This window comes from Coregonus lavaretus (assembly GCF_964263955.1).
Source record: "Coregonus lavaretus genome assembly, chromosome: 30".
NCBI lineage: Eukaryota > Metazoa > Chordata > Actinopteri > Salmoniformes > Salmonidae > Coregonus > Coregonus lavaretus.
Genome location: NC_140017.1, coordinates 22,557,966 through 22,702,144, shown reverse-complemented (window position 1 = coordinate 22,702,144; position 144,179 = coordinate 22,557,966). Strand labels below are relative to the sequence as shown.

At 43.2% G+C, this 144,179-nt stretch overlaps 1 protein-coding gene across 1 annotated transcript; it reads left to right on the top strand.

Annotated features, from left to right (window-relative positions):
• Positions 1-44,270: 44,270 nt before the first annotated feature.
• LOC311106107 (uncharacterized protein) lies at positions 44,271-126,540 on the top strand. The gene is made up of 65 exons (XM_084148422.1): positions 44,271-44,490; positions 65,127-65,201; positions 68,119-68,169; positions 69,050-69,145; positions 69,338-69,364; positions 85,479-85,604; positions 85,848-85,985; positions 86,219-86,260; positions 86,610-86,642; positions 87,712-87,756; positions 87,949-88,035; positions 88,130-88,177; positions 90,916-90,978; positions 91,171-91,281; positions 92,056-92,199; positions 93,132-93,179; positions 94,935-95,033; positions 95,158-95,214; positions 95,305-95,436; positions 95,650-95,685; positions 95,777-95,869; positions 96,017-96,052; positions 96,527-96,616; positions 96,790-96,825; positions 96,964-97,050; positions 97,167-97,202; positions 97,318-97,359; positions 98,799-98,831; positions 99,017-99,070; positions 99,349-99,387; positions 102,975-103,082; positions 103,284-103,322; positions 103,421-103,546; positions 103,639-103,725; positions 103,808-103,843; positions 103,953-104,069; positions 104,167-104,238; positions 104,669-104,704; positions 104,804-104,899; positions 105,027-105,092; positions 105,291-105,353; positions 105,586-105,621; positions 105,736-105,846; positions 106,011-106,160; positions 106,258-106,353; positions 106,495-106,527; positions 106,708-106,863; positions 108,652-108,702; positions 109,711-109,731; positions 109,935-109,961; positions 110,251-110,274; positions 110,827-110,874; positions 112,022-112,051; positions 112,704-112,739; positions 113,243-113,284; positions 113,532-113,588; positions 116,325-116,393; positions 116,687-116,734; positions 117,150-117,221; positions 117,765-117,806; positions 120,556-120,648; positions 121,596-121,628; positions 122,954-122,998; positions 124,445-124,516; positions 124,665-126,540. Exons 1-65 carry the CDS (start codon positions 44,415-44,417, stop codon positions 124,712-124,714), a joined length of 4,368 nt encoding a protein of 1,455 aa, XP_084004548.1. The 5' UTR covers positions 44,271-44,414; the 3' UTR covers positions 124,715-126,540.
• The last annotated feature ends 17,639 nt before the right edge of the window (positions 126,541-144,179 follow it).

Here is a 144,179-nt window from a genome sequence, read left to right as displayed (position 1 = left end):
AGAGGTAGAACCCTGTGCCGAAACACGACCTGCAGGGCAAGCCAAACTGCTCCACTGGCATGCCTCCCCATTAACAAGTCTGCTAGGAGCAACAAGATTTAGGCCTCAACGAAGGTCTTTAACAAGAGAGCACAGAAGAGGCTGACCTTGCTTTAGTCAATTACCCTTTATTAAAAGGAGGACTGGTGGATGAAAAATAAATACAAGAAACAAATGGTGTTTTATCCTTTGGCTTGGACCAAAGTAGAGAAGTGAATGCGTGAGCAGGAGTGGAAACAATGTCAGGATTACAGACACGAGTGAGCTTTCCTGTGTCTGCTGAAAAGTCACCTGCCCACTAAAACTCAAACAGCCTCTCCTTTCAGTTGCTGGCCCGGTGCTTGGCCTACGGTGCCAATGGCACTTTGTGTGCTGGGCTGTGTGCTGTGAGCCGAGAATGGGACTAAATGAAAATGTGTGTTTGTGGACCAGCAATCAGTCAGCTAGAACCCTGGAAATATGGCATAATTACTTTCGGACAGAGGTCCACATTTGTCATTTTGGTTGTTTCTTGTGCATATCAAATTCATTCATATTTTTTAAAGATCGTTTCCATTGAGCAATAAACTCCTGATTAGTCTGTTTCTCTTCCACTCCCCACATAACAGCCCTCTCTTTACTTCCATATCCCCAAAATAAAACACTTTTTTCAACCATGCTCATATAAAGATAATGGCTTTACTTGAGTTGTTTTGGCCACAGCTACATACCATTGAGCTCACACAGCTTTACCATTTCTCTTAATGAAGCTTCCTTAGAATATGAGTGTGGTCACATTTTACATTCACCATAATTAGAAAAACATGGTGAGGAGCGAGCAGATGTTTTCTCGATTCCTAGACCCATAAGCAGAGGTGTGAAAGTCTTCATCACCACTATTACAGACATTGCTTGAAGTGCGGAAGTTTACAGGTAATTGTTGCGGGATGTTTTCACTGGAGGGAAGATCAGATGTTCTGTGTCACAGTATGACTTCATGAACTCTTGTTATGACTTTACACCAAGAACACTAAGGTCCTCCCTCCTTCAAATGCTCACCTGTTGAACCAGCGTGGAAGCTTAGAAAACACAGAACAGGGTGATGTAAGGATAGAGCATCATGCTTTCCAAGACCGCATCATGGAACAGGATTCTAAGAACCCTGCCAAGAGAATATCTTCATATGGTTTTATACGGTCCTTGAAGAATCTAAGGTATTTTGTTTCTCTCAGTAGTGAGTGATGAAATTGCTGACTTCTATGATGAGGGCAAAGACATGGGCAGAGACATAAATATGTTGCATTTTGATTTGAGTGATTATGTTGTCAATCAGCTGAAATAGATACATTTACATTTACATTTTAGTCATTTAGCAGACGCTCTTATCCAGAGCGACTTACAGTTAGTGCATACATTATTATTTTATATATATTTTTTCATACTGGCCCCCCCGTGGGAATCGAACCCACAATCCTGGCGTTGCAAACTCCATGCTCTACCAACTGAGCTACAACCCCTTTGGTCAGATAGAATTTCCCGAAGCTCCCAGAACAGTTGATGATGTTAATGAGAGGACATTCTCCCTCCACCGGTTGTGTATACAGCCCTTATTCAGGAAACATGACAACGGACACTTTGGGGGATTTGGCACAGTGAAAAGAGAAGGGATCACAAAGTTTGACGAAGAAAACCATTAAGGGCTGGTCATTCCTTGTCGTTCCTTCCCAAGTGAGCACAGCTGCTGCAACAGAAGGTGCTCCAGGAGTGTTGGGGCGACAGAGTAAGAGAGAGGGAGAGTGTTTTCGTTTCACCTTGTATCCACTCTTTCTTTGTAAGTGTCCAAGTCTGGCAGTACTTAGATTCATTAGCTCTCACACCAAACAATAATGGCAAGCCCTTGCCTAGCAGGTTCACTGGACATATTACAGACATTACGCAGTGGATTTGCACCATAATATAACCCCAGAGCTTCACGCCACAGCCAGCAATTAACAATCTATTGATCCCGAAAACAAGGGCCGTCTTATATCTATCCATATGTATGCTGGCTCTGCAGTGAGGTCACTCCTCAACAATGTGCCGAAGGGATCCTCAGGGAGCAGGCCACTGAACACCACATCTGTTTCGCGGTGAAATGATCAGTCTAAAACCCTTGTCTCCTGTTTTATTTGAGGTCAAGCTATGAAGAGCAGAACCCAGGCTTGGCAGGATGTAGGGGTGCTGGTCCAGAAAGCTGTGTCTGAAAAAAGTATTGTTTAGGACATCATAAGTTGATGAAATCAAGGAATGACTAATTATATTAATAATCAGGGACCATTTAAGATATTTTCAGCATGTATCTGGAATTCACGTAAATGTGTAGTAAGATCAACTGATAATTGGATAAAGATGATTCCAATCTTACCTGATACTGTAATTCCCAGGTTTGACTGTGGAGTCCCTTCGGCTGGTCCCTAGAGCAAAACTAAAAACGTAAAGACTTCATGTAAAGTTCCTCAGATTACTGTGTCCCTTAGCAAGGTTCTACCTGGTATACGTTTACTGTTAATACTTTTGATATACCATATTTGACGTTCAGTTTAAAAAGGCCTTCATAAGCACTACATAAATGTGTTACAAAGCATCTATAGCCGTATGTCATGCTTTATAAAGGGTTCATAAATGTGGCATTACTGTGTGACAATCACCAATGCAAATGTGACATAACACACTATGTCGAATATGATATAAACATTTGCTTTATAAAGGGTGACATATTGTGCTGAAGGATGGCATATGCTCTAAAGTGAAGTCATGTTAGTCACATTACACCTAATCTCATTCCCAAACACTTCCATCCAAATGCACGGAAGGTCTAGTGGACCAACGCATCAAACTTGGTCTTCATTACTTAGGGTTAGGTTTAAAATCAAATTTTAAGAAACTAAATTGTGGTAATGGACAAGGTTTAGCCATAATTATGACTTTTTGACTGTGTTAACTAGTGACAATGACAAATACTTTACTCATTAAGGACACTTCTATGGAATTCTATAGTCACTCCCACTAAGGCCAACTTTGAATAGTTGATATCCCAGGCTTATATGTGCTGTGTGTGCAATAGCCTGGGGATGATGTTTCATCAAGAAACACTTACTTTAAAGAAATTGAAAGTGGCTTTCTTCTGGAACTAAGTTACATGTTCCTCAGTACACAAACACACACAACAAAAACAAGCCATACCGGGCGGTGCTGGGCCCAATCAGGTCTTTGACACATTCACCCACTCCCCCGCTGAAAGATCAGCCACAAAATGTTGGCACCATTGTAACAGGTTGTAATCAAGCCCTGATCTCCAGCATGGGAACAGAAGAAGATTACCTGGTGAGGTAGTCTCAGGTTGGACTACCCCAAATCATCTTGGTTCTGACACACACATAAACTTTGCAGGTCCATCAACCCACTTAAATACCTGTCACACCCGAAAATAACCTGTGGATCATGAGAGCACCTTTATAAATCAGCAGAACGCTAATAACCTATTTATTGACACTTTATGTAGTGTCCTGTAATACTTAATTTGATGTGAGACACCTTCGGTCATTCATAACACATCCATAAAGACTCTATATCGCATGACGCTGTACTTAATTTAAAGTAAGACCCCTTTGGTCATTTATTACACATGCATAAATGTCTTGTCTCATATGACGCTGTACTTACTATAAAGTCAGACACCTTTGGTCATTCATAACGCATACATAAAGGCTTAATGATGTATTAACACTTAGGGAATTATCACTAACAGCTAAAACAAATAAACATTAAAGACATGTTTAAACAATACAAACGTGATAGTATTCAGTGCTGTCGTCTGCATGAAAACCAAATATCAATCCAGGTTGGATGTGACAGCAGAGATGAGGTGCGGACTGTCGACCACGCCCCATGACTTTGAGAAGCTCCGATGCGACATGCATCAAGCACACATTATGTCAGACTAATTTGCAGTTGACTGTCATAGCCCCACATTAAACATATGTGATGATGAGTTGAGAAGACAATCATAAATACTGTTAGAATGTTTTTCTATTGACTGCCATAGCCCCAAATAAAAAAGTAAACATTGGCTGTTAATTACTTAATTTTTGGGGTTTCAAATGGGGTCGTGAGCCAAAGAATAACCCCTGGTGTAGCTTGTCCCTGAGCTGGCGGACAAATGGTTCTTGCCTCTCTGCCTGCAGGAGGTACTGCATGTTGGTTCCAACCTTAAAAGTAACAACAAAGAAAGTTAGCAGCTGTTAGAAAATATCTTTGTCACACCATCTGGATAAGGGCATTTCTGAGCTGTGCCAGAAACTCTAAGTGGGGAGATGGGAAACGCCATTCAATTAATATTATTATATTAGTCTTTCATTTACAAATCTCATGACGTGACTATGAGACGTGGCTGTATTTATTTAGCTGAGCCTGCTAGCTAGCAACATTTCGGCTTGCTAGCAATTGCTGTGAAGTCACTGTAATTATTTGAAATAACAATTGAGGTATCTACGTTATGTAATCTAACTCAACACTTAACTACTACAAACTAATTTAAATTCCAATAAATAAAGGTTATCTAACTTGTTTTTTGCTGTCCAGTGGCACCACAAGTGGGCATTTGATTTGTGAACTCAGCACATGATCAGCGTCTTGTCAGTAACACTAAAAAAAGTACCTCGGGGTCACGGAATTTCAGAAATGTTCAACATAAAAGTCCCCCAATTAATAGTAGGAAAGTGTCAATAACCTGTATTTATTCATGATATAGGAAAAATAATAGTCTAAACATTAACAATTATTCATATTTGTTCATATTTACAGTGCATTCGGAAAGTATTTAGACCCCTTGACTTTTTCCACATTCTGTTACGTTACAGCCTTATTCTAAAATTGATTAAATTGTTTTTTCCCCCTCTTCAATCTACACACGATACCCCATAATGACAAAGCAAAAACAGGTTTTCAGAAATGTTTGCAAATGTATAAAAAAAAAAAAACTGAAATATCACATTTACATACACTACCAGTCAAAAGTTTTAAAACACCTACTCATTCAAGGGTTGTTCTTTATTTTTACTATTTTCTACATTATAGAATAATAGTGAAGACATCAAAACTATGAAATATGGAATCATGTAGTAACCAAAAAAGTGTTAAACAAATCAAAATATATTTTGATGACCGCTTTGCACACTGTTGGCATTCTCTCAACCAGCTTCATGAGGTAGTCACCTGGAATGCATTTCAATTAACAGGTGTGCCTTCTTAAAAGTTAATTTGTGTCATTTATTTCCTTCTTAATGCGTTTGAGCCAATCAGTTGTGTTGTGACAAGGTAGGTGGGGTATACAGAAGATAGCCCTAATTGGTAAAAGACCAACTCCATATTATGGCAAGAACAGCTCAATTAAGCAAAGAGAAACGACAGTCCATCATTACTCTAAGACATGAAGGTCAGTCAATACGGTATAAAGAAAAACCCTTCAATGAGTAGGTGTTCTAAAACTTTTGACCAGTAGAGTAAGTATTCAGCCCCTTTACTCAGTACTTTGTTGAAGCACCTTTGGTAGCGATTACAGCCTTGAGTCATCTTGGGTATGACGCTACAAGCTTGGCACACCTGTATTTGGGGAGTTTCTCCCATTCTTCTCTGCAGATCCTCTCAAGCTCTGTCAGGTAGGATGGGGAGCGTCGCTGCACAGCTATTTTCAGGTCTCTCCAGAGATGTTCGATCGGGTTCAAGTCCGGGCTCTGGCTGGGCCACTCAAGGACATTCAGAGACTTGTTCCGAAGCCACTCCTGCGTTGTCTTGGCTGTGTGCTTAGGGTCGTTGTCCTGTTGGACGGTGAACCTTCGCCCCAGTCTGAGGTCATGAGTGCTCTGGAGCAGGTTTTCATCAAGGATCTCTGTGTACTTTGCTCCATTAATATTTCACTTGATCCTGACTAGTCTCCCAGTCCCTGCCACTGAAAAACATCCCCACAGCATGATGCTACCACCACCGTGCTTCACCGTAGGGATTGTGCCAGGTTTCTTCCAGACGTGATGCTTGGCATTCAGGCCAAAGAGTTCAATCTTGGTTTCATCAGACCAGACTATCTTCTTTCTCATGGTCTGAAAGTCTTTTAGGTGCCTTTTGGCAAACTCCAAGCGGGCTGTCATGTGCCTTTTACTGAGGAGTGGCTTCTGTCTGGCCACTCTACCATAAAGGCCTGATTGGTGGAGTGCTGCAGAGATGGTTGTCCTTCTGGAAGGTTCTCCGATCTCCACAGAGGAACTCTGGAGCTCTCCCTAACCAAGGACCTTCTCCCCCAATTGCTCAGTTTGGCCGGGCGGCCAGCTCTAGGAAGAGTCTTGGTGATTACAAACTTCTTCCATTTAAGAATGATGGAGGCCACTGTGTTCTTGTGGACCTTCAATGCTGCAGAAATGTTTTGGTACCCTTCCCCAGATCTGTGCCTTGACACAATCCTGTCTCGGAGCTCTACGGACAATTCCTTCGACCTCATGGCTTGGTTTTTGCTCTGACATGCAATGTCAACTGTGGGACCTTAAATAGACAGGTGTGCCTTTCCAAATCTTGTCCAATTAATTGAATTTACCACAGGTGGATTCCAATCAAGTTGTAGAAACATCTCAAGGATGATCAATGGAAACAGGATGCACCTGAGCTCAATTTCAAATATCATAGCAAAGGGTCTGAATGTAAATAAGGTATTTCTGATTTTTATTTGTAATAAATTAGCAAAAATGTCTAAAAAACTGTTTTTGTTTTGTCATTATGGGGTATTGTGTGTAAATCAATGATGATTTGTATTTATTTAAACCATTTTAGAATAAGGCTGTAACGTAACAAAATGTGGAAAAAGTCAAGGGGTCTGAATACTTTCCCGAATGAACTGTAAGTTACATTTGCATTACATTTGGGTTTTAAAACATGTTCCAAGGTCAAATAAATGACCCCAATGGAATACATATTGGCTTAGAGCAGGAACTATTCTGTGTGCTGCAGTAAAAGGATTGTAGGGAATACTCAGTAGGGTCTGTAGAATGTATATATGGTGTCATTTCATGGTGCTCTGAATAATACGGCGTGTTGCTGGCCTTTTACTCCAGCCATTCCATTGGTGGCCACAATGTGAATCCCTGTATATGGAATACATAATCATCATGTGTGCTTACTGGGCTACAGAAAACAACAGTGCAGGGCATGCTCACTGAATTAAAGGGTAACTACACTAAAAAATCTAAGTTTCTTCGATTTTTCCCAGACCTCAAACATCATCCCCTGATGTGGTTTAAGCATTGTTGTGAACACAGAAAATCCAATTTTGTTGTTTTTCTATTTAAAAATTGTGAAAAAACTGGGAGAAAACTGGGGAAACCCGAAACCTGGAAAAAGAAAACAGAGAAAACAGAAGTAGGCAAAAAAAATTAAACAGATTTTAAAAGGCCTCACCACAATTGTTTTGCTGTGCATGACTGCACTTTAGAGTGTGTGTCATCCTGTAGCACAGCATTTTGGGGGAAGTTGAGGTCAGGTCCCAAGAGGGAAAGAGTTTGGGCCATCCTATAAATGTTTTAGAGTAATGTAATGTAATATAATATAATAAATACAATTTAACAGATGCTTTAATCCAAAGCGCCTTACAGTCATGTGTGAATACATTTTTACGTATGGGTGGTCCTGGGAATCAAACCCACTATCCTGGCGTGGCAATGCTCTATCAAGATGTATGACAGGTTTATAAATACTTTGTTAAGCCTCAATTTAAAATGATTTATAAGGCCTTTATTAAGCGGTGCTTATGCCACCCTTTATAAAGCACAGGTTTATGTCATATTTGACATAGTGGGTTATGTCACACAGTTATGTCACATTTATTAACTCTTTATAAAGCATGACATACAGTTATAGATGATTTGGAACATATTTATGTAATGTTCTTGAAGGCTTTATGAAACCTTTATAAGCTGCACATAGTTTAAAGCGGGACCCCATGCTTTATTGGGAATTTCATACAGTTAACTTATTCCACTTGCTTGTGATTTGTAAGGGGTTGAATACATTGAGATACCACTGTACAGTGCACAAGTGTTTTTACCCCGCTCTGCTGCAACCACAACATTTACGAGGAGGAATTGCGTGCGACTGGGACTGTAGGTGAAAACAAGGTTATAATTGGTGTAAAAATATTGTGGGAGTATTAATCTGGCATTGGAAATTAGCAAAACACTCTCTGGTGTTCTGGTGAAAGAGTAATGCCATGCATCAGGGAAGTGCTCCCGGCAGAAACACAGAGCAACCCTGTCAGATGTTTTAATTAAGATCTGATTGGTCTAATGTATAAAACGCTCTCTTCATCTCCTCAGTGTGTTCAAGTTGTTAAAGATGAATCTGGCCTCCCACAGATGGGAGTGGTTAGAGCCTGTGTTAATCCAGACACACTGAGCAGCACGGTAGATGATGCACAGCACACCACTTGTTCATCATGAACATGGTGTAAATCAGTCTCAGCTCCTCTTGGGGAAATGTAGGAACAGGGGTCGTAATTAACACCAGGGCTGGAATACAGGCGTTATATATATCCCAATGTTGAGTTGTCCAAATTAGAGTTAATACAAGAAATGACACAAAAGGGCAGAACTGAAATTTGTGACTCCTTTGAGACGTAATGATGATGATCAAACATACGCTTTAGCCTGATTCGACCCTTCTCCATGACTCCATAACTTGGAAGAACAAGTGTTTGGAAATGTAATGGGTCTAATCACTAAGTTTTTTCCCTCTGACCTTTGCTTGCTGATTGAAATTGAGCTGCATAACGGCATTTATTAACTCTGGCTTTGGGGGATTTCTTTATTATGGCATTGGTCTTCTCACAACAGAAACTCTTAATTGTGTTAATAAAGGCACCAGACCTCTGCTTGGAAAATAGATCAACACATACTGCATCTGAAATGCCTGGATGTTGAACTTTTAAACTGTAAAGACTGACTAGAATGCTGAGAGCTGTTGAGACATTGAATGCTTTGGGCCATGAAAACATTGCATACTGTGTGCTACAGTTGTTTTCACTGCTTTGCTAAGAAATAATCAAGCAAATGTCATGCAGGTTGCAATAAAAACGGTTAAGTGAATACTGTTTTGCCAGTTTACCTACCCTCTGTTCTCCATGACTAAATCGGATAATTACAAAATAATTACATGTTTTTATGGGATTGCAATGAGCACAGATAGTGGCTGCCATATTGTTGGTGTCATATTGTACTCGGGCCGTCATTCTGCATCTTCGCCATTCCTTACTGACTGACTTATTTAATTTGCTGGCAAACTGATCCCCCAAGGTTAAGTAATACCTAAATGTAACTGAATGCTCAGCTGGGAATAATCCAGCTGGGTTCTCAGGACCAGGAGGCAGAAATGTACTTAACTTACTCTAAGGCTGTGGTTCCTGCAAGATTTGTAAATTATCTCTAGTGCTTCGTCATGGGACAGTGGACAGAACCTTGTGTCTCGCAAATGCTCTGACCACAAAGACGTTGAGCTTGAAGAACAATGTGTGATTTCTTTGGGGTAATATTTCAGGCCAAAAATATTATACACACAAAAAGTTAATTGACCAAGATACAGGAAGGATGTTGTGAAGCATACGTTCAACATATTTGCTTCAATAAACACTGTTAATTTAGGACTATTGTCAAATGATTTTCCGGTATGTGATATGTTCCACAGAGCATGGCCTTAAACTTGGACTTTAATGCCACAATATGATGACTGAAATGAAAGTACACCATGTAGAAATAGACCATGTGTCACGCTCGTTGATAGACGGATCAAACCAAGGTGCAGCGTGGTATGCGTACATATTCCTTTATTAACTGAATACAGAATCAAAACAACAAAATACAAACGACCGTGAAGTTCAACAGGCTACACAAACACAAGTCAAAACAGAAACAAGATCCCACAACGAAGGTAGGCAAAATGGCTGCCTATGTATGATCCCCAATCAGAGACAACGATCGACAGCTGCCTCTGATTGGGAACCACACCCGGCCAACATAGAAATACAAAATCTAGAATTCACACCCTGACCAAACCAACTAGAGAAAACAGGGCTCTCAAGGCCAGGGTGTGACACCATGGTTCCTGCTTCTTTGTAGGTCATCCTTTGCTCACATGATTTTGTTTCTTTATGTCTGGTTCTGGAAATTAATGCACAAGAACACTTTTGCAGTGTTCCGTGAGAATGTCTCACATTTTTTAGGGGGGAGTGTTTGAATAATTTATATTCAGTGAGCTAGAGAAGCAGCCAAGGAGCTTGGGTATTAAATGCATTGCTCTATATTCTGACGAAATAGAAACTCCTGGTGGTGTTGGCAGGCCAGTCCTCCTGTGTGTGCGTGTCTGTGTATGTGATCTACAGAACCAGTCTCAATACCTTTTTTTTATTTTTTTTTATTTTTTATTTCACCTTTATTTAACCAGGTAAACCAGTTGAGAACAAGTTCTCATTTACAACTGCGACCTGGCCAAGATAAAGCAAAGCAGTGCGATAAAAACAACAACACAGAGTTACATATGGGGTAAAACAAAACAAAGTCAAAAATACAACAGAAATACATATATATACAGTGTGTGCAAATGTAGCAAGTTATGGAGGTAAGGCAATAAATAGGCTATAGTGCAAAAATAATTACAATTAGTATTAACACTGGAATGATAGATGTGCAAGAGATGATGTGCAAATAGAGATACTGGGGTACAAATGAGCAAAATAAATAACAATATAGGGATGAGGTAGTTGGGCGGGCTAATTTCAGATGAGCTGTGTACAGGTGCAGTGATCGGTAAGGTGCTCTGACAACTGATGCTTAAAGTTAGTGAGGGAGATAAGTGTCTCCAGCTTCAGAGATTTTTGCATTTCGTTCCAGTCATTGGCAGCAGAGAACTGGAAGGAATTGCGGCCAAAGGAGGTGTTGGTTTTGGGGATGACCAGTGAGATATACCTGCTGGAGCGCAGACTACGGGTGGGTGTTGCTATGGTGACCAATGAGCTAAGATAAGGCGGGGATTTGCCTAGCAGTGATTTATAGATGGCCTGGAGCCAGTGGGTTTGGCGACGAATATGTAGTGAGGACCAGCCAACAAGAGCGTACAGGTCACAGTGGTGGGTATTATATGGGGCTTTGGAGACAAAACGGATGGCACTGTGATAGACTACATCCAATTTGCTGAGTAGAGTGTTGGAGGCTATTTTGTAAATGACATCGCCGAAGTCAAGGATCGGTAGGATAGTCAGTTTTACGAGGGCATGTTTGGCAGCATGAGTGAAGGAGGCTTTGTTGCGAAATAGGAAACCGATTCTAGATTTAACTTTGGATTGGAGATTCTTAATGTGAGTCTGGAAGGAGAGTTTACAGTCTAACCAGACACCTAGATATTTGTAGTTGTCCACATACTCTAGGTCAGACCCGTCGAGAGTAGTGATTCTAGTCGGGTGGGCGGGTGCAAGCAGCGTTCGGTTGAAGAGCATGCATTTAGTTTTACTAGTGTTTAAGAGCAGTTGGAGGCTACTGAAGGAGTGTTGTATGGCATTGAAGCTCGTTTGGAGGTTTGTTAACACAGTGTCCAATGAAGGGCCAGATGTATACAAAATGGTGTCGTCTGCGTAGAGGTAGATCTGAGAGTCACCAGCAGCAAGAGCGACGTCATTGATATACACAGAGAAAAGAGTCGGCCCAAGAATTGAACCCTGTGGCACCCCCATAGAGACTGCCATAGGTCCAGACAACAGACCCTCCGATTTGACACATTGAACTCTATCTGAGAAGTAGTTGGTGAACCAGGCGAGGCAGTCATTTGAGAAACCAAGGCTATTTAGTCTGCCAATAAGAATGCGGTGGTTGACAGAGTCGAAAGCCTTGGCCAGGTCAATGAAAACGGCTGCACAGTACTGTCTATTATCGATCGCGGTTATAATATCGTTTAGGACCTTGAGCGTGGCTGAAGTGCATCCATGACCAGCTCGGAAACCGGATTGCATAGCGGAGAAGGTACGGTGGGATTCGAAATGGTCGGTGATATGTTTGTTGACTTGGCTTTCAAAAACTTTTGAAAGGCAGGGCAGGATGGATATGGGTCTGTAACAGTTTGGATCTAGAGTGTCACCCCTTTTGAAGAGGGGGATGACCGCGGCAGCTTTCCAATCTCTGGGGATCTCAGACGTTACGAAAGAGAGGTTGAACTGGCTAGTAATAGGGGTTGCGACAATTTCGGCGGCTAGTTTTAGAAAGAAAGGGTCCAGATTGTCTAGCCCAGATGATTTGTAGGGGTCCAGATTTTGCAGCTCTTTCAGAACATCAGCTGTCTGGATTTGTGTGAAGGAGAAGCGGGGGGGGGGGGCATGGGCAAGTTGCAGCGAAGGGTGCAGAGCTGGTGGCCGGGGTAGCGGTAGCCAGGTGGAAAGCATGGCCAGCCGTAGCAAAATGCTTGTTGAAATTCTCGATTATTGTAGATTTATCGGTGGTGATAGTGTTTCCTAGCCTCAGTGCAGTGGGCAGCTGGGAGGAAGTGCTCTTATTTTCCATGGACTTTACAGTGTCCCAAAACTTTTTGGAGTTAGTGCTACAGGATGCAAATTTCTGTTTGAAAAAGTTAGCCTTTGCTTTCCTAACTGCTTGTGTATATTGGTTCCTAACTTCCCTGAAAAGTTGCATATCGCAGGGGCTATTTGATGCTAATGCAGTACGCCACAGGATGTTTTTGTGCTGGTCAAGGGCAGTCAAGTCTGAGGAGAACCAGGGGCTATATCTGTTCTTAGTTCTGTATTTTTTGAATGGGGCATGTTTATTTAAGATTGAGAGGAAATTACTTTTAAAGAACAACCAGGCATCCTCTACTGACGGAATGAGATCTATATCCATCCAGGATACCTGGGCCAGGTCAATTAGGAAGGCCTGCTCACTGAAGTGTTTTTGGGAGCGTTTGACAGTGATGAGGGGTGGTCGTTTGACCGCGGACCCGTTACGGACGCAGGCAATAAGGCAGTGATCGCTGAGATCCTGGTTAAAGACAGCGGAGGTGTATTTAGAGGGTAAGTTAGTCAGGATGATATCTATGAGGGTACCCATGTTTACGGATTTAGGGTTGTACCTGGTAGGTTCGTTGATAATTTGTGTGAGATTGAGGGCATCTAGTTTAGATTGTAGGATGGCCGGGGTGTTAAGCATATCCCAATTTAGGTCACCAAGCAGTACGAACTCTGAGGATAGATGGGGGGCAATCAATTCACATATGGTGTCCAGGGCACAGCTGGGGGCTGAGGGGGGTCTGTAGCAAGCGGCAACAGTGAGAGATTTATTTCTGGAAAGGTGGATTTTTAGAAGTAGAAGCTCAAACTGTTTGGGCACAGACCTGGATAGTATGATAGAGCTCTGCAGGCTATCTCTACAGTAGATTGCAACTCCACCCCCTTTGGCAGTTCTATCTAGACGGAAAATGTTATAGTTGGGGATGGAAATTTCAGAATTTTTGGTGGCCTTCCTAAGCCAGGATTCAGACACTGCTAGAACATCAGGGTTGGCGGAGTGTGCTAACGCAGTGAATAACTCAAACTTAGGAAGGAGGCTTCTGATATTTACGTGCAGAAACCCAAGACTTTTACGGTTACAGAAGTCAACAAATGATAGCTCCTGGGGAGTAGGAGTGATACTGGGGGCTGCAGGGCCTGGGTTAGCCTCTACATCACCAGAGGAACAGAGGAGGACTAGAATAAGGATACGACTAAAGGCTTTAAGAACTGGTCTTCTAGTGCGTTGGGTACATAGAATAAAGGTGGCAGTTCTCCGGGCGTTGTAGAAAAGATTCAGGGCATTATGTACAGAAAAGGATATGGAAGGATATGAGTACAGTTCAGGTAACCCTAAGCGTTGGGTAACAATGAAAGAGATAGCGTCACTGGAGGCACCGATTGAGCCGGTCTCGGCGTGTATGGGGGGTGGAACAAAGGAACTATTTGAGGCAGTTTGAGAGGGACTAGGGGTTCTACAGTGAAATTGTATAATAAGAACTAACCCAAACAGCAATAGGCAAGGCATAATTGACATGGGAGAGAGGCATAAAGCAGTCACAGGTGTTATTAGAGAGAGCTAAGACAACAACTGGAAATAGCGATAACGTTTGGGCTAAGGCTAAACAGAATAAACAGGACAGGGTACCGTGTAAAGGAACAGTCCAGCAGGCATCAGCTGTGCAGCTGAGTGATCATAAGGTCCAGTGAACAGCAATATGTGAGTCCGAGAGCAGTTCAAATTGGTGCTTCAGCACAGCTAGCAGGGAGCACAGTTGTAGTTTGCGTGTGCTAGTGGGCCGGGGTTGGCAGATGGATCTTTGTGGTCGTCGCAACGGGAAGCCTGTTGAAACCACATCAGACTATTTAGTCGGCAAACCAATCGTGTTGGATCGGCGAGGCTCAGTGTCAACACTAGGAGGTCCCGTCCGGTTGACAGAGAGGTAGATAGCCGGGAGATGGGCCTGAGGCTAGCTCAAGGCTAACTGGTGCTTGCTACAGGGCAATGGTAATCAGCCAACAACAGGTTGCAGCTAGCTAGCTGGTTGCGATGATCCGGCGCTAGGGTCCAGTGATTCCGGCAGAAAGTCCAATAAGCTCTGGGTCGATAGCACGCTGGGTCGATAGCACGCTGTGCAGACTGGCCGACGAATTGTCCAGGCTAGAGCTAGAGCTGGCTGGTGGATAGTGTAGGCCACGGACAGTGGTGAAGACGCTAACGGTGACTAATATCAAGTAGCCATTCAGTTGCAGCTACACTAGATTCAGCTAGTTTCAGCTTACGGTTCTTGATGAAAGTTATAAAGAAATAATAGAATCCTTTCCACGTTGGGTGAGGCGGGTTGCAGGAAAGTATATTTAGTTAAAGAATGAAAAGTAAAAATTGAGAAATATATACAAAATAGACAAAAAAACAAGAAACTGTCACGATCGTGACAGAAACGGTATATTTACACAAGGAGAATGAATAAAAGCGACCGCACTGCTACGCCATCTTGGATAAGCTACAGTAATATCTACAGTACATGGGTTGTGGCTGTTGCCAATTAACCCACTTACAAATATGATGTGGGTGTGTGATACTATATGAGAGGTGATTCATCTAGCGCTGCAGGTGTTGCGTTAACTTCCTGGCCAACTCAGTCATAATCTCCATGGCAACAGCTGTTCATGGCAACCTACAGTCAGCAACTCAATATACCCAGGAGTGTCCATAGGTTTTACCATGGGATTGAAGCAATTATGTCAGGAGGGGTTTGAATGCTGGGACATAAGACTCCTTCCCAGACCGTTGGAGTTGTTTGGCTTACGGCAGCGTGGTTGGAAGGGATCTTGGGGCGGAACCACCTGTTGAAAAACCAAATGCACCTTTAATGCATCCCAGTCTGTCTCAAGTTCATTTAGCATTCACAGTTACTGTTGTAGATAAGACAAGCTCATAGCTTAAGGTCTGTAATGCCACTTAAAGGGCTGGGAGGACACACTGAGTTACACTATGTTCAAATAAAATAAAATAAAATGTTATTTGTCACATACACGTGTTTAGCAGATGTTATAGCAAAATGCTAGTGCTTCTAGCTCCGACAGTGCAGTAATATCTAACAATTTCACAACATTTACATTTTAGTCATTTAGCAGACGCTCTTATCCAGAGCGACTTACAGTTAGTGAGTGCATACATTATTTTTAATACTGGCCCCCCGTGGGAATCGAACCCACAACCCTGGCGTTGCAAACATGCTCTACCAACTGAGCTACATCCCTGCTGGCCATTCCTTCCCCTGGGCCAATTGTGCGCCGCCCCATGGGTCTCCCGGTCGCGGCCGGCTACGGCAGAGCCTGGATTCAAACCAGGATCTCTAGTGACACAGCTAGCACTGCGATGCAGTGCCTTAGACCACAGCGCCACTCGGGAGGTCTATACCCAATACACACAAAACTAGCTTGAGACTAGTAAGAGACTAGAGACTTCGTCGGGAGAGGTTGTGTTTTTCTCTAGCAGGAGGTAAGCTTGGCTTCTCATATGGTGTTGAGTAAAGCTTAAACCATGTATCTAGATCGTAGGTAGGTAGTTTATTTAGGTAGTTATTGTAGGTTTCCGTAGGCAATTATTGTAGGTAAGTATTGTTTACGTATTGTTTAAGTATTGTTACGGCGGAGCCCGGCGAAGCACGAGGCTAGCTAGCTAGCGGGTAGCTACTGGTAACGTTTATTGGTTATTATCTGTTTAGTGCAATGGTGGAGAGTGGTTTCCAATGTTAATGTGCTAGCTAATGTGCTAGCTAGCTAGCCAACGTTTAATTTTTTTGCTGCGTTATGAAAGGAACTTGACACGGACATGAATGATCTGTTTTGTGTGTTAACACACTCTTGGTATGCTAGCTAGCTAGCGGGTAGCTACTGGTAACGTTTATTGGTAATTATCTGTTTAGTGCAACGGTGGAGAGTTGTTTCCAATGTTAATGTGCTAGCTAACCAACGCTTAATTTTTTGCTGCGTTACGAAAGAAACTAGACACGGACATGAATTATCTGTTTAGTGTGTTAACACACTCTTGGTGGTTTGTTGTAACCAAGTATTGGTGCTAAACTGTGTGTTATTGGATGCTAGCATGCTAGTTAGCTATGGCGTCATAGCTAGGCATCGTGGGCTGTTGTGGTTAGTTACTGTGGGTTGGCATTGTTGTTCGGCGGTGCCGGGGGTAGCACGAAGCTAGCTAGCTAGCCGTTCTTCAAACAAGGTCAACACAGTGGCCATTGCTAGCTAGCCAACAGGCACGGACACGAATTATCTGCTTAGTGTGTTAACACACTATTGGTGGTTTGTTGTGACCAAGTGTTGGCGCTAAACTGTGTGTTTTTGGATGCAAGTGTTGGTGCTAAACTGTGTGTTTTTGGATGCTAGCATGCTAGTTAGCTATGGTGTCATAGTTAGCTAGCTGAATAAAGTGGGTTGAGTCTATTCCTTTAAACATTGAACCGCTGTGGTTCACAACAATTCTGATTTCTAAAGGTGGAAGTTGGTAGAGTTTTTGTTCGGGTGGTTCAGTGAAACAATTATAGTTGTTAGAAGTAGAAGTTTTTGGTGAGGGAGGCCCTGCTCTCTACTGTCCCAGATGTTTAGTTCATTTCATTCCGATCTCCTCTGCATTATTGTAGCCATTTGCTACAGCCTGTCAACTATGCCTCTGCCTATCCCTGTTCTCTCCTCTCTGCACAGGCTACACAAACGCCCCACACCGCGTGGCTGCTGCCTCTCTAACCTGGTGGTCCCTGCACGCACCCCACACCTGGAGTTCCAGGTCTCAGGCAGCCTCTGGAACTGCCGTTCTGCTGCCAACAAAGCTGACTTCATCCTAGCCTATGCTAATCTCCAGTCCCTCGACTTCCTGGCGCTGACGGAAACATGGATTACCACTGAAAACACTGCTACTCCTACTGCTCTCTCCTCGTCTGACCATGTGTTCTCGCATACCCCGAGAGCATCTGGTCAGAGGGGTGGTGGCACAGGAATCCTCATCTCTCCCAAGTGGACATTCTCAATTTTTCCCCTAACCCATCTGTCTATCTCCTCATTTGAATTCCATGCTGTCACAGTCACTAGCCCATTTAAGCTTAATATCCTTGTCATCTATCGCCCTCCAGGTTCCCTTGGAGAGTTCATCAATGAGCTTGACGCCTTGATAAGTTCCTTTCCTGAGGATGGCTCACCCCTCACAGTTTTGGGGGATTTCAACCTCCCTATGTCCACATTTGACTCATTTCTCTCTGCCTCCTTCTTTCCACTTCTCTCCTCTTTTGACCTCACCCTCTCACCGTCCCCCCCTACTCACAAGGCAGGCAATACACTTGACCTCATCTTTACTAGATGCTGCTCTTCTACTAATCTCACTGCAACTCCCCTCCATGTCTCCGACCACTACTTTGTTTCCTTTTCTCTCTCCCTCTCCTCCCACACTACTCACTCTGCCCCTACACAGATGGTAATGCGCCGCCGCAACCTTCGCTCTCTCTCTCCCACTACTCTCTCCTCTTCCATCCTATCATCTCTTCCCTCTGCTCAATCCTTCTCCCTCCAATCTCCTGATTCTGCCTCCTCAACCCTCCTCTCCTCCTTTTCTGCATCCTTTGACTCTCTGTGTCCCCTATCCTCCCGGCCGGCTCGGTCCTCCCCTCCAGCTCCGTGGCTTGATGACTCATTGCGAGCTCACAGAACAGAGCTCCGGGCAGCGGAGCGGAAATGGAAGAAAACTAAACTCCCTGCCGACCTGGCATCTTTTCACTCCCTCCTCTCTACATTTTCTTCATCTGTTTCTGCTGCTAAGGCCACTTTCTACCACTCTAAATTCCAAGCATCTGCCTCTAACCCTAGGAAGCTCTTTGCCACATTTTCCTCCCTCCTGAATCCTCCCCCCCCCCGCCCCCCCCCTCCTCTCTCTCTGTGGATGACTTCGTCAACCACTTTGAAAAGAAGGTTGACGACATTCGATCCTCGTTTGTTAAGTCTACTGACACTGCTGGTCCTACTCACACTGCCCTACCCTATGCTTTGACTTCTTTCTCCCCTCTCTCTCCAGATAAAATCCTGCGACTTGTGACTGCAGGCCGCCCAACAACCTGCCCGCTTGACCCCATCCCCTCCTCTCTTCTCCAGACCATCTCCGGTGACCTTCTCCCCTACCTCACCTCGCTGATCAACTCATCCTTGACCGCTGGCCATGTCCCTTCCGTCTTCAAGAGAGCGAGAGTTGCTCCCCTTCTCAAGAAACCAACACTCGATCCCACTGATGTCAACAACTACAGACCAGTATCCCTTCTTTCTTTTCTTTCCAAAACTATTGAGCGTGCCGTCTTTAGCCAACTCTCTTGCTATCTCTCTCAGAATGACCTTCTTGATCCAAACCAGTCAGGTTTCAGGACTGGTCATTCAACTGAGACTGCTCTTCTCTGTGTCACGGAGGCTCTCCGCACTGCTAAAGCTAACTCTCTCTCCTCTGCTCTTGTCCTTCTAGACCTGTCTGCTGCCTTTGATACTGTGAACCATCAGATCCTCCTCTCCACCCTCTCCGAGCTGGGCATCTCCGGCGCGGCTCACTCCTGGATTGCGTCCTACCTGACCGGTCGCTCCTACCAAGTGGCGTGGCGAGAAGCTGTCTCCGCACCACGTGCTCTCACCACTGGTGTCCCCCAGGGCTCAGTTCTAGGCCCTCTCCTTTTCTCCCTATACACCAAGTCACTTGGCTCTGTCATATCCTCACATGGCCTCTCCTATCATTGCTACGCTGACGATACACAACTAATCTTCTCCTTTCCCCCTTCTGATAACCAGGTGGCGAATCGCATCTCTGCATGTCTGGCAGACATATCAGTATGGATGACGGATCACCACCTCAAGCTGAACCCTGGCAAGACGGAGCTGCTCTTCCTCCCGGGGAAGGACTGCCCGTTCCATGATCTCGCCATCACGGTTGACAACTCCGCTGTGTCCTCCTCCCAGAGTGCGAAGAGCCTAGGCGTGACCCTGGACAACACCCTGTCGTTCTCCGCCAACATCAAGGCGGTGACCCGCTCCTGCAGGTTCATGCTCTACAACATTCGGAGAGTACGACCCTGCCTTACACAGGAAGCGGCACAGGTCCTAATCCAGGCACTTGTCATCTCCCGTCTGGACTACTGCAACTCGCTGTTGGCTGGCCTCCCTGCCTGTGCCATTAAACCCCTACAACTCATCCAGAATGCCGCAGCCCATCTGGTGTTCAACCTTCCCAAGTTCTCTCACGTCACCCCCCTCCTCCGCACACTCTACTGGCTTCCAGTTGAAGCTCGCATCCGCTACAAGACCATGGTGCTTGCCTATGGAGCAGTGAGGGGAACGGCACCTCTGTACTTTCGGGCTCTGATCAGTCCCTACACCCAAACGAGGGCATTGCGTTCATCCACCTCTGGCCTGCTGGCTCCCCTTCCTCTGCGGAAGCATAGTTCCCGCTCAGCCCAGTCAAAACTGTTCGCTGCTCTGGCACCCCAATGGTGGAACAAGCTCCCTCACGACGCCAGGACAGCGGAGTCACTCACCACCTTCCGGAGACATTTGAAACCCCACCTCTTTAAGGAATACCTGGGATAGGATAAAGTAATCCTTCTACCCCCCCAAAAAAAATTGTAAAGTGGTTATCCCACTGGCTATAGGGTGAACGCACCAATTGGTGAGTCGCTCTGGATAAGAGCGTCTGCTAAATGACGTAAATGTGCCCTTGAGCAAGGCACTTAACCCTAATTGCTCCTGTAAGTCGCTCTGGATAAGAGCGTCTGCTAAATGACTAAAATCTAAAAATCTAAAATGTAAATGTAGTAAGGAATGGAATTTAAGAAAATATACATATATGGACAAGCAATGACAGAGTGGCATGGACTAAGATACAGTAGAATATTATAGAATAGAATGCAGTATATACATATGAGATGAGTAGTGCAAGATATGTAAACATTATTAAAGTGACTGTAAACATTATTAAAGTGACTAGTGTTCCATTTCTTAAAGTGGCCAGTGATTTCAATAGGCAGCAGCAGCCTCTAATGTGCTAGTGGTGGCTATTTAACGGTCTGATGGCCTTGAGATAGAAGCTATTTTTCATTCTCTCGTTCCCAGCTTTGATGCACCTGTACTGACCTCGCCTTCTGGATGATAGCGGGGTGAACAGGCAGTGGCTCGGGTGGTTGATCTCCTTGATGATCTTTTTGGCCTTCCTATGACATCGGGTGCTGTATGTGTCTTGGAGGGCGGGTAGTTTGCCCCCGATAATGCGTTCAGCAGACCGCACCACCCTCTGGAGAGCCCTGCGGTTGCGGGCGGTGCAGTTGCCGTACCAGGTGGTGATACATCCCGACAGGATGCTCTCAATTGTGCATCTGTAAAAGTTTTAGGTGCCAAGCCGAATTTCTTCAGCCTCCTGAGGTTGAAGAGGATCTGTAGCGCCTTCTTCACCACACTGTCTGCGTGGGTGGACCATTTCAGTTCAAGCGGCCAGAACAACAAGCATCAGGAGAAGCAAGAGTGCCAACTGTAGTAAAAAGTGTCTGCATGCGCCATTAGAACTCAACACCTACTGTAGGAAGACAGCATTGGTTTTTACCTCATAAGTGATCGACCATTGCAGAGGGGGTGGGATCCAACTCAATCTCTTCAGTTTGGGAATCAGTTACCTTGACCTGTAGAAATACCTGTACAAACTGTAGCCTGCAGCACATTGTGTCTGCAATGTGTGTTTGCAAAGTTTGTCTTGTTTGATGTTTGTTTTGGCTGCAGTTTGGAAAATTACACAGGGGAAGATTATGTGGAGAGAACTGATGTTGTCTGGAATGCACATCAGCAGCACTAGAGACAAACTCTACTTTATGGATGATCAATGTCCAACTCCAACTCACCGTGCCTGTTATCTGTAGGCTTGCACTGAGTTTGTGTCCAGGACATTAAATAGACTGGCTAGTCAAAGCCCATCCAAACTTCTTATTTCTGTTCAGTTCAAACTCTTGGCAACTGAAGGTTTGATTCCTTTTGGACAAAAGCTTAAGCTATAGGCTTAACACATCATTACCAATTTTAGTAGTTATTAATTATTCTGAGACTTCAGAGAACACACAGAGACAGAGACCACAGTCCATCTCAAGAACAGGAGGAAAAATACCTCTGTTGTTGTTATGATTGAACCAGAACATAAAGATAGATTAACACGGAAATGCATAGCATGGCATCCCACCAGCCAGCTCCAATAGAAATGCCCTGGAGCGGCGGGTCTGCTGAGGGAAAGCTGTGGGAATCTGGATCTGACACAAAGCAGGCCCGGGTCTGCACAGAACCAGGGGCTCATTGCCATCGATTGGGGCCTGTGGCATTTTTATTGGAGTCGGACCCATATGTTAATACGCAACCAAGGGGGATATCTCCATTTAAAAGGCCTATCGCTGTGTATCCTCAAAGAGATGGCCGTCCTGTGTGTGAGAGCCTGTGACACCCGAGCGCGGCATAGGGAGGGTGAGTGTTTTATCTGATGTGATCTCAGACTCTAGGCAAACATCCGACCTGGCGTGCGACTTTTAGCAGCTGCCCAGGGAATGTTCTGCTGCCCCGCAGAGCAGAGGGAGGGAAGACAGAGACACAATGGGCACTGGACTGGGCCAGGTTTGGGTTCACCATCAGAGACACTTCAGACTTCTTAAATGAACAAAATACAGGAGATGGAGATGGAATAGTGGGGAAGGAGAAGAATGGGCAGGTAGGAAGAGTAAAATCAGACATTGTTAGAAAAAAGAAGAAACTCCAGAGGTATTTCTGAAGCATATTTCCACTTCTGAATTGGATTTGACACTAATGCACCTTTAATGCACTTACTCCTAGTGCACTTACCCCCATTTTACTAGCCTTTCCTTCAGTCTTGTAGTGTCCTGTTTTGGTCTACAGTTACTCAAGGCACTTTTCTCCCTTTGAACTTATACTCAGAGCCCAGAGGACTCTGCGTTACATGTTTGTGTGTTTGAGGTTCTGCCTCTGCATATTCAAGGAAACGCCTATAATTCAGAGTGATAAGTCAAATAAGCTAACAGATCACTTCCCCTGGGAGTAGTAAAGTATTGTTGATTTTTTTAATTCTTTTATGTTTTCACATTCTTTTCCCTGAATGGGGAAAAAAGCGAATGTTTGTCAAATTTTCTCTGATATGAGACGTGTCATTTTTGAATGCTAACAGGATGTTAATGATAAACAGTCCAGCACACCAAACAGTTTGTCTGTCCACATGTGTGGTCAAGAACTTGCAGAGCACAATAGCTGCTCCCATTCTCTGTTCATGTCCTCTGCATATTTGTTGTTATCTGGTCAGTGGTGTTTTAGTTTCCTTGCTGTGTTTTTCATCCTGTGTTTCTTATTTACAGTTTGCCTTGATTACACTCTGACCTTAAACTGACCATCAACTGACATTAAAGTTTCTGGCCAAAGAATGCGATAAGTGGTACAAACAGACAATGGCTCCAGTGTTACTGAAAATAGCTTGCAGACTGTTAAAAGGACATGTGATATAGTACATTTTTACCGTAATCGTGTTTTGAACCAAGTTTTATAGCTGCTTTGTTTCAACCTATTAACAACAACTTTGAGATCTTGCAGCTCTATTCGGTCTCCTTATGCATTGCTGAGTGAGTTAAGCCACTTTCTATGATACAACTAGGAACTTATTGTCTGACTAGGGCCTTAAATCAATACTATATTTCACAAATTTACAATTGTGTGTTTCCATCATTTAGTACTGAAACTTCCCTATGAAATGAAGACCTCTGAAACGCAACTCTAGCATAGGTATAACCAAAAGTACGGCAAGATTAGTTCCCAGTAGAGGATAAAATAAGGAAATAAAGGGCTTGCCAAGCATCTGCTATGCTTTGTCCCTCTGGTCTATGAAGAAAGTAGCATGATATGTAGCAAACATCTTGAAGGCCAGAAAAGCCTTTCCTAATATATGCTGCAGGTCTTTGTGTGGAGGTTGTGCTAACACTGGAGCAGAGATTTCTGTGACATGTAGACCGCGATGTAGAGATATACCCTCTCACCACATCCTGATCATACCAAAATAGACTGCCGAAGATTGGTCAGTATTATTGTAACAGTACAATCAGGTTGCAACATGCTGCCATAGATTTGTCATGTCAACCAGTAATTACAACTACAGTTTTGGTCAAAATATTCAAAATATCAAAACCCACTTACCTTGACATAACATTTAATAATTTATGTTTGTCATTGGCCTGACTGGTCAGTTGGTTTTAGTTTGTATAAGGCCACCTCCATCTACAGTCTTTGAGGACAGTCTCAGTTTCTAAAAGCCAAACTGACTGATCAAAAACATACTTTATTTTGTTAATGGCGTGGCTTAATTGTCCATAATGACAAGATAGATATAAAACCCTAAGAATTTGTACAGATGTTTTCCCACTGTAACATAAACTTCACGACAGAATGGCACAATGTATTAAAAAGCCTCTCTATTAAATCCTTCGGGTAATTAGTGAACCCAGTATGCATAATAAACACACAATAGTGAACTTTTGACCAATAACATGTGGAGTGAATGACGACTTGTAGATTTCTCACGATTGCAATAAGATTAATCTTATATTTATGCAATAAGATTACATTATTGGAATAAGATTAATTTTTTATTTATGTTGTATATTCTGTTGTTCATTCAATTCTGTACGGAATTGTTTAGCTTGGCTTACATTGAGTTTAGACAACAAAGTTGAAATCAAATAGTGTTGAAATGTGGCCAATTCGTATTGACAGTTGGATGACGGCATTGGTATGTAACACATACTGTCTATGGCCTCTTGAGTTTCTGTAAAAAGAAAAGTTGTCAGAAACATGAAAAATGTAATGTGAATGTGTATGTCTGTAATTAAGTTACCAAAAAAAGAAAAGTGAAAGCCACCCGTCAATCAACTGTATATATAACATTTGTCACTCCCACCTTCCCCTTTATACCCATTCTTTATTTATATTATTATTATTTAATTTTTTTGTCATTTAGCAGACGCTCTTATCCAGAGCGACTTACTTACAAGTGAGTGCATACATTACATATATATATATATATTTTTTTTTTCATACTGTCATTCCCCGTGGGAATTGAACCCACAACCCTGGCATTGCAAACACCATGCTCTACCAACTGAGCTACATCCCATTCCTTCCAATCCCTGGTACGGGAGTGTACGAAGAGAGATGTTTCTGTTGGGTAATTGTTTGAAAGAAAGACTGGTTATTGGGGAAGTTATTTTTGTCACCATGGGGCTTCCTGACAGCTTAAACGACAGTATTTATGCTGGTTTTTAGGTTGGACTGTTCAAGCCGAGATAAAGCCTGCAGACGCTTCCCAACCAGACCCGCTCACTCCTGACATGTGTCTGACAGATTGCGAGGGTTGGGAAGGGGTCAAATTTTCATGTCTGTCTCATAAGTCTGTCACCGACAACCAATCACACAATCATTATTGTAGTTTACCTTTCCATTGCAGTAGCATGCCAAACATCACCCCAGACACTGTAAAGTCTCCAGTCTCCACAACCTCAGTCTAACCTCACTTCTGACTGGGTTGTGGTGTGAAATTCTGAAATCATACATTTTACAGCTGATGGATATAACTTCAGGGCTTGTTAGAGAGATATTGTATGTGCAATGGGACCCTTAATTCGTAATTCATGAAGCAACAGAAACACACATTCTTGACTCCCTTTCTCTGTAATCCACAGGGGGTAAAACAGCCTAAGTGGTCCACGGACTATAGCCAGCCTCCACTCCAGTCCAAGGTCTCGGGAGGAAAAGGTTTTTCAAGGTGTCTGCACAGCTGGATAAACCAGTCAGGAAATCTTGGCCTCCGTTGGCCCAAAAACTGCATTGTATGATCATTGGGCTAATCATGTATTTGTAACTTAAATAAACAGAGTTCATGTGAGAATCCCTTCGCCTATTGTCAGAGCCTGAATCAAAAGATTTAAAGGCTCTATAAGTATATCCAGATGAGACGCTGGCCCCCCACAATTCATCTGTTAAGCATTCATCTTATTAGTCAAGGTTTGATTACCATTTCATCATGCTTTCCAACATCAGACTTTCAGCACTGTGGGATAAACTGATTGACAGAAATGGATTGCATCATGGTAAAAAGATAGAGACGAGGGCTGACAGACAAGGCTATATTTTATCATATTGGAAAAACTACTCTGAAGGAAAAATACCTGCAATATGCAACATTTTATCCTCACACTACACCAACTATTGTTTGTAAATTGGCGGCGGCCAACATATCCCAATGTAAAAAGAGCAATGGATTATAGCGAGTAATTTCTACCCTTTCTGCCCATCACCATCTCTTTTAAGAAACTGTGATTTATAACCATCATTTAGCTTTGTGTTGATACTCCAATCTAAGTGTCACTATTAGGAGTCCTGTTATCTGTAATTAGGTGCCCTTTTGTTTATGTTATCTTTTCCTCGCAGCGTCAGGGATCAAAATGTATTTTTGATGAGCCTTTGAAAGGCCCTAGCCATTAGACATCATGGACGCATCAACATATCCAACAGCATAACCCAGAGTGGTTTCAATACACCACAGTGGTGGATTTGAGTCCCCATAAAACATATGACCAGTGGCGGCTCCTGAAAAAATTCTCAGGAGGGGCAATTTTTCTGATGATTTAGGTGACCTACACACGTGCACGAGTCCGTGCACGCGATTCCAGATATCTTTACCTCTGAATAAACTGCCTTTATTATACCATATCCACCCTGTCCAAAGTCTCTACTTGGTCTCAGTTCTCCAGTAAACTTGTGATTATCAACAGTACACAACGGTAACAAACAATTGGGGGAACTCACGGGGCAGATAGTAACCACTTAAAAGGAAGCGATTCCCAAACCTTCCATAACAAAGCCATCACCTACAGAGAGATGAACTTGGAGAAGAGTCCCCTAAGTAAGCTTGTCCTGGGCCTCTGTTCACAAACACAAACAGACCCCACACAGCCCCAGGACAACAACAACAACAACAACAACAACAACACAATTAGACCCAACCAAATCATGAGAAAACAAAAAGAGAATTACTTGACACATTGGAAAGAACAAACAAAAAAACAGAGCAAACTAGAATGCTATTTGGCCCTAAACAGAGAGTACACAGTGGCAGAATACCTGACCACTGTGACTGACCCAAACTTAAGGAAAGCTTTGACTATGTACAGACTCAGTGACCATAGCCTTGCTATTGAGAAAGGCCGCCGTAGGCAGACCTGGCTCTCAAGAGAAGACAGGCTATGTGCACACTGCCCACAAAATGAGGTGGAAACTGAGCTGCACTTCCTAACCTCCTGCCAAATGTATGACCATATTAGAGACACATATTTCCCTCAGATTACAGCGATCCACAAAGAATTCGAAAACAAACCCAATTTTGATAAACTCCCTTATCTACTGGGTGAAAAACCACAGTGTGCCATCACAGCTGCAAGATTTGTGACCTGTTGCCACAAGAAAAGGGCAACCAGTGAAGAACAAACACCATTGTAAATACAACCCATATTTATGTTTATTTATTTTCCCATTTGTACTTTAACTATTTGCACATTGTAACAACACTGTATATATACATAATATGACATTTGAAATGTCTTTATTCTTTTGAAACTTCTGAGTGTAATGTTTACTGTTAATATTTATTGTTTATTTCACTTTTGTTTACTATCTACTTCCCTTGCTTTGGCAATGTTAACACACGTTTCCCATGCCAATAAAGCCCTTAAATTGAATTGAATTGATAGTAAGGTCGCAATGACACAGAAAGCAGTTCAATGTCGGGGTACAGAGTCGCTCTCTTACCAGGATCGCGGTCCGCTCTGACCAGGGTGAAGGTGGCCGGCTCCACTTCTCTGTCCGGGACTCATCCAGCCAAGTCTCCCAGCTGTATTGGGATTCAGCTGCCAGCAGCGTTTTCATTATTTAGTCCGTTCGTAGCGGGTATGTACACGATCAACAAGATCAGTCCAAAACCAACCACTGGAAATCCATGGTTGGCAGAATGTTTGTAAACTAAGTCTACAAATTAAAAACATAAAATAACGCCACACTGCAGGTCGCAACATAGACGCTGCTAGCTGCCATTGTCTTAGTTACGTTCAACGTTACGTCACGTATGACGAAAGCGCGTAAGTGCAAGCCCACAGACACCCATAGAGAATGTATTGAAAGCTTTGAAATGTGAAAAAAATAGATTTTACATGACAGGCTATGAGAGACTTCTGGGCGATTTTCAACTTGACTGAAATCGCCCCAAAAACGGGCGGGGCCATTTGAAGCACGACTTTAGCCTGATTTGACATTTAGTGGCTGGCAGATCAGACGTGAACACTGATAACTGCTGTTGCCGTGATATAATTGATTAGAAAAAAAATCCCTTCCTTTTCCCGTTTGGCAGTGCGTCGCCCATATCGCCCTATTGAACAAGCCGTCCCTGCCCCAGTCTGAGGTACTGAGCACTCTGGAGCAGGTTTTCATCAAGGATCTCTCTGTACTTTGCTCCGTTCATCTTTCCCTCGATCTTGACTAGTCTCCCAGTCCCTGCCGCTGAAAAACATCCCCACAGCATGATACTGACACCACCATGCTTCACCGAAAGGATGGTGCCAGGTTTCCTCCAGACGTGAGGCTTGGCAATCAGGCCAAAGAGTTCAATCTTGGTTTCATCAGACCAGAGAATCTTGTTTCTCATGGTCTGAGAGTCCTTTGTGCCTTTTACTGAGGAATGGCTTCTGTCTGGCCACTCTACCATAAAGGCCTGATTGGTGGAGTGCTGCAGAGATGGTTGTCCTTCTGGAAGGTTCTCCCATCTCCACAGAGGAACTCTGGAGCCCTTTCAGAGTGACCATTGGTTTCTTGGTTACCTCTCATGGTCTTAGAGTCCTTTAGGTGTCTTTTGGCAAACTCCAAGCAGGCTGTCATGTGCCTTTTACTGAGGAGTGGCTTCTGTCTGGCCACTCTACCATAAATGCCTGATTGGTGGAGTGCTGCAGAGATGCTTGTCCTTCTGGAAGGTTCTCCGATCTCCACAGAGGATCTCTGGAGCCCTGTCATAGTGACCACCGGGTTCTTGGTCACCACCCTGATCAAGGCCCTTCTCCCCCGATTGCTCAGTTTTGCTGGGTGGCCAGCTCTAGGAAGAGTCTTGGTGGTTCCAAACTTCTTCCATTTAAGGATGATGGAGGCCACTGTGTTCTTGGGAACCTTCAGTGCTGCAGAAATGTTTTGTTCCTCTTCCCCAGATCTGTCTCGGAGCTCTATGGATAATTACTTCGACCTCATGGCTTGGTTTTTGCTCTGACATGCAATGTCAACTGTGGGACCTTATATAGACAGGTGTGTGCCTTTCCAAATCATGTCCAATTAAATTGAATTTACCACAGGTGGACTCCAATCAAATTGTAGAAAAATCTTAAGGATGATCAATGGAAACAGGATGCATCTGAGCTCAATTTTGAGTCTTATAGCAAAGGGTCTGTAAATAAGGTATTTCTTATGTAAATAAGGCATTTCTGTTTTGTATTTTTTATAAATTTGCAAAAATGTCTAACAACCTGTTTTCGCTTTGTCATTATGGGGTATTGTGTGTAGATTGATGAGGGGAAAAAATAATTTTATCCATTTCAGAATAAGGCTGTAATGTAACAAAATGTGGGAAAAGTCAAGGGGTCTGAATACTTTCTGATTGCACTCTATAACGGAATGCTGCCATGGGTTCTTTGACTTGGGCCATATGGTCTGGTACTGGCATGGTGTGAGACTGTGTTGTCAATGTCTTGACCTTGTCACGACTTCCTCCGAAGCTGCCTCCCCTCCTTGTTCGGGCAGGCTTCGGCGTTCGTCGTCACCGGCCTTCTAGCCACTGCCGCTCCATATCTCATCATTCCATTTGTCTTGTCTTGTCATTACACACACCTGGTTCATATTCCCCTCATTAGTACATGTATAAGTGTTCGTTCTGCCCCCTTGTCCTTGTGGGTGATTGTTTCATGTGAGATGAGTGTAGCTCGGTGGAGCTACCTGTACTTTTTATTGCCGGGGTATATTTTCCTGTTTTGCGCACTGGACTGTTGACGCTATCCAGCGTGTTGCTCTTACCCGAGTGAGATGCTGAGAGGACGTTTCATCAGCATCTTGTAACTTGTATCAGCTATAAACTCTGCCAGAAGCCTGCTTTTCCGGCCTCTCTCTGGTGGCACCCTGCCGGACCAGCATGCCTCTGTGTCTTCTAGAAGCCCTGAGAAATCTGCTGAGAAGTCCCAGCTCAAACATTCCCCAAACATTCTAATATTATCATTATTAGTATTATGAATCTGATATCATTGCTTCGCTTCAGTTTGTCAATTATGTTATTTTTGTTGGGAAGGGAAGGGATGGAGGTATAGGCTAGATGGACCCCAGGAAGAGTAGCTGCTGCTTTTGCAACAGCTAATGGGGATCCTAATAAAATACCAAATACCAAGATGGAGAGATAGAGGGTTTGGGTGTGGCAGGTTAGTGTGAAGTAGGCGGAATACCATAGTGTGGATTTTGTAGATAGAAAATGTCAAAGGTCAAGTGGAAGTATGTATATTATGAGGTCAGAGGTGAGCAGATTGGTTGTACTGTAATGCCATGACATATAGTGCACTTGTCCACTTCTCTTGTCTGGCAGCTTGTTTCATGGGATAAAACAATGAGAAAGACTGCCAGGCTCATAGAGACTGTTTCAAAGGGAACTAGTGTGATAAATGATAGGGCAGAAATGTCTGCCATGCTGAACTCTGAAGTTGATAAGCTCGTTATTAAGTTTCCATAGCCCTGGGAAACAGATGAGGTTTGAATACCCTGAACGTAACCCAGAATAGAATTTCCTTTAGAGGAAAAACAGGGTCATCATCTACAGTGGCCTACAATAGCAGTCACCCACCCCCCAAAGTTTGGCGAAGTCTTGTAATGTGGCTACTATCCAAAGATGATTCTAAACCTGAAGTTTGACTGCAGAAATACTCAGATATTCTACAGAGTACCTTTTCATTAATAAATTAGGCTACAGGCCTTCAGGCTATGTTTTTGAGGGCCAACACCTGCCATTGGTTTATGAGAACATGACCCCTAAGAGGTTAGACCTGAATGTTCAAGTCACTGAAAGTATGACCAGAATGTAACCACAAAGGCTGAAGAATAAGAGGGAAGAAAACTCCATCAAGAGCATGTAGCAAGCTGCTACATGCACTTTGAATTGAATAAGATGAAAAAAAAAAAAAAAAACTTCATTTCAAACATGACGCCCATTCTGTTGCCTAGTGCTGGTTCTGCTCTGACCAGTATTCATCGCCCACTTCATGGCGGTTGCCTGGGCTTGGATGTTGGACGAAACACACTTCGGACCACACGTCGTGGAGGCAGTAATGTCAATTCAGAGGAACAACATCTGGAGTGTGGTCTGGGCGTCTGCAGAGTGTTCTGGAGGCTTGCCAGTGGACCCTGTTCTGTTCAGCTCTGGTCTGCTCTGTTCTGCTGTGTTCGTCCAACAGTGACAGTGGGGATCTATGTTGACATTCTAACTGAAGGGAACAGCCATCTGCACCGTGGCCATGGGCTCTGGAACTCACTGGAGCTCTGGAACTCTCTGCAACTCTGGAAATGTGTAGGCAGGGTTTTCCACAAAGAATGTAAGAGTGGCGCTGCACAATCTTGTGGACTTGCTGCGCCACAAAAAATATATATTATTATTATTATTATATTTTTTACATAAAGTTGATTTGTTATCATGTAAGGCTCTAGATTGCAGGAAATGGAGGTACTCAGCAGCAACACCTTGTTAAAAAATCCTGGAGAGAACGCTGGCAGGGTTCTGAAACTCTGTTCGCTGTTCTTGAACTCTGTTCTGACCACTCTCCAGTCTGCTTATTGACAGTCCAGGAGGCAGGACAGGGATGATGGATGTGGATTCTCAGCTTGAAATAGAAAGACTTTAACATATTTCAGATGGAGCTTGTGAGAAACCATAAGCATCAGGTTTTGATCAACCTCCTTCAATCCCTAATAGAATAGAAGACACTGTGTCACGGATTCTGCCGAGGCTGCTCCTCCTCCTAGTTCGGGCAGGCTTCGGCGTTCGTCGTCCCCGGAGTACTAGCTGCCACCGTTGTATGTTTCTATGTGTGATTGCTTTTGTCTGTCTGTCACACCTGTGTCCGTTTGTGTCTGATTACGTGTTCTATAAGTTGCCTGTGTTGATTTGGTTAGGTTGTGTGTTGTTTTCCGCCTGTCCGTAGTGCTGCGTGTTTTGTATCTGTTTTCTTGTTTATTTGTTATACGCATGGGTTGCGTATTGCTCGCCTCGGTTTTGTTGTTGAGGCCGTTTACTGTATTTTTGCCTAGTGGTTTTCTCAGTAAACTTTGTTGGACTAAACTTCGGTGTCCTGCGCCTGACTTCCACACTCCATACACCTCAGCCCTTGACAGAACAACACACCACTATGGAGTCAGCAGGAGCAGTGGCGGCACCCAAGTCGCTGGAGGATCGGATCAGCGATCAAGACACCATGATCCGGCAACTTGGGGCCGCCATGAACGAGGTGTCCAACACTCTGCGCCGGTTGGTTACTGGAGAGGTGCCCACGCCTTCTCACACCATCCCATCACCAACGGCCAGTCCTCCTCTCTCAGCACCGGAACCCAGTGGTGTTCGGCTCTCGCTCCCGAGGGCATATGACGGTTCTGCAGCCGGGTGTCAGGGGTTCCTCCTGCAGGTGGAACTCTACCTGGCCACCATACACCCAGCGCCCTCGGGATACGAGAGCGTCTCCGCCCTCATCTCCTGTCTATCCGGCAAGGCGTTGGAGTGGGCCAACGCCGAATGGAGGGGAATAGACGCCGCTACCATCACCTACGCGGAGTTCTCCCACCGCTTCAGGGCTGTCTTCGATCACCCACCTGAGGGGAAGGCGGCGGGGGAGCGTCTGTTCCACCTCCGACAGGGGAAGAGGAGCGCACAGGAGTTCGCCCTGGAGTTCCGGACTCTAGCGGCGGATGCGGGGTGGAATGAGAGGGCCCTCATCGACCATTACCGGTGTAGCCTACGAGAGGACGTTCGTCGTGAGCTGGCCTGCAGGGACACCAACCTTCGACCAGTTGGTGGACATCTCCATCCGGCTCGACACCCTGCTGGCTACCCGTGGACGTCCCGAGTGGGGGTCGTCCATTCCACCCTCCAGCACCTCCGAGCCGATTCCCATGGAGCTCGGGGGTGCTGGCGCTAGAGAGAGGAGGAGAGAGAACCCGAGGGGGGCCATCCCCTGCACCAACTGTGGCCGTGGAGGACACACCGCGGCCAGGTGCTGGGGAGGGTCTCCTGGGAGAGGGGACAACAGGTCACGCACTGGGGAGTCATTTCAGGTGAGTAGGCGCCCCACTTACCCAGAGCTCTCTGTTGGTCACATGAGTATACCTGTGAGATTTCCACAGGTGGCACCTCATTCCCAGCATAAGGCGCTAGTAGATTCAGGCGCAGCTGGGAATTTTGTTGATCGTGCATTTTGTTATAGGTTAGGAATTCCCCTTCGGCCGGTAGAAGCCCCCTTTCCTGTTCACGCCCTAGACAGCCGGCCGTTGGGGTCGGGGCTGATCAGAGAAGTCACAGCACCACTTAAGATGACGACGCAGGGGGGTCATGAGGAGATCATTCAGTTTTATCTGATTGACTCTCCTGCGTATCCCGTGGTGCTGGGGCTTCCCTGGTTAAGCGCCCATGATCCTACCATTGCGTGGCAACAGAGGGCTCTTATGGAGTGGTCTGCCCAGTGTGTAGGGAGATGTCTAGGTGTTTCCTTAGGGGCGACCTCGGTAGAGAGTCCGAACCAAGTGCCCGCAATGCACATTCCCCCTGAGTATGAGGATTTAGCACTTGTGTTCAGCAAAACGAGGGCAACACGGCTACCACCTCATAGACAGGGGGATTGTGCGATAGATCTCCAAACAGGAGCGGCACTTCCGCGGAGCCGTGTGTATCCCCTGTCTCAAGAGGAGACAGCGGCTATGGAGACTTACATAGCCGAGTCCTTGGCACAGGGATACATACGGTCCTCCACTTCCCCGGTTTCCTCGAGTTTCTTCTTTGTGAAGAAGAAGGACGGGGGTTTGCGCCCGTGTATTGATTACCGTAGTCTCAATCAGATCACGGTTAAGTACAGTTACCCTCTTCCACTGATTGCGACTATGACAGAATCATTACGCGGAGCGTGGTTCTTCACAAAGTTGGATCTCAGGAGCGCGTACAATCTGGTGCGCATTAGGGAGGGGGATGAATGGAAAACTGCATTTAGCACCACCTCGGGTCATTACGAGTATCTCGTCATGCCATACGGGTTAATGAATGCTCCTTCAGTCTTCCAATCCTTTGTTGACGAGATTTTCCGGGACATGCATGGGCAGGGTGTGGTAGTATACATCGACGACATCCTAGTGTACTCTTCTACACGAGCCGAGCATGTAGCCCTGGTGCGCCGAGTGTTGAGAAGACTGTTGGAGCATGACTTGTATGTCAAGGCAGAGAAATGCCTGTTCTTCCAGGAGTCCGTCTCCTTTTTGGGTTATCGGTTGTCCGTGTCTGGTGTGGAGATAGAGGTAGACCGTGTGTCGGCCGTGCGTAATTGGCAAACTCCAACCACTGTAAAAGAGGTGCAGCAGTTCTTGGGTTTTGCTAATTACTACCGGAGGTTTATCCGGGGCTTTGGACAGGTTGCAGCTCCCATTACGTCCCTGCTAAAGGGGGGTCCGGTTCGTTTGCAGTGGTCAGCTGAGGCGGACAGGGCATTTGTCAAACTGAAGAACCTGTTCACCTCGGCCCCGGTGCTGGCGCATCCGGATCCCTCTTTACCATTCCAAGTAGAGGTAGACGCGTCCGAGGCCGGCATTGGGGCAGTCCTGTCGCAACGGTCCGGCACGCCACCTAAGCTCCGCCCCTGTGCGTTCTACTCTAAGAAGCGCAGCTCGGCGGAGCGTAATTATGACGTTGGGGACAGGGAGCTGTTAGCTGTAGTCCAGGCCCTAAAGGTGTGGAGGCATTGGCTTGAGGGGGCTCAACACCCTTTCCTCATTCTGACTGATGGAGTACATCCGGGCAGCTAGGAGATTGAACCCTCGTCAGGCTAGGTGGAACATGTTCCTGACCCGGTTTGTTTTTAAGATCACATACATCCCAGGGTCCCAGAACGGTAAGGCAGACGCCCTGTCCCAGCGGTATGACACAGAGGAGAGGTCCATTGAGCCTACTCCCATACTGCCAGAGTCTTGTCTGGTGGCTCCGGTGGTGTGGGAGGTCGATGCGGAGATCGAGCGGGCACTGCGTACCGACCCTACTCCCCCCGAGTGTCCGGTGGGGCGGACGTACGTTCCGCTCGAGGTTCGTGATCGCCTTATTTATTGGGCTCATACATCACCCTCCTCTGGACATCCAGGTATTGGCCGGACAGTGCACTGCCTTAGTGTGAAATAACGTTAGCTAGGGATGTGAGGGTTTATGTCTCCTCCTGCTCGGTGTGCGCCCAGTGTAAGGCGCCTAGACATTTGCCCAGGGGAAAGTTACATCCCCTGCCCGTTCCACAACGACCATGGTCCCACCTCTCGGTGGATTTTGTGACCGACTTACCCCCCTCCCAGGGGAATACCACCATTTTGGTCGTTGTGGATCGGTTTTCCAAGGCCTGTCGTCTCCTCCCAATGCCGGGTCTCCCTACTGCCCTACAGACCGCTGAGGCCCTATTTACCCACGTGTTCCGGCAATATGGGGTCCCCGAGGATATTGTGTCTGACCGAGGTCCCCAGTTCACCTCCAGAGTCTGGGGGGCGTTCATGGAACGCTTGGGGGTCTCGGTGAGCCTTACCTCGGGGTACCACCCAGAAAGCAATGGGCAGGTTGAACGAGTCAACCAGGATGTGGGTAGGTTTCTGAGGTCCTATTGCCAGGACCGGCCGGAGGAGTGGTCTAGGTATATCCCCTGGGCAGAGATGGCCCAGAACTCTCTCCGCCACTCCTCCACCAATTTAACCCCTTTCCAGTGTGTTTTAGGTTATCAGCCGGTCCTGGCACCATGGCACGAGAGCCAGATCGAGGCCCCTGCGGTGGATGAGTGGATTCGGCGCTCGGAGGAGACGTGGGACGCTGCCCATGTCCATCTGCAGCGGGCCATCCGTCAACAAAAGGCGAGCGCCGATCGCCACCGCAGTGAGGGACCGGTATATGCACCGGGAGATTGAGTCTGGCTCTCGACTCGAAACCTGCCCCTCCGCCTGCCCTGCCGGAAGCTGGGTCGGCGGTTTGTGGGGCCCTTTAAAGTCCTGAGAAGATTGAACGAGGTGTGTTACAGGTTACAACTGCCTATTGAGTACAAGAATATTAACCCCTCGTTCCATGTGTCTCTTCTCAGGCCGGTGGTAGCTGGCCCACTCCAAGAACATGAGATAGGAGAGACCCCTCCGCCCCCTTTGGACATCGAGGGGGTCCCGGCGTACAGGGTCCGGACCATCTTGGACTCGAGGCGCCGGATGGGTGGTCTCCAGTATCTCGTGGAGTGGGAGGGGTACGGTCCGGAGGAACGGTGCTGGGTGCCTAGGAGGGACATCCTAGATCCATCCCTCCTGACGGAGTTCCACCGTGGGCATCCCACGCGCCCGGGTCCGCGTCCTCCTGGCCGTCCCCGAGGCCGGGGTCGGCGCACGGCTGGAGCCGCGCGTCAAGGGGGGGGTACTGTTACGGATTCTGCCGAGGCTGCTCCTCCTCCTAGTTCGGGCAGGCTTCGGCGTTCGTCGTCCCCGGAGTACTAGCTGCCACCGTTGTATGTTTCTATGTGTGATTGCTTTTGTCTGTCTGTCACACCTGTGTCCGTTTGTGTCTGATTACGTGTTCTATAAGTTGCCTTTGTTGATTTGGTTAGGTTGTGTGTTGTTTTCCGCCTGTCCGTAGTGCTGCGTGTTTTGTATCTGTTTTCTTGTTTATTTGTTATACGCATGGGTTGCGTATTGCTCGCCTCGGTTTTGTTGTTGAGGCCGTTTACTGTATTTTTGCCTAGTGGTTTTCTCAGTAAACTTTGTTGGACTAAACTTCGGTGTCCTGCGCCTGACATCCACACTCCATACACCTCAGCCCTTGACACACTGATCCTGCCAGTTTTGTTGGTCAATTTAGACTCATGCATGCGTTTTGAGTCTGTCTGGACAATGTCATCACCAATTAATCAAATGAAGATAAACTCCTTGCAACTAGGGCATGCAAAGTTGCAACGTCTGGAGCACCTGATCCTCCTTCAAGGCAGCTGAGCCTCTTCGCTCTACATGCTACTGATAAAGCCAATATGTTTCTGATAAGAGAACGGATACTGAGATTATGGGGGGGGGGGCTTTATTGAATACACATTGGTCACTGATCAAATTATCAAACGTGCAACCCCCCCTTCCCCTCTCAACAGGAAGGTCTAGTTAGTTTCCAGCCGTGAAGGTGTGTAGTACGGTCTCCAGCTTGTTTACATTGAGACTGGGTGTACCATGTGCTGACACTGAAGCAGACAAAACAGAATGTGTGTTTCATGGAACCAACACCTGGCTTAGGTGTCAGATAATTACTGAACTTCTTTAAATAGATTCAATCAATAACTGTTAGGGCGGGGCCAATGAAAACCACTAGCTCCATTGTTCGGTAGGACCAAGACCTTAGGAATTCCTCACTAAAGCAATCATAGCTCAGGACATACTTGATGATCATGTCAAACATGATAATTTGACTAAATTGGTGCTTGGGATAGAATATTAAAGGGTTGTACATAGACTTTAACTTGAGAAATGTATATAATATTGTTTAGGTTTCTGGTCCTTTCTCTGTCGACCTCAGAGGCCATATGATGCCCAGTTGTTTCACATAATATTTTGTGGGTTAAACATACCCTTCATCAAATAGACATTTATAACTTCGACCTTTTGTGTACAATAATACTACGTTTTTAACTGGTCTGTCCGTTGTTATGATAACATCTGGGGCTGAGAAGTGTTAGTCATTTTATTGTGATGACCAGTACATTTATTAATTCACACTGAATGTATAAAAACTTTTTTAACTGTATTCCTAGAGTACAATATTAAAATGTATAAAATAACATAAGTAATATCTACAATAATATATCACATTGTTATTCCTCTCAAGGTCTTGTGTAGGTCTAGATCTGTAATTGATTGTTCACAGGTTTGCGTGTGTCAACATTTGACTGCAATTACTCATTTGTTAGCCTAATTACTCACATTGCTAGCCTGATTGTGCTAACATGGACATTAGAAGCCAACACAGGAAGATATGCCAGATATGCTTCACTGAGTTGGGGTCATTTTAAGGTGCAGTCATGACCTATGCTGTAACTCTGTTGGTCTCTAAAATGCATCATACCGGTTGTATTTCTGTATTTTGAAAGTTATAGATCTTGAAAACTTGATTGCTGACATGCAAAACATTTTGGGTCTATATCAACAATGGACTAATGAAACAAAAACAAAATATTTTTGGGTGGAGTTTTCCTTTAATATATAGTGTTTTTGTTATTGTTTCATTGCTTTTATCTACAGTATATTGTGTGCATCTAGTTAGATGATCTTATCTTGTAAGTTACATCAGGCGCTATCAGAGAGTTTGCAGGTTCTCAGGCAATTCTAGCAAAGACTTGATCCAATTTGTAAGTCGCTCTGGATAAGAGCGTCTGCTAAATTATGTAAATGTAAATGTAATACCTTTCTCTGTATGCTTGGTTTGGACATGTCTAGTCTAATACAGGCATTATTATACTAATTACACTTAAAGTGGCAATATGTAACTTTTTTGACAGCCCTACCAAATTCACATAGAAATGTTAATTATAGATCTATCATTCTACTTGAAAGCTAGTCTAAGACTTGGTAGATATGTTCTATGTGCGTTATTTCTATGCTTCCCGTTGTTTTTGCGTCTTTTACTTTCGGGTTTTGTACACCAGCTTCAAACAGCTGAAACAACACTATTTTTTGGTTATGGAAAATATATGATGGCACAATGATTCTCTACACTATACTAGCTTATTTTGTCACATAATTTGAAATTAGACGAACTATTAGAGTTTTAACAACCAGGAAATGGTGGAGCGATTTCTGCATAGTGCAACTTTAATCATGCTATAATTTTCTGATTGAGTTAAATGTTCAGAATGACATTGCTTTACTGTATAGTGTTTCAGGTTTATACGTTATAGATCATCCACTGAACTTTCATTGTGTTAGCACAAGGACAATGCCACAATACTATTTATCCTCAATTCCACTCTTTGTTCTATGTTGCTCCCTTCATTTTGGAGATACAGCATCTAGCTAATAAGAACAAGCTTGTAACATTTAAATACGAGTTTGTCCAAACTCCAGAGCCATTAAAACTGTGGCGAATCTGGGGCTACACACCTTCTGTCTGACCTAACACCCAATCTGCTGTGCAGTGTTACGGTGCAGAAGCACAGATTAGATCAAGGCCTACTTTATCTGCATATCATCCTGAGATGGCAGAACATGTACCTTCGAGTTGGGAGGGTGGTAGTGGAATGGTGCAGGGGGGTCGATGTGGAAAATCCATCACCATGTATGCACCCGTTAACTCAGACCCTATTGAACAGAGAGATCAAAGCCTTTGAATACGTATTTTAAACCATTCATATCGTTATGGTTTGGGGTCCCTCACAAAACTATCATGTTCATATAAAGAAATGACTCAATCATATTTTTAGATACACCAACAAATAAACGCCAAAGAAAACAGATGACAGCCCAAGGAAATTATTATTATTTTGAGCTTGGGCAAATGGAGCAGCTGTTGTTTTTGGACCTAGTGTTTGGTAGAGATAAGTTTTATACCATGCATGGCATTAGCATGATCTCAAGATGTAGGTGATTCAGGAATCCACAATATCTAGGTTATCGTCCTGCATTTTAACACATCTAGCTTTGTCTCTTTTTCAGATTCTTCAAAGATCTTTTACTCAGTTGTTTAATGGCTGATTTGTATACTTCATACAAGTCCAAAATAACAAAATTCATAATAATTCTAAATATCAGTGACATGTTGGAGAAAATGCTGGTTAAGATAAATAAATAATCTATGTTTGCACTCATTTCCATAAGTGCTCTGAATAAAATAACTATTTATTCATTTTAAAAAGTCAGCTATGCTTGCTGATAAAGCTGATTAAGCCTAAGCTAATTGCCAAATTATAGATTGAATTACCTGTTAAACTTCTCTGTATTGTTTTTGGTGTGTGATGATGCAAAGAGGTCTGATATTGTTAGCTAAGATGTGAATGCACTGCTGTTCCTTGAATATGATTGTCATTGCCACACTACACTACATTACCTTTCGAAAATCATAGTCTAATCAAATACATATATCTCTCTGTATTTTCGAAATCCTATGATGACTAATATGTCAATCATCAATTTAATTGACGTTCAGGTCTACATAACCTCAGTCTTTCTGGCAAAAACACCAAGCAACTGAGCCCAAAGGAGGAGCACCAGACATCAGCTAAAATAGTGATTAGACCTGTAATTATTTGGGGAGAAAACACTCCATCCTTCCAGAACACATTCTTTGCCTCCCAAGCAGACTCGTCAGCTGAGGCCATTAGTCTTAAATAATTAAACATTGGAAGAATAGTGTTGTTCAGGATACTGCATGAGGTCAGATGTCCTAGTAATGCTTTGGGTGGTAACTAATGATTTACTGTAACCATGAGAGAGCGAGAGAGAGAGAGAGAGAGAGAGAGAGAGAGAGAGAGAGAGAGAGAGAGAGAGAGAGAGAGAGAGAGAGAGAGAGAGAGAGAGAGAGAGAGAGAGAGAGAGAGAGAGAGAGAGAGAGAGAGAGAGAGAGAGAGAGAGAGAGAGAGAGAGAGAGAGAGAGAGAGAGGGGAACTGTACAAGTGTTTTTTGTTTGGATTGCTGTAACACAGTTTTATATTATTTATTCAGTATTACCGGGTACATTGAGACAACAAAGAAAACAGATGATTATTCTGTTAGTTACAAATGCTTTCAGAAATACCATTCCAACAAAAAAAAGGTTATTACGCTGATAAGAACTTGTTTATAAGCAAATAAATGTCTTATCTAATTATACCCGCTGGCTGACCTGAAAGGACACCACTGGATTTGTACACTTCTTTAGATGTCACAGTGACCCAACTCGTTGACCTGGTGTTCTCTATTGTTAGATGTCACAGTGACCCAACTCGTTGACCTGGTGTTCTCTATTGTTAGATGTCACAGTGACCCAACTCGTTGACCTGGTGTTCTCTATTGTTAGATGTCACAGTGACCCAACTCGTTGACCTGGTGTTCTCTATTGTTAGATGTCACAGTGACCCAACTCGTTGACCTGGTGTTCTCTATTGTTAGATGTCACAGTGACCCAACTCGTTGACCTGGTGTTCTGTTCTCTATTGTTCGATGTCACAGTGACCCAACTCGTGGACCTGGTGTTCTCTATTGTTAGATGTCACAGTGACCCAACTCGTGGACCTGGTGTTCTCTATTGTTAGATGTCACAGTGACCCAACTCGTTGACCTGGTGTTCTCTATTGTTAGATGTCACAGTGACCCAACTCGTGGACCTGGTGTTCTCTATTGTTAGATGTCACAGTGACCCAACTCGTGGACCTGGTGTTCTCTATTGTTAGATGTCACAGTGACCCAACTCGTGGACCTGGTGTTCTCTATTGTTAGATGTCACAGTGACCCAACTCGTGGACCTGGTGTTCTCTATTGTTAGATGTCACAGTGACCCAACTCGTGGACCTGGTGTTCTCTATTGTGAAGCCTCTATACAGTACAAGTCAAGATGATTCTGCACCAAAATAACTCTGAAAAAAATCAATTGGAAGCATGGGAAATCCACTGAGGCTGATATTTTTATTAACTTAGTATGGTACAAATAATGTTTAATATTGTGTATACCAGTGTCGTTGGTAGACATTTACATTACATTTGTACATTTTAGTAATTTAGCAGACGCCCTTATCCGGAGCGACTTAAAGTAGCGAGTGCATACATTTTTGTATGTTTTTTTTTTCTTCACCGTACTGGCCACTCATGGGAATCGAACCCACAACCCTGATGTTGTAAGCGCCATGCTATAAAACTGAGCCACACGGGACCATAGTCTAAAATGTTGTACAGTTTGTTTGTGAATGACCAAAGGCCCTTTGCAACTGGAAAACAGTAGGAGTCCTGAGGCAAGCCTGATTGGAGGGGATCAACATCAGGGAATGTTGATGTTAATGCAGTATGTCGCCACTATACTGTTTGTCTTGGGCAACAGGCCCTATTTGCATGTGTGCTACAGCCTGTGTGTCAAGTTTATGTCTGAAAGAATAATGAGTGTTGGCCCCGACTCCTGCCAGAGAAAGAAACCCTGTTTGACCCCCCCCCCCTTCTCACCTCGAAATCCAAATATGTGTCCCGGGACACAAGTGAAGGATGGACAATGACAGCCTTGTCAGCGGTGAGATGTTTGGAAAGTAATGGGCTGCACTTCCTGTTCTGAAGTGAAACTGTTCACAGGTGTTTGGAGAGGAAGTGACCCACGAGTCACCTACCAGTGATCTACCTCCAACACATACCTCCAACCGACACAACAGATCTGAAACCGATGATTTGAGTTCTGGTTATCCTCTAGAATTTAGATTCTCCCCCTTGTAGGAAGAATATGTTAACCCACAGTGAACCCTGGAAATGGGACTCTTATTAGGTAATCATCTGGGTAATCATTGACATTAGGGTCCTCTGGTGCAGTGCTGAGCTAGCCAGCATCATGGTATAGTAGCACTGGTTCAGTGAGATGGTGCAGAGCTCCAACCTGACAGTCATGGCTGACTGAAAAGTGATATATTTCAACCCAAGTTTTGGATGGAAAGCAAATAGGAAGTTCGGTTCCGCTTTTACTTTATGAGCTGGCTAGCTAAATACGTTTTTCCATAGCCGCAGAAGCATTTCGTATTGCAGGTGACACTAAAGCCATAGCACTGTGAAGCAAATGTTTACCATTAAGTACTTAATGGGATATAGAGGGCTCCCCCACACTCCATTCAAATAAACCTGTTTGCAATAGTGCTAGGATATACTCTGAGATTGTATTACAGCAATGAAGGTATTACCTGTAAGAGAAAGGGGGGAAGCTCAGTGAATAATATATCACCTAATGCCTGTACAATATGCTGATGGAAACTCTCATAAAAGAGGAATTCTGGCCATGAGCAGAATGCTCTCTGAGATCCAGGGATATCTACCCAGCAGTCTCTCTGCTTCCATGGAGACCCCATAGGTAGGAGCTGTTGTCAAAACGTCATCGGAATGCCTCTCAAGCTGATGAATAGCTCAGAGGTCTGTCCTTATCCTGGCAGGGTAACTCAGGACAGTAGATTGTCAAACTATGTCAAGGTTGTGAATCGGAATGGGCTGCTTCAAGCTCCATTGCTCCATAGGGGGTCACAGTTGGAGATGTAACTGTATGTGTGTGTATAAACATTTATCCTGCTGACCAGGCCGGCCTAGCTGTTAGGCTATTCAGAACAACAGTCTGATGTTTGTTAGATGGCAATTCTCCGACAGCCATCTCTCTCTCAGTGATGCTGACAGTGTTCTCACTGCCCTGCTAGAACCGCTCTTCACACGTGGGCCGCCGGGCAGGCTGCACTGCTATTTCTAGCCTCTGCAAACTGCCTGCTGTCTCTGTTACGTTTCTGCCTTGATATTTGGTGCAAGTTTGTTATTGAATTGAGGTCTACTTTATTTTTATTTTAAACTCTTTAATAGTTGTTCCCTCTGTCTGAAAGGATTTAGGGTAATCAGAACAAAACTGAACCTGTGGGAAAAACCCTCAACATATTGTGCTGCTGAAAACCATCTACACTTTTACTGAGAGGAACAGTCATGATAATTACCCAAGATTTGTTCACTGGTTTACACTCCCTCTCTTTCTCTTCCTCAGTCTCTCTCTTACTCTCTCTCCCTGTCTCTCTCTCCCTCTGTATCTCTCCCTGTCTCTCTCTCCCTCTGTATCTCTCCCTGTATCTCTCTCCCTCTGTATCTCTCTCCCTCTGTATCTCTCCCTGTATCTCTCTCCCTCTGTATCTCTCTCCCTCTGTATCTCTCCCTGTCTCTCTCTCCCTCTGTATCTCTCACTGTGTACTTTAAAAGATAAGTCCTCTCTGAATCCATGTAAATGTCTGGCAGACAGTGCAATTCCTTTTGGATGAGGGGTGTGGGAAGGAGGGGGGTCTCTCCTTCTGTCTCTCTCTCTCTCCTTCCCTCTCTCTTTCTTTTCTCTCCCCCCTTCTCTCTCTCTCCCTCTCTCTCTCCCTCTCTCTCTCTCTCTCTCTGGCAGCGGAGCCTGCTCTGTTGGCAGGAGTGACCAGAATAAAAACAGCAACACCAGACATAGGGGAGGGGAAAAAAGCAAAGTGATCCATTGAACCAAAAGTCTTTGCCCTCTCTTAATTACGTAGTGTCCCATATCTTTTCTATTTTTTTCCACTTGTTTTTTAAAATATTTTTTCTTTCTTCTGTACTTGAAGACCTCTGATTATTGGTAATTAGCTTGAGGAGAATAAAACCAGCCGATAGGGAGAGGGGTGGTGCATTGTGGAGCGAGATGGCTAACAGAAAGGTTCTATCACTCCTTCATGGATTCTTCTACCTAGCTCTGATTCAGCCCTCACTTCAAGGAGGTAGGTGTGTGCCTAGGTGAACTCAGCCATGACCTCTGCTACCTAGATAGCAGGCTTAGGGTGCAGGTCTTTTAGAACAGGTGCAGGTCTATGTCTCTGTGTTTCTCTTTGCTCTTCTCAGTTGTTACACAGAGGACTTTAATCACTCCAACCTCTTTGTTGTGTGTGCATTTCAGACTATTTCATAAAGTGTATGGTATATTTGTCATGCATGCATTGATATCTACTGACCCTGTCTTGTCTTGTTTATTTTGTCTGCAAACCCTGCTAAAGGGGACCTGTCTAGAAAGCAATTCAGATAACTTATTCTTGTGCAAAATTCACGCAAATCCTATGCAAAATATTTTCTCCATATAAAAGCTATTTTTTTTCTCTCAAATACCCTCAAAATGTTTGCATCTAAAATATAAACCATACTTCAAACTGAATATTTCTTTTGAAAGCAGCACTTATGACTATTCAGTAATGTTTATTCTATCTCACTCTCTGTACAAGTGTCAAAGATTTTAAAAGCCCCAACTTTCCACAGCACTTGAAGTTCAAGACTACAACATTCTGTTCCATTGCATTGCAGATGCACCACTCACTGTCTCGGTTATAATTAAAAACTCAATGGTAATCTGCTCCATATTTGCATGTGCTTTGTGTTCTTGTAGTTGTGGCTAATATTGTCCAGGTTTTGGACCAGATACAGTATTTATGCCTGCAGGCTTAGAGTTATTGTGGTGTTTTTAAACAGCATTGTCTTTCTAAAGGCAAATTCAGTGTCTAAATACAGATATCATAACTGTACTTTATGCAGTCTGGCTCATTTCTTTATTAGGTACATTTTTCTCTTTTAATAATTGTAAAGGATTTATATTGAGGATATAAAAGGTAACACATGGTAATATTCATCCAATATTTTCAACTTTATTTTATTTGTTGACTCATATTAGCTTACATTTTAAAGTGAAATGAAATGATTGTGGTGGTTATAAAACCTAAACAAACATTAATTTTATTAGGACCTCTAAAATTGTTTCTTGAATTTATACAATTTCAGATAAAGCTGGAGGAACTTACCAGAAACTGGCTTGTGTTGGATGTGCTCATTAGGAATAGTGATCTAGAAAATATATAAATCCTAAATACAGAAATACAGAAATATGAGTGACCTGGCTTAGCGCAAAGTGACGTACAGTATGTTTGGTTTCTAGAGAGGACTATTTCCAACAGTTTTCAGTGTTTTTGAATGTGAGTGAAATCAGGGGCGTATTCATTACGCCGATTCTGTAGCAAAACATTTATTAAACGGAAGCACTACGGAACAAAACTGGGAGGGACCTACCTGAATTTGTCCAATAGAAACTCTAATTTTGCTCTGTTTGCTTCTGTTTGGTTCTTAAACAGTAAACTGTTTCCGTAATGAATACGCCCCTGGCTTCAGGCACCGGAAAGGAGTTATCTGTGTAGCTAGCTAGTGTAATGTAAAGCCCAATCCCATCCTGAGTGGCGCAGTGGTCTAAGGTACTGCATCGCAGTGCTAACTGTGCCACTAGAGATCCTGGTTCGAATTCAGGCTCTGTCGCAGCCGGCCGCGACCGGGAGACTCATGGGCGGCGCACAATTGGCCCAGCGTTGTCCAGGGTAGGGGAGGGAATGGCCGGCAGGGATGTAGCTCAGTTGATAGAGCATGGCGTTTGCAATGCCAGGGTTGTGGGTTCGATTCCCACGGGGGGCCAGTATAAAAAAATATGTATTCACTAACTGTAAGTCGCTCTGGATAAGAGCGTCTGCTAAATGACGTAAATGTAAAATACAGTCCTACAGCATGTCAGTGTGCAATGCATGACTCCAGCTGGTCCCGTCAGCCACATCATGTAGAATTACCCATAATGAATTCCCATGTGGACGGCGGAGTTGATCTGAGCGTGTGTGTGATTCCTCTGTTCCACAGCATGTAGTCTGAGGTAGTCAAGTTTGGGGCGGACAACAGCTTATCTTTTTGTAGAGAGAGAGGGAGAAAGAGGGAGAGCGAAAGAGAGAGAAAGGGGCAGTGATTGCTCAGCGCTGCGTACGTCGTTCACTCTTTCCTTCAAGCTGCGAGGAGTTTCCACTTTTCCCTCTTTCCCTCCCTCCCTACTTTGATATTGTTCTTGAGTTGTTTAGTCCCTCCAATTGGAAAGTATGTTAAAGTTCTGCACTGCAGTCTGATCTCTACAAGCCCAGCCAGGCCTTTGCCCAAAAATAATTCATGTATCTTCTGTTCCCCAGCTGTTAGTGTCTCAGTCTGAGCTATTATTCTCTCTAGACTGTGTCAGATAGAGTTATAGATGGTGGAGCTGCTACAGTCCATTTTAAAACCCCTGACTGAAATATTTTGCCCTTATATAGTCTTATATTTAACTGTATCTTAATCGGTGGCCAGATCTGCGATGTTAATGAGTGTGATGGGAGTAAATGTTCAAACTTAACTGAGATGATTCATCATAAACTCTACATACAGTAATGCATCAGTAATGTGACATGTCAGACACCTGTATAACCACCTTATGACAAATTCATCTAATTTTGACATGACATAAGCGTTTATGATGCTTGATACATAGGTTTTTACATGACTTTGTGGTTTTTCCAACCTATCTCCTCTTTATTAGACTTTATTGGTTGGCACGTTAACTTGCAGGTCAATATAAACCCCATTCACCTGTTAAGCACCTGTGATATTTGAATGTGGATCTGTGGATCTGAGGACTGTGGATCTCTTAGGTAATATATTTGCTCATCTAATATTGTGTTTTCCCTTTTTGCCCTCACAGCAGTTTTCTTCCAACTCTTCTTTGCACTGACCTAAACTGGTGAGCCAATTGCCTCGTCCGAAACAAACAGAGCTCAGTTCAGCTTTCGAGAGCAGCAGCTCAGCTCAGGCAGAGTTGACAGCGTGCGGACGGAGGGGCCAGCGAATATCAATATTGGCTTAGGAGCCAAACTTTGATCTTCAGTGAATGTAAAATCCATCCTATCAAACCAGTTCTGAGGTGCTGAAACCAGCTCCAGCTGTCTCTGTCTGTGACTGGAAAGTTAAGAAACCACCCTCTAGCTCGTTCCAAATAACTGTCAATTATCTGAAAGTAATGCAAACCCCATTAACACCCAATCAACTTTTTTTAAGAGGGTTATGCACCGAAAAACCCTCTGCTTGCTCATACTTTGGACAGTTATCATGAGAATTGGGGAGCGTTTTCTTGCGAGTGTGAATGAGTCATGACGCATGAGGGAACGTCAGGGAAGGAGCTGGTTAATAAATATGCAGCTTGTCAGTTGTCATGTGACTCCTTCTGGTATCCCTGAGCAGGTACTGTGGCAGGCTGATGAAATGTGTCATCAGTTCCTCTGTCCTACTTCAAGATTTTTTAAACATTCCTACAAACAAACACCATCTGTCAGACAGATAGAGTGAGAATGGGATGTTATTCTGATCAATATAAATCTGAGAAGAGACAGCTGGAGTTAAGTGGCCTCTTCCTCAAAGACAGTCCCAAATGGCACAATATTTCCTACATAGTGCATTACTTTTGACTAGAGCCCTGTGTGCCCTGGTCAAAAGTAGTACACCATATAGGGCATAGGGTTACATTTGGGACGCAGCCCTAGTCAGACAAAATTGTATGCAGAGACTACAGTTCAATCAAGATCTCTCTGTAAAACTGCCTGGTCTGAGCACATTCCATTTGACCTAAATTGGCTAATTACCTTTTCATTAATGGCCATTCCTGTGGTATCCACACCCATCCGATGTTTACCCTGAAGTGTCTGGATGGTATGAGGCTTGTGAAGGAAAGACCAAACATTCTGTCAGCTTCCAATCCTATTGCCAATCCCCCTGGGATTAATAACTATCCTGGCATTCGACAAACTCTTCTCTCAACTGTCCTTTTATTTTCTGTACTTTGTCACACAAACTAATGTAATCAGAGTTTGTTCACTCTTTTACATGCTAAATTGCCAAGAAGTGTATCAGATATCAGTGTTTCAGTTCACGCCTCAGTATACTCTGTTACTTCAGTCCAGACAACTCCAGTCAATGACGGGTTTCAAAAACAGTGCCAGAGTCATTAGTTTCTGTTTGATGACCAACACTGTTAATGACACAACCCTGACAAGCATGCAGAGGCCGGCAGAGGATAATAAATAACAAAAGTTCCACCAACTCTGTTCATTTACTTCCAGCCATTCTCATTAGAATTAAGAAGCCTGAGTCGGTTACTTTTGCTCTGCATGCAGTGCTGCCTGGAAGCCCTGGAAGCCAGTTTGCCTCTTTTGGCGTTGACGCTCAGGCCTTCAGGACTTCAGAGGATTCTAATCCATTAGTTCTCTCCATCAGTGACACTCTCCTGGCCGCAGTTGAAGGTGAATGAAATCATGGCAGATCGAATGGCACACCTCGCCTGTTGGTCAGGCAGACTGGTGATGAATTGCCCTGGCTTGCTGTGTTGTGTTGCCCCTGCTTCACCGCTGGTTGGGTTGGTAGATTCCCAATCTGATTATCTCGAGTCTGCTCTATTCTGTTGAGCTTTGCAGTAGGTCTCTAGTTCTTTATTGGAAACGTGTGTTTGTGAGCGGACCACCTTTCTGGACTTAAACCCTTTGTATGAGGTGGGTTGCCAGGGAGGGATAACAGGACTAAAGTGACACCCTGGCGTCTCGTGGCTCGTTGGCAGAGGGGCTACTGCTCAGTGCCACGGGGCATCTACTTAGGGGAAGACTTAAAAGTAATGTGATCGGATCACATCTTCTTCAAAACTGAATCGACTGAATCCACTCAAAACTATTTACAGCAATAAATAAAGTGAATTTTGGACTTCATTTTGGTCTCTTTAGAGGAAGGGATACACCCTCCGCAGTATACATTGAGTCTTGAGTAGGGTTGCAAAGGCAGGGTATATTACTTGGAACTTGCTAAGTTTACCAGTAAACTACCAGAAATGTTGTAACTTTCAAGGATTTTATGTAATTTGTCACAAGTCACCTTGTGGCCCTTTTGGTTACTGCATATTATCACAGGCGTCTGTAATTATCTCTGGCTCTCTGTGTGGCCTTATCACATGTAAAATATATAAAATAATAAAATATGATGATTTTAAAATAAAAAATAGAATAACAAAGCTGTAAAACATTCTCCTAAATATAAACCATCAATTTAGTGAATACCATTGGTGTTTAATATAAGGATTTCAGCATAAATATCCTTTATATATATTTTTTTATACTTTAATTTATTTGACTATGTCAATATGCCTTTGTTGTTAATGTTTTGGCGCCAAACTGGTGGCAGTTGTGAAAAAAAAGTAAATAGTTGGAAGAGTTGCAGAGTTAAATAATGCAATTGTTGATTAGTTGCTTTTTTCATTCATTAGGATAAGTATTACCACTCATGGACAATATGGACACAGATATAAAAAATGAATACTATATATGAATATATATTTTTAAAGTTATTCAAGTATAAATTACCAAAATTACAATAGATTGCCATAGATTATATGTTAATTACCCAAATTACTGAATGTTCCGGTACCTTTGGTAAATTTGGTAAAAGCTTTGCAACCCTAGTCTTGAGTTACACCCTGAGAACCAGGCCATGCATGCATTGTTGCTCCGTGACTCCTTTCAGCGCCAGAGTGAGCAGGGGCTCCTGGGTCGTTGGCAGGAGCACCCTGGGGCCGCTACTGGAGATAAGACTCTCATTCTGGCGCGTTTATTAATTACTCTCACACACTCACTGGCAGGACCGTTAACAGCTCCGACATTCTATCCGTCTTTGACAGTTTTATATTAAAACATGCTCTCTCCCTGCTGCACTCTCTCTCTCTCCCGGATATATTTTAGAACAGGATAGAGCGGGTGGGAAATCGCTTATCCAAACATCTGAAGCACTTACAGAACATGTAGTATGGAGTGATTACTGACACACTGGCTATAGATTCTGTGTTGTAGAAACCAAACTAGACCAGATTTGGGATGGAAGAGTTGGTTTAATAGACGCATATTTCAAAAGGAAAAACTGGAAATGTCCACCGTAGCACCATGACTGTTCTGTACGCGACACACACTTTTATTATGTGAGTCTACAGTATGTAACACAGATGGGCTGTTTAATGCAACCCATTTACAAATGTACGTCTGACATGATATGATTTGTGCTTTAACATGCTCACTACTGTAATGCCACAGGTTGATCGTAAAGACTTGACATGAAATCCTCTTAATAAAATACTACAGTACAACATTACACAGCACTACCCTAATCACCATAAGCCCTTACCATGGTGAGGGAGCAAGTATTGCCCATGGTTTCGGTAGTGGGTAAATGTCAACCCCACAAGCGCCTCCATGAAGATGTTTGGTCTGTGTGCAACTGTTGCCAAATGCTCAACAAAGAAGCACACTTACTTAACCCAGATGATTCATTCCGAGCATACTGAACAGCACTGTGAGTAGCAGGCCTGGCCCCCAAACCTGGGTTCAAAATAATGTCCAATACCTTAGCTGGGCTTGAGCTTGCCTGTTGCAATGGAATCAATAGTATTTAGTATTTTATTGGGATCCCCAATTAGCCGCTGCCAAGGTAGCGGCTACTCTTCCAGTGGTCCAAACAGAAAACAAAACAACAAATGAAATACATAATATACATAACAATACATCATCTCCTGCCTCTGCCTCACGCTTCAGAAACAGGAGATGTCTCCTGCCCAATGAGCCGTTCCGGCTCACACTAGCCAAGGCTCGTGCAAGGCCACCCACCTACATAATACAATACATAATACAGTGCAAATTACAATACAAAATATATTAAAATGGCTGTGTCTCTTCACAGTCCCCATTTTGCCATAAAGTGTTATTTTATCTGGTTTTTTATCTGGTTTTATTGCTAGCTTGAGTTACCTGGTGTGGCAGAGAGTTCCATGTAGTCATAGCTCTATTTAATACTGTGTGTTTCTCAGCCTCTGTTCTGGACCTGGGGACTGTAAAGAGATCTCTGATTGCAAATCTTCGGTTGTATTGATGAGTGTCCAAACTGTGTGCCAACTGTTTCAACAGACAGTACCTTCAACACATCAACACCTCACACAAAGAGCAATAGTGATACAGTCAATCTCTCCTCAACTTTGAGCCAGGGGAGATTGACATGCATGTTACTGACATTCGCCCTCCGTGTACATCTAAGTGCTGCTCTGTTCTGGACCAACTACAATTTACTATATTCCCCTCTTTTCTGCACATGACCACACAACTGGGTTGTAGTCCACGTGCGAAAAAAATAGGGCCTGTAGGACCTGTCTGGTCGACTGGTCGACTGAGATGTCAAGAACGCATCCATTGAGTCTATATGTTTTGACCATAGTAGCTTGCTATCTAGGGTTACAGACAGCAGTTTAGTCTCCTCAACTTGCACAATCACCACATTATTCAATAATAGATCTAAATAAGGTTTAGTATTGAGCGAGTGATTTGTCCCAAAAACGAAGCAACAGCCTCCAGGAACAATAAAAAACACAATATTTACATCTTACAGTTAAATGATAAAATGAGGAAAAGGAATAAAACAACAATATGTACATAACAACTGTCCATTCTAAAACTGACTGGAGCTCTATGTTAAGGGTATCCGTAATTTATTTTACTTTGGTAGCCAATGTGTATACTGTTGAGTCGTCAGCATACATAGACACACAGGCTTTATTCAAGGTCAGTGGAAGGTCATTAGTAAAAACAGAAAACAATAATGGCCCAAGCCGGCTGCCCTGCGGTACACCACACTCAACTGAATTTGTATTAGAGAGGTTTCCATTAAAGAAAACTCTCTGTGTTCTATTAGATAGGTAACTCTCAATCCATGATAAGGCAGAGGATGCAAATCCATAACACCTACGTTTTTCTTTGCAATAGGTTATGATCAATGATATCAAAAGCTACACTGAAGTCTAACAAAACAGCTTCCACAATCTTCTTACAATCAAATAGAATAATTGCAAACCTGCAAACCACGCCCATCTTGCACTCCAGGCAGGCTAAAGCAAATGCTCAAAGTATTTGAAAGACCTTGAATAGTAGTTGAACCCAGGTATACTGGCCTCAAACTGTGAGCTGTGAGGGGAGTGGTCGGTTGGTTGGTCTCTCTGGGCCAATGCTCTCAAATTGGCCCTGTCAGGAATGTTCCTCAGTCTGTGGGAGTTTTTGACCCTCCACTGTTCATTATCTGATCTCCCAGGTTTACTATGAACCCCAGGCAGCAGATCCTAAAGGAACCTGTCTAGTAAAAATTACGTAAAATCGGCCATCTCTGCTGCTCTTATAAAACTTTCCATCTGCCAGACATTTGGAGCGGCTTGTCAGTGTTAGTTTTATGACAGTCATAAAGCATTGGCTCCCGAGTGGCGCAGCGATCTAAGGCACTGCATCTCAGTGCTTGAGGCATCACTACAGACCCCCTGGTTCGATTCCAGGCTGTATCACAACCGGCCGTGATTGGGAGTCCCATAGGGCGGCGCACAATTGGCACAGCGTCGTCCGGGTTTGGCCAGTGTAGGCCGTCATTGTAAATAAGAAATTGTTCTTAACTGACTTGCCTCCCGAGTGGCGCAGTGGTCTAAGGCACTGCATCGCAGTGCTAGCTGTGCCACTAGAGATCCTGGTTCGAATCCAGGCTCTGTCGTAGACGGCCGCGACCGGGAGACCCATGGGACGGCGCACAGTGTCGTCCAGGGTAGGGGAGGGAATGGCCGGCAGGGATGTAGCTCAGTTGGTAGAGCATGGCGTTTGCAAGTATTTAGTCAAATCAAATCAAATTTTATTGGCCACATGCGCCGAATACAACAGGTGCAGACATTACAGTGAAATGCTTACTTACAGCCCTTAACCAACAGTCAGCCACCAATTGTGCAAGTTCTCCCACTTAAAAAGATGAGAGAGGTCTGTAATTTTCATCATAGGTACACGTCATCTATGACAGACAAATTGAGAAAATAAAATCCATAAAATCACATTGTAGGATTTTTTATGAATTTATTTGCAAATTATGGTGGAAAATAAGTATTTGGTCACCTACAAAAAAGCAAGATTTCTGGCTCTCACATACCTGTAACTTCTTCTTTAAGAGGCTCCTCTGTCCTCCACTCGTTACCTGTATTAATGGCACCTGTTTGAACTTGTTATCAGTATAAAAGACACCTGTCCACAACCTCAAACAGTCACACTCCAAACTCCACTATGGCCAATACCAAAAAGCTGTCAAAGGACACCAGAAACAAAATTGTAGACCTGCACCAGGCTGGGAAGACTGAATCTGCAATAGGTAAGCAGCTTGGTTTGAAGAAATCAACTGTGGGAGCAATTATTAGGAAAGGGAAGACATACAAGACCACTGATAATCTCCCTCGATCTGGGGCTCCACGCAAGATCTCAAAATGATCACAAGAACGGTGAGCAAAAATCCCAGAACCACACGTGGGGACCTAGTGAATGACCTGCAGAGAGCTGGGACCAAAGTAACAAAGCCTACCATCAGTAACACACTACGCCGCCAGGGACTCAAATCCTGCAGTGCCAGACGTGTCCCCCTGCTTAAGCCAGTACATGTCCAGGCCCGTCTGAAGTTTGCTAGAGTGCATTTGGATGATCCAGAAGAGGATTGGGAGAATGTCATATGGTCAGATGAAACCAAAATATAACTTTTTGGTAAAAACTCAACTCGTCGTGTTTGGAGGACAAAGAATGCTGAGTTGCATCCAAAGAACACCATACCTACTGTGAAGCATGGGGGTGGAAACATCATGCTTTGGGGCTGTTTTTCTGCAAAGGGACCAGGACGACTGATCCGTGTAAAGGAAAGAATGAATGGGGCCATGTATCGTGAGATTTTGAGTGAAAACCTCCTTCCATCAGCAAGGGCATTGAAGATGAAACGTGGCTGGGTCTTTCAGCATGACAATGATCCCAAACACACCGCCCGGGCAACGAAGGAGTGGCTTCGTAAGAAGCATTTCAAGGTCCTGGAGTGGCCTAGCCAGTCTCCAGATCTCAACCCCATAGAAAATCTTTGGAGGGAGTTGAAAGTCCGTGTTGCCCAGCGACAGCCCCAAAACATCACTGCTCTAGAGGAGACCTGTATGGAGGAATGGGCCAAAATATTTGACTTACAGAAAACGTTTGACCTGTGTCATTGCCAACAAAGGGTATATAACAAAGTATTGAGAAACTTTTGTTATTGACCAAATACTTATTTTCCACCATAATTTGCAAATAAATTCATTAAAAATCCTACAACGTGATTTTCTGGATTTCTTTTTCTCATTTTGTCTGTCATAGTTGACGTGTACCTATGATGAAAATTACAGGCCTCTCTCATCTTTTTAAGTGGGAGAACTTGCACAATTGGTGGCTGACTAAATACTTTTTTCCCCCACTGTAGATAGACAATCTTGCAAATGTAACCAAATGATTAAGAGGAAATTCCAATTAAATGCATTACGTTAATTCAATGACAGTAATCTGGCATTAGGTAGTACTTCGCTCTGTCTTAATATAAGCTTAACCTCTACGGGATCGGTGTCCCGTATACGGGGCGGTTGAGCTAACGTGTGCTAATGTGATTACCATGACTGTTGTAAGTAACAGCAAACTTTCCAGGACACAGACATGTCTTATATGGGCAGAAAGCTTACATTCTTGTTAATCTAACTGCACTGTCCAATTTACAGTAGCTATTACAGTGAAAAAATACCATGCTATTGTTTGAGGAGAGTGCACTACAACAAAAAACGTTTCACGGCAACTGGTTTGATACATTCACCTCTGAAGGTAAATAATGTTCTTACATTCAATAATCTTGTTCTGATTTGTCATCCTAAGGGTCCCAGAGATAAAATGTAGCATAGTTTTGTTTGATAAAATCCATTTTTATATTCAAATGTAGGAACTGGGTTCTACAGTTTGAACCCCTGCTGTCTCTGGCTCCACACCCACCCCGCCCGGCCATCTAGATGTGTGAAAGTTAGTGTATAAGCTAACAATCCATCATGTATGACATTCCTGGGAGTGTGTAAACTTACATTTTGTATTACCATATCATTTTTGTATGTTCTCTATAGTGATGTACTTGAAAATGTATTAATTGACCAATTCGGCACATTTGAGCAGACTTGATACAAAATAGTCCAGTATTGCAATACTTCAAAAAAAAAAAAAAATGTATGCACGCATGACTGTAAGTCGCTTTGGATAAAAGCGTCTGCTAAATGGCATATTATTATTATTTATATTACTTCACTGGATCAATCTGAAACTTTGCACACACACTGCTGCCATCTAATGGCCAAAATCTAAATTGCGCCTAAACTGCAATATTATATTGTGGCCTTTCTCTTGCATTTCAAAGATGATGGAACAAAAAAGAAAATAGAAAACCCATGTTTTTTTGTTTGTATTATCTTTTACCAGATCTAATGTGTTATATTCTCCTACATTAATTTCACATTTCCACAAACTTCAAAGTGTTTCCTTTCAAATGGTATCAAGAATATGCATATCCTTGCTTCAGGTCCTGAGCTATAGGCAGTTAGATTTGGGTATGTCATTTTAGGCGAAAATTGAAAAAAAGGGTAGGTTAATACACATGTGACCGATGTTTCTTTAGTAAACATGGGTTATTTGCTCTTTGACATTACTCAGTCTTCGTTTAAGTGATGTCAACCTAGGTGTTATATAAATCTTTGGTTTGTTTTGTTAACACCAAAGGTAGTACATCATCTTTGGACCTGGTCCCATACCAACATACATTTTAGCCTAGTTTATCAAATGACAGTAGTGGGGGCCTGTTCGAACTTAGCTGACATTTCTGGTTTAGAAAAGACTGGAATTTACACATTTTGTACTTTTCGTCATACCCTGTAAGTGTGTAGTAATGAACTACAGTGTACTTATGCTTGCCAGAATGAGGGTAAATCTTGAGTAAATATCCCATGATTCATGTCCTTTTCTGAACATAAAAATTACATTTACCTTGGATGGTTATTGAAAGTAACCTGTATCCTTGAAACTGCCAGTCTTATCATAGGCAATAAGCAGACTACTAGTTACATACTTACTTTTGCTCTGTCCTTTTAACAGATTGTGTAAGACGTGATGAAGTATGTTTATTTGGAATCGAGCCGCAATTTGCTGTTAAGTTCAGACTGTCATTCCATAGTTTACTTTCCTGTCATGTTCAATACACCGTCTATAACATCTTCAAACCTTACGAAGGAAGAAGGAATTTGTAGCTGTTGCGAAACCTTTTTTATTTTATTTTTCATAGACATCGTCTCTCTGAACCTATGAAGGAGAGAGATCATGCACTATGTCAACCTCCCGCGAAGAGACATTGAAGGGCTGGAGATTAGTGGCGATGACGAGATCAGAATTCTGCCTCCTTTTAAAATAGTGCCATCTGTGTGTCGTTTGTTTATTTTACTTTGCATACTTTACATTTATGCTCTGTTCCACAGATGTGTGTGTCAGAGCGGCTGGGGCTGGGGCCTTGAGTTCAGTAGGAGGGAGGGAGGAGAGGAAGGGAAGACAGGTGGAGGGAGAGAGGCAGGGATTTCTTCTGTCATCAAGATTGACTCACACTTTCCTTTCTTTGACCCACCTTGTGTTCTGGTTCTGGAAAATATAATGCTAAACTGTGACAAAAAGTAGGCCAGACGTCCGATAGCTGTTGATGCTTAGTGCCACAAACCAGGGAGTCTTCTCCTCTCCGCTCTGCTGCACTGCTCTGTAGATCCTGGTCTCAGGATGTCAGCCACCTTTAAGACTGAGCCTTTCACTTCAGTCAGAATAGGAAGGCTGATATTACGTTAGTTTATCTACAGAGAACCTTCTGGGAGGGAGGGTGACCTGGACCTGCTGCAGGCCACACAGGCTTTGCCAGACACAGACACACTTTCATTTACATGGATGGATGGAGGGATGGAAGGTGTGATTAATAAATGGATGGAAGGGGTTGATTCCGTAAATGTCAGGTGTCTGGAACACTCCAAACATATTTAGACACATTTTATTTAAGGCTTAGCCTGAACCAGTATCTGGGCAGAGGACGAGACGATGAATATGACAAGTCTCCTCACTAGCCCACACTCTTAGAAGAAATGGTTACAAAAGGGTTCTTGGCTGTCCCCATAGGAGAACCCTTTTTGGTTCCAGGTAGAAATATTTTGAGTTCCATGTAGAACCCTATGTGTAAAGGGTTCTACATGGAACTCAAAAGGGTTCTACCTGGAACCAGATACTCGTTCCTCTGCCCAGATACTGGTTCTCCTATGGGGACAGCCGAAGCACCCTTTTAGGTTCTAGATACCACCTTTTTTTCTAAGAGTGCAATTTGCTACCATTCATTTTCCCATTAAACACTTCTGCAATCGTTATAATGTCAAAATACGTTTGTTACTCACAAATATGTTTCGCTGAGCAACTAACATCATTTACCACCGTCACGCCCGGTATGTACTTGCAAAAACGGTCGAAATAAAAATTGACAAGCAACCGAAAAAATGTATTACCTGGAAAGAATCTGTATTGTTTTTGATCAAGTGCACATGTGCCAAATCCACCTCTTCGGCACCTCCAATAAAATCACTCATTACTTCCATGCACAGGTCGGCTGATCCAGCAGCAGTACAGTTTCCAGAAAGATTGTTGATTTTATCACCTACCGCAGTGTATGAACGTCATATCAACCTCTTATTTTACACGCGCTACACATAATGCAATAATATTTAATTTAAGTACAGTGCTTTCAGAAAGTACTCATACATTCTTACAGTTGTTAGTGTTTGTTTGCAGATGCACGTAATTCCAGGCCGATAGGGTCTTCCATGGATGTTATGGGAAGTCTTTCCCAGATGAATGACTCTGACATTGTCATGGAATTCTGCTCTGACGGCATGTGACAAAACGCTGCCTCCATATGAGAGTAATTTGCCGCTCATGTGCAAAGTCAACAAAGTCAACAACAACAAAAAATGTCCCCCAAAAAGTTGATATTTTTTTTGTATATTTAACACTGACAGAGAAATATCTAATTATGTCTCAGTTTTGAAGAGTTCTTCGCATAAAACTGGTAAAGTGATGTTAAAGTGTGATTCTAAGACAGTGCTCCAAGCAATTTATTGAAGGTCACTAGAGAGCATTTTACTGTTAAACACCAGTGCAAAAAATGATGACAGACATTAACGATTTTAGATAAATACATTGATTGGTGGAAATCGGAGCAGTGGATCAGACTCTTGGGAATAGCTCATAAAATCATTTTGAGGAATCTGAAAAAATTAGTAACTGCATAGTTTTAATAATGCTTTATGGCATGCTCATTTTATTTATAATTGTTAACCACTGACTAATCTACAAAGTGTGATATGTAGACATGTCCAGCAGTCCATCTGATTTATAGAATTGTTTATTCTATATATGGTCTGGGAAGGAATAAAATGTGCATCAGCTAAGGCCCAAGGTTATGCTAATCATAGCCTGCAGTAAAAATATGGCCCAATCATTTTTGTTTATTTTTTCAGTTCCAGTTGGTTTAAATTGCTTGGCATCATTTGTCTTACGATCAAGGAAAATGGATTAGAAGAACACACGCCAGTCTGATCATTGCTGAGGAATACTCATAGGAAACATTTTTTATTACATATTGACTAAATCAACATTGCTTTCTGTTTGGGGTTTTAGGCTGGGTTTCTGTATAGCACTCTGTGACATCTACTGATGTATAAAGGGCTTTATAAATACATTTGAGTTAAGGTAATCATTACATCATTCATTGTGTCATTCATTTAATTCACAAACAAAACTTTTCTTTGGGGTGGTATACAGTGCCTTCAGAAAGTATTTATACCCCTTGACTTATTCCATATATGTTGTGTTACAGCCTGAATTCAAAATGGATTAAATACAAAAAAAATGTCACCCATCTACATACAATACCACATAATGACAAAGTGAACATTTCTGCACATTTATTGTAAATGAAATACAGAAATATCTTATTTACATAAGTATTCACACCCCTGAGTCAATACATGTTAAAATCTCATTTGGCAGCGATTATAGCTATGAGTCTTTCTGGGTAAGTCTCTAAGAGCTTTGCACATCTGGATCACACAATATTTTCACATTATTCTTTTTAAAATTCTTCAACCTCTGTCAAGTTGGTTGTTGATCATTGCTAGACAACCATTTTCAAGTCTTGCTATAGATTTTCAAGCCGATTTAAGTCAAAACTGTAACTAGGCCACTTAGGAACTTTTAATGTCGTCTTGGTAAGCAACTCCAGTGTATATTTGGCCTTGTGTTTTAGGTTATTGTCCTGCTGAAAGGTGAATTTGTCTCCCAGTGTCTGTTGGAAAGCAAACTGAAGCAGGTTTTCCTCTAGGATTTTTCCTGTGCTTTGCTTTATTCCATTTATTTTTATCCCCCCAAAAAACTCCCTAGTCCTTGCCGATGACAAACATACCCCTAACATGATGCAGACACCACCATGCTTGAAAAAATGAAGAGTGGTACTCAGTGATGTGTTGTGTTGGATTTGCCCCAAACATAACGCTTTGTATTCAGGACATAAAGTTAATTTCTTTGCCAATTTTTTTGCAGTTTTACTTTAGTGCCTTATTGCAACAGGATACATGTTTTGGAATATGTTCACTCTGAAATGTAGGTTAGTATTGTGGAGTAACTACAATGTTGTTGAGGCATTGGAAAACCTCCTTGGTCTTTGTGGTTGAATCTGTGTTCGAAATTCACTGCTCGACTGAGGGACCTTACAGATAATTGTATGTCATGTTAAGAACTATTATTGCACACAGAGTGAGTCCATGCAAATTATTATGTGACTTGTTAAGCACATTTTTACTCCTGAACTTATTTAGGCTTGCCATAACAAAGTGGTTGAATACTTATTGACTCAAGACATTTCAGCTTTTCATTTTTAATTAATTTGTAAGAAATTCTAAAAACATAATTCCACTTTGACAGTATGCGGTATTGTGTGTAGGCCAGTGACACAAAATCTCAATTTAATCAATTTTAAATTCAGGCTGTAACACAACAAAATGTGAAAAAAGTCATGGGGTGTGGCTACTTTCTGAAGCAGACAATATAAGGTATCATTTTACCGTGATCTTTCCGAAGAGGTGGATTTGGCGCAAGCGCACTTCGTACATATATTATTTCCAGACAATATTTTTTTTGGGTTGCTTGTAAATTTTTATTTAGACCTTTTTTGGAAGAACATTCCGGCCGTGACAGCAGTAAATGATATTACTTGCTCAGCGAAACTCCATATTTGGTAAGTAACAAACTTATTTTGACATTATAACACTTGCAGAGCTGTCTAAAGGGAAAATGAATGGTAGCTAACTCGGCTAGAGAGGAGACTCGTCATATTCATCGTCTCCTCCTCTGCCCAGGTACGGGTTCAGGCTTAGCCTGAAGATCTCTGAAGGCTCTCAGAGTCAGAGGTTGGAGACAGGAGAGGAGTCGTAATGGTTCACTAAGCTTTTAACAAGGGGTGGAGAATGCTAGCAATTAGCTAAGTGTGTGCGCGCGTGCGACTTGGTGCACATGTGCTCCATAGACTTCCAGGTGTTTCATTATCCTGTAAAAAGGACAAATTATTAGACACCCACAGCGCAAGGTCTTGAAAGTGACTATATTAGTCACCAGCTTTCTCTTAATTGGAGTCAAACACTCACGTCGCCATAGTCTTTCATGTCCCTTACTGTCCCTTTAAAGAACATGTCTCTCATTACAGTTATTAGGGGAAAATCCATCAATGACCATGGATGAATTAGGCATGCTTTGGATTGGAAAACAAGTTCTGCTCTATTAAATCACTCATTTGTTTGCCATCCAGTCATTAGAAGTCATTTTTTTGCTCTACAACTTTGCAATGACCTCGGGCCCTTATAGGCCTGCATAGGGTTTCAATGAACAGACCATCAGACATAGAGGCTTGTAAAATAGGTTTCATTTGTATTCGGCTCTCTAGTTTTGGATTTGTTTGGTCTGGCTTTATTAAAATTCATGGCCAGCTAATGGTCGGTAAACATGTCAGTGCTTATTCCTCTGGCTGATACTCAAACTGTAAACTAAACATAGAGCGCATACGCCCTATAGGGATAAATCGGTTAGCTTAAGTCTCGTGGAAAAAACGAGCCCATTCAACTTGAACTCAAAACAATCAGAGCAATGTTATTGACTAATGGAGGATGCCAAAACATGGTTCAAACATCGTAGACTAAATAAGATGTTTGTTCCAGTGCCTCAGAAGTAAGCCAGATCCGTTTAATGGGAAACCATGTAATCGTGTGCAATAATTTCTCAGATGTTTGACTTATAAACTATATAGATTGCTAATGCAGGAAATGGCATGTTATGTTCACGGTGAAGACCAGATAGAAACTACTTTACGTCCTATATGGGATTTAAAGCAGGTTACTGGTAACTTATTGGTTACTTATATAACTGCAGGCTAATTCTGTCAGTCTCCTTTGCCTCCGGTATGACTTCCAATCACATGCATTCCAAAAGACTCCCATGACCAAATCATTCTTAGAGAACACTTTGAGTTTGAGCTCGACATTAAGATGAACGATAAGAAACCAATGACTTCATTCTGTAGGACAGCATAGTTCACATTTCTTAGCTGAGGTCAATGAGTACCTTATTGGGTTGGTTCTTGTGAACCCAGTGCCCCTTGCTGTGTTTGTCCCTGCCCATTAGTATGGTGTGGTAGCTACACTACAGTAGTTATGATAGGATGGGCTTCTGACCAGGGGAAAATTGAAGCAGAAATTACATTCACTCCATCTGCCCTCCCTTTCAACCCTGGGACAGGAAATCCTCCCTTTGATTGTGAAATGAGGGTCTGGCAGGTCGGGTTGAAGTGGAGAACAATCATTCCACCCTGCTGGTAAAGTACAGGACACTACATGGTGGCTCTGCCATGGAGCTGGCATGGCATTGCATTGATTGAGCTGAGGGAGGAGAGTGGAACACAACCACACACTTATATTCCGAAATGGACTGGAGTGGACAGACACAAGCAAGCATAAACACATTTAAGAACACACACATACACAAATTAATCCATTGACTTTCACACTCCTCAGAGTATGCAGTCATTTTGCAAAACATTGTACACTCTTAGAAAAAAAGGGTTCCAAAAGGGTTCTTCTGCTGTCCCCATAAGAGAACCCTTTTGAGTTCCATGTAGAACCCTCTGTGTAAAGGGTTCTAGATGGCACCTTTTTTTCTAGAGTGTAATGCTGTGCCCTGGACAGCCCTCTCTGAATGTTCAGCCATGTGCACATTTTTCCATTTTTTCCTTTGGAACCTTGAGCCGTGTGTTTAGCAAGTTGTTACCACTCAGCCAGCCGTTAAGACCACAAGTCCAAACAGTAAGGAAACCCGATCACCTCTTCTTCCCATCATCCAACTTCCTCACCGTCTCAGTTAGGAGCAGTTAGACTAGAGAGCATCCTCTCTCTGATCTGTCTCGGACCACTTCAGCTGTGAGCTCATTTGTTTTCCAAGGACACGGCTGCCACGCTCTTTGAAATAAACAGTCATTCAAACTGACCCCTATTTACACTCCTAAACATAGTGTTTTTAAAACAACATGCACCTTCATAAAAAACATGTTAAGAATTCTAGCTCCGTAGCGCAACCAAACAAATCCCTGCTGGCATGTACTGAGTTTGATTGAGAATAGATTTTCTCTGTTAAACAAAAACAGACCAGATAGACAAAATATTTTCCCTCTCTGCTAATCAGATTTTGGTGTGCGATTTGGGGGATTTATGTGAATATGACTGACTCTGTTGTCCTCGCTAACCTTTCTCTCCAAACGAGTGACTCAGTGTGGGCTTCGGCAGGCGCAGTGTTGTGCTCCAGTGTAGATTTTCACAGTTTATGTTAACTTTCCACCAAAAACACGACTACATGAGCTGACTTATTAACTTGCTTTGTTCCATTCCTTCATGGCCTTCTTAGGCTGGGGGATGCCAAAAGGCTCTCCTTTTTTATTTCCCCCCCCCCTCTCTCTCTCTCTCTCTCTCTCTCTCTCTCTCTCTCTCTCTCTCTCTCTCTCTCTCTCTCTCTCTCTCCTTCTCTAACACACACCTCTCTCCCTCTCTTTTTCCCTCTCTCTCCCTTCTTCCTACCTTACAGTTAAGGGGTATTACAGTATATTTCAGAATCCTTTAGCCTGTAGCAGACAAACATTCTTGCTGATTCCCTTGTTGAGTAGCATTGACATCCCACATGCTAAACTCCTCCTAGGGGCTGAGAGAGAGAGAGAACATTGATGTGGCAATGGTGGCAGTAAACTTTTTACAATGTCACAGCATGTTACGTAAAACCATGGCCAAACCTCACTCTATGCACCAACAGCATACCCACAGGGTTTTTCCCTCCTGCTTCCCCCATTTGCCCAACTGAACATCACCAGAAAAGGGCCGTCTTCATGTATTTACATTTAAGTCATTTAGCAGACGCTCTTATCCAGAGCGACTTACTGTTAGTGAGTGCATACATTTTTTATACTGGCCCCCCGTGGGAATCAAACTCACAACCCTGGCGTTGCAAGCACCATGCTCTACCAACTGAGCTACAGGAGGCCTATTCCCCATTATACTACCAAAATTGAACATACAGTAATACCTTGTAATAACTTGTAATATTGTACTTAACTACTTAATAACTGGACTTAGTGGACTACATACCAATGCACTGCTTACATTCACACCATATTCTGCATTAACAAAAACATGAGGGAAAATGTGGCTTAAAATAATTAGTCTTCACCAACAACACATGTAAGAGTCATTAAATATAATCTACATCATTTTAAGGTCCCCACTTCTACACTACACCGTGTTGAGGTGATACAAACCAGGTTTTTCCTTCAAATATATGACGTTATAATTGAGGCCTGAGCTCACCGCTCCCAGAGGAGAGCTTTGTGGTTAGACGTCCCAGAACAACTAGTCGTTTCTTCTCCTTCTTCTTCTTCTTCTTCTTCTTCTTTCAGTTCAGTTCCTTCTACACATGAGGCCGCCATGTCTGACCTACAGAACGTCTATCTCGGGACTGGGCTGGGCCTCGGCCAGGAAATCAGGAGAGACGGGGAACATGAAAATGCAGTGTTAAGACTTGGTCAAAATGTTCCCTGTTCCTCCAACTGCAGTACCTCATATCACTGTTAGCTTAAAACAAAGGCATTTTTTGATAATCAGACTTTGCCTTGACCTCTTACTGTACCATAGTTTTGTTTTGCACTACATCATGGGTTTGACTCTTCCCACATGCAAGCGAGACTAGGTTTTGGGTTGTCTAGATTCAAGATTACTTTGAATAAGGAGTAAGTGGTTAGCTGTACAATGGGTTGAGGGTTAGGCTGTGGGTACGTAAGTTAGTGTTGGTCATGGCTGAGGTTTGGAATATAGTCATTTAAAAACTATGGATTGCAGTCTACATGTTGGACCGTTAGATTAGTGTTGTGAAGTCATACAGAGCTGTCCCTGACCAGGTATGTTACCTGTCTGTCTCTCCAGGTGTGTACGTGCCGGCTGGTGCTGGAGTCGGACCAGGAGCAGGAGGAGCTGGACCAGGTGCTGGTCTCTACCCAGGTAACATATTAGCTACCTACGACTGCACAGTGCAACACATTACACAACATGTCTCTTTATATAAAGTACAGTGACGTGCGATGAGGTCTGAGGCCGGCTAGGCTGTTGACTGTTGTCCACAGAGCCAGTCTTTCCATTGATACCACTCAGATTGAAATGATCTTGTTATTTCTGTCCCTTCCTTTGATGTAAGTCCCTAAGATCAGGTGTGGGTCTTCCATCCCTTATAACCCTTTGTTTTGCTAGAAAATCCAACTTTGAAAACTGTTTCAGATGCAATATGTTAACTTTCTTCTTCTTCAATGAGGTTTAACGGCGGTTTGAGTCCAATAAATGTTGCATTACCGCCACCTACTTGACTGGAGTATAACACCCTTATACTTTGCTAAAAATAATAATAATAAAGAAAATCAATAAATACCCTACTATCTAACCATACACTCACTAAAACCCACCACCCTACTCCACTATTTAAATCTATTTAGTCCTACCTCAGGCCAACAGCCTGAAAGGATGGGACACCACCACCTAACACACCCTGTAACTCTTCTGACGTCAAGTCTCGCACACCCAAATACCTCTCTGCAGCTGCCACCACAACCAAAATGTTCTCCGACTTACGTTCCATCCCAGCAGTACAGTTGATAACCATTGCTATAAATTCTAAAAAATCCAATCTTACTGAAACATATCACTTGTTGGCCTATCCCCCTGTGCTGGTACAGATCTACTACTCTCACCACTCCTCTCAGGATCCCTCCCCCTTGACCCATCTTCCTCTACTTTCTTCACTGTCTCAGCATATGACAACTTCTGCACTACTCTAACCCTGGAAACCACCAACCTGCCTCTCTCGCACTGGACATTTCTGATCCCCAGCCCAATGGGCACCCCTACAATTTACACATACTACTACTTTCCCAAATGCTACACATTCCTTTGTCTCATGCCCTTCTGCACACTTCTCACACCTAGGAACCTTTCTCCTACACACTGCTGCCACATGCCCATAAGCTTGACATCTGTAACAACGTAATGTATTCAGCACAAAAGCTCGTATTCACATAAATGGCACTGCCTACCCTGACTGCACGTTACTGATAAGGTACTACTTTACACAATCAATTAACCTCTACGGGATCTGTGTCCAGTATACGGGACGGTTGAGCTAACGTGCGCAAATGTGATTAACATGACTGTTGTCAGTAATAGCAAACTTTCCAGGACAAAAAAAAGAAAACGCATGTTTTTTTGTTTGTATTATCTTTTACCAGATCTGATGTGTTATATTCTCCCACATTAATTTCAAATTTCCACAAACTTCAAAGTGTTTCCTTTCAAATGGTATCAAGAATATGCATATCCTTGCTTCAGGTCCTGAGCTACAGGCAGTTAGATTTGGGTATGTCATTTTAGGCGAAAATTGAAAAAAAGGGTCCGATCCTTAAGATGTCTCAATATCAAAACCAGGTATACAACACACACAGCATTATGTATACAACAAACACAACATACACTACATGGCCAAAGGTATGTGAACATGCCTTCAAATTAGTGGATTCGGTTATTTCAGCCACAGCCGTTGCTGACAGGTGTATAAAATCGAGCACACCGCCATGCAATCTCCATAGACAAACATTGGCAGTAGAATGGCCCGTACTGAAGAGCTCACTTTCAACATTACACCGTCATAGGATGCCACCTTTCCAACAAGTCAGTCCGTCAAATTTCTGCCCTGCTAGAGCTGCCCCGGTCAACTGTAAGTGCTGTTATTGTGAAGTGGAGCAACAACAGCTCAGCCGCGAAGTGGTAGGCCACACAAGCTCACAGAACGGGACCGCCGAGTGCTGAAGCGCGTGGTGTGTAAAAATCGTCTGTCCTCGGTTGCAACACTCACTACCGATTCCAAACTGCCTCTGGAAGCAACGTCAGCACAAGAACTGTTAGGTGGGAGCTTCATGAAATGGGTTTCCATGGCCAAACAGCCGCACACAAGCCTAAGAACACCATGCGCAACGAATTAATCTGGGTTTGGCGGATGCCAGGAGAACGCTACCTGCCTGAATGCATAGTGCCAACTGTAATGTTTGGTGGAGGAGGAATAATGGTCTGGGGCTGTTTTTCATGGTTCGGGCTAAATAAAGGCACATGTTGGGTCACAGTCTATTATTGCAACCCACAGTTTAACCATTAGCCCTGAGCCTGTAGTGTACAGTACTGCATGTCTCCATCTCAACCACAAACCAACCAACGACCACAACTGCTCTCCTTCTCCAAACCCACTAAGAGCCCACCGTGGCTGTTGGGTTTCACTAGTGTTCAGCACGTAAAACATTAACAACCTCCAGGACAGTTGAATCACACACCTCCAGCCTTAAAACCAGCGTTAAATGACGGGCAAGCCGAGCCGGGCAACTTGAATTGGTCAGAAGCGGCTGACTCATATGTGGCTCTCTTAATCATTACCGTCATACACAGAAACGCAATATCGCTTGTATTTTTTCTCTCTCTCGCACCGTACTATTTCCCACTGTACTGTACCATTTCCCTCTGGATAAGCATAGCTGTGCCGTAGGTTTTTACTGTAACAGGGCCCTGGTCTAAAGTAGTGCACTATATAGGGAATAGGGTGCGATTTGGGATTCAGCCTTAGAAGATTTAGAGATGTAGAGATTTAGAGCCTCCTACCCACCACAGTGGTCTAGTCTCTGTGTCGAGATATCTGGTCAGGTCAGAGACCGGAGTACACAGAGCTAGCAGATTATCTAAGGCCCAAACAGCAGGAGGGATGGATTGAGGGAGGGAGGAAGCAGCCAGGGGGGAGAGCTAAAACAAACGTCAAGCCTTTCACTGTAACATAACTCTTTCTTTCTGCTTCTCTTCTGTTTTTCTTTTTCTTTTCTTGTTTTACCAACAGGAGCTGGTGGGATACCCGCAGGAGCAGGCTACAAACCAGCTAAAACTGGTGGTGAGTAGAACACACTTACTGTAATACCCTCCTCTAATAGTTGTCCCTTAGCTGGACTAATAGAGACAGCATCTATGCTGCTGTTGAGACCTACAGTAATTCCGTGAACAATGACTACAGATATAGGGTTTTCACAACCACAGCATTGTCACAGAGCTTGAGCTCCCCTGCGTGCAGGCCAGGGGACTGAACTGGGTTGCAAGTACCAGGCCACCTTCATCACAACCACTCACATAGAGAGATATGGAGAGTGGCTATTATATCTGGCCTTCGTCTTATCACACTGTCATAGCAGAGACACACCCAGCAGCATGCATACTGAACACCTTGACCATTACAGTACACCACATTAACTGCCACACCACCACACTTTTTAAGTCAGTGTATAGCTATTTCACAAAACTACTGGAATAGAATAGGCATAGTTTTGCATGGTTTAGCCTACATCTGCTAAATGACTCAAGGTGTGAGTTCTTCTCCACACCACCACATGACCACAAGCTAAGCTAATAGTTTAGTCATGGTGCTGGTTCTAATGACACTGTTGTTGTTGGGTAAACACAGTGCTCAGACACAACCACTGTAATTAAGTCTGGTTTAACAAAGTGTTCAGGGAGTTAGACTGTTCTCCTCACACCTATATAACCACAGTGTGCTGTCCTGTCCCCCATCTGGGTGTGTTCTGTGTTGCTGTCAGGGAATGGCTATGGAGTGAGGGAAGTGTTGTCTTATAGGCTTACATACTGTAGTAAGTGTTGATGATGGTGATGATGAGGATGATGACGATGATGGTGGTAATGATTATATTGACAATAAAGAAGATGATGGTGATGGTAATGCCAAAGACCTGTTGTCTAACCAGACCTTATGTTGCCCCCAGCTGGAGGATATGGAGGACGGGGTGGTGTTGGGGCTGGAGGTCTGGTCCCTGGTGGCGGGGCTGGAGGCATAGGAGCAGGAGGCCTCGGAGGAGGAGGTGTGTACTCATTTACAGAACATTGAAACTTGAGACTTCAACATTTCTTTTAAAGCACTTACACTGTCAACTTTACCACTCTGTTTGAATGTACAGTGTCAATGATGAAACTAAATATGTTTATTAAACTTGAGTGTATTTTTATTTTAGTGCATCATTTGTAGATTAATTATTTGGTACTTTGTTCAACAGGAACCGGTGGAAAGGGCCCCAAACCTGGTAAACTATCTGCTCCAACTTACTCTTTCGCACTCTATACCCTTTTATACAGTTCTGTAGAAGTCACAAGGCAGGTAACGGCACTGTACCAGACTAGTCTGGTAGTATCAAGTCAGAGTATCCTGTTATGCTTTTAACTAGGAAGATTCCTCTAGTACATTGTTATCTAAGAAACCTTACTGAAGTGTTTTAAAGAGGAAGGAAATTAGAGTTCTTAGCTATTAGCTAATATGTAAAGAATGCATTACAGTACATGTCAATGACGGGCGAGACCTGTAGTGTAGCATATTGTAGTTCAATGAAGGGCTACCTCTCTTGACGGACTGTCAGCCACATCTCCCTTGTCACCCCTGTGTTTCCATCATGGTTGGGTCGCCCCGGTTTGGCAGCTGTTTGGGAAGTCCTGTCTGGGGTTTGACCCGGTGCATTCCATTGATGAGAACAGGGGGACCCCGTCTCCTCCATCCCTCAACCCCTCCTCCACTCTTCCATCCCTCCATCACTACATCCCCTCACCCCTCCTCAACCCCTAGACGTCCCAGACTGAGTGATGATTGGCAGTGTGAACTCCCATCATCGCCGCCCCAACGCGCTGATTAATGTTTTTGTAACGTTAGGTCGACACAATATCTGGAAACCTCCTTGTTGAAGTTTTGCCACTGTCCTTTCCACTGATACTGTACTGTAAATATTATTTTTGCTCTATTCCAGTGTGGAACACAGTATTAGGGCATTAGCAATGTTCAGCCATTATTGAATTTCCTAAAGCAGAGGTGATTTCATCTAGGCCACCACCACAGCTATGTGCTTGGAGAGATAAGGAATGGAGTAATTGTCTTAAAGTCTGATAAGATTTAGAACGGCTTACTGTAGGCTCCTTGAAGTGTTTTTTCCTCCGTCTCTTGAACAAGTCATTGAGTTTCAGAAATCTGTTTTGTAAAAGCGTCCTAATATTGGATATTAGGTGGAAGTTGACTTTGGCAGGGGTCGCCAGCGCCTCAGCGCTCCAATTGGGGAGTATACTGCTTTGGCTTTTGTAAGACTTAGAGCTCTCTCTCGCTCTCCTCTCTCGCTCTCTCTCTCTCTCTCTCTCTCTCTCTCCTCTCTCTCTCTCTCTCTCTCTCTCTCTCTCTCTCTCTCTCTCTCTCTCTCTCTCTCTCTCTCTCTCTCTCTCTCTCTCTCTCTCTCTCTCTCTCTCTCTCTCTCTCTCTCTCTCTCTCTCTCTCTCTCTCTCTCTCTCTCTCTCTCTCTCTCTCTCTCTCTCTCTCTCTCTCTCTCTCTCTCTCTCTCTCTCTCTCTCTCTCTCTCTCTCTCTCTCTCTCTCTCTCTCTCTCTCTCCTCTCTCCTCTCTCCTCTCTCCTCTCTCCTCTCTCGCTCTCTCTCTCTCTCTCTCTCTCTCTCTCTCTCTCTCTCTCTCTCTCTCTCTCTGAAATTAGATTATTGAGAAGAAAGGAAACAGGCTGCTCCCAGTCCCTCCAAACAGGCAATGTGGGAAAACATATGGGGCAAGTCGAACTGGAACTGTTAGGGTCAGCTGAAGGCATGAATCGTTTTGAATGGAACGAGAACAAGAGATTAGTAGTCACAACAGCATTGTAATGCCCTACAACTTTACAGCTGTAATTTCTTCATTCTTTTGCTCAGCAAGGGCTTTTCATGCAAGGTGACTTTTTTACATTTGAGATGTATCCATTCCAACAGCTGGGGTGTTGACTGAAGCTATCCAGATTTGGTGTTTCACTCAAGGGCACTTGGGCTGGAACCAGCTAACTTTCTACACAGACATGAAGTTTCCATTACAGAGCAACATTTACCTAAATTGTCTCACAAAACCAGGGTGGTTTGGATCCATACAGATCAATTAGCCTTTGTGTAGATGGTAATGTGATCTGATAGTTGGCTGAAGTACTGTAGCTACACGCTAACATGAAATAGCACAGGTAGGGACAACGTTTAAGGAAACCAAAAGCCGCCAGGTATTCAGGCCAGGGGAGGGTTACCCTGTCCATTGACCTGTTGAAAGAATATTCTATCTTGAGCTAAACAGATGTGAGGGTTGGCTTTTAAACCAATACCTTTTTTAATTCTAGAATTCTCATGTGTATTCTTTCTCCCTACCGAGGCCCACTTTTCATCATAACCTCTCTGGCGATTGAAGCTTGAAGTGGAGCATCAGTTGCATACCTCAGACACACACCTTGGTCCTGGCACACACACCTTGGCCCTGACAGAGAACAGCAGCTGGTGATCAAAGTGGCGTGACAGCTGAATCATTGTCAGACGCGTGCCAAGCCTTGTAAAACGCTAGACTACTAAAAGAATTGTGAATCCTGTCAGCAGAGAGAGAGGGAGTGAGAGGTGGGGGCAGAGAGAGGGGGAGGGAGAGGTGGGGGCAGAGAGAGGGGGAGGGAAGATGCGAGAGAGAGAGCGAGAAGAGAGAGCAGCTGGGCCCTGGACCTGGTCTCATCATTCCCCCCTAAAGCTAAGGTGGATTCCTACTACATTCCTTGTTTCTTTGCCAAACCTGGACAAAACTGATTTGCTTTTCTAAATAAAACTCTCAGGAACACACACAGACACACACAGGGCCCTGTGTGTCAGTGGTGGGATGAGATCCACGTCCGTTTATCTAAGGTTAAGGGTGACACGCGAAGGAAGCGATGTGCTGCAGGCACTCCTCATAGGTCAGGGCTGCAGGTCACTCATAGGTCAGGGTTACAGGCACTCCTCATAGGTCAGGGCTGCAGGTCACTCATAGGTCAGGGTTACAGGCACTCCTCATAGGTCAGGGCTGCAGGCACTCCTCATAGGTCAGGGCTGCAGGCACTCCTCATAGGTCAGGGCTGCAGGCACTCCTCATAGGTCAGGGCTGCTGGTCACTCCTCTTAGGTCAGGGCTGCAGGTCACTCCTCATAGGTCAGGGCTGCAGGTCACTCCTCATAGGTCAGGGCTGCAGGTCAGGTCAGACTGTACTGTACACAGCTGGGCTGACCTACTGTCTGTATCAGTCTGGAATGGTCTCACAGAACCAGTCAAACTTCTGACTCAGAAGACTCCACATTATCATATTGCAAAATGAAGCAGTGAAATATTGGATGGTGTTTCTCTGCATGTGGGCTTCCTGGGATTTGAAAAAAAAGACTGTCCCAAAGCTCTATGTTTATCCTTTGAGAAGGGATGTTTGTAGAAGGGATGAGTGTACTAACATGAATTCACCTCCATGTGAAACTGAGTTTAACAACGGAGGAGAGGAAGGAGAGACTCAGAGAAATGAGATAGGATGGATAGAACTGAGAGAGATGGGGTTGAGAAAGAGGGAGGGATGAGAGAACGATGGAGAGATGATTGAGAGAGAGGAGGAATGAGAGAGACTGGAACACCATGAAGAAAAATAGTTGGAGAGGAGTGAGAAACTGACAGAGGGAGTAAGAAAGAAAGAAATGAGTCAAAACAGGAAAAAGAAAGTGAGTGAGAGAGATATGATGAGAATGCTTAGCCAACAGAAGACGAGCTGGAAGATGTTAGGCTTTGTTAAGTCCCAAATGGTACACTATTCCCTATATAGTGCACTAATTGTGTGTGTGTGTGTGTGTGTGTGTGTGTGTGTGTGTGTGTGTGTGTGTGTGCGCGTGGCAGTCATGACATTTTGTCATACAATTATTGTCATGCAAAAGACGAATTAACATGAACAAGTGTAGCATCTTCAGGCCCCTACACATACAAGCTGCTTATGTGTGCATTTGGAACATCTACATTTTAATAACTCTAATAAATAAACTTAATATACACCATAACAATACATCCATTATTTATTTTAGGTAGGTCTAAAGAAACATTATGATATGAAGAACATTTATTTCAGATTAACAGAATATGAGTTGGCCTACTGTATGTTTTCTGGCTATGCGCCATGCCATAGGCTGTAGGCGTGTTCATTTAGCAGACAAGATATGCTTATAAGTCCCATGTCATTATTTTATATTATATGATTTTATAGTAAGAAGAATATAAAAAGGAACTGATTATAAATAAAATAGAAAGGATATTTTTACCATTTCGGAGTGCGAATATGAAGCCTGTGGAAGAGCATAGAAGTGATCATTTGAAACAGATCCTATAGGCTACGCTAGATTTATTTGGCAACTTTAGTTGTTAATGATTCAAACCCTAGAATGTCTTAGAAATCAAAACATATATGGGCTGCATGATGTGACTATAGGCTATTGATGATTTGAGAAAGTCGCAAAAAAAGCTTTCACTCTGTTCCTTGTCTCAGGCTGCACACACTGTTCTCTTCTGAATGTATCATATTATCACCCATCAGACTATTCTTCATTTAATATTGTCTTTACTATGTTTAATATGTTAGATTAGTTTCGATTTAGAATGGCCCCTTTTCAAATGGGTAGGAACAGGGGCATGGGGGAAAAATACATGTCATCCGCCTGTGCACTCGAATAGCGAATTTTTCCCGCCTGTTCGTTCGGATAGGCTACTCCGGTTATTTCACTCCACGCACCAACCACTGCTGGAGGAGCATGCAGCCTCTCGCTGCGCGACAGGTGATATTCCGCCCAAACTCTGTATGGCACGGGCTCCCCAACCCTGTTCCTGCACTTACCAAGTGCTTAATTTGGGAAACCAAGTGAAATCTTTTCGGGAACATCGAAAGTAACATGTTTTCACAACGAAACATATTTCATTAAACTGTTGACAGCTCCTCTCTCTGTGTGCTTGAGAAAGTAATGAAGGAGAGAAGGGAGGACATGGAAACGCACCATGGTGCGATATTCTGTAGCTAAAGGTAGTCTAATGTGTCACCTTATTAATTATGAAAATATAAACAATTCCCTATAACTAGGCTATTGAAAATCAAATACAAATTCACTATTGTAGGCGAACTCTGTAAGTCGCCCTGCACAATCAATGAACCAACAGCATTGCCTAGGCCTAAACGTTCTCTCCCAGACTCATGAATAGAAACTTTGGAGTGTAGTATAAGGTAACCAGTCCATCCAGTATGCATAATAATACAGTCCACACTTGAAGGCTATTACTAGAATTTGTTTAATTTTGCAATATAATCTAGACCAATTAAATACATCTTAAGTCAGTTTTTTAAAATGTTTTTCTGCAGTGCGCTATGTATTGTATATTACAAACAGCACAATCACTATTTAAAAAAGTTTAAAAAAATATTAAGGCTTGGGCTTATATATATAGGCCTATGCAAGCTCTAATTATGCATAAGGATGTTTTGAATTAATCATCACCTTAGACAGCCCTGTCCATTTCGTTAGGCTTTGAAACAACATCCACATCGACCATGTTTTCCCCTCAGTTGTTGAACTTCTTTCTTCAAATTGATCAATCACAGTGAGGTGAGTTTTAAAAGCACAATACTGTTTTGATGATAATTGTTTGATGTGATTTTCGAATGCATTGATGTCAGAGCGGTTAGAAGGACAATAGAGCCCTGAGTACCAGGCCATTAGCAAGTTGGATATTACCAATGCATGTCCTGAGTGCATAAGAGGAGATTACCATGACTCAACGGTCACATAGAACTTTACTGCAGTCATGACTCATGACTGCAGGTGTGGCGGTAATATGGTCACCACAACAGCCCTATGTGTGTGTGTGTGTGTGCGTGCATGTTTGTGTATGCGTGTGTGTGTGTGTTTGGGGACACACCGTTGGCCCTTGGCCCCTAAGGGTGAGTAATGAGCCCATCTTCTCAGAGACAACCTGGCCACACTGTGACAGACCACATCCCCCAAGAGGGCCATACCTCACCCCCTGTCTCCCATCATTCCCCTCCTCACCCCTTCCCACTCCCTCTCCCCCAACCCTTCCCGCCACACCCCTACCTCCCCTCTCCTCTCCTCACCCCCCTCCCCTCTCCCCTCCTGAAAGAGCCCTCTCCCCCCTCCTGAAAGAGCCCTCTCCTGCTTCTCCTTCCCCTCTTATCACCTCCCTATCCTCTCCCACCCCTCCCCTCTCCTCGTCCCCCACTCCCTCTCATTCCTTTCCTGGAATGGCCTTCCACCAGCCAGGACATGAGCCAGGCCTCCAGCCCTGAGACACAGAGGCCAATCCTGGAGACCACAAGGTTTTCACATCAGTAGGCTTAAAGGGGAACATAGCTCTCATGTTCTTCATCCCACAAGTTGTGTTTGTTGTTAGTTAGAGAGCTAGAAAGTTGGCTGTCAGAAGTTTTACAATACAAATGTACTTTTAATCCGTCTATCTGCATATTTCAAGACATGGCGTATGAGGGTGAGGTGAGATACCCAATGGGTTGGACCGCACTTTTCTCGTCAATCATTTAGAAAAAAAACATTTGCTTAAAAACTGGAGTTAAATGATCCTCTATCGTTGGGACGGTGGAAGAATCAAATGCATTATTATTTGAATATTGAAAGGGTGTGGGCGACAGAGAAGGGCACAGTGGCGCAGTTTGAAGTCATGTGGAATAGAGTCTTGCAGGCGATGGAGGCGGTGGGAGCAGGGGTGATGGGCAGGAATGATGGGCAGGGGTGATGGACAGGGGTGATGTCGTTGATGTTTGTGTGCATCAGTCTGTTGTCTTTTGTCTGTGTATGTTTGTATTGTTTGAACATTTTATTAAAATAGTTAAAAGAAAAGAAGAAGAAAAAAAAACTTTTGTTATGGTTGTTTGTTGTCTTTGTGAATGACTGCACAGTGTCCAGGCCCGGTAAGATGGACTTTTAATTCAGAGGGCTATCGATTCTGATGAGTTTTATCATGGAATTCTATCTGTTGCTTTATTGTATCTTAAAGATGAAACTGAATACTGTATTGTGACACAAGTTGACTTCCTTGTGCTACAAGTTACTATATTCAGTACCAGCTGTACCAGCTGTGTTCTCACGATGGTCTCTTTGTGTTCCTGTGGTCTTGTTCGTTCTGCTGACCATGTTCTCACAGTTATTAGCGATTTGCGGTCAGTGGAAGATGTTGACTCTCCCCATGTGTCTCCTGGCCTGGTCTCCTCAACCTCTCTTCCATACACAATCTGCCAGTGGTTCTGGACTGAAGCCTCCACCTCTCCCCTGTCTTTACGGTTTGCTGCCAGTGGGTCTAAAGCGAGCAGCCCTCTCCCCTGCCTGTACAGCCTCCCCTCTCATCACCCCCCTCCCTGCCCTCCCCTCCCCTCCCCTCTCCTCACCCCCCTCCCTGCCCTCCCTTCCCCTCTCCTCACCCCCCTCCCTGCCCTCCCTTCCTCTCTCCTCACCCCCCTCCCTGCCCTCCCTCCCTTCCCTTCCCTTCCCCTCTCCTCACCCCCCTCCCTGCCCTCCCTTCCCTTCCCTTCCCTTCCCCTCTCCTCACCCCCTCCCTCTCTTCCCCTCTCCTCACCCCCCTCCCTGCCCTGCCCTCTCCTCACCCCCCTCCCTCCCTTCCCCTCTCCTAACCCTGCGAGTGTGTCTGACTGTGCAACCCCAGCCTCTCCCCTGCACAGTGTCTGCCAGTGGCTCTGGTCTGGAGCGAGCAGCTCTCTCCGTCACTGTCAGACTAGGGGCTCTATTCAATCCATATCACAGAAGTTCAGCGTTACAGCGTGATTAAAATTCAAAGGCATTAGCGGAGACTCCATTCACGGTAAACGCTACATATTTAGTCTCAATCGGAAATTACCTATACATTTTTATCGCGCAATCTGTAACGCTTCAGTGATACAGATTGAATAAAACCCTAGGTCATAGGCCTGAGTCTTCTGTTGGCACAGTATCGAAGTGGGATTTTTAAAATAATATTTATATTTGGGAAAGCTGGTTACATTATGCAGCTCCCAACTCAACGTAATGTTACAAGCTTTAACACATAGGCCTAATGGGCTTGTATGAAATGTGGGTAGGTTTATTATCCTATACTCACTGTAAAGGATGCTTTGTGGGTGTCTTAGCTGATACCTACTGTGCATGTCTGTTGCCCATACAGTATCATGTTACGACTTGATTTGTTATGTTATTGTGTAGTGTGAGCTCTCTCAGTGTCATCCCTCGGTGGTTCATCCCATGTGTTGATATGGCTGGCCTGTGAACGCATTGTGTCGTAATTAACAGGGAACTCTAAAAATGCTTTTGAGGATGACATGATGAACCTGAACTCACGAGGTGTGTGTGTGTGTGAGAGAGAGAGAGGTGTGTGTTTGTGTGTGTGAGAGAGAAAGAGAGAGAGGGAGAGAGAGAGAGAGAGAGAGAGAGAGAGAGAGAGAGAGAGAGAGAGAGAGAGAGAGCGAGAGAGGCTGTGTCCGAATACCCATACTTGCGTTCTTAATAGTAGGCTTTTTGGTATGAAAAAATAGAACGTTTTAAAGTATGTACAATTTCGAAAATGTATTATGCTTTAAATTCCAGGATGTCATACTTATTTAGACTGTACACAATTGAGGAAGATAATCGTCTTTTCACACCCACTTGTGTTTCACAGAATAGGGGACGCACTCTACAAAAATAAATGAATGGATGGGAACAGGCGCGATTGTGCATTAAATGACACCTTCTCAGTATGGACGATAAGTATGTTGATATTTTTGGTTACTGCATATGTTTTTACTAAACATTATGCTGTAAATAATAGTATGTAGTATGATTAGGACACAGTATGTCGTTTTAGTAAGTAGTAGGCAAGACAGAGATTGGAGACGGCCACAGTGTGTGTTCAAGACACACACTGACCTGTTTAATGCTAGTATCATTTCTCAGCACTGACTTGTCAGAAAGGTATTCAGCAGGCAGGCAGTGAAATGCATATGTGGACCATCTGGGCGATGTTATGTGCATTTCCAGCATCACATACCATGGTCACTGGCTCCACTGTTTTTCTCTCCCTGTATGTTTTGACCATCGCTCTCCTCGGACATAATAAATCATGGACAGAAATGAGCAGGTATTTGTGGTTAAAGTGTGTGTGTGCGTGCCTGCGTGTGTGGGGGCAAGTACACATGTTGGCCAGTATGAGAGATGGGTCTAGGGATATACTCCTGACCTATTGTAGGGCTCAGCGCTGGCACAGCAACTGTGATATTCCTTTGGACCAGGATGAAAAAGTACCAGGATAGCAGCACGTCAGAACCTCTTTCTCTACTCTCTCTCATACAGAGCCTTAAGAGAATTCCATGGCAGGGTTCCACGGTAACTGACAGCAGGTGGGGCGGTGAGAGCTGAGAGCGAGACCTGGGATAGGAGCTTCAGAACTCCGGAATGCCCAGAAGATCTCTGGGACCTCTTCCTCTATGTCTCCAGTGGAGTAGAATGACCTCCCAAACATGACAAGTGTGAGACTGCAGTCACGGTAGATTATAAGTGTGGAGCCTAACGGAGCTAGCATACAGGACACTATAGGCTTCTACTTTCCCAGCCCTGGATCTGTGCTCTGTATGAGCATGTTGAGCACCCCGGTCGCTATAGAATAGCTAGAGAATGTGGAAGGATGTGGACAGATGATACGGTTGGATAACCGGGCATACAGTCAGCCGTGATCTAAAACCAACACTGGTAATGACATAGCCAGTGAGATAGTCTGAGATTGTCCTCTGATGTTCTGATAAGGCGTGAGTCTGAAATCCTGTGGATGTCTATATCATTAAAGCTACAATCCGCTCCCATGTCCTTGGAGAGTCTGTGGTTAGTTGTGACTGACAGGTGGACTCCAGCCCCCAGCCTCAGCTGTTGATTGATGTAAAATTCCACTTTATAGGCCCAGTACACATCATAATAGTTGTCATTACAGCCGATGGTATCAGTAATCAAATGATCATATCAGTAATCAAATGATCATGATATAGGATGATGTAGTGGCTCCAAGTTCATTTGGGTACAGTGCATTGTTGCGTTAGTAGCGCACAATGAAGTTGGATCAGGACAAGAAGGAGTGACGTTAGGTACTAGAGGTGATTCCAGATCGTGTGAGTGGGACACGCTGTAGCTCCCCCCGTCATCACTCTTCTCTCCTCCTTCATCCCCCCTTCTCTCCCTCTGGTGACCTCCCCTGCTCCTTGTCACTTCCACTTCCTCCAAGCCATCAGTCATGAAGCAGCTATGTGGAGCGGATCTAAGACGCATGCTGGACTAATTAAACACACACACACTTGCACGCACAAACACGCACGCACACATAAGCACACACAAACATACACACACACACACACACACACACACACACACACACACACACACACACACACACACTCCCCTGGTCGGTGACAACAAGCCAGGCTCTAAGTCGGCGGTGAGCCCTTTGTTTTCTCCTTCCTTTCCATGGAGTCAGAGAGACGTCCCTAAGCCCTGTCAGGGATTTTCAGCTTCTACAAACAGGCCAGGATGGTGGTGGTTTCAGGCCCAGGGCTCTAGGCTTCTCTCATTCAGTTTGTGTCTATGCCTTCAGGCCAGTGTCAAGGCCCAAATTAGTGGAATAAAAGCTGGAGGAATTAGGGACATTTTTTTGGGCACACCTAGCCTATTTCCTGGTTTTTCAACGTTGTTGAGGATCATTATTTTTAATTTGGTCGTTATAAGAATTGGTTCGGGTTCTGATTTGTTTGTCTTGCGGTTGATGGATACTCTGTGCCAAGCCTGGCAGCGATGCATGTGTTCGCACAAACTAGGTAATACACACACAAATACACCAAGACACACATTTACACACACACACACACTCTGAGGGGGCGAGCAGCTCTTTCAAATGGCTACAATTTACAGGTCGCTGTAAAACAATCCATTGTACTTATGTGGATTACAGTGAAGCCACCGGGCCAAGCCTAGCCTAGCCGAGCCCTGCCTACTGACATCCACTCACACCACTCAAACCACACACACACACACAGTATATGCTTACATATACACTTTTTTATTTTTTTATTTAGGGGGTAGATCAGCTATAATATTGCAGATAGATTGTAACTTACATCAATGTAATTGTCTGCATCACTTCCAATGCCCCATATGTTTTTTTCTCTCGCAAATATATATACATATACATATACACATACATACACATAAATACATATACATACATATATACATATCCTTTAAAAATATATATTTCCCTTTATTACTTTACAACCCCACCACCCCTTCCCTAATTGGAGTAAACTAGAGAACAACAATGATAAGGCCTCTACTTCCAGCTTATACATACTATATACATTTTATGGACACAGTCAATTTTACTCCTGAACTTCCTCTACCCTCAACCTCTCTGATCATTTTCATGATGTCCATCCGGTTTGCTTCTATATGCGATATCTTTCTAACTGTGCTCTTTCACAAAAGCTCTCAACCTATAACCTATATACTTATTATGGACACAGTATGCTTAACATTAGTTATCTTGTTGTTATTAGTTGTTGTTAGTTGTTATTAGTCCCATCCTTCAACTCAATTCAACACCTCCCATCTATCTCTTAACACCATCCATATTGGATTTCTATTTGCCATATATTTTTCAACTGTACTGTGATGTTTTACAAAAATTCCAAACCCTTCTATTCTCATTGTTTCTACAGATTGTAAATTGAAAATAAACATTTTTGCTAAAATTATTATTATATTATTGATCGATTGACTATGACTTTTCAGATCACCCAGTAGTGCTATCTGCAGGGTTAGCTCCAGGTAAATATTGCAATCCTTTAGCCATTCCTGGACCTGTGTCCAAAAACAAGCTACAAATGGACAGTACCAAAACAAATGATGAAATGATTCTGTCTCTTCGCAGCAAAATCTGCAGAACTGGGATGATTGTATCCCCCATATAAATAATATTCTATTGGTAGCAATAATTTTGTATAATAATTTAAATAGAAAAATTCCAAGTTTTGAATCCGGCATCGTTTTGCGTATCAGTTCATAAACACTATGTCATGGAATCGGTACGTCAAAAATCTCTTCTCTTGCTTACATATACACTAACATGCCAAGTGACTGCCACGTCAGAGCCGCCTGCTTCTAACTAACCCTCCCAACGATCCTCCATCCTCCATCTCACCATGACAACATCTGTCTTATCACATGCCTTGATGTAAAGAAGTTATTATGCTTGATTACCGTTTTAACTCATTCATACAGAGCAGTGTGAGTCATGAGTCATGACATATCCACTCATTGAGTTTGCGATGAATGACATCATTGTTCACCACAATTTATACGGTATGTCACCCATTGCTCTTTTCCCTTTCAAACAGACCACACAGCCTACTGCTCTCCCTTTCTATTGGATCTCTTCAGTCTTTCTTAAATTAAACCCTTCACCAGCCCCAGCTGCTTCCGAGAGAGAGGAGAGAGGGGGGGGGGGAGACAGAGATCTGAGAACTCTTGATTATTGGATTGCCTTGCCTAAACTCTATGTGGTAACAGAGAGGAGAGAATCGGAGGGCGTTTTAGAGACACTATTGAAACCAGACCCACTGTTCGCCGTTACATAACCCCTTCTCTTTTATCCGTACTGTAGCTACAGACTCAGACGAGAACATACACGATGACCTGAAAGCACCCATTTGTTTTGCCAGTTTGTCTGGCCAGCTACAGTCCAATGTTGATGTAGTAGGTGATAGGTACATTGGTCCAATTTGTCATTCGTCACATTTTAATTTATGAAGAAAGTATGCTGTGCCCAATACACTTTTTCTAATCTGCTTCAAGAAAACACCATATTCTACCTCACCAGTTACACATACTGTACCACTGATTGCACAGATGCAACAACAAGAGATCCCTTCTGAATGGAAATTCTCTGCTAAACACACTAACACGTTAAACCTATCTTGACACACCACACGTAGTGCCGTTTCAAACAGAGGGAAAGTGTGATGCATTAAACTGCATTATTGTCATTCACCTTATAATTTCTTGGCTCTGCAGCTCTCTCTCTCTCTGTTCTCTCTCTCTCTCTCTCTCTCTCTCTCTCTCTCTCTCTCTCTCTCTCTCTCTCTCTCTCTCTCTCTCTCTCTCTCTCTCTCTGTTCTCTCTCTGTTCTCTCTGTTCTCTCTCTCTCTCTCTCTCTCTCTCTCTCTCTCTCTCTCTCTCTCTCTCTCTCTCTCTCTCTCGCTCTCCTGTGCAGGATTGTTTTTCTGCCCTCTCTGTCTTGTATTTAAAGTCGTTGACCTTTTCACAGCTTCTTTCTGTCTCGGGACCACTGCCGATTAGGTTTCCATTAGCCCTATGGTGTCTCTGCTGTGGCTCGCTTGTCTCACCTAGACAGCCGGCCATTTTGGCTCACGTACACTATAATGACCTGTCAATAATCTGCAAATCGAATGTCTAAACATCAATAACAGCACCTTGGAGGAGAACCAGTGTGTTTCACAGCTAGTCAAGGTCAGGTTGACGGAGTTTCCATGTGTGCGGTTCAATACAACAAACAAACTTGGGTCTTGCAGTACACTCGCTTCCAACAAGTTAATGTGTGAGCTAAGACAGGCATGTTTGTGTGAACTGAAATACTGTAATAATATGCCACAGACAAAGGACTGCCTGTTGGAGCTGACAGTTTTGAGTAAATATGACTAAAACAAAGGGCTTTTGTACTGAGCTCTTATGTGTCTCGTGATACAATCTGTGGAGGGTTGCCAATCAGCAACGGTCCGGACGGAGAATGTTGCTGTGTTCTCTTACCCTTAAAGAGAAAGAGACATGACTTTGAGGGCATTACGGTTACTGTAGAGTAGCTTCCCTTGCAGCTGTTTTATAGAAGTGAGATCCAGTGATGTTGGAGCCAGAGAAAATGGAGTCCTGTGGTGACTGGGAGGCCTTGCTGTCTCTACTGTCTTTGAACCTGGTGTGAGAGTCTGCCCATTCTCTCTTTCTTATTCTCTTTCTCTTTGCCTTTCTCTCTCTCTCTCTCTCTCTCTCTCTCTCTCACACACACACACACACACACACACACACACACACACACACACACACACACACACACACACACGCTCCCTCTCAGGAAGGGTTGGTGGTGTCTGCCTTTCGTCTCCTGGTCTGTGATCGGAGGGTTCAGAGCAGCGTAGCAGGTGGCGGTCAACCCTGAGTGCTGAGCATGTCTCAAACAGCCAAAAATAAAGAGAGAAACCGTGTGTCTCTCACACACATACATACACACACACCTCACACTGGCCCGTGCTCCTCTCCTAAACAGACAGCTGCCAGTGAGACATTCCAACCCTGTGCTGGTCTTTTGTCTCGTCAGAGAGTTATGAAGAGATAGACTGGCTCTCCAACCCCAGGCCAAGGGAGTGTACTGGACCATTTAGACTAATGTACGACCCTGTCTAGCCTCTTCCTCGACACTGTGCAGCCTCCTCCTCATCACCTCCTAATTTCTAAGAATGTCTGTTGGTTGAGCAATGGAATGAGAAGAAGGTTTGAAGGAGATGGATTAGTATGAGGCTGTTTAGCTTAGCGTCTGTCTCGCCTCCTCCTCCTCCTCCTCCTCCTCCTCCTCCTCCTCCTCTTCCTCTTCTCTCCTCATCACCCCCACGTGTCTAAGAAGCCTGTCAGCTGTCGGTTGAGCAATGGGAGGTGGAGGAGGTCTGGAGGAGGTCTGGAGGAGGTAGGATTAGCAGAAGGACATCTAGCTTAGTGTGGTGGGGATGTCAACGCCTTGGCAGGACGTTGCCCGCGATTATTTTGACTAGAGGATGAAACCCCACACCTCTGTCTTGGTCTATCGCTCTCTCCCCTTGCATTCCTCCACTACTCTCTTCCCTCTTTCCACCGCTGTCTGCGGACAGCTGGGCCATCTCCGGAATCATCTCCCTCCTCTCTTCCCTCATTTCTCAGACGCCTCGCATTTGGCTATTCTTCTCACCCCCTTGTCACAGCCTACAACACCTCAAACCAAGACCAAACCAAGGTCTCTTCTGGTCTAGTCTGGGTCTTTCATAGAAGTTATTTCATCTTAGCCTTTGATAGAGTAAGATTATATGATTTTGTATAATTCTCCAACCTCTATGCTACCGTATGACACACAGCCCTACAGGGATGTCCAGTATTTACATTGTAGGCCTGGATCAGGTCGTAGTCCACTCCAGGGGTGCATGCTTACACTGGACCTCATGCTGGTTCTCTCCACTTCATCCACCCAGTGCACTACGACCCCTGTAAAGCCCAGCTACTGCTAATAGACTATAATAATCCTGTAAGAATCCTACTAACACTCCCAGTGACTTACTCAGTCACCTACAGAGCCCCTCTGGGCTGGAGGAGGTCACGGAGTAGGTCGTGTTTACTGAGTAGTCATCTCGGCACCCAAACCTCACGTGTGCGCTGGTCAGCTAGCTCCTCAATTTAACATTTTATTTGTTAACTCTGTCACGAGAGACTAACTGAGCAGAATAATTTACCTACTATCTACAGCTAGACTGCACTGCCTCCTTACCAGGGAAAGAGACTGGGGCGGCCTGCTAAACGCTAACTATATCCAGATCATGACTCTTGGTTACTGTTACCGTATTTAATGCTGTTTTGGTAATGTTTTATCACCCTATTGAAATGTAAATTACGTTCACGACAGTAGGAGTGTCCATTAACTGAATTATCTGCTACTGGTTCTATGTCAGGGGTGGCTGGCTCCGTGTGTCTTCGTTAGTTATCGTGTAATGAGGAGGATAAGGTTTTTGGGGAGATTGTTTTTATTTTTCTGTCTGTAATTGAATGAATTACAATGTGAGGGTTTAGCAACAGGTCAACGGCTGATTTAGGATTGTGAAATATGTTAAAGGTGGCGAAAAGACCGAGCTTTTCTCGCTGCCTGAGTTTCCCCCTCTTCCCTCTTCTTCTCCCCCTCCTTTCCCCCCTGGAATATGACTTAATTTATGTATGATTACCATGTGGGAAGAATGTTTTTCTCCCCATAGAGACTGCTGTGGTGTGCCAAAATCCTGTTGCCTCGGCAGCCACTACAGACTAGCTGTTCCTCTCAGCCTCTGATTCCCTCTAGTGGTCACAATCTGACATTACTACCAACAGCACTCCTGCAGACCTACAATATACAATCAAGTCAAACCTCTATCTTCTATCCACAATCTATGCACTTCATGTGGATCTGAAATTATGTTGTTCACTAACCCTGCCTCATACTCTCCCTACCTCTCCTCTCTGAGGTTATGGAAACCTTGGTGGTGTTGGGGGTGGTGGTCTTGGTGGTGGAGGATATGGAGCTGGTCCTGGAGCAGGCGGTCTGGGAACAGGAAGCTTTGGAGGAGGAGGAGGATACGCTAAGCCGGGAGGTACAGTAGCACAGTGTGACTTCAGGTTCTTGGACCACCAGTAGTACTGACCCTGTGTCTTAGTGCTGTTCAAGCTAATATTATGCTAAATGACCACTAAGGCTACCCATCACTCCTGGCCACATTAGAGCACTTCACAATATGACATAATGAGACACTGAGAGTGTTAAAGGGTTGGATTAAAAACCACACCTCCCTGCTCGTGGCTTCTCCCCCCCCCCCCCCTCCCGTCACTCTCCTCAGCTGGTTATGGAGGAGGCTTGCCGTATGGAGGCTCGCCGTATGGAGGAGGTGGTGCTGGGGGCTTCTTCCCTGGAGGTGGGCTGGGACAGAAGGCAGGACCCAAGCCAGGCTATGGGGCAGGAGGTGGACTACAACCAGGTACAGTACAGCCGGAATAGATTCTCAAAGCCATGTTTATCTACTGTCCTTCTGTGGACCAGCATTGGTCTACGTGATAGTATTGCAATTTACATTTACATTTTAGTAATTTAGCAGATGCTCTTATCCAGAGCAACTTCCAATTAGTGCATTCATCTTAAGATAGCTAGGTGAGATGTTTTGCAATATACATTTTGCAATATGTCAGAGCTATAAATCTGTGTTTCTTTCAGGCTATGGTGCAGGAGGACTGCCCGGGGGTGGACTACAGCCAGGTACAGTACACATCTCAACCCCCTTTCTGTGGGCAATCCATGCAGCGGTCCATGTGATAGATACTATAGTTTTTAAGTCCTCACGTTTACAAGTCATAATTTTAAGCAAAGCTGTACTCCAAAGAGGAGAACCATGGCCTGCCAGTCCCTTGTGCCAACTTGTTTGAGAAACAAAGGCCCTAGACTAGAGGGTTGTGTGGGTGGAGTCTGTATCAAAAACACTTTATTGCCATTCAATAATGTTGCTATGGATTTCTCTGTGTTGTGGAAAGCTATAAAACAACCAAATACACATAAATCACATCAAACTATAATCCAACCTCCATTTTGTTTCTGTGTTTCTCTACAGGCTATGGCGGTGGTGGATTACAGCCAGGTCTAGGTGAGTGGCATGGGCGCCATGTTGGCACCCAAGGTCCCATGACCAATTGAAATCCTACAGTCGCAGTGGCCATTTTGGAACTAGTGAGCTACTTTCTGTATATACTGTACCTTCTGTATCTCTTGTTCACTGGAGCTCGAGGAAAGGTTCCCAAACCACACAAAGGAGGTTAGATTATATTCCCCATAGACTAGAGACACAAGAAAGCAGAGGTTATCTGAGCTTAAAAAGCACTCACTAACTGTAAAACTTTCAATAACTTATATAGGTTTGTGTGCTCACATGCTATGAGAAAATGTTTCACGTCGATTGCATCCAAACTTTGGACATGATTTATAGGTTGGCGTAATCTAGATAGTTTAAGCAACAATATTGCCTGAATTACATTGTTTTAGAGTATGTGTGTACATGTTCAATGAAGGGTATCATGGCCTAGCATTATGGCAAAGAGCCTGCGCTTAAATATTGGTTGGCTGTCGACAAGGCCCTCAGTCACAGGCCGATACAGCGCTTGTGCAATGCTCTTCAACCCTTTCTTGACTCTTTTCATGGTATTCCAACAAAATAATCCCATTCCATCCAAACCCCTTTCAGATAGAACAGAACAGCAGCATTCCTCTCCATTCTTTCTGTTGCCAGCCTTCCCTTGTTTCTCTGAATCCCCTCGTTCGTTCACCACATACTAAAGGCACTGCGTAATGTCTGTTCCTTGGAGAGAAGGATTGGTGGATTTTAAGATAGAAAGCGAAGGTTAAACAAATACATGAAAACGTTTGATCCGACTGCCAAGCCCCTAAGAGCCAGATCTGACAGCTCATTTCCTGCGTAGGGGATAACCAAAGAGCCAAAGAAATGAAGCATTTGATGAGGCAAGATGAATGCCATGCTTTATTGTGGTCTGTGTCCCAAATGGCACCCTATTCCCTACATACACTTTATACGGAATAGAGTGCCATAGAGCCTCTGCCTCTCAGAACAACTCTGGATAAAGATTAGCATTGTTCACATTCTTTGATCACTGTGATGATGATGATGATGATGATGATGATGATGATGTTGACATACTCAGGGGGACCTGGAGGCACAGGAACAGGAGCTGCAGTGCCCGCAGGAGGTAAGACACACACACACACAAAGCTCAAATCATGCCATCCAGTACAACCTTTTTCTCTTGACAATATTCAGTGTTTTATTATTATCCTCTAGATGTTTAATGTAGCTACGCTGATTCACAATACTGACTGGGGACTCACTAGTATATGAGTAGTTATAACTATGTAATGTCTCTCCCATGTGTCTCTTTCAGCACCTGTTATTCCTCAGACTGGCCTACCTGGAGGTGGGCTAGGACCTGGTGCCGGAAAAGGAAAGGCTCCAAAAGGAGGAGTACCAAGTGAGCGTGGGTTTATGTGACTATGCATGTGTACAAAATCTGATGAATGCCATTGGAAGCAGTATAAAATAATTGATTTTATTGGTCTTTGCAGGTGTGGGTGTGCCTGGACTTTACCAAGGTGGCCAGGTGCCAGGACAAGGTGTGTCTCTTCAATTCCTCTGAAAGTCCACAGAACAAACCCACATGAATCACAATATATCAAACAGTGTTTCACCATATTCTCCCCTTTGGGGCTTAATATAGGTTGATGTAACTCAGGGATTTGCATGCTGTGATATCCATTCTAGGTTTGAATATTTTCCAGGTATTTTACAATTGTTCCATCCCGAGAATAAATCACTTTTCTCCCGGGTAACCCGGTAGCCAAAACCGGAAGTGTGCTTCAACAGCATTATAAAGCATATACAGTTGAGGTCGGAAGTTTACATACACTTAGGTTCGAGTCATTAAAACTTGTTTTTCAACCACTCCACAAATTTCTTTTTTAACAAACTGTAGTTTTGGCAAGTCGGTTAGGACATCTACTTTGTGCATGACACAAATAATTTTCCCAACAATTGTTTATAGACAGATTATTTCACTTATAATTCACTGTATCACAATTCCAGTGGGTCAGAAGTTTACATACACTAAATTGACAGTGCTTTAAACAGCTTAGAAAATTCCAGAAAATGATATCATGGCTTTAGAAGCTTCTGATAGGCTAATTGACATAATTTGAGTCAATTGGAGGTGTACCTGTGGATGTATTTCAAGGCCTACCTTCAAACTCAGTGCCTCTTTGCTTGACATCATGGGAAAATGATGATTTGCATTTTAATGAGGGAAATAAGTATTTGACCCCCTCTCAATCAGAAAGATTTCTGGCTCCCAGATGTCTTTTATACAGGTAACGAGCTGAGATTAGGAGCACACTCTTAAAGGGAGTGCTCCTAATCTCAGTTTGTTACCTGTATAAAAGACACCTGTCCACAGAAGCAATCAATTAATCAGATTCCAAACTCTCCACCATGGCCAAGACCAAAGAGCTCTCCAAGGATATCAGGGACAAGATTGTAGACCTACACAAGGCTGGAATGGGCTACAAGACCATCGCCAAGCAGCTTGGTGAGAAGGTGACAACAGTTGGTGCGATTATTCGCAAATGGAAGAAACACAAAATAACTGTAAATCTCCCTCGGCCTGGGGCTCCATGCAAGATCTCACCTCGTGGAGTTGCAATGATCATGAGAACGGTGAGGAATCAGCCCAGAACTACACGGGAGGATCTTGTCAATGATCTCAAGGCAGCTGAGACCATAGTCACCAAGAAAACAATTGGTAACACACTACGCCGTGAAGGACTGAAATCCTGCAGTGCCCGCAAGGTCCCCCTGCTCAAGAAAGCACATATACAGGGTCGTCTGAAGTTTGCCAATGAACATCTGAATGATTCAGAGGAGAACTGTATGAAAGTGTTGTGGTCAGATGAGACCAAAATCGAGCTCTTTGGCATCAACTCAACTTGCCGTGTTTGGAGGAGAAGGAATGCTGCCTATGAACCCAAGAACACCATCCCCACCATCAAACATGGAGGTGGAAACATTATGCTTTGGGGGGGGGGGGTTTCTGCTAAGGGGACAGGACAACTTCACCGCATCAAAGGGACGATGGACGGGGCCATGTACCATCAAATCTTGGGTGAGAACCTCCTTCCCTCAGCCAGGGCATTGAAAATGGGTCGTGGATGGGTATTCCAGCATGACAATGACCCAAAACACACGGCCAAGGCAACAAAGGAGTGGCTCAAGAAGAAGCACATTAAGGTCCTGGAGTGGCCTAGCCAGTCTCCAGACCTTAATCCCATAGAAAATCTGTGGAGGGAGCTGAAGGTTCGAGTTGCCAAATGTCAGCCTCGAAACCTTTATGACTTGGAGAAGATCTGCAAAGAGGAGTGGGACAAAATCCGTCCTGAGATGTGTGCAAACCTGGTGGCCAACTACAAGAAACGTCTGACCTCTGTGATTGCCAACAAGGGTTTTGCCACCAGGTACTAAGTCATGTTTTGCAGAGGGGTCAAATACTTATTTCCCTCATTAAAATGCAAATCAATTGATAACATTTTTGACATGCGTTTTTCAGGATTTTTTTGTTGTTATTCTGTCTCTCACTGTTCAAATAAACCTACCATTAAAATTATAGACTGATCATGTCTTTGCCAGTGGGCAAACGTACAAAATCAGCAGGGGATCAAATACTTTTTTCCCTCACTGTATATCAATCTAGAACAGGATGATCTATTTTGGATGCACTTTGAATGGAGTTGATGGAGAGAGAGAAAGACTGTGAGAGAGTGCTTGCACGTGCACTGATTTAAAGCAACGATATTCTAATGATATTCTGTTTTAAAACACTGCATCTGCAACTAAAATAATAATAATAATCTTTACAATTAAAAAACAAGGTGACCCCCGAAAGTCAGATGGAGATGCGTAAATTAGACACGCAAGAAAAATGATTTATATGAACAGACAAGAAAAATTAGACACACAAGAAAAAATTTTACCATGATGAGATGATAAGTAGGTCTACATGCATTGTCAACTACGCTCCATACTGAGATGGGCTGTCTGTCCCCACCCTGAGCATTGACTCATCATGCAGAGGCCGTAGGGAAGCCATATTTAGCCATCGCATATAATTTAACGCCATTTCACACCATGCTGTTCATATAAATCATTTTTTATAATTTACTGGTTCCTCGCAGTTATTTATCACGGGAAAAGGGAGTGGTTTTGGGCGGTAAATCCCGGTAAATCTCGGTAACCGGGTTCCCACCATTCAACCCTAATCCATTCACTTGCTAATTCTCTGATCCCCACCTCTTCATGTCTGCAGGGTTTGGTGGTCGTGGAGTGTTGCCCGGTGTGGCCACTGGGAACGGACTCAATCCCAAATCATGTAAATCAATCATGCTTTTAATAAAACATGCAATAACATATTTGATGACATGACATTTGATTGGGATACCTGTAGCATGCATGCATCTACAGATCACATTGTTTTCATGTCTTGTCTATCTGTCTTTCTGCCTGCCTGCCTGTGTTTGACTGCCTGTCTCTCTGCCTGTCTGATATGATTTGTCCTCTACAGTGCCAGGTGGAGGACAGCAGGTACCAGGAGGCTCAGGTCGTGTTGGTTACGGAGGACCAATGCAGCCAGGAGTATTCCATGGATACCCACTCAAAACACCCAAAACACAAGGTATGTCATCGGACAAATGACTGCTAATTTATTTTCTATTATCAATTCACAGGTAAAATGTTGATAATTAAGGAACATTTTCCAGTCTTTTCAATGACATCTTGGAATCTATAGCAATAGACACATAGCTAGTGTTAAAACAAGTGTATATTCATTTGGCGTGTGCAGGTAAACTGGAGGTGGCAATCCTCCATTAGTTACTTAAAAACAACTGTGACGGCCTCTCGAGTGGCGCAGCGGTCTAAGGCGCTGCATTGCAGTGCTTGAGGCGTCACTACAGACCCGGGTTCGATCCCGGGCTGTGTCGCAGCCGGCCGCGACCGGGAGACTCATGAGGCGGCGCACAATTGGCCCAGCGTCGTCCGGGTTAGGGGAGGGTTTGGCCGGCCGGGATGTCCTTGTCCCATCGCGCTCTAGCGACTCCTTGCACTCTGACACGGTGTGCAGTTGTACAGTGTTTTCTCCGACACATTAGTGTGGCTGGCTTCCGGGTTAAGCAAGCAGTGTGGCTTGGCAGAGTCATGTTTCGAAGGACGCATGGCTCTCGACTTTTGCCTCTCCCGAGTCCGTACGGGAGATGCAGCGATGGGACAAGACTGTAACTACCAATTGGATATCACGAAATTGGGGGTAAAAAGTACACAAAAAACAACTATGACTTAATTATCTTATTGTCCCTAAACGTCATTCATCCCAGTGTTTAATGGATGTTAAACGTCAAATGTTTGCGGTCTGTATGAATTAAGGTGACACAATGTTGACCGTGCGTTGCAGTTCCTTTCCCTACAGTGCACAGAGTGTCTTATCCCCATCACCCCCATTATGGCCACATGCACAGCCCCATGCATGGTCACGTGAACGGCCACGTGCACGGGCGGTTCTATGGGTACCCCCCTCCAAGGCCTCAGGTTATGTATGGTGGGTTTATCATTGTGAATTGGCTGCTGAGAATCAAATCGTTCTCTTTTTGAGGCCCAGGTCCTGACTTTGGGACAAGGGTGTTTTCTTTCCTCTTCAAAACTGAGTTGTTGCCATGTGTTGTTGGAGTCACATCATCACGTTCTAGGAAGACCTCAAAATCAGAATCATACATCTACCACCTTCCCCTCTAAGACGCTTTGAGAATCTGAAAAGTGCAAAACCTCAGAACCTTAACCCACTAAAACTGTGACTGCTTCTGTCATGTATTGTATGTAAGTTAGCTGCTGCACACCCATTCCCTGTAAGGGACCACGACTTCAATCAATGTCAGTTAATATTATGTGTGTTAAGACAACATGGTCTTAGTTAGCTATTTACTGTATGTGGTCCCTCACAGGGAAGAGTGTCATGCAGCCAAAAGAATACAGTAGGTTAGAGCTCTCCTTTGGCCTCCTCTCAGATCTGTAGTCACTCAGGGGCAATAGTAAGATCTGAATGGACTGACAAATCCTGTCTGTTTCGTGGTTTAGTTTTCAGAATGTTTCTCGATGTTTGTAGCAGGCTAGGTCATCCTGCTGAATCAAATCAACACCGGTTTGATGAGAAACAAATGTAGCTGTGTTTACACATGCTAAAACCCACACTGCTTCAGCTATGACCTACTGGGCTCAAACCTTAACAATGATGTAGAACTACTAACCCTCTACAGTAGATGTATTAACATTTACTGCTGAATAGAATAGAGTATAATTGTGTGGTTTTATGTCTTTGGATGGATCTGGAATGAATAAATCAGTAATAAATCAATAATTTAAAAACGAAGATCCGTAGAATTAGTCATTTATTTTCTGACAGTTTGCTAGTGGCTGTTGAAAACCTTTACTCTATAGCAGACTAATACCATTTATTTGTCACCATGGTTTCCACAGGTGGCTATGGAATGAAAGCTGGAGGAGCTGGAGGCAAACTTCCATTTGGTACAGAAAGTTTTTCATATGTAAATGTTTTAAGTAGTGTGTCTGCATGTATGTGTAATTCAAATCAAATCAAATTGTATTTGTCAAATGCGCCAAATACAACAGGTGTAGACCTTACAGGGAAATGCTTACTTACAAGCCCTTAATCAACAATGCAGTTTTAAGAAAGAATACCCAAAAAAATCACACAAAAATACAATATAAAATCATACGAAATAAAGTAACAAATGATTAAAGAGCAGCAGTAAAAATAACAATAGCGAGTCTATATACAGGGGGTACCGGTACCGAGTCAATGTGCGGGGGCACCGGTTAGTCAAGGTAATTGGGGTAATATGTACATGTAGGTAGAGTTATTCAAGTGACTGTGCATAGATAATAAACAGAGAGTAGCAGCAGCATAAAAGAGGGGTGGGGGGGGCAATGCAAATAGTCTGGGTAGCCATTTGATTAAATGTTCATACCATACCAGGCAGTGATGCAACCAGTCAGAATGCTCTTGATGGTGCAGCTGTAGAACCTTTTGAGGATCTGAGGACCCATGCCAAATCTTTTCGGTCTCCTTAGGGGGAATAGGTTTTGTCGTGCCCTCTTCACAACTGTCTTGGTGTGCTTGGACCATGTTAGTTTGTTGGTGATGTGGACACCAAGGAACTTGAAGCTCTCAACCTGCTCCACTACAGCCCTGTCGATGAGAATGGGGGCGTGCTCGGTCCTCTTCTTTTTCCTGTAGCCCACAATCATCTCCTTTGTCTTGATCACGTTGAGGGAGAGGTTGTTGTCCTGGCACCACACGGCCAGGTCTCTGACCTCCTCCCTATAGGTTGTCTCGTCGTTGTCGGTGATCAGGCCTACCACTGTTGTGTCATCAGCAAACTTAATGATGGTGTTGGAGTCGTGCCTGGCAGTCATGAGTGAACAGGGAGTACAGGAGGGGACTGAGCACGCACCCCTGAGGGGCCCCTGTGTTGAGGATAAGTGTAGCGGATGTGTTGTTACCTACCCTTACCACCTGGGGGCGGCCCGTCAGGAAGTCCAGGATCCAGATGCAGAGGGAGGTGTTTAGTCCCAGGGTCCTTAGCTTAGTGATGAGCTTTGAGGGCACTATGGTGTTGAACGCTGAGCTGTAGTCAATTAATAGCATTCTCACATAGGTGTTCCTTTTGTCCAGGTGTGAAAGGGCAGTGTGGAGCGCAATAGAGAATGCATCATCTGTGGATCTGTTGGGGCGAGTGGGTCTAGGGTTTCTGGGATAATGGTGTTGATGTGAGCCATGACCAGCCTTTCAAAGCACTTCATGTCTACAGACGTGAGTGCTACGGGTCGGTAGTTATTTAGGCAGGTTACCTTAGTGTTCTTGGGCACAGGGACTATGGTGTCTGCTTGAAACATGTTGGTATTACAGACTCAGACAGGGAGAGGTTGAAAATGTCAGTGAAGACACTTGCCAGTTGGTCAGCGCATGCTCGGAGTACACGTCCTGGTAATCCGTCTGGCCCTGCGGCCTTGTGAATGTTGACCTGTTTAAAGGTCTTACTAACATTGGCTACGGAGAGCGTGATCACACAGTCATCCGGAACAGCTGATGCTCTCATGCATGTTTCAGTGTTACTTGCCTCGAAGCGAGCATAGAAGTAATTTAGCTTGTCTGGTAGGCTCGTGTCACTGGGCAGCTTGTGGCTGTGCTTCCCTAATTGTACGTGTGTGTAGCACAAGCAGCACGGTACAGTAGATGGTTCTCTCCACTTGTTTCAGGATACGGGGGCTTTGGTGGTGGTGGTGGTGGTGGTGGAGCAGGCCTTCCTGGGGGAAAAGGAGGTCCTGGATCCAAACCTGGATACCCCATTGGAACTGGTGGGGATTTGGAGAACACTTACACAAATATATGTGAAAATATATTTTAAGGGCACTCTATTACTTAAATGAATTCGAATTGAGACCTGTAACTCTAATGTCTATGTTCCCCCACTCTCTGCAGGTGTGGGGACAGGAGGTCTTAACCCGGCCCAGGCTCAGGCTAAAGCTGCTAAATATGGTAATGATCTCTATCACAGAGCTACTGAATGTCTTTACTTCAGCTACTAACTCTTGAGGTGTTTACTCTCTCTCTCTCTCACCCCCCCAGGTGCTGGTTTGGGTGGTGTGCCCGGTGCAGGTGGAGCCTACCCTGGAGCGGGTGGAGCCTACCCTGGAGCGGGTGGAGCCTACCCTGGAGCGGGTGGAGCCTACCCTGGAGCAGGAGGAGCTTACCCCGGAGGTGAGAGAGAGAAAGAGAGTGTGTGAGAAAGAGACCTGACAGTGTACAGTCTCACCAAACAAAACTACTAGACAGGACAGCCACAGTTAACATTACTACTACTAGATATTCAGAGGATACAAGTGAAACATATTGCTTTTTCACTCTTTTAGTTTTTTATACTGACAGTGAGAGTATATCTAAAGATTTGTTTATTAATTTTTAACGTTTCAGGATATAATCCTGCTGCAGCCAAAGCTGCTAAATATGGTAAGAAACATCACTCAGAACAGCAACATCAGAGTTTTAACTAGTAAGACAAGACTGAATTTGAGTCGTTTCTTGTGACTCTCCACCCTAGGAGTCCCAGGAGGTGCAGGGGGCGTCCCAGGTCTTGGATCAATAGCAGGAGGAGCAGGAGGAGTACCTGGGGGGGTACCCGGAGGAGCTGGAGGTACATATGAAAGTAACTGTACAACATAAAAATCGGATAGACCTCTTAAAGTGAATTTAGTTAGTTCATAATTCTGCATAATTTTTTTGTGATTGCAGTTTGACTATGAAAATCTGTGTTTCTAATGTATAAACTTTTGCATTTCAGGATATAACCCTGCTGCGGCCAAAGCTGCTAAATACGGTAGGAAAGATCTCTCAAAACAGCAACACCAGAGGTGGTACATATATATTTTTTGTATGTTCACCTTTAACGGGGCAAACAGCAGTTGCTATATCCATTTTTAGACTTTTAAATTAATGATACTGTATATACCCATTGATTCTTGAAGAATATAACATACATGCCTCCTTAGTTTAGTTGAACTGTCGTACCATCAAAATCAAAAATACAAACTTATTTTACTCCTTTGTTTGTAAACTTTGCATTTGTAAACAAATGCTGCATAGCCTCAAAACAGCGTTAAAACTATAATGTTGATATCATGGATGGTCAGTCTTGCATCTGTAGCACTGTCTATAAATTTGAGAGTGCTTACATTTCTCCAACCCCATCCCTCAGCTTTTAAGAAAACAGTGGTGGGCTGTCTGCTTTGTTATTGTTTGAACTGCAGATCATCCCTTTAACTAACTGTTCTTGTCTTGTCTTGCCACACAGGAGTTCCAGGAGGTGCAGGAGCAGGCCTAGGAGCTGGAGGACTTGGTGGAGTACCAGGAGGGGGAGGGGGGGGTGTACCTGGGGCTGGAGGTGAGCCTAAAAGTATACTACACTAAACTCATCTCAGTGGTGCTGCTCTTTACTGTGTAGATTAAGGACTTTATTCAGGTATGATATTGTAAGCTAGATGGTTATATTTGGCAAAAATCTATAATCATCTTTAGACTATAAAAATCACGAGTGATTAACTTTTTGCATTTTAGGATATAATCCCGCGGCGGCCAAAGCAGCTAAATATGGTAAATAATCAAAACAGCAACATCAGAATTGGTACATTGATTGAATTCATGCTGTTAACTAATTTAGTTCCACTGTTAACTGACTGAATTTAGACATGCTTCTGAAATCCAATGGTTTTCTTGTGTCCCTCTACACAGGACTCCCAGGAGGAGGTGCAGGCGGGCTCCCAGGTGCTGGATCAGTTGCAGGAGGAGTAGGAGGAGTACCAGGAGCTGGGGCAGGAGGTACAGAAAGGAGTACCATTGGGGTGCAGGATGTAATGTAGTTTGACTGTACTGTATGTCTACTGTAATGGCTTGGCAGAATTTCCTTTTTAATGTATTAACGATTTACATTTCAGGATATAATCCTGCTGCGGCCAAAGCCGCTAAATATGGTAAGAAACATCACTCAGAACAGCAACATCAGAGTTGGTACATTGTTTTTAACTCATGCTGAAATATCTGTCCACTTTTAACTAATCCTTGTTTTCATGTCACCCTCCACCACAGGAGTTCCAGGAGGAGCAGGGGCAGGGTTAGGAGGAGCTGGAGGTAGGCTAAACACCTCTGTATGGAGGAAAATACTACATACCTCTTCTACAGGATGTGTGCCTAGCTATAGCTTTAACTAATGTAGAGTCATGTCCAAAATTATTGGCACCCTTGATAAAGACTGTATAAAATAAATAATACAATTACTGAACTATGGTCTCAAAACAATGGGGAAATTATATTATTTGATATTAATACAATTGCTCAGAGAAATAGATTTTGTTTAAAAGTAATACAAACGGGGTCAGAGTTATTGCCACCCCTGTTTTGAATACTCCAGCACCCTCCCCTTGCGAGGATAACGACACTGAGCCTTTGTCTAAAATATTTTATGAGATTGGTCATTGGGAGGGATCTTAGACCATTCCTCAATACAGAATCTTTCCAGATCATTGTTATCCTTCATCTGCGCCTATAGACTGCCCTCTTCAATTCAAACGACAGGTTTTCAATGGGGTTCAAGTCCGGAGACTGAGATGGCCATGGCACTTTGTGGATTTTGATGTCTGTTTATGATTATTGTCTTTCTGGAAGATTCACTTACGGCCAAGGGTAAGTTCCGTTTCTCGATGCCAAACAGCATTGGCACATGGATTGGAACCGGTGCTATGGTCAGATGACATTAAAATAGAGCTCGTTGGCCATGTACATCAGTGGTGGGTTTAGCATTGGAAACAGAAGCATATGCAGAAAAGTACCTTATAACTACGGTAAAATATGATGATGGATCTTTGGCTATCTTTGGCTAGACAAAAACCCGAAGCATTAATCAAAATCCACAAAGAAATTGATAATTTGCCACAAAATCAGCATTTTGCAATGGCCATCTCAGTCTCTGGATTCGAACCCCATTGAATACCTGTAGTTTAAATTGAAGAGTGCAGTCCATAAGCGCAGACAAAGGATATGTTTGGAGGAATGGTGTAAGATCCCTCCCAACATGTTCTCCAATCTCATAAAACTCTTTGTCGTTATCCTCGCAAGGATAGGGTGCTAGAGTATTGAAAACAGGTGTGGCAATCATTTTGAATCTAAATCTATTTCTCTGAGTAACTGTCAATTATATTAATATCAAATAATATAATTCCCCTAAATGTTTTGGAGCATACAATATAGCTCAGTATTTGTATTATATATTTAATAGTCTTTTTTACTCATCTTTATCAAGGGTGCCAATAATTATGTACCTGACTGTAAATTATGCCAGCTACTGGGCTCTGCATGAAGCTGTTATGAAGGTGATGTGCCTTGCTCAAACAGACCCCAATCTGAGAGTTGGTAAGCAGTGCATTTTGCCTGTAGACGTCCTTGTACATGCATTATAATATTGTATTGTCTTGACTCCTATCAAGTGCACTAACCTGGATTGGCACTGCAGCTTTAAACTCAATGTAGCAGACATCTTTAACACCATCACCATTTTCACCATCTCTGAACAGGCTATGGAGCGGGAGCCAGGCCTCCCTATTACGGTGAGGATAACTAACCAAAACATCCCAAAGCAGCCCAGGCCACAGCCTTTACAATGCTGTTAACACACCATCACTCACTGAAGGGCTACGTTCTTTGGTTTAGCCAGCTCCAACTCACACCAGTCTTTTTTAAATGGTCATACTTTATAGTGTAATATACTGTATGGATGTTACCCTCCCTATAGGTGTTCCAGGGGGTGCTGGATTTGGGGGAGCAGGGGCTTTTCCAGGGGCTGGAGGTACCTTATCTAATTATTGCACTATAGTATATCACGCTTGTAGCAATTTCATGAATAAATTCATATCATAAACGACTGCTTGAGGAGACTCAGAAATTCATGGTAAGACAAATGTTCATGTTCAAGTTCATTTGAATCATAAAGATGTACAGTAATTTCCACCCTGCAGTCACTCTGTGCTGTCTACTGCTGCTTTATGGGGCTAGAAATGCAGTTGTATTTTGTTAATTCAAGCCAGGAAGGATGCTGTAAGTTAATTTAATTATTTTGCATTTTAGGATACAATCCTGCTGCCACTGCCAAAGCTGCTAAATATGGTAAGAAAACCACATACTGTGTCCATAATAAGTATATAGGTTGAGAACTTTTGTGAAAAAGAGCACAGTTTGGGGGATATGGCATGTAGAGGCAAACCAGATGGACATCATGAAAATGATCTGAGAGGTTGAGGGTAGAGGAAGTTCAGGAGTAAAAACAAAGCAAATAGAATTATTATAAAATTGACTGTGTCCATAAAATGTATATAGTATGTATAAGCTGGAAGTAGAGGCCTAAGCGTTGTTGTTTACTGGTTTACTCCAATTAGGGAGGGGTGGTGGGGTTCGTAACTAAAAAGGAAAATACATTTAAAAAAAGGATATGTATATGTAAGTATTTATATGTATGTATGTATGTATGTATGTATGTATGTGTGTGTATGTATGTATATATATACACTGCTCAAAAAAATAAAGGGAACACTAAAATAACACATCCTAGATCTGAATGAATGAAATAATCTTATTAAATACTTTTTTCTTTACATAGTTGAATGTGCTGACAACAAAATCACACAAAAATTATCAATGGAAATCAAATGTATCAACCCATGGAGGTCTGGATTTGGAGTCACCCTCCAAATTAAAGTGGAAAACCACACTACAGACTAATCCAACTTTGATGTAATGTCCTTAAAACAAGTCAAAATGAGGCTCAGTAGTGTGTGTGGCCTCCACGTGCCTGTATGACCTCCCTACAACGCCTGGGCATGCTCCTGATGAGGTGGCGGATGGTCTCCTGAGGGATCTCCTCCCAGACCTGGACTAAAGCATCCGCCAACTCCTGGACAGTCTGTGGTGCAACGTGGCGTTGGTGGATGGAGCGAGACATGATGTCCCAGATGTGCTCAATTGGATTCAGGTCTGGAGACTCTGTAACGTCTGTCACGTGCTCAGTGTGAACCTGCTTTCATCTGTGAAGAGCACATGGCGCCAGTGGCGAATTTGCCAATCTTGGTGTTCTCTGGCAAATGCCAAACGTCCTGCACGGTGTTGGGCTGTAAGCACAACCCCCACCTGTGGACGTCGGGCCCTCATACCACCCTCATGGAGTCTGTTTCTGACCGTTTGAGCAGACACATGCACATTTGTGGCCTGCTGGAGGTCATTTTGCAGGGCTCTGGCAGTGCTCCTCCTGCTCCTCCTTGCACAAAGGTGGAGGTAGCAGTCCTGCTGCTGGGTTGTTGCCCTCCTACGGCCTCCTCCACATCTCCTGATGTACTGGCCTGTCTCCTGGTAGCGCCTCCATGCTCTGGACACTACGCTGACAGACACAGCAAACCTTCTTGCCACAGCTCACATTGATGTGCCATCCTGGATGAGCTGCACTACCTGAGCCACTTGTGTGGGTTGTAGACTCCGTCTTATGCTACCACTAGAGTGAAAGCACCGGCAGCATTCAAAAGTGACCAAAACATCAGTCAGGAAGCATAGGAACTGAGAAGTGGTCTGTGGTCACCACCTGCAAAACCAGTCCTTTATTGGGGGTGTCTTGCTAATTGCCTATAATTTCCACCTGTTGTCTATTCCATTTGCACAACACCATGTGAAATGTATTGTCAATCAGTGTTGCTTCCTAAGTGGACAGTTTGATTTCACCGAAGTGTGATTGACTTGGAGTTACATTGTGTTGTTTAAGTGTTCCCTTTATTTTTTTGAGCAGTGTGTGTATATATATATATATATATATATATATATATATATATATATATATATATATATACACTGTATATATACAGTTGAAGTCGGAAGTTTACATACACCTTAGCCAAATACATTAAACTCAGTTTTTCACAATTCCTGACCTTTAATCCTAGTCAAAATTCCCTGTCTTAGGTCAGATAGGATCACCACTTTATTTTAATAATGTGAAATGTCAGAATAGTAGTAGAGAGAATGATTTATTTCAGCTTTTATTTCTTTCATCACATTCCCAGTGGGTCAGAAGTTTACATATACTCAATTAGTATTTGGTAGCATTGCCTTTAAATTGTTTAACTTGGGTCAAACGTTTCGGGTAGCCTTCCACAAGCTTCCCACAATAAGTTGGGTGAATTTTGGCCCATTCCTCCTGACAGAGCAGGTGTAACTGAGTCAGGTTTGTAGGCCTCCTTGCTCGCACACGCTTTTTCAGTTCTGCCCACACATTTCCTATAGGATTGAGGTCAGGGCTTTGTGATGGCCACTCGAATACCTTGACTTTGTTGTCCTTAAACCATTTTGCCACACCTTTGGAAGTATGCTTGGGGTCATTGTCCATTTGGAAGACCCATTTGCGACCAAGCTTTAACTTCCTGACTGATGTCTTGAGATGTTGCTTCAATATATCCACATAATTTTCCTTCCTCATGATGCCATCTATTTTGTGAAGTGCACCAGTCCCTCCTGCAGCAAAGCACCCCCACAGCATGATGCTGCCACCCCTGTGCTTCACGGTTGGGATGGTGTTCTTCGGCTTGCAAGAACCCCCTTTTTCCTCCAAACATAACGATGGTCATTATGGCCAAACAGTTCTATTTTTGTTTCATCAGACCAGAGGACATTTCTCCAAAAAGTACGATCTTTGTCCCCATGTGCAGTTGCAAACCGTAGTCTATCTTTTTTATGGCGGTTTTGGAGCAGTGGCTTCTTCCTTGCTGAGCGGCCTTTCAGGTTATGTCGATATAGGACTCGTTTTACTGTGGATATAGATAATGTTGTACCTGTTTCCTCCAGCATCTTCACAAGGTCCTTTGCTGTTGTTCTGGGATTGATTTGCACTTTTCGCACCAAAGTACGTTCATCTCTAGGAGACAGAACACGTCTCCTTCCTGAGCGGTATGACGGCTGCGTGGTCCCATGGTGTTTATACTTGCATACTATTGTTTGTACAGATGAATGTGGTACCTTCAGGCGTTTGTAAATTGCTCCCAAGGATGAACCAGACTTGTGGAGGGCTACAATAGTTTTTCTGAGGTCTTGGCTGATTTCTTTTGATTTTCTCATGATGTCAAGCAAAGAGTTTGAAGGTAGGCCTTGAAATACATCCACAGGTACACCTCCAATTGACTCAAATGATGTCAATTAGCCTATCAGAAGCTTCTAAAGCCATGACATCATTTTCTGGAATTTTCCAAGCTGTTTAAAGGCACAGTCAACTTAGTGTATGTAAACTTCTGACCCACTGGAATTGTGATACAGTGAATTATAAGTGAAATAATCTGTCTGTAAACAATTGTTGGAAAAATTACTTGTGTCATGTTCAAAGTAGATGTCCTAACCGACTTGCCAAAACTATAGTTTGTTAACAAGAAATTTGTGGAGTGGTTGAAAAACAAGTTAAGTGTATGTAAACTTCCAACTTCAACTGTATATATATATATATATTTGCAGGAAAAAAAAACATATGGGGGATTGGAAGTGATGCAGACAATTACATTGATAGAAGTTACAATCTATCTGCACTATTAAAGCTGATATACCCCCTAATTATTTATATTGATTTTTAATTTTAAAAAACATTCATAAAACAAAACAACTTTTTAAACAACTTCAAGCTCATTCAGTGTTGGTACAATGCTTAATTTTTTTGTGACCCTCCACCAAAGGAGTACCAGGAGGTGCAGGAGCAGGCCTAGGAGCTGGAGGACTTGGAGGAGCAGGAGGAGGGGTACCTGGAGGAGCAGGAGGAGGGGTACCAGGGGCTGGGGTTGGAGGTATCTCATCATGGTCTAAGGCTTACAACAATTTCATGGCTGGATAGTATAAACTAGTGCTTGGCAACAGGATTAACTAAAGTGATATTTATATTTCATGGTCTTATTACATTTCAGGATATGTGGCTGGAAATGCAGTTTTGTTATATTATCCAAGTGAGGAGAGATGTTTTGAATTAATGTCATTGTTTTGTATTTCAGGATACAATCCTGCTGCCGCTGCCAAAGCTGCTAAATATGGTAAGAAAAATCTGTCGATATCAGGCCAGACTCATTCAGTGTTGATACAACAGATGAATTTGAAATCCAATGGTTTTCTTTTTTCCTCCCGACCATAGGGTTCCCAGGAGGGGCAGGAGCAGGCATAGGAGCTGGAGGAGCAGGGGGAGTACCTGGAGGAGGAGCAGGGGGGGTACCTGGGGCTGGAGGATATAATCCTGCTGCAGCCAAAGCTGCTAAATATGGTAAGATTACTCAAAACAACAACACTAGTCTCATTCGGTGTTGGTTTATGGTATACATTACTTTTAAATACAATCCTTTTTCTCTACAAAAGGAGTTCCAGGAGGTGTAGGAGCAGGCCTAGGAGCTGGAGGACTTGGAGGAGCAGGATATGGAGGAGCAGGAGGGGCTGGGGCTGGAGGTACCTCATCATAGTTAATGGGCTATAACTATTAAAATCAAGTCTGAAATCTTAAATGTATAAACTTGAATCTATTCACCAGGATATAACCCTGCTGCGGCCAAAGCTGCTAAATATGGTAAGAAACATCACTCAGAACTGCAACATCAGAGTTGGTGCAATGGTTGAATTTATGGTAAATGTTTTGTCCATTATTGCTTTCTGACCCTCCACCATATGAGTTCCAGGAGGTGCAGGAGCAGGCCTAGGAGCTGGAGGAGCAGGAGGAGTACCAGGAGGAGGAGCAGGGGGAGTACCTGGGACTGGAGGATATAATCCTGCTGCAGCCAAAGCTGCTAAATATGGTAAGAAAAATTTACATAAATTGAATTCATAATGACATTTCTGTCCATTTTTAACTACCGTGTGTCAACTCATGATGTGCCCTCTCCTGTGTTATAGGTCAGGGGGCTGCTGGTGGGCCAGGGGGTGGATATGGTGGCGTGCCTGCTGGAGGATATCCCAGTCCTGGGGGTACGTACACCAAAGGGATGCCCATGTGGGATGGAAGGGTCTGGGGGAGGGGTGGAAGTAAGGGCAGTGTTCACACATACAATATGTATTTGTTCTAATGTACAGCACACCTATATGTAGTTTGCAAACTTTGCATAGGGGTAGAGTTGATTTTATATAGGTTTAAGCAGTGGAGTTAGATAGTTGGGTTGAGCAGAGGGTTTGGTTTTAAGGTAAAGTGGGGTACATTGCCTTATAGTGTTACTAGATTGATGATGTTCTATGTTTTGATTGACAGGCTATGGGGGATATGGAGGGGCAGCAGGAGGGGCAGGAGCTGGAGGTATAATATCATGAATTGATAGCATAAACCAGTGTTAGTGATACTACTGTATCATGAGACTTGGGGTGCAGGAGTGATGTTTTTAAGTTATACACTTTTCAATTTCAGGATATAATCCTGCTGCAGCCAAAGCTGCTAAATATGGTAAGAAGAAGAAGAAGAGTAACAAGTCTACTGTATCTTAAGCACTTCTGAATAGAGACATTATTTCAAAATAATAACATTTTCTTATTGTGGTCCCAGGAGCTGGAGGAGCAGGCCTAGGAGCTGGAGGAGCAGGCCTAGGAGGAGCAGGAGGAGGACCAGGGACTGGGGCTGTGGCTGGACCAGTATATGGAGGTTTGTTCAGAAGTTGAAATCTAATGTCAGCTGGAAGAGTTAATACTGTTGGTTATGATTGGGAAGCTTTGGTCTGTCTTATCAAACCAAATCATTTATGAACTTTGCTATTTGTTTTGTATTGTAGGCTATGGAGGGTATGGAGGGGTACCAGCAGGAGGGGCTGCCGCTGCAGCCAAAGCTGCTAAATATGGTACATTATCCTCTCCATGATTTTGAAAAATGTACTGCCTAACCTTTGTATTAATATACAGTGTTGATATACTGCCGGTGGTGCCAAACCCCCTAAATAAATGTGATTGTTTTTCCCACTGGGTTTCAAAGAAGCAACCATTAGATATTACATGTTGTTTAAACCACCAAAGAATAACATCCTGAGCCTGATCTGTAGGAGTTCCAGGAGGAGCTGGCGTCGCCGGGAGAGCAGGAGGGGTGCCAGGGGGTGGATATGGAGGTGTGTCCCTTTTGGCTTTGCCCTGTAAATGTACTGTACTATATACTACACATTATGTTGATCTCTGTAAAGGGTGGCTTCCCGGACACAGATTAAGCCTAATCCTGGAATAAAACACTTTTTCAATGGACATTCTCCATTGAGCTTGCTTTTTAGTAACCACCCCCAATTGTTTTAGTGAGTTCATAAATCAGGGATGATGTCTTTAATTGATTAACTTTTTGCATTTCAGGATATAATCCTGCTGCGGCCAAAGCTGCTAAATATGGTAAGAAACATCACTCAGAACAGCAACATCAGAGTTGGTACATTGGTTAAATTCATACTGAAACTTCTGTCCACTTTTAACTAACTATCATGTTCTTGTGACCCTCCACCACAGGAGTACCAGGAGGTGCAGGAGCAGGCCTGGGAGCTGGAGGACTTGGAGGAGCAGGAGGAGTACCGGGGGCTGGAGGATATAACCCTGCTGCGGCCAAAGCGGCTAAATATGGTAAGATCAGTCAAAACAATCAATCTCATTCAGTACATTGGTTGAATTTACGTATATCTTTGGCTTTTTAAGTCGTGGTGTGACAAGTCTACTGTATCTTTGGCAGTTCTGAAGTTGGACATTCATTCAAAATCCAATTGTTTTCTTGTGGCCCTCTACCACAGGAGTCCCCGGAGGTGCAGGAGCAGGCATAGGAGCTGGAGGAGCAGGAGGATTACCAGGAGGAGGAGCAGGGGGTGTACCTGGGGGAGGAGCCGGGGGGGTACCTGGGGCTGGAGGATTTAATCCTGCTGCAGCCAAAGCTGCTAAATATGGTAAGATTACTCAAAAGAGCAACATCAGAATTGGTACATTGGTTGAATTCATGCTCACGTCTCTGGTTTTGAAATCATATAATTTCCCTCTACACAGGAGTCCCAGGAGGTGTAGGAACAGGCCTAGGAGCTGGAGGACTTGGAGGAGCAGGAGGAATACAGGGTGGAGTACCTGGTGGAGTAGGAGCTGGAGGTACGTCAGAGGATGTGTGTGAATAGTAAAGACATCAGAAAGAGCTCAAACAGTATCACGGTCTGGTCTGTCTTTCTGTGAGATATCAAGGTGATGCAGAATACAGTGAGAATATTAATTATGTGATGCTTGTGATTGCAGGATATGATCCCGCGGCCAAAGCTGCTAAATATGGTAAGAGCTTCTCTCATTGTATCATAACTTTTAGTCTATGTAATGTAGACCAGTGGAAGAACAATATTGTTTGTCTGTTCTGTGTGGTCTCTGTACAGTACCTATTCTCTCTTGTTAGCTGGATCACTATGGCTCAAGAGATTATACTGTACCCTCACCTATATTCTTACCTACCCGCAGGTATACCAAGTGGGGTGGGCATCGGTGGAGAAGGTGTGCCAGCGCCCGCAGCGACTCCAAGTCCAGGCGTGGGCGTGGGTGGGGGTGTTGGAGGATCTGCCGTTGAGCGCACTGACGTACCAGGGGGCACAGGGATACCTATCGCAGGCAAACCAGGTAAATGGATACTAGTTTCACCTTTGATTCTTGCTAGGTTTCTTTTTCCTGGCCTAGATAGATAGTTCCTTCAGGATAATTGGGTTTAAAGAAAATCCACAAAATTACTAATGTGACACTATGACACCTTTACAGCAGAGGATCCATCTCTAGAACCCGGTGTAACTCCCATACCTGGTAGAACCACAAGTTTTGCACTCAACAAGACTGGATTTAATTAATCTGTTTTCTCATTGATCAGTACAAATACTGTATATCAAAAGCTACAGAGTAAACGTTAGTTACTGCAGGGGATTCTCAAACTTTTTGGGTACCCTTTTTGTGATAGAAAATTCATCAGGGACCCCCTCATAATAAGAACACAACTCGAGTGAGTTAAAAATACAAGGAGTGTAGTAAACTATGACGTTGGCAGTGCAAGTCTCGAGCCTGGGAAGGAACATTTTCCTGCAATTCTATACATTTTGTCATGGGGCAGAGAGAAAACTTTGCCATTTTAAGCTTAAATTACAGTGCATTTATGTTTAAAAAACATTTTTGGGGAATACAAGAAGTATAATGTTAAAAAATGGGTAATTGGTAGAGTACTGTGGATAACAATATCCCTGTGAGCCTCTCAGGCCCATGTGGCCCAGGGTTAAGAACATAAATTGTAGATTAATAATATTACATTGTATTGTATTGTATTGTATTACACCCTCTAAAATTTTTCCACGGATCACTATACCAAAATTTGTTGAATCTGTTGTTGTTAGTAATATTCAGTAAAAACATATATGTAAAAAAAATACATATATACCGCAGACACCAACAGTACCTCAGACCCAATTTTGAGAACCCCGGAGTTACTGTATTTGAAATATGCACTGTATTTTACAGAGCTGTTAAAAAAGCGGTAATTACTGTAACATAGAATGCCATAGAAATTGATTTTTTTTTTATTCTATGATAGAGACTGATTATAATGCAAGTTATAGTTTTCCTTTTTGTTTCATGTACTGTATAACCTGTATATAACCCGACAAAGCCCCATCAGACTTTTTCAGCAGGCCTCATCAGGACATCAACGGCCTACAGACACAGGCTTAGCATCCTAGCTAACTCCCCCCTCCTCTACCACTACCACTGCTGTCTGGCTAACTGCTCTCCACTGCAGGTGTATCAAACAGCAATGTCAGTATCGCACAAGCCAGTCCCTGCCTTATCTCCTCCCAAACCCCAAACCTCTTTGCCCCCATCTCTTCTCCCCAAACCCTCAAACAAGAGACAGATTCATATCTGCATCGCAGTGCTAGCTGTGCCACTAGAGAACCTGGTTCGAATCCAGGCTCTGTCGTAGCCGGCCGCGACCGGGAGACCCATGGGGGCGGCGCACAATTGGCCCAGCGTCGTCCAGGGTAGGGGAGGGAATGACCGGCAGGGATGTAGCTCAGTTGGTAGAGCATGGCGTTTGCAACGCCAGGGTTGTGGGTTCGATTCCCATGGGGGGCCAGTATAAATATAAATAAAATGATGTATGCACTCACTAACTGTAAGTCGCTCTGGATAAGAGCGTCTGCTAAATGACTAAAATGTAAATGTAATATCTGTTCTGCTAGTGCTGTCCCCTTTAGCATCATTGTATGGTCCAATAGCTATTCACCACCTGGAGCTGGAGCTTATCCCCTCCCCTCCTGCCATGGCAGTGCCAAGGATCCCCATAATGGCTTCTGCCCTACGCTAGTTTCCCCTACCCTATATATTTTTCAACTGCAATGGATGAAACTGGAACCTGTTGTCTTTTGGCAGATCCCACACCTATTGGCACACAGGCCACAGAGGCCCCAGAGCCAGAGCCCAGTAAGACTTGCTGCTGTCTGTGTTCGCATGATCAAACTCTTTCTGACAAAGGAGTTACACTTCATCTGAAGAGTGTAGTATACACATATGTTCTTTACAATTCCTTACATAAGCACTTCATAACATTTGATACGATTATTTATTGGCTTTTGATAAACATTTAATCCATATGACAGTCGTTAGCGGTTGATTCTGTTAGATTCCTTTGTGAAAACATTGTAGTGTTTTGGCCTCCTGCAAAAAAATACAAAAATGTAGAGGAATGTAATGTAATGCTCATGTGGGTGTTGACAAAATAATATGTTGCCAATGTATTTTCTAGAAGTAGTTTGTCCTCTTAAAATGCACCTCCTCTCTGTCCCTCAACTAATTCTGCAGCTCGCTGCGCTTGAAATGTCTCACATTTCTGCTCTCTCCTCCCTCCCTTCGCTTTTTAACCAATAAGATTAATCTGACACTTGTCAATATTTGACTGACTTATACTTTAATGTTTCTGGTTACTGTTAATGTTACTGGTATGAGACTGTATTGTGACAAGCTTTTCCTCCACAATAAAGATTGCTCCGATGGAGATTGTGCCTGGTAGACCTGTAGGTACATACTGTATGCACTCACCCTTTCTCCTTGGTAGTTAAAGTCCTATCTCCCTCTATCTTCTACAGCAGGGGATCATATCCTTGTTATTACCTGATGTTTACTTACAGTACTGTATTCTAAATCCCACATTGTTTAAAAATAATAATAATTGAAAAATGGACACAAAAGTACATATTACTGTGTCATTCTTTCAGCACATATTTTTTGGAACCCCTGCTTTAGATTTGTTCTTCACAGTAGGGAAACTAACGTTTGTGTAGCTTCACAGTATTTCATTTTGTTTGATTTTCTATCTGTCTTGTAGCATCTCGGATAGAGTACTTTGATACAGTACTTTATTGTTAATTTCCATGGAAATGTATAGTATTAGTATACCATGTCATTGATTAACTTTCTGTTGGTTTGCTGCAGGTGCCACAGGAGTACCAGGAGGTATGTATTGGACCACTGCAGAACAGTTGTATTTTTTATGAAGCCAACATCAATTATACTTTATATTCACTAGTTTTGCAATATATGTCATTAGAATCACTGAACATTTTATTTGAGTGGTAAGTCATTCTATTTTGGAATAACTTTTATAACTGTCATAATTATGACTTAGCTGGTAATAATTGACCTGATTGCCTTCACAGTTGGGGCTGGGGTGCTTCAACCTAGCGGTAAGTTATTGAAATAGATTCTCCTGACAATGTAAACAGCCTTCTGCATAGAAATGGTGTCCTACTTGTACCTATCAACATTTCTGTACTTTCTTATATTTTCTTCTTGTCTTATCTTTGAAGAGCAATATTAGATGGCTTTACTATCAGCTCATCTTCATTGTTTATGACCTGTGATTTTTTTGAATTTACTGTACAGTCAAACATTAGCAGGGGTTTTCATTTATCATTACTTAGAACGGATATTCCTCTGTAACTGTGTGTTAAAGACTTTTCACTTTGCTTCCAGCTGATACAGGTCCAGCTCAGCCTGGTGAGTATTGTGTCCACCATAGCAGACCTGGGTTCAAATAGTATTGGTTTTCTTTCAAATACTTCTCATGTAGTTGCTACTGGAGTACAGCAACCTGGAGGTAAGGTGTCTCGATAGTGGGCACTATAAGGAGCAGAGTATGTGATATTGTTTGACCACATGATGGCGACAAACTCCTGCAGGCAATGCTGTTAAGTAGTTTGTTTCCAGTTGCATAGTGACATGATAATAATAATAATAATAATAATAATAATAATAATTTGGGTGTTTATATTTGTCCTATTTCACACGTACATTATACGTACATTATACGCATGTGTGAATTGGAAATGTGTTTTTCGCATATCCCAACTCCCCCTGAGACACCCTTGGAGAGTGGGATCACTGCCATGGTCAGCCATTATCAACGGCGACCCTGGAGCAATCATGGTTAAGTGCCTTGCTCAAGGGCACATCGGCAGATTTTTTACATTGTCTTCTCAGGGATTCAAACTAGCGACCTTTCAGTTACTGGCCCAACACTCTAACCGCTAGGCTTTATATTATTTACAGGTGTGGGTGTCGGAGCAGGTGGCAAAGCTCCTAAACCCCCTGGTGCAGGTAAGGATTCTGAAACCCTACTAATACCATATTATTGCAGTAGTATTACAGCACTGGTTGTTTACAACTGCAAATTGATACCATCAACTCAGATCCATAACCCATTCAAAAATGTGATTGAACACTTTTATATGCCAATATAAAATGTATTAACCCCTATGCACATTCTTGTAACAGTGATGTACCAACCCTTATGCACACACGATTCGGAATAATATGCTTTGTTATTGGTCAGATAAGGATGTTATTACCTTCTTCACGTGAGTCAATAGCAGGAGTTGATTACACGCAATGAACAGCAGCATCAGCCCTTTTCTCTGGTCTAATGCACCAAAACATCCAATTAAGACTGGACTGCTACTGAAAGGAATTATGATTCCATGGTAATATATCATATATGAATAATGCTGACACAGGCCACAATTTTTGTTGACATACCTAAAACGTGTTAGCCATTGCAAGACAGTCATATTGATTAAAGATATACAGAGATAAGGTCAAGTCAACAGTATATGATAGTAAAAGGTGCAGTTATATTTGCTAGTAGTCTCAGGCCTTTATAAGGTGCTGTTGGGACATGTAATATTAAAGAATTGACCGAATCTAGACATGTGAATGCAGTCATCTGTATATATTCACATGTTTGTTTTGTGCTTTTTTTTACCCCATGCCGTATGAGGTAAAGCTTTAGGGCGAAGCTATTTGCATCAGGATGATAGAGACAGTTCTGCACCATCAATCTCAAATTAATTTAACTGCCTGAACTCCTGTGAATGTGTTGAATATGTTATCTGTCTCAGCTGGCTGGGTAGCTCCTTCATTAGAGGCAAAAAGAAAACAATTCAGGCCTACATGTATATATTTTTGTGAACCATTTCTATTGAGCATTCAAATACATATTTGGATTACAACATAAAATGAAGGCCCATGTATGACTATTGGCCAACCAATCTTAAACTAGATGAGAGCGCAAAATGAATGTGTGAGGTCTTAAACCTGAAAGGCCTTGCATGACTGAATCTGTATTAGGATGTTCTGATTTAATGTCTTAACTAACATTCTTTGACTGAGCCATTCATTGGTGTCCCCTGGTGATGAGGTCATCATGTCAGGAAATAAGATGCTTTTCTTTGTCGTCATGATTCAGGGGGATACCCGTATGGTGGTTATGGACAGGGTATGTATGAGAGAGGAGAAGAGCAGACCACAACCTTATCATCACTGCACTAGCAGCAGACACACACACTGCTTAAACACACATGCACAAACACACACACATCTCTGTTTTTATTTTAAACTACTGTATGACTTCACTGAGATGTGACCTTGGCTTGATCCATATATTGTAGGCAATATATATCATAATACAGATCCTTACACCATTCAGTATTTTATTCAATTTGCGATTTCCATAATTAATCAATCCACTACACACATTATGAGTGATATGCTGATTTAATCATGCATTATGATATATAATTATATGCTAATTTAATGATGGAACATGAATCATTTTTTACATGAATCAATAATAGGATTTGTTCACATGAATTAATTATAGGACTGATTCATATGCTATGGACAGCAGTATCAGCCTCTTCTCTGTAAATTAATGCATCAAAGGTCGGATAAAAATGTGGATTGTATGGGCAGGCCAGGGATAAATTGGGTAATATTTTGACATGTTGAAGGCATATTAAAGTTTATTATATAAGCAGGAAGCAGCTAACTTTATCGGAATTAGTATGTTAGCTACATGACCTGACGGAGCCACTCACTGGTGCTCCCTTGACAGGAATAAAGCTGCTTTTCTTTCCATCATGATTCAGCAGGACAACTCCCATATGGTCAAGGTTATGGACAGGGTATGTATGAGAGAGGAGAGGAGGGGAGAGGAGGAGAGAGGAGAGAGGAGGAGAGGATAGGAGGCTACTCCACCACATCCTCTTAAAACTAGTATTATAGGCAAAGAAAGAAAACAACATACGTCATCATCTAGTTTGAACTGTACTGGATCATGAACTCTGACCTCTAGGCTGACCTCACAGTAAACCTCTTATGTCATCACTTTAAAAGCTTCACACTGTCTGTAGGTCTTCACTATCAAATCACAAGGTCATGTTGAAGAGATGATTGTTGATAGAGCTAGGACAATAAAGCTTGCGTGTGACATTCAGCATAGACAGGAGGTACTGTAGTTGGCAATACTGTATAGTCCTTTCCACCATCATACATAACTCCATCTCAGATCAGTGTCCCATCCCACAGCTTTGATGGTACACTACAGTACAAAGTGGCATCCCTTCCAGCCTCACACCCGACCATATGTTATGTCCATGGGGTTTTAATGGCATATATTGCTCCACAGGTGCAGGTGCTGGTGGATATCCCTATGGAGGAGGCTATGGAAGTAAGACAATTTTTCTATTTGCATCCTTGTAATGGAGTCTCAAACTTAATTCACTAGGGCCATGTGCGGCCTTAGGTTACTCTCTACTCAGACTAAATCCCCATCACTGTAATTGGTTTATTCAGGTTTTTGTCCATTAATATCAACTCATGTCCGTATCCCTGGTGATATTGCAATACAGTCACTGTGGAGTAGAAAGTAAAAATAGGCTGTGTGGATTACGTTTATGATCTCTGTATTTCCTCAGCTCCATACGGAGCAGGAGCTGGACAACTTCCTGGAGCCAAGCCCCTGAAACCTCCAGGTGTGTGTCAGTGCATGGCTGAGTCATAAGAAGTGTTTATTAAAGCTGTAGCTACAGTACAGTGAGCTCTAAAAGTATTGGGACAGTGACACATGTTTGGTCGTTTTGGCTCTGTACTCCAGCACTTTGGATTTGAAATGATACAACGTGCAGACTGTCAGCTGTAATTTTAGGGTATTTTCATCCATATTGGGTGAACCGTTTAGAAATGACAACACTTTGTGTCATTTGAAGCTGAATCTCCTCCCATTTTAGGGGACCAAAGGTATTGGGACAAATTCCCTTATGTGCAGTGGCGATTTTAGCATGTAAATCTTAGTGGGGCAAAACAAATATTGGGGGATGCATGCCAGCAAAGCCACAACACAACACTAAACAATACATGAATTGTACTATAACAGTGACAAAAGGTGCCCACAAACTGTTAGGGCCTACATAAAGCTGTCCCAACAGCAGAGTCCCAACAGCAGTTCCAACACCTTACAACTGCTACACCTGGCTATCAGCGGAGCCTTGTCTGGCAGCGAAACAGTTCATTCAGCCTAATTTACTGCCTTTTAAGAGGCAAAAATAATTTGCCAGTAGATTGTCGACTTGATTCATGATGATGACTGCTAGCTAAGATTTTGAAAGTATGATGTTGACATGATCAGTCCAATCCAAGCTATTGTAGATATAACGTGATTTGACATAATTCTATCTGTGGCCAATGAACTTGAGCCTTCTTGGATGGGCACTTCTAATGTAACTCTATGGCAGCACCCATAGCTCTACCCTTAGATTTGGTGGTGACGTAGTGTCCCCATGAGTGACAGAACACTGAGCCAATCACGGCGCAACTAGAGAACATTATCAACCCATACACTCCGTATTTTCCGCTGGCTGCCCCACCACCACCACAGAATGCACTGAGCTAGGCTGAAACACCTGCATTTTGGAGCTGCCTTACTCAAGAAAGCAAAAAAGAGACCATGTTTGTATGTGGCTTTATAAACTCAATTATTTTTTATTTTATTTTACATTGTTTGCAAACTGATATGTGACACCTATTAATGCCAAAATAACATGCAATACAGGCAACTCTGTATATGGGGCTCAGCCCCACCTACCCTGAATGACGGGTCGCCACTGCTTATCAATCAATCAATCAATCAATCAAATGTATTTATAAAGCCCTTTTTACATCAGCAGATGTCAAAAAGTGCTATACAGAAACCCAGCCTAAAACCCCAAACAGCAAGCAATGCAGATGTAGAAGCACGGTGGCTAGGGAAAACTCCCTAGAAAGGCAGAAACCTAGGAAGAAACCTAGAGAGGAACCAGGCTCTGAGGGGTGGGCAGTCCCCTTCTGGCTGTGCCGGGTGGAGATTATAACAGTACATTGCCATTAAGGCCAGATTTTTCTCCAAGATATTCAAACGTTCATAGATGACCAGCAGGGTCAATTAATAATCACAGTGGTTGTAGAGGTTGCAACAGGTCAGTACATCAGGAGTAAATGTCACTTGGCTTTTCATAGCCGGGCATTTAGAGGTTGAATAGCAGGTGCGGTAGAGAGAGAGAGTTGAAAACAGCAGGTCTGGGACAAGGTAGCACGTCCGGTGATCAGGTCAGGGTTCCAGAAGCAGTACGACAGCAAGGAGTCATCAGGCCAGGTAGTCCTGAGGCATGGTCGTATGGCTCAGGTCCTCCGGGGGGGGAGGGAGAGAGGGAGAGAGAGAAAAATTAGAGGGAGCATACTTAAATTCACACAGGACACCGGATAAGAAAGTGTCTTAAAGTAGACAAAGTTTGGTATTTGGTCCCATATTCCTAGCACGCAATGATTACGTCAAGCTTGTGACTCTACAAACGTGTTGGATGCATTTGCAGTTTGTTTTGGTTGTTTCAGATTATTTTGTGCCCAATAGAAATGAATGGTAAATAATGTATTGTGTCATTTTGTAGTCACTTTTATTGTAAATAAGAATAGAATATGTTTCTAAACACTTTTACGTTTATGTGGATGCTACCATGATTGCGGATAGTCCTGAATGAATTGTGAATAATGATAAGTGAGAAAGTGAGACGCACAAATATCACACCCCCAAGACGTGCTAACCTGTCACCATTACAATAACAGGGGAGGTTAGCATTTTTGGGGGGGTATGATATTTATGCCTCTGTAACTTTTTTACTCATCATTATTCACGGTTCATTCAGGATTATCCATAATCATGGTAGCATCCACATTCATGTAGAAGTGTTTAGAAACATATTCTATTCTTATTTACAATAAAAGTGACTCGAAAATGACACAATACATTATTTACCATTCATTTCTATTGGGCACAAAATAATCTGTAACACAACCAAAACAAACAGCAAATGCATCCAACAAGTTTGTAGAGTCACAAGCTTGATGTAATCATTGTGTGCTAGGGATATGGGACCAAATACTAAACTTTTGACTACATTAATACACATAAGTGAATTTGTCCCAATAATTTTGGTGCCCTAAAATGGGGGTCAATATTCAGAAAGTGCTGTAATTTCTGAGCGGTTTACCCGATATGGATGACAATACACTCAAATTAAAGCTGACAGTCTGCACTTTAACCTCATAGTCATCGTATCATTTCAAATCCAAAGTGCTGGAGTACAGAGCCAGAAAAACACAAAATGTGTCACTGTCCCAATACCTTTGGAGCTCACTGTATATGATCGCACTCACTGTGTTTTGTATCTCTCGTGTAGTTGTGGGAGGAGCAGGCGGTGTGGCTGGAGGAGCAGGTATTCCTCTTACTGGAGCTGGTGGTGGTGCAGGTATGGGATCAGTTTCGTACCTGTCTTAGGAAATAAACAAGCTTTCTGTGTAACTGAGCCATTTAATATCCCCAATGTACCCATAATGGAGCCGTACAAAGAGACATGTTGAGTTAAACCCCATCCCATAACTTCAATGGCTTATTGTAACTCTGTACTCCCTAACCTCAGATCAACTCTGTATAACATTGTGTTACATACTGTAAATCTGTCTGAGCCAATCTCTGGTGTTCCCTACGCAATGAGGTCATCATGTCAGGAATAAAACTGCTTTTCTTTCCATCATGATTCAGGGGGATACCCATATGGTTATGGTCAAGGTGGTTATGGACAGGGACTGGGTATGTATGAGAGAGGAGAAGAAGGCCAGCTCAATATTGTATTCCCTTTTACATCACTCTAGCCTCTCAGAGTGACCGTTATCCAGGAAATGTAATTGGCTTGCACTTCCTGTGTCCAATGAGGCGATAGGAGCAGTGACTGTGACAGACACCAGAGCCAGGAATGAGATGTGTGTCTGAAACCCCAATGCCCACTGAGCTAGAAACACCCTCTCCAAACCAAACCGTTGAAACTCTCATTCCCCCTCAAACAACTGACATCTGGGACATTCTGTGGTTGTAGCTTTGTAACAACACAAAGCTAATAACTACCTAGTGTGTGAAATTTTAAAAATGTTCTTAGTGGAGGACTAGTCTCACCCACTAGAGGTCTGGCACGAGGCTATTGGAGAACTAACCCAGTCTCATGTTTCAGGTGCGAGGTATCCTGCTGGTGTTGGTCTGGGAGCAGGCGCAGGAGCAGGGCAAAAAGCACCCAAACCCCCAGGTAAAAACCCTGACACACAAAGCCCAGCTTTGTACTAATACTCTTACACGTTTTACTCTTACTTTTCCATATACCACCACATCTGAACAACATCATAGTGATGTTATCTTTATTTTGGAGTAGAGTTATCGTAAAAGGAGTAAGAAATGTTGATCATTGAGTCATATCAAAGCCAGACAGTGAATCCCCCCCAGGGTACAGTACTGTAGGGCAAGACAAGAAGAAACAAACACAACAGTCAGCCAGTCACTCCCAGTGGAGGCTGATTACCGTCAGAGGCAGAGTTAGTTTGTAACGGTTTTTGCAACATCAAAGTGTGACGGTTTAGAGATAGCAGCAGGACCTCTGGAGAGTCGTTCTACTCTGCCCATAACGGTACTGCGTGTGCTCTGCCAGGGGAAGTAGGACTCCGTCATTGTATACAAGATGTTCCTGCCTACAGCGTAGCCATATTCAACAACAGACCTGGGTTCAAATAGAATTTGAAATCGTTCAACTATATCTCAGCTCTTCAGTAATGCTCCACTCTCTCCTGTTCAATAGGTTATGGTAACCTGGGTGCTGGTGGTGCTGGTTATAATCCAGGTGAGACTGACTGTCCTGCTGTAGTTTCTGTAGTTTACTATAGTTAACTGTGAGGTTTCGTCCTCATGTTCATAAACTGGTAAAAATGCACACACATACAGTGAGGGAAAAAAGTATTTGATCCCCTGCTGATTTTGTATGTTTGCCCACTGACAAAGACATGATCAGTCTATAATTTTAATGGTAGGTTTATTTGAACAGTGAGAGACAGAATAACAACAACAAAATCCAGAAAAACGCATGTCAAAAATGTTATAAATTGATTTGCATTTTAATGAGGGAAATAAGTATTTGACCCCTCTGCAAAACATGACTTAGTACTTGGTGGCAAAACCCTTGTTGGCAATCACAGATGTCAGACATTTCTTGTAGTTGGCAACCAGGTTTGCACACATCTCAGGAGGGATATTGTTCCACTCCTCTTTGCAGATCTTCTCCAAGTCATTAAGGTTTCGAGGCTGACGTTTGCCAACTCGAACCTTCAGCTCCCTCCACGGATTTTCTATGGGATTAAGGTCTGGAGACTGGCTAGGCCACTCCAGGACCTTAATGTGCTTCTTCTTGAGCCACTCCTTTGTTGCCTTGGCCGTGTGTTTTGGGTCATTGTCATGCTGGAATACCCATCCACGACCCATTTTCAATGCCCTGGCTGAGGGAAGGAGGTTCTCACCCAAGATTTGACGGTACATGGCCCCGTCCATCGTCCCTTTGATGCGGTGAAGTTGTCCTGTCCCCTTAGCAGAAAAACACCCCCAAAGCATAATGTTTCCACCTCCATGTTTGACGGTGGGGATGGTGTTCTTGGGGTCATAGGCAGCATTCCTCCTCCTCCAAACACGGCGAGTTGAGTTGATGCCAAAGAGCTCGATTTTGGTCTCATCTGACCACAACACTTTCATCCAGTTCTCCTCTGAATCATTCAGATGTTCATTGGAAAACTTCAGACGGGCCTGTATATGTGCTTTCTTGAGCAGGGGGATCTTGCGGGCGCTGCAGGATTTCAGTCCTTCACGGCGTAGTGTGTTACCAATTGTTTTCTTGCTGACTATGGTCCCAGCTGCATTGAGATCATTGACAAGATCCTCCCATGTAGTTCTGGGCTGATTCCTCACCGTTCTCATGATCATTGCAACTCCACGAGGTGAGATCTTGCATGGAGCCCCAGGCCGAGGGAGATTGACAGTTATTTTGTGTTTCTTCCATTTGCGAATAATCGCACCAACTGTTGTCACTTTCTCACCAAGCTGCTTGGCGATGGTCTTGTAGCCCATTCCAGCCTTGTGTAGGTCTACATCTTGTCCCTGACATCCTTGGAGAGCTCTTTGGTCTTGGCCATGGTGGAGAGTTTGGAATCTGATTGATTGATTGCTTCTGTGGACAGGTGTCTTTTATACAGGTAACAAGCTGAGATTAGGAGCACTCCCTTTAAGAGTGTGCTCCTAATCTCAGCTCGTTACCTGTATAAAAGACACCTGGGAGCCAGAAATCTTTCTGATTGAGAGGGGGTCAAATACTTATTCCCCTCATTAAAATGCAAATCAATTTATAAAATTTTTGACATGTGTTTTTCTGGATTTTGTTGTTGTTATTCTGTCTCTCACTGTTCAAATAAACCTACCATTAAAATTATAGACTGATCATTTCTTTGTCAGTGGGCAAACGAACAAAATCAGCAGGGGATCAAATACTTTTTTCCCTCACTGTAGGTAGTAGGACAGTGTCACCCCACTAAGACCCACTGTCAAAGCACTGTGATGAAAAGACTTCTATGACAAGTCATGCATCGCAAGACTAGCATGGCACATATCATCTCTTCATATAGTTAGGATTATGTTAACACGTTGGCATGGTTTTGACCTATGTTCAGGATTATACTTGGAAGTGAATCACCAAGGCTGTGGAGCTTTCAGCATCTTCTCCTCTCCTCCTCTCCCTCGATGTTTGGGATGAGTGTTATCACGCTGGTCCAGCAGTGGAAAGACTGCGCTCTGCCCCAGGCCCCACGGATACTGACTAATCAATGCCTGCAGGCTATTATCCACCAACCATTGGTCAAATATTCACTGACACTGAGAGCAGAGCACCCCACAGTACAAAATATTGCCTGTTTCACATGCTATCACATATGGTACAACTTTGGTAATACTGTATGCAAATGTTGTTTCCCAAGGATAATTCAGCACCATTAGCTTTTTGATGAATACTGTAGCTAGTATGTTTGAATAAACACACTGGCCTGGTAAATTTGCATACACAATGCATATGACCTGATACTATCTCTCAGTTCATACTGTATGTTGTAATTTGACTGGTTGTGTTCTGGGCTCAGCCATTGATTGTTGAGGAAAAAGCAATGCATAAGTTAAGTCTGAGGCCAAAGCTGCAGTAGGGTATGTAACCCTGTCTAAATGTAGACTAGTGTATACAATGTATACAGTATATACAGTGCGGGGAAAAAGTATTAGTTCCCCTGCTGATTTTGTACGTTTGCCCACTGACAAAGAAATGATCAGTCTATATTTTTAATGGTAGGTTTATTTGAACAGTGAGAGACAGAATAACAAAAAAAAAATCCAGAAAAACGCATGTCAAAAATGTTATAAATTGATTTGCATTTTAATGAGGGAAATAAGTATTTGACCCCCTCTCAATTAGAAAGCTTTCTGGCTCCCAGGTGTCTTTTATACAGGTAACGAGGGTTGTTGTGTTTGTTGTTGTTTTGTTAATTTTTGCTGTGTTACCTTTGCAGGTGCTGGTGCGGTCCCAGGTTACGGAGGTGGCTACCCACAACAACGGGGCTACCCACAGCAAGGTGGCGGCTACCCACAGCAAGCCTACCCAGGTAATGTGTATAACCTCTATCTATGAAAATCAAATGCAGTGTGTGTACAGTATGTGTACATAAACATGGGGTTGTTGTTACAGTTTCTCTTATGTATAGCTTGTGAGTGTGGGGGGGGGGGGGGTTGGATGATGGTCATTTTCAATTTTCCAGAAAGGTTATTTTCCAGTCTGCCAATAACTGGACAAAATCATACTACGACACCTCAGGAGCATGTTTTGTATTGTGAACCCCAAGGACCATCCTGAACACTGACTGTGCCATTTATTAGTGGCAACTACAACAGAGACAACAGCACAGAGCCAGTTACCATCTAGAGGGAGAAAGGGAAGAGGGGAAAAACAGCTCTCAGCCGTTGTAGCTTTTATAGAGAATGGGATGTTGTGACCAGGAACTATAAAGATAAAAGTAGAACAAAAAGTGCTTGTGGTTTGAAACAAATTTGATAGATTTATTGTATTTGTTAAAATTTGTTCATCTTTACTGTCCAGTGAAGATAGAGGAAGCAAGGGCATTCACTTCAGTAGTTTGAGTTCCCCTTTGTAAGCATGCCCCAATCATTCACTTACAGTAAATGTAGAAAAGTGTCGATTGGCCATAAATGTAGACTTTTGACAAACTTGACATCATTTTGCAAACTGAGTTAAATACTGAGAAATAGTCGCCAACTGTTATATCAAGGTCAAATAGGCTAGCCCGTCAACAGAACCATCAAGAGAATAGCTGTCAATTAAACCTGACCCCTTATCCGGACCACATATGCCCCTGGCGACGGGGGTTTGAGCCCTGTCTCGGCCACCCTCTGTCTTTGCCCGTACTATCTGTCTCCCTCTCTACATTTCCCGCTGAACTGTAAAAAATATATATAAAATCAAAATTCAACCTGACTCAGAGCGCTGGTGGCTCTTTCACTGCCTATGTTTACCCCCTGTTTCTGCCTGGATCAGGAGGTGGACTAAAGCCGAATTGTCGACAGACAGGTAACCCAGAACGACAGAGAGACAGGCAGCCCTCAGGCCTGTTGCTTTCCTATTAGAGCTAACCTCTGGGAGAGAAAGAGAGAGGGGAACTGATCTAGAGACAATTGAAAGGAACAGCCAACTTCCTCATACCTAGTTTAGTTTCCCCTCATTAAATGAATTGATGGGGAACATTGGGTGCTCTAAACACTTAATTGGTTATGAAAATAATCATAGTTGTTTTTTGATTGAGGTGGGGTTGGGAATGTTGGTCCCTCTCTCTCTCTCTTCACTTTTACTGTAGCCTCTGTGAATCCGATAGCTCCTCTGACCATGCTTTGACCATGAAAATCAGGTATTAATGTTTTACAACCGTTGTGCAAAATATTGCACACATACACAGAAAACATCAAACACTCCTGGTAACCTCCTCAATTTATAGGTTCAAATGGAAAAGTCCCAATTCCTATTATTACTGATGATTATAGAGTTAACTTGAATTTGAATTGTCATTGACTTTTGTCTGGCAACATGATGAGGATGTCTAGCATTATATCTGAAATTAACCAAATCTCTATTAGGGGCTTTTTTCTTTTAACATATAAATGCTGTTCATTTCCAATTTCTTACACTTGACATGATTAAAAATAATAATTTAATTCAGGATGTCTCAATCGTGTCACCACCCTTGGGAATAATTAATTGGTTTTTGGATGACTCGATGAGCTCTGCTGCATATTCCTGACAAAACAGGATACAGATGACAAATGTTATTTTTGCCATCAGTGACTGCTTTACCCTTGCAGTGTGCTTGTTTACTATTTACTATATGTTTACTATATGTCTATTAATTGTTTACTATTTGTTTACACAGACAGTATTGATACCAAAACATGGTATTTTGCTACTGCAGTATTAGTAAAAGGATGTGGTTGTTACTCTATCAGATAATGCTCAACCATAATCGTACTTTCTTGAAAAGTCTCTATGTTTTGTATTACGTACTTTCCAAAGCACGTCATCATTACATGAGGAAAATCCCCTTGTGATTATGTGATGTCTGCTGTTTCCTGATCGGATTGATAGTGTGCTTACACAGGCACTTTCCAAAAACACGGGCACTTTCCATTGGTTATGTTCTATCTATCTGACCAAGTGTGTTTTGGTTGCTGTGTGTGTTCCAATGCACAATGAAGAAATGGTCTTCAGCACTCTCACCCTCTATCTAAAAACTCTCTAATCAAAGTTGTGCTATTTTAAACATGAAACACCCTTAGCAAAAATCTTATAATTCCTTCCAAACTCCAAATCCCTTTTCTTAAATGTAAACATTGTCTGTTTACTAGGAGCATATGGAGCAGGCCAGACGGCACCACTGACTCCTCAACAAGGTACTGGTGTCTTCCTTCTTTCGCCTCTTGTAAAGTATCTGTCGTCCTACTCAGCCAAACGTTACACCACACAGTCAGTGCATGGGAGAAAATGTTGCTTGAAAAAATATGATTTTCTGTTACACCTAGTACATTTCCTATTTTATTATAATCAGTCAGTTCTTAGCGGAGGATGACATCACGTAAGATTATTTGGATGAGATTAGAATGAGAGGATGGGGATGGGGATGGGGATGGGGGGGGGGGGGGGGGGGGGGGGGGGGTGATAGAACAGTGAGTACTTGTCGTCAGTGCGGATGGTGTACCAACCAGTGTCTAGTAGAGTCTGATAATCTGAATTTTCCTGAGCACAGGGAAGATTACTGACGGTGGGATTATGTTTCAAAAAGCAAGGCAGGTTTTTCTCAGCTAGTTTAATAAAACCTATGACATGTCAGGATTTAGAGGATTTGATGTGCTACTCCAGTAGTGCTGTGATGATATTGCGTGGAAATCTTTGGGATATTAACCTAATATAAATTCACAACAGTCACTGTCAGTCTGTTTTTGTAGTGCTGCGCCAGAGGATACTGGTGGGAGGAGCTATAGGAAGATAGGCTATAATAAGCCCGTCCTCCTATAGCTCCTCCCACCAGCCTCCTCTGTCAGCACATATGTTTGCTAGGAGCACACCACTGCCAGGGGAGAAAGTGCCCAGCATATGTTCTTGACTAATTGGAATCCACTTTTTAAGCTATATCTTAGCTCTTATTACTTTTAGTAGATGGTCGTAAGATTTACGCTCACATAGGTGGGAGGTGGGTTTTTATATTACCAGTTAAAACGTTCACATGTTTACACTTATCACAAGAATGGTCTCAATGGCTAATCTACATTATGCCAAATGATGTGCTATTGCCAATTATCTGAGCTAATACAGTATCATAAATTATTATGACTGGTTATTATGACTTGTCATCATGCCATCAAGTCATCAATGTAGGCCCCTTTATGGTGCATAGATCAAGTAGTATTCCCATTGTATTACACACATACCGCTCATTCCTCTGAGGACAGCCTGCCTCCCTACTGTAGGATACCTGCAGTTCAAATCAATATATTTGTAATAGCTGAGAATGATTAATTAACACTATTGATTTACAGCATCTGTTGCAGTCGCAGCACAAGTGAATATCAATAGCCCCTCTGTATTTAGCATATGCGGCTAGCCAACCTGTTAGCGTTTGTTGTTAGCCAACCTGTTAGCATATGCTAACTGACTCACTAGGCTTGTTGGGGCTCTTGGCTGCTGTGGTCAAGCAACAGATGTCCATAAAGTTTACCCATCTGTGCAGCGTGGTTAGAAAAACACATTCGAGTTGCTCAGGAAATTACTTGCCAACACTGTAAAAAACAAAATAATGAGTGACCACAAAAACACCTGTGATGAACTAACTTTTTTCACAGCCAAAGCAGCCAAATATGGCCCACTCCAGGGCTTCCTTGGTGGAGCAGGAGGAGGAGGAGGCTACAGACCAGGTATGATAAAACACACACACCTCCTCTGGCATGTGACCAAAACAATTTATAAATCTGGTACCGAACCAAGTAGAAATGTATGAATCCAAACCCTCTTTCAAATGCATGCATTTAAAATATCCTCTCTTACAATGTGGTTTCTGAACAGGAGGAGTTGCTGCTGGATGCCAAAGCAAATACTGTGGAAGGCGGAAGTAGAGGATGTTCTTGAGAAGAAGTTGAACCTCAAGAAACAATGGTGCTACTGCATGATCTAGAATGTACATTTTATATGCACAAAATCCCCCATTACAGTATGTAAAGATATGTTGGACTTTATTTGACTCAAGCTATTTTTTATACAAACCCACCGACCCAGACTTTTGCACACATTTGATGTGACTTAGTGTTATTGATTGTGCCTTTATCATCACAGTGGTCATGGTGTTCATCAGCTCTTATTGACATGCCTGCGATGCTCCCCTTTTAGTAGTTACCCAGTGTTTATGTGTGCATGCTTGTGTGGGTGTGTGCCCATGTGGCTGTGTGTCTCTCTATGTACGTGTGTGCTTGCCATAGATCTGTGCGTGTTTGGGTAGATAGGAGAATGTGAAAGATTCTCCAACTATAGCAGCAACAGTTCTGTAACTGTACATCCCTCTACTGCAGTATCTCTATGTGCTTAGTGTCTGTGTGTACCAAAGTTGGAGATCTTCACATACTGACACGTCAAACTAAGGGTTGAGCTTCAAGAGGTGTGGTTGGTAAAGTGCTGATAAACTTTGGCCATGTAGCTTCAGAACTGCCTCTGACTTTTTATCATCTCTGCTGCTATTTATAGCCCTGGGTGAAATTACAGTGGCATAGCGGGTGTGTGTGCGCAAAGGTTTCACAGTCCATCTGCCATCATTAACTTTGCCAATATTTTAAGTGCCATGGTTTAAGTAGCCTATCTTCAGCCTTCTTACCTTGATTTCCACCAAACGTGAAGTATGAAGAGCAGGTGTTGCTCTGAATGTGATAAAGCTGATGACAATCAATCCAAAGGTGTTCAAAAGATTTGTAGGTGATATCTTTAGTGATATTCATATCATACATTGTGTTGGTTTGTACCAAGTCCTTTGAAACGCAGTGTGTTTCGTTTTTTACAATTATTTGTATGTTTTTAGTTTTTAGCAAAGCAGGTTTTACAAAAATGTAAAAGTAAAACTGAAATCCTTCCGATACTGCTCTGGCATGTATTGTACATTATGTATGTATGAAATGAACATTTTGTTTTATTAATTATGTATCATTTTTCTGGTGTCCAAGATTAAGTGCCTAGAATGTTATGCATATCTGGAATCATTCTAGTTTCACATGCAGTTATAGTTAAATTTTTGCAAATTGTCTCTCATTATTCAAGTTTCAAATGTTTCTGCTCAGAAAAGTAGGCTACCACCAGATTTGTGTAATCTAGAATAAGGCAAAAAAAAAAAAACAGTAATGATGTTTGTTAAAAAAATATGTATTTGCATAATGCATTTAATCACTGTTGAGAATTGTTATACTGTATACATAAGGGATTTTTTAATGTGTCTGTCTGTAGGCTATAGCCCCTAGTCTGTGTAAATAGTGAGAGTGAGCTCCCATTTCACTCTTTACTTGAGTTAGTTACAGTTGAATAAGACTCACTAAACATTACTGATCAAAGATTGATTTGCTCTGTTACAAAGTTACCCTACGATTTCTCTTTATGGATTGTGTGTACTGTATGTTGTAGTAATAGCCCTAGGTTATCATGACTCTCACTGGCTTCAGTTCTTGTAGCCTACTCGGTGGTGCTTTTTCTGAACTGTGTGTGAACCGCTCTGGTCAGGGGCCCACCGCCCCGTGTCTTCCGTGCGGTGGGATAGTATTCATTTTATTTAAATGAAAACAAAATAAGGAATGATGGGGTTTTGCACTTTTTCATTTTCACAACGCACATGTGACTTGTTCCCGGTAATCCCGGCATTTTATTTGCTTCAGTAAAATAACGAAATAAAATTGTTTTAATGAATACACATTTGTGCACAGGTATCAGCGTTTTTCCATCTGCACCAAAACGGCACCCAAATATCAAAATGAATCAATGGCTCAAATGTTATTCAATAACTTTTAAATGGCTGAAGGTAGGCTAGTCTTTTAATGTAACTAGCCTATTCCAGCCTGCTCTCATAGACTAGATTACTATTCTAATACAGCTATTCTGATACAGATCCTATTTCTGCGATGGGTGCACTGCGCATCGCTTCCTCTCTCTGCCCTCAGTTGCTTGTGCTTGTGCTGCGCAGACACAAATTCCAGGGATTGTTTTCGGTTGGCCAACCCATAGCTTCCTCTCCCGCAGCCTGACTTCATTAGCATCCTCTCCTCTTCGAATGAATCGCAGAATATCTTTCGAAGCAGTATCAAGCTGTGAGGGGAGTCCAGTCGGCTGCATATACACTGACAACACTACTAGACCGGTTATCTGTTCATTATAGGCAGGCTCTCATAGAGCTCCGAGTCGGAGAGTGAATGAGGTTGATGCTGTTCTGTTGTAACTGGAAGGACGAACGTATGGGAGAGGAGGAAGGTGAGTTGAAGTTTTCGATACGCAGTTTTTATCTGAACGATGATAGCGAGTGTCTTGAAGCATGTGTCAGGGCGGGAGATGTTATTAGAGCGAGCGCAGTGCATCCTTCAGCGCTCGAGGACAGAGATGCTCCACTGAATTTACAATCAACAACACAATAGATACATTGTTTTATGGTGTTTTTGGAGGGTGAGATTTGTGACAAGTATTCTGTGAGAATGATCAATAAAGAATGTCCCTTGTGTCCTTGTTTTGCTGCAATAACCCAAGTAGGTAGTCGTTCTATTTTATTTCCGAGTAACATAAGCCCGCTGCATAATGATAACACGGCCGGGATGCTGTTTAGAAGTATAATCATTTGTGTATTTCAACTGTTAATGTTAGTTCAATCTAATTAAATAGAAATGAAATGGGATAGTGAAACCGCAGCTCTGCTCTGACCCACAACAACACAACTTCATAACTGATAGTTATACTTTCTTTTAAACAATACCTTTCCTTGGCATTCCATTCCTGTGAATCCATGACCGTGTTTAGCCTAGTTTCAATGTAACTAGTTCCACCGATACTTTAGCTAGCTCACTAGCCTGTATTGTGGAAGTTGAATATACAAAATACTGTCAATGATTTAGGGGAGGCAAGTGATATAGCCTACAATATAACATTTATGTAAAAGGATAGATAGGAAACTTGTCTATGACAGGTAACGTAGTAATATCAACGCGATAGGGCGCCTAAATATCGGATTGGATAATGTTGTTACTGGGACCTCACATAGGAGGGGTCATCGACCAGAAATTCTGTTGCAAGATCTGGTTTCCATAGTAAGATCAGCTTGAGCATTAAACTGCTCTTCCACTAATTGCCAAAGTAATGCCATTTAGAACGCGGTACAATTACCTCCCAACAGTTTTGTAGTGTATAATAATATGGTTATTAACAAGTAGGACTAGTAGGCATATTCCTACTAATGCAGGTTCACTTAACAGGTTGTTGAAATCAGATTTTGTTCAGAGATGCAACTGGAATGCAATGGAAACAAACAGTTGACTCACTGTGGCACTTGGGCCTTGCATTGTGTTACACTGACACACAGCATTACAGAGTGTTTAGCTCATATCAGCGTGACTGACCAGAACTGGAGTGTCACCCGCTATCAGAGCTGACTAAATGTGTGTGCGTCCATACAAGTGTGTGTGTGCATGCACATGCATAATGTGTGTGTGTGTGCTCTGTGTGTGTGTGTGTGTGTGTGTGTGTGTGTGTGTGTGCATGCACGTGCATATTGTGTGTGTGTGTGTGGGTGTGTGTGCCTGCCTGTGTCTATGTGAGTTGTGACAGAGAGAGAGAGAGAGAGAGGGCATCTGACTAGTGCTGCTGACTCCATGTGTCTGTGTATCAGTTTGTGATGGACTGGAGTCTGGCCCTCTTGAGACGCAACACCAGCGGTCATCAGGGAAAGCAGATCTGTCAGAGAGAGGCTCCAGTAATGGCTGGGAGAGGGCCATTAGTGCAGAGTAGATCTGTTGGCCAATACAATCAATACAACTACTCCAGCGCTGACTTCCTAATATTGAACCACTGCAGGGTAAGGGAACCATTGCCCAGCAAATATCTTGGTTGCGTCCCAAATGGCACCCTATTCCCTTTATAGTGCACTATATTTTGGAAGTTGAATATACAAAATACTGTCAATGACTTAGGGGAGGCAAATGATATAGCCTACACCATAACATTTGTGAAAAAGAAAAGATTGACCAGAAATTCTGTTGCAAGATCTGGTTTCCATAGTAAGATCAGCTGGAGCATTGAACTGCTCTTCCACTAATTGCCAAAGTAATGCCATTTAGAACGGGGTACAATTACCTCCCAACAGTTTTGTAGTGTATAATAATATGGTTATTAACAAGTAGGACTAGTAGGCATATTCCTACTAATGCAGGTTCACTTAACAGTTGTTGAAATCAGATTTTGTTCAGAGATGCAACTGGAATGCAATGGAAACAAACAGTTGACTCACTGTGGCACTTGGGCCTTGCATTGTGTGACACTGACACACAGTATTACAGTGTTTAGCTCATGTGAACAAGACTGACTGCACCAGAACTGTCACCCTCTATCAGAATTAAGTAAATGTGTATGCGTCCATACATATGTGTGTATGTGTGTTGGCGCTGTGTGTGTGTGTGCATCCACGTGCATAATGTGTGTGTGTGTGTGTGTGTGTGTGTGTGTGTGCCTGTCTGCCTGCCTGCGTCTGTGTGGGTTGTGATAGAGAGAGGGTATTCAGACCCTTTACTCAGTACTTTGTTGAAGCGCCTTTGGCAGCGATTACAGCCTCGAGTCTTCTTGGATATGACGCTACAAGCTTGACACACCTGTATTTGGGGAGTTTCTCCCATTCTTCTCTGCAGATCGTCTCAAGCTCTGTCAGGTTGGATGGGGAGCGTCGCTGCACAGCTATTTTCCAATCTCTCCAGAGATGTTCGATCAGGTTCAAGTCCGGGCTCTGGCTGGGCCACTAAAGGACATTCAGAGACTTGTCCCGAAGCCACTCCTGCGTTGTCTTGGCTGTGTGCTTAGAGTCGTTGTCCTGTTGGAAGGTGAACCTTCGCCCCAGTCTGAGGTCCTGAGCGCTCTGGAGCAGGTTTTCATCAAGGATCTCTCTGTACTTTGCCTTTTGGCAAACTCCAAGCGGGCTGTCATGTGCCTTTTACAGAGGAGTGTCTGGCCACTCTACCATAAAGGCCTGATTGGTGGAGGGCTGCAGAGATGGTTGTCCTTCTGGAAGGTTCTCCCATCTTCACAGAGGAACTCTGGAGCCCTGTCAGAGTGACCGTTGGGTTCTTGGTCACCTCCCTGACCAAGGTTCTTCTCCCCCGATTGCTCAGTTTGGCCGGGCGGCCAGCTCTAGGAAGAGTCTTGGTGGTTCCAAACTTCTTCCATTTAGGAATGATGGAGGCCACTGTGTTCTTGGGAACCTTCAATGCTGCAGAAATGCTTTGGTACCCTTGCCCAGATCTGTGTCTCGACACAATCCTGTCTCGGAGCTCTACGGACAATTCCTTCGACCTCATGGCTTGGTTTTTGCTCTGACATGCACTATCAACTGTGGGACCTTATATAGACAGGTGTGTGCCTTTCCAAATCATGTCCAATCAATTGAATTTACCACAGGTGGACTCCAATCAAGTTGTAGAAACATCTCAAGGATGATCAATGGAAACGTGATGCACCTGAGCTCAATTTCGAGTCTCATAGCAAAGGGTCTGAATACTTATGTAAATAAGGTATTTCTGTTTTATGGGGTATTGTGTGTAGATTGATGAGGAAAAACTGTATTTAATCCATTTTAGAATAAGGCTGTAACGTAACAAAATGTGGAAAAAGTCAAGGGGTCTGAATACTTACCGAATGCACTGTATATGAGCCATGCAAATCGTGAAGCTAGCGCACATGTTGTCCTTTGATCTGTCCACTGACTGTGTGTGTGTGTCATGTATTACAGCTGGCAGAAGTTTGCCCGTGTGTGCGGGATGCAGACAACGGATCTATGATGAACAGTATCTCCAGGCACTCAACACTGACTGGCACACCGTATGCTTCAGGTGAGTGCTGCTTAAACAGTGTGTCCTTTCACTGATCAGTCAGTCTCTTCTCCTGTCAATCTTCTGACAGACAACTGATATCAATGCTACTTGTCTTATTCATAATGACCAGTTTTGGATTCGTTTTTTGACAGAGACATTAGATCTCTGTTTTTTCAGGTGACATTATTGCTCTACATACAGGGGGGAAAAAAGTATTTAGTCAGCCACCAATTGTGCAAGTTCTCCCACTTAAAAAGATGAGAGAGGCCTGTAATTTTCATCATAGGTACACGTCAACTATGACAGACAAAATGAGAAAAAAATATCCAGAAAATCACATTGTAGGATTTTTAATGAATTTATTTGCAAATTATGGTGGAAAATAAGTATTTGGTCAATAACAAAAGTTTCTCAATACTTTGTTATATACCCTTTGTTGGCAATGACACAGGTCAAACGTTTTCTGTAAGTCTTCACAAGGTTTTCACAAACTGTTGCTGGTATTTTGGCCCATTCCTCCATGCAGATCTCCTCTAGAGCAGTGATGTTTTGGGGCTATCGCTGGGCAACACAGACTTTCAACTCCCTCCAAAGGTTTTCTATGGGGTTGAGATCTGGAGACTGGCTAGGCCACTCCAGGACCTTGAAATGCTTCTTACGAAGCCACTCCTTCGTTGCCCGGGCGGTGTGTTTGGGATCATTGTCATGCTGAAAGACCCAGCCACGTTTCATCTTCAATGCCCTTGCTGATGGAAGGAGGTTTTCACTCAAAATCTCACGATACATGGCCCCATTCATTCTTTCCTTTACACGGATCAGTCGTCCTGGTCCCTTTGCAGAAAAACAGCCCCAAAGCATGATGTTTCCACCCCCATGCTTCACAGTAGGTATGGTGTTCTTTGGATGCAACTCAGCATTCTTTGTCCTCCAAACACGACGAGTTGAGTTTTTACCAAAAAGTTCTATTTTGGTTTCATCTGACCATATGACATTCTCCCAATCCTCTTCTGGATCATCCAAATGCACTCTACCAAACTTCAGACGGGCCTGGACATGTACTGGCTTAAGCAGGGGGACACGTCTGGCACTGCAGGATTTGAGTCCCTGGCGTCGTAGTGTGTTACTGATGGTAGGCTTTGTTACTTTGGTCCCAGCTCTCTGCAGGTCATTCACTAGATCCCCCCGTGTGGTTCTGGGATTTTTGCTCACCGTTCTTGTGATCATTTTGTCCCCACGGGGTGAGATCTTGCGTGGAGCCCCAGATCAAGGGAGATTATCAGTGGTCTTGTATGTCTTCCATTTCCTAATAATTGCTCCCACAGTTGATTTCTTCAAACCAAGCTGCTTACCTATTGCAGATTCAGTCTTCCCAGCCTGGTGCAGGTCTACAATTTTGTTTCTGGTGTCCTTTGACAGCTCTTTGGTCTTGGCCATAGTGGAGTTTGGAGTGTGACTGTTTGAGGTTGTGGACAGGTGTCTTTTATACTGATAACAAGTTCAAACAGGTGCCATTAATACAGGTAACGAGTGGAGGACAGAGGAGCCTCTTAAAGAAGAAGTTACAGGTCTGTGAGAGCCAGAAATCTTGCTTGTTTGTAGGTGACCAAATACTTATTTTCCACCATAATTTGCAAATAAATTCATTAAAAATCCTACAATGTGATTTTCTATATATTTTTTTCTCAATTTGTCTGTCATAGTTGACGTGTACCTATGATGAAAATTACAGGCCTTGCTCATCTTTTTAAGTGGGAGAACATGCACAATTGGTGGCTGACTAAATAATTTTTCCCCACACTGTATGTAGAGCAATAATGTCACCTGAAAAAACAGAGATCTAATATCTCTGTCAAAAAACGAATCCAAATCCTTCATAACTGACTACATTAGTAGGTTATGTGCATGATTCTACTGCAATGGCACTTTCTAGCATTCCAGTACTAACTAAACACACACTCCTGATTCTTCCTCAGATAATTACCTAGACTTTTCCTGATTAACGGTGTATTCCAGTCAACCACACCTGTATGATGTCTCTCCTTGCGGGCTTGCTTGGAATGCTTATTGAGCCAATCACAATATTGAACACAGTCAGAACATGTGATTCTGGTACCATCAAATATCTCTTACACTGCTAGGGAGTGCTAGCTATCGAGCATGTTGTTATAAGTGTCTGTAACATTACAGTGCGTCAATGTGAACTTCAAGGTGGGCTTTGAACCTGTTTGCTTGCAGTTTTCTACCTATTTTAACCTCCCCCTTTAAACGACCCCTTTTTAAGACCTTGTACGTTTTTTATTTGTTTATTTAAAGTGGAACTGACAGCATTGTAGCTAAATGAAATCTCTTAGAATTTTTGGGAATTACGTATACTAAAGCATTTGTGTAAATTCCATAACAATATAGACTGGGAAAGTGGCCGCGCGTTTGGACAATTAGTAGACATTGCAGTAAATAAAACCTAATAAAAACATCTGTCTCATCCAGGACCGGAGTCTACGCAGACCGGTGCGCCATAGCCAATCAGAGGGGCAGTAGGCCTATATGCAAACAAGCCATTTGCCACAAGGGCCTGCCATCATTCACTTTGAACTGGACTGTGTTTTTACAGGCAGTTGCAACAGCGCGACTTTAGATCATTAGGACGCATTCGGCAAAAGCCACAAATTACATTTGTATGGATTTCTGTAAAAATGTAGCTAAATACCACAGGAGTGTCACACCCTGATCTGTTTGACCTGTCTTGTGCTTGTCTTCACCCCCCACCAGGTGTCTCTCATTTGTCTCCATTATCAATCAATCAATCAATCAATCAAATGTATTTATAAAGCCCTTTTTACATCAGCAGATGTCACAAAGTGCTATACAGAAACCCAGCCTAAAACCCCAAACAGCAAGCAATGCAGATGTAGAAGCATTATCCCCTGTGTAGTTATACCGGTGTTTTCTGTTTGTCTGTCGCCAGTTCGTCTTGTCTCGTCAAGCCTACCAGCGTTTTTTCCGTGCTCCTGTTTGTCCAGTCCCTGTTTTCTAGTCCTCCCGGTTCCGACCATTTCTGCCTGCCCTGACCCTGACCCCGCCTGCCATACCATTCTGCCTGCCCTGACCTCGAGCCTGCCTGCCATTCTGTACCTAACTGACTCTGACCTGGTTTACAAACTTCTGCCTGTCCTCGACCTGCCTCTTGCCTGCCCCTTGTCTATTAATAAATACCAGAGACTCAAACCATCTGCCTCCTGTGTCTGCATCTGGGTCTCATCCTGTGTCGTTATAGGGAGTCCTCATACATTTGGGAACTTTACATGTGTATTGATCAAACAACCATAAAAAGGTAGGCTATCTTTCTCTATATGCACATCAACAACAACAAGATCAACAACTAATGCTATCCAGAGCAAGATTAGCTCAAATCTAACGAAGGAACATTAGATAAACCCTCTCAAACTTTTTCAGCTAGTTGGCCGTCAAAATTGCACTGATAAACGATGGGGAATAGCCTGCTCGTCCTTCTGCAGCTTGCCTGCCAATGCATGCGTTGTCCCAACCAAGCACCCAAGCTAACTGGCTAAAGTTGGCTAGCTTGCTAGTTAGCTACTTCCAGACACAAATGAGAGAACAACTGACCATTTTACTCGCCCTAGCAGAGCTGGTTAGGCATGTTATATAGAGCGTTCGTGACCAATGTTTCCTAAAAAAGAATTCAGCACTGAGCAAATTTCAGGTCTGCTGAGCGCAAACTTGAACGTTGTGAAAATTCTGTGCAACTTCCAGTGCGCGTTTACTGTGAGCACTGAGGCTGTACCCGCTTTAAGTTACAGTTTTAACAGTGGCCCAGTAGGCTACTGTGGCTATTTGATCATAATGCAGACCTACCAGATTGGCCTACCATCAAAAACAATGTAGAAAATGCATCCCATAACATTTTAACATGGAAATAGCTGGTCTATTATTCAGCCTACAGTAGCAGCCAATGTGTGGTGCTCAATATAGACCTACATTCCATGAGACTTTGAAAAAAAAATGCAGGGCTTGACATTAACCTGTTTATCCACTTGTCCTTCAGACAAGGAGGTGACTGAAAATGTTGTGTTGTTTGATGCAAAAAAACACTTTACTAAATAAAATGCATTATTATTCCCATAACATTATTACAGAGAATCAGACAAATTATGCTACCATCTGCCTATTGGCTACTTAGCTTATTTAAGACTGTCTCAAAATACAACACTGCCCCTTTAAGACAAAAAAAAAAGCTCTTTACCTGACTCGCTTTTCAAAGATGTCTGGAAATGTATACGTTTTGTGCTCTTGTAGGAAGCAATCACTCCCCTATTTCTGACTACAAATTATGTAAAACTTGGCTAATAACTCACTAACTAGCAAAGGATATGAACAGAATGTGCACACGTGGCTACATGCAGCTCTCTTGCATAGTTCATTTTGTTTCGGTATGTTGCATTGAAAGTGGCTAATATTGTGTTGATTCGATCACAATTGCCACAGTAAAGGGAAATGTTGATAGTGTTAACAGGGAAAGCTCTAGAACAGTGGTCACCAACCTTTTCTGAGTCAAGATCACTTTGAGTCAAAATGCAAGCCGAGATATACCGCTCAGATCTTTTTTAAACATGACTTGTAAGCCTATGCAACATGAACCAATTAAAAACAGTACTGTAGCAATGAGGTTTGTGCAGTAAGCTATAGGCCCAATACATGATCACCACATATTGGCTTTGCTTGAATTGCCCTGCCAATGCATTGTTGTTCGGGCCATTCAAAAAATAAAATATTTCAACATTTGAGGTAGGCTATATGATCACACCGGTAATAGATCCATTGTTGTATTACTTGTGAGGCACAGCTGAGTGAGCATACATTTACATTATTTGCTTTTTATTTTACTGGGATGATAGTTCCTGCATCTGATGGTCAGTCTCAGCGGAGGGAGAGAACAGCAGACTGAGGGTCCGCCTCTCAACATCCCTCCGCTCTCCCTTTCCTCCACTGACACTGACCAAAAAGGGACACGGTGTCACGCCCTGACACAGGGGACTCTTATATGTTGAGTCAGGGTGTGTATGTTCCTTGTTGTGTTTATCCATGTTGTACATTCTAGTATGTGTAGATCTATGTTGGCCGGTGTGGTTCCCAATCAGAGGCACCTGTCGCTCGTTGTCTCTGATTGGGGACCATACTTAGGCAGCCATTTGGCACTAGTTAGTTGTGGGATCTTGTTCCGTGTAAGGTATGTTTTGTGTTCTATCTTGGACTTCACGTTTCGTTTGTTGTTTTTGTCGTTGTGTTTAATATTGAATAAACATGTACGCATATCACGCTGCGCCTTGGTCCGTCCCGTCTATAAACGAACGTGACACACGGTCTTCCAGCTGATGGTAAAACTCGAGTTGCACCGCATTATTTCTGCCTCATGCACAAATTCATGTTGTTACTCATATGAACAGAGAACGTGAACTATTTCTCGATATTAAAATAGAACCAAGCCGCTAATGATAACAACAATGCAAGCCTATAGCTACACTTTCCTACTCATTCATTACTGCTGCAGTGCTTGTTGTAGCTCTGAAGGGAAATAGGAAGAACGCGCATTCTATATCTTATAAAAATGTTGAATACAAAGTGTTGACAGTGCTGAGTAAGAACTTAAACATGAACTCACTCATAAAAACAGCATCTCTCTAGTCATGGTTTTAAACGTTTAGAAATCTCACAGTATCAACTTTGCTGTAGCTTTCTTTTATGCCTGCTACGTTACTGCTGACGCGGTCATCTGAGCCATCTGATTGGCCAGCGGTAGGCCTATAGTGCACTTGATTTGATCTCTGGGCCCGCTGGGAAGGCAGAGTTTGTACCTTCAGGCACATGAAATGGTTCAAAATGGCAACAGTTCGCCTGGCTGGCGCTCAGGGCAGCTGAATCGGGTGCACCTACCGCCAACAGCCCGGGACGAATACAAGAAAATAGGAACATTGTTGGGTTTTTTACATAAATGTTTGGCGATCGACTAGGAATGCCTTGGAGATCAACCAGTCGCGATCGACCGGTTGGTGACCACTGCCCTAGAAAGTTGAGTGAAATTTAATCTTGTGCTTCTGTCTGTGGGCCGATATTTCTGTGCGGCGGCTGTCTCGGGGCTACTGCGTGTGCGGGCAGCTTAGAGGGAACCGTGTTCATGACTAACTATAACTTTTTTTGCCTATGTTTACTGACTTGTAATATTCAGCGTTCATAAATTCATCAGTTATTCTGCGCTCTGGCACACTCAGTCAATAGTGCTCTGAAATCGGAGTAGATAGCTAGCCAGAGTGAATTTGCAAACGCAAGAGATATGCTAACTGGATAACAGTCGTTCAGCATAGCTAGCTAGAAATGCGATTCACATTTCTTGCTAGCTAACCAAATGACACGTGTAGGGCTGTGGCGGTCACAAAATGTTGTCAGCCGGTGATTGTCAAGCAAATAACTGTCGGTCTCACGGTAATTTACTGTTAATTAACATAACACATTTAGCATCTCCTGGCTACCACACATAGCCTACAAGCCATTTTAAAAAGTGTAATAAATCTGTGTAATATAGCCTATACCTTCACAATAAATCCATTAATTATTTTAGACAGGTCTAAAGAAGCATGATATGAAGAAAATGTAGTCTATTTCAGAAGAAAAGAATAGCATACTCTGCGTTGTCCTTATGTTAGGTCCTGATGTGGCAATGACAAATGGCTGTGGGCTGCACTAGTTCATTTAGCAGACAAGATTTGCTTATAATTCCGTGGCATTATTTTATATTATTTTATAGTTTGAAGAATACAATTGAACAAAGCTGAATAAAATATAAAATATGTATCCAAACGATTTGCGGCTATTCTGTGATGAGCGGTTAACAAAGAAATAGGTACTCCTATATGCTTAATTTAGAGTTATTAATAACTTTAGTTGTTCTACAAACGTTGGGCTATATGTTTTGATTTTTTATACATTGTAAGGTTGCATGATGAGACTAATGATGATTTGAAAAAAGTTGTTTGAAAGGCATGAGCTCTGCTTTGTTTTTTTGCGCAGGCTGTACACAGTCCAATAGCCTCTCATTCACAATTTGACAAGCACTTGATAATGCCTCGAATTTCACGGCGGCATCCCCTTTGTGGCCGTAATGCACCCTAAAAAAATCAATGCCTTTTGCGGCCCGGAGTGCTGCGTTGTGCCCTTCTCCCTGAGTGTGCTGCGCACAGCTCTCCGTCACATGATCGGGTCTTTCTCACAGGCTACAAGTGAAGACAGACACATCCGAGACGCAACTGCGAGCATCCTTATCCAATTCCGAGGTGCATATTGAAGATATTGGAAGAACTGTCCACATTTACTTTTCGTCAGCCAACAAGATGAGTAGGCCTAACGAACAGCAAAAGCACTAGCCTATGTCAATCTACTATCCCCCATAGTACAAAAGTCGATCTATTCTATTCTGTGCAATAAATAAATATTCCAAACATAGTCTGGGACAGTTGTGGGATGCGATAGATCCCAAATTAATACAACTAGCATCAAAAAACATTTTTATGCAATGTGGCTGACGGAACAGATCAGAACGTTTAGCTTAAAATGTTGATAAACTATTAGGCTATTTCTTCACATTATAAGCTCAGCAATGCGCACATGGTAGTAGGCTATAAGCGCGAATGTTCCATTAGCGGAAAACACCATTATCAAAAGTGACCGCAAATGCAATTATACATATAATGCTTTTATTATAAAGGTGCATTTTTATGGTGAAAATGATCTTCCCCAAACTTGAAACTCAAGCGCTGCTTATATATGCCAGTTAGGCTCTACACCCCTTGTAAAGTGGAGTAATGTGCTTAATTTTAAGAAGTTATTTGGCCACTTTAGTTGTGATACAAACCTTATTAAAACATATAGGCCTATGGGCTAGGCTACATGTGTGATGAGTGATTTCGAAGGAGTCAGGCGCAGGAGGGTAAATCACAGAATAACAGGATTTATTCAGAAACACCAAGTTACGCAGTAATGCTTCAAAACACTCTAGTGCACAAAACAAGCGCACCGGAAACAACAAGGCACACCGGGAATATTCCCGGCGATACAAAATACAAGGAGCTCCACCGAGCTTCTCTCTCCTCCACAATAAACAATCACACACAAAGACAAGGGGGCAGAGGGAACACTTATACAGGTACTGATGAGAGGATATGAACCAGGTGTGTGTAATAAACAAGGCAAAACAAATGGAATGATGAGATGAGGAGCGGCAGTGGCTAGAAGGCCGGTGACGACGAACGCCGACGCCTGCCTGAACAAGGAGAGGAGGCAGCTTCGAAGGAAGTCGTGAAAACATGACGTGTGCGACTATGATTCGAACAAGTCGCAAAAAAAAGGCATTGTTTCTTATGCTGGGCATCATTCACAAGTGATAATATATAATTCACAAGTGATAGGCTAATATTGTCACCCATCAGACTATTCTTGATTTAATCTTGTCTTTACATATACTAAATAATATGTGTGACATTTGTTTTGATTTAAAATCTACCATTATCCTGCACCTGTATCGAAACAGGGGCAGCGGGAAAAAATACATGTCATCTATGCACTTAGAGGGACAATAGAGTGCTGAGTACCAGGCGGTTAGCAAGGTTGGTAGGCTACTAATGACCAGCAGCAGCATCAGAGCTTGGAGAAGTCTAATTACTGTGACTAAAAGGTCATGTGGAATTTGACTGCCTTTATGACTCGTGACAGCCGGTGTGGCGGTAATACGGTCACCACAACAGCCCTAGACACGTGCATCTCTAGCTGTGTAGCCACTGAGAAAATGATACGAGGGGAAAAAGTAAGTCACTAACCCACTCCTCCAATGACATGACATCCTCCTAGCAGCTAGCTAGCTAACGTTAGGCTCTGTGTTTTTACAGTTGAAGTCGGAAGTTTACATACACTTAGGTTGGAGTCATTAAAACCCATTTTTCAACCACTCCACAAATGTCTTTTTAACAAACTATAGTTTTGGCAAGTCGGTTAGGACATCTACTTTGTGCATGACACAAGTAATTTTTCCAACAATTGTTTACAGACAGATTATTTCACTTATAATTCACTGTATCACAATTCCAGTGGGTCAGAAGTTTACAAACACTAAGTTGGCTGTGCCTTTAAACTGCTTGGAAAATTCCAGAAAATGATGTCATGGCTTTAGAAGCTTCTGATAGGCTAATGGACATCATTTGAGTCAATTGGAGGTGTACCTGTGGATGTATTTCAAGGCCTACCTTCAAACTCAGTGCCTCTTTGCTTGACATCATGGGGAAATCAAAAGAAATCAGCCAAGACCTCAGAAAGAATGTGTAGACCTCCACAATTTCAAAACGCCTGAAGGTACCACATTCATCTGTACAAACAATAGTACGCAATTATAAACACCATGGGACCACGCAGCCGTCATATCGCTCAGGAAGGAGACGCGTTCTGTCTCCTAGAAATGAATGTACTTTGGTGCGAAAAGTGCAAATCAATCCCAGAACAACAGCAAAGGACCTTGTGAAGATGCTGGAGGAAACAGGTACAAAAGTATCTATATCCACAGTAAAACGAGTCCTATATCGACATAACCTGAAAGGCCGCTCAGCAAGGAAGAAGCCACTGCTCCAAAACCACCATAAAAAAGCCAGACTATGGTTTGCAACTGCACATGGGGACAAAGATCGTACTTTTTGGAGACATGTCCTCTGGTCTGATGAAACAAAAATATAACTGTTTGGCCATAATGACCATCGTTATGTTTGGAGGAAAAAGGGGAACGCTTGCAAGCCAAAGAACACCATCCCAACCATGAAGCACGGGGGTGGCAGCATCATGCTGTGGGGGTGCTTTGCTGCAGGAGGGACTGGTGCACTTCACAAAATAGATGGTATCATGAGGAAGGAAAATGATGTGTATACAGTGAGGGAAAAAAGTATTTAGTCAGCCACCAATTGTGCAAGTTCTCCCACTTAAAAAGATGAGAGAGGCCTGTAATTTTCATCATAGGTACACGTCAACTATGACAGACAAAATGAGAAAAAATATTCCAGAAAATCACATTGTAGGATTTTTTATGAATTTATTTGCAAATTATGGTGGAAAATAAGTATTTGGTCAATATCACACACTGTTGCTGGTATTTTGGCCCATTCCTCCATGTAGATCTCCTCTAGAGCAGTGATGTTTTGGGGCTGTCGCTGGGCAACACGGACTTTCAACTCCCTCCAATGATTTTTTATGGGGTTGAGATCTGGAGACTGGCTAGGCCACTCCAGGACCTTGAAATGCTTCTTACGAAGCCACTCCTTCGTTGCCCGGGCGGTGTGTTTGGGATCATTGTCATGCTGAAAGACCCAGCCACGTTTCATCTTCAATGCCCTTGCTGATGGAAGGAGTTTTTCACTCAAAATCTCACGATACATGGCCCCATTCATTCTTTCCTTTACACAGTTCAGTCGTCCTGGTCCCTTTGCAGAAAAACAGCCCCAAAGCATGATGTTTCCACCCCCATGCTTCACAGTAGGTATGGTGTTCTTTGGATGCAACTCAGCATTCTTTGTCCTCCAAACACGACGAGTTGAGTTTTTACCAAAAAGTTATATTTTGGTTTCATCTGACCATATAACATTCTCATTAATCCTCTTCTGGATCATCCAAATGCACTCTAGCAAACTTCAGACGGGCCTGGACATGTACTGGCTTAAGCAGGGGGACACGTCTGGCACTGCAGGATTTGAGTCCCTGGCGGCGTAGTGTGTTACTGATGGTAGGCTTTGTTACTTTGGTCCCAGCTCTCTGCAGGTCATTCACTAGGTCCCCCTGTGTGGTTCTGGGATTTTTGCTCACCGTTCTTGTGATCATTTTGACCCCACAGGGTGAGATCTTGAGTGGAGCCCCAGATCGAGGGAGATTATCAGTGGTCTTGTATGTCTTCCATTTCCTAATAATTGCTCCCACAGTTGATTTCTTCAAACCAAGCTGCTTACCTATTGCAGATTCAGTCTTCCCAGCCTGGTGCAGGTCAACAATTTTGTTTCTGGTGTCCTTTGACAGCTCTTTGGTCTTGGCCATAGTGGAGTTTGGAGTGTGACTGTTTGAGGTTGTGGACAGGTGTCTTTTATACTGATAACAAGTTCAAACAGGTGCCATCAATACAGGTAACGAGTGGAGGACAGAGGAGCCTCTTAAAGAAGAAGTTACAGGTCTGTGAGAGCCAGAAACCTTGCTTGTTTGTAGGTGACCAAATACTTATTTTCCACCATAATTTGCAAATAAATTCATTAAAAATCCTACAATGTGATTTTCTGGATTTTTTTTCCTCAATTTGTCTGTCATAGTTGACGTGTACCTATGATGAAAATTACAGGCCTCACTCATCTTTTTAAGTGGGAGAACTTGCACAATTGGTGGCTGACTAAATACTTTTTTCCCCCACTGTATATTGAAGCAACATCTCATGACATCAGTCAGGAAGTTAAAGCTTGGTCGCAAATGGGTCTTCCAAATGGACAATGACCCCAAGCATACTTCCAAAGTTGTGGCAAAATGTCTTAAGGACAACAAAGTCAAAGTATTGGAGTGGCCATCACAAAGCCCTGACCTCAATCCTATAGAATATGTGTGGGCAGAACTGAAAAAGCGTGTGCGTGCAAGGAGGCCTACAAACCTGACTCAGTTGCACCAGCTCTGTCAGAAGGAATGGGCCAAAATTCACCCAACTTATTGTGGGAAGCTTGTGGAAGGCTACCCGAAACGTTTGACCCAAGTTAAACAATTTTAAAGGCAATGCTACCAAATACTAATTGAGTGTATGTAAACTTCTGACCCACTGGGAATGTGATGAAAGAAATAAAAGCTGAAATAAATCATTCTCTCTACTATTATTCTGACATTTCACATTCTTAAAATAAAAGTGGTGATCCTAACTGACCAAGACAGGGAATTTTGACTAGGATTAAATGTCAGGAATTGTGAAAAAATTAGTTTAAATGTATTTGGCTAAGGTGTATGTAAACTTCCGACTTCAACTGTAGCTTGCTACGTAAATAGATACGCTAGTATATTAGCCATGTTATGACTGACTTGTGAACATTGCCCTTGCTAGCTTGATTGTATTGACATTCCCATCCATAGTTACATTCGTCCTTTTTTGTCCAAAATATTGAGTCATTGAAACTGAAACCGTGCATCCCGAATGGAGGGAGCAAACAATGTACCTAGCCAGCTGTGATTTACAACCTGATAGCAATATTTTTTGGACTACCAAGGAATGTATTGGCTTATTTATCATGCATTGAACTGCATTAATCTATTCTGCCAACAATGCCTTAGTGTACGTCATGTAATGTTAGGTCAAATATAACCTATTTTTAAAACCTCTTATAAAGTTGGTTTTGTAGCATAAACTGATATTTCTGACCGATATTATCATTGTCTGTTTATCTGCAAAGTAGTTAAAACGCTGTCCGTTCCACTTTAACTAGGCAAGTCGTACGTTTGTGAGAAACCACTCTCTCCTTCCCTTCATCACTCTCTTTCTCCCTCCCTCCTTCCATTAGTATTAGAAGAAAAAGTATTACAGTATTAACTGTAATGATCCTGTTTTTCTTTGTTTTGGTGAGAAGCTGTCGGTTAATTGGTTCTCTCCCAATATCCCATCATGCCTGTGTTTGGTCAGCTGTTTCTGGTTGTCGTCAGGGAAAAGACTGGAATCTTACCTGGAGACTCTATCTACAGGGAGATGGATGCTGTGACTAATGTGTTCTGGTCTATGAGTACAGTCTCTCGATCTGGTCCTACTTTAAATTAAACATAACTTATAATAAAGGGTTCACAATTAATTTAAGCTGTTTATAACATGACGGTTGTTTCTCAATCAATCAATCAATCAATCAATCAATCAATCAATCAATCAGATACATGTATAGCCCTTTTTACATCAGCAGTTGTCATAAAGTGCTTTACAGATACCCAACCTAAATCCCCAAAGAACAAGCAATGCAGAGGCAGAAGCACAGTGGCTAGGGAAAACTCCCTAGATGGCAGGAACCTAGTAAGAAACCTAGAGAGGACCAGGCTCCGAGGGGTGGCATCGTTTTTCTCTTCTGGCTGTAGCGGGTAGATATTGAAGAGTACATCGTTTTTCAAGACGTTCAAACATTCATAGATGACCAGCAGGAGCAGATAATAACCATGAAGGTTATAGAGGGTGCAGTCGAAAAAGCAGCACGGGATCAGCAGCATTTCTCAATGATTTCTTAAGTATATATGCCCTATAAATGATTTTAAACATTCAGTTTGTCTAATAAATGTGATTAGAGAAGTGCATTTGCTTTGTGAGAGAGAGCACGCAATCAAGAGAGAGATAGAAAGAGTGTATGTGTGACATTCTGGACAACCTCATCAACCATTCGCTACAGTGAGGGAAAAAAGTATTTGA

What these genes read in the sequence shown, in the direction of transcription:
- LOC311106107 (XM_084148422.1), top strand. Translation starts at nt 44,415, where the DNA reads ATGGCTAACAGAAAGGTTCTATCACTCCTTCATGGATTCTTCTACCTA. An exon ending in TGCCAAAGCTGCTAAATATG is followed by an intron (nt 103,323 to 103,420) that starts GTAAGAAAAATC and finishes TCCCGACCATAG; the next exon opens with GGTTCCCAGGAGGGGCAGGA. An exon ending in TGGTGCTGGTTATAATCCAG is followed by an intron (nt 117,807 to 120,555) that starts GTGAGACTGACT and finishes TTACCTTTGCAG; the next exon opens with GTGCTGGTGCGGTCCCAGGT.